This window comes from Drosophila subobscura, chromosome O (assembly GCF_008121235.1).
Source record: "Drosophila subobscura isolate 14011-0131.10 chromosome O, UCBerk_Dsub_1.0, whole genome shotgun sequence".
Lineage (NCBI taxonomy): Eukaryota > Metazoa > Arthropoda > Insecta > Diptera > Drosophilidae > Drosophila > Drosophila subobscura.
In genome coordinates, this window is record NC_048533.1 from 12796405 (window position 1) to 12932973 (window position 136569).

General features: G+C 47.1%; 22 protein-coding genes across 31 annotated transcripts; 9 read left to right on the forward strand and 13 right to left on the reverse strand.

The window, feature by feature from the left end:
- Positions 1-4602: 4602 nt before the first annotated feature.
- LOC117896304 (nucleolar protein 56) lies at positions 4603-6642 on the reverse strand. Its single transcript, XM_034804526.1, has 3 exons — positions 6493-6642; positions 5916-6318; positions 4603-5852 (listed from the first exon to the last, which is right to left on the reverse strand). Exons 1-3 carry the CDS (start codon positions 6493-6495, stop codon positions 4747-4749), a joined length of 1512 nt encoding a protein of 503 aa, XP_034660417.1. The 5' UTR covers positions 6496-6642; the 3' UTR covers positions 4603-4746.
- Positions 6643-7085: 443 nt separating this feature from the next.
- On the forward strand, positions 7086-9052 carry LOC117896306 (MOB kinase activator-like 1). Of its 2 annotated transcripts, XR_004649021.1 has the most exons (4): positions 7086-7468; positions 7673-7839; positions 7907-8464; positions 8535-9052. XR_004649021.1 is itself a non-coding variant. In XM_034804529.1 (3 exons), the coding sequence occupies exons 1-3, from the start codon at positions 7449-7451 to the stop codon at positions 8383-8385; spliced, it is 666 nt and encodes a 221-aa protein (XP_034660420.1). In that variant the 5' UTR covers positions 7086-7448; the 3' UTR covers positions 8386-8581. The 2 variants fall into 2 exon arrangements, 1 of the variants encoding a protein (XP_034660420.1); XM_034804529.1 differs by having other exon boundaries at positions 7907-8581.
- Positions 9053-9132: 80 nt separating this feature from the next.
- Positions 9133-10303, reverse strand: LOC117896305 (retinol-binding protein pinta). Its single transcript, XM_034804527.1, has 3 exons — positions 9875-10303; positions 9575-9804; positions 9133-9516 (listed from the first exon to the last, which is right to left on the reverse strand). Exons 1-3 carry the CDS (start codon positions 10265-10267, stop codon positions 9318-9320), a joined length of 822 nt encoding a protein of 273 aa, XP_034660418.1. The 5' UTR covers positions 10268-10303; the 3' UTR covers positions 9133-9317.
- Positions 10304-10812: 509 nt separating this feature from the next.
- LOC117896303 (putative mediator of RNA polymerase II transcription subunit 12) lies at positions 10813-21994 on the reverse strand. The gene is given in 5 exon segments (XM_034804525.1): positions 10813-11277; positions 11377-12200; positions 12202-12449; positions 12504-13688; positions 21433-21994. Coding segments are annotated over 5 exon segments (2328 nt in total). The 5' UTR covers positions 21442-21994; the 3' UTR covers positions 10813-11215.
- Positions 21995-26173: 4179 nt separating this feature from the next.
- Positions 26174-32708, reverse strand: LOC117896413. Its single transcript, XM_034804729.1, is given in 3 exon segments — positions 26174-32063; positions 32125-32460; positions 32463-32708. Coding segments are annotated over 3 exon segments (6228 nt in total). The 5' UTR covers positions 32581-32708; the 3' UTR covers positions 26174-26289.
- A 518-nt stretch (positions 32709-33226) lies between these two features.
- LOC117896610 lies at positions 33227-33640 on the reverse strand. The gene is made up of 2 exons (XM_034805043.1): positions 33497-33640; positions 33227-33426 (listed from the first exon to the last, which is right to left on the reverse strand). The coding sequence occupies exons 1-2, from the start codon at positions 33510-33512 to the stop codon at positions 33272-33274; spliced, it is 171 nt and encodes a 56-aa protein (XP_034660934.1). The 5' UTR covers positions 33513-33640; the 3' UTR covers positions 33227-33271.
- Positions 33641-34502: 862 nt separating this feature from the next.
- LOC117896177 (protein abrupt) lies at positions 34503-45263 on the forward strand. Of its 3 annotated transcripts, none has more exons than XM_034804260.1 (3): positions 34503-35176; positions 40818-41849; positions 42873-44372. In XM_034804260.1, exons 1-3 carry the CDS (start codon positions 34972-34974, stop codon positions 43889-43891), a joined length of 2256 nt encoding a protein of 751 aa, XP_034660151.1. In that variant the 5' UTR covers positions 34503-34971; the 3' UTR covers positions 43892-44372. The 3 variants fall into 3 exon arrangements, with proteins under 3 accessions (XP_034660151.1, XP_034660153.1, XP_034660152.1); XM_034804262.1 differs by lacking the exon at positions 42873-44372 and adding an exon at positions 41916-41947 and having other exon boundaries at positions 34517-35176; XM_034804261.1 differs by lacking the exon at positions 42873-44372 and adding an exon at positions 44426-45263 and having other exon boundaries at positions 34521-35176.
- Positions 45264-45353: 90 nt separating this feature from the next.
- Positions 45354-46731, reverse strand: LOC117896178 (26S proteasome non-ATPase regulatory subunit 6). Its single transcript, XM_034804263.1, has one exon. The coding sequence runs from the start codon at positions 46623-46625 to the stop codon at positions 45456-45458; it is 1170 nt and encodes a 389-aa protein (XP_034660154.1). The 5' UTR covers positions 46626-46731; the 3' UTR covers positions 45354-45455.
- A 236-nt stretch (positions 46732-46967) lies between these two features.
- Positions 46968-49573, forward strand: LOC117896176 (nuclear cap-binding protein subunit 1). Its single transcript, XM_034804259.1, has 4 exons — positions 46968-47093; positions 47175-48569; positions 48623-48929; positions 48987-49573. The coding sequence occupies exons 2-4, from the start codon at positions 47176-47178 to the stop codon at positions 49548-49550; spliced, it is 2265 nt and encodes a 754-aa protein (XP_034660150.1). The 5' UTR covers positions 46968-47093; position 47175; the 3' UTR covers positions 49551-49573.
- A 179-nt stretch (positions 49574-49752) lies between these two features.
- LOC117896366 (AP-2 complex subunit mu) lies at positions 49753-51666 on the forward strand. Of its 2 annotated transcripts, XR_004649026.1 has the most exons (4): positions 49753-50058; positions 50122-50560; positions 50617-51395; positions 51445-51666. XR_004649026.1 is itself a non-coding variant. In XM_034804642.1 (3 exons), exons 1-3 carry the CDS (start codon positions 49882-49884, stop codon positions 51312-51314), a joined length of 1314 nt encoding a protein of 437 aa, XP_034660533.1. In that variant the 5' UTR covers positions 49753-49881; the 3' UTR covers positions 51315-51666. The 2 variants fall into 2 exon arrangements, 1 of the variants encoding a protein (XP_034660533.1); XM_034804642.1 differs by having other exon boundaries at positions 50617-51666.
- Positions 51667-52578: 912 nt separating this feature from the next.
- Positions 52579-53596, forward strand: LOC117896369 (protein D3). The gene is made up of 2 exons (XM_034804644.1): positions 52579-53271; positions 53324-53596. Exons 1-2 carry the CDS (start codon positions 52871-52873, stop codon positions 53460-53462), a joined length of 540 nt encoding a protein of 179 aa, XP_034660535.1. The 5' UTR covers positions 52579-52870; the 3' UTR covers positions 53463-53596.
- A 60-nt stretch (positions 53597-53656) lies between these two features.
- On the forward strand, positions 53657-54390 carry LOC117896370 (protein D3). Its single transcript, XM_034804645.1, has 2 exons — positions 53657-54106; positions 54177-54390. Exons 1-2 carry the CDS (start codon positions 53712-53714, stop codon positions 54310-54312), a joined length of 531 nt encoding a protein of 176 aa, XP_034660536.1. The 5' UTR covers positions 53657-53711; the 3' UTR covers positions 54313-54390.
- A 221-nt stretch (positions 54391-54611) lies between these two features.
- LOC117896367 (valacyclovir hydrolase) lies at positions 54612-55642 on the reverse strand. Its single transcript, XM_034804643.1, has one exon. It carries the CDS (start codon positions 55440-55442, stop codon positions 54618-54620), a length of 825 nt encoding a protein of 274 aa, XP_034660534.1. The 5' UTR covers positions 55443-55642; the 3' UTR covers positions 54612-54617.
- A 1089-nt stretch (positions 55643-56731) lies between these two features.
- On the forward strand, positions 56732-71497 carry LOC117897929 (neurexin-1). Of its 5 annotated transcripts, none has more exons than XM_034807014.1 (13): positions 56732-58837; positions 58929-59402; positions 59467-59778; positions 59847-59963; positions 60021-60405; positions 60475-60845; positions 60917-61037; positions 65208-65355; positions 65423-66180; positions 66240-66590; positions 66684-66919; positions 68380-68746; positions 70493-71497. In XM_034807014.1, exons 1-13 carry the CDS (start codon positions 57878-57880, stop codon positions 71491-71493), a joined length of 5601 nt encoding a protein of 1866 aa, XP_034662905.1. In that variant the 5' UTR covers positions 56732-57877; the 3' UTR covers positions 71494-71497. The 5 variants fall into 5 exon arrangements, with proteins under 5 accessions (XP_034662905.1, XP_034662906.1, XP_034662908.1 ...); XM_034807015.1 differs by having other exon boundaries at positions 68401-68746; XM_034807017.1 differs by having other exon boundaries at positions 66684-66874; positions 68401-68746.
- Positions 71498-75894: 4397 nt separating this feature from the next.
- Positions 75895-76798, forward strand: LOC117897933 (probable prefoldin subunit 5). 2 transcript variants are annotated; one of them, XM_034807024.1, is made up of 4 exons: positions 75895-76061; positions 76186-76395; positions 76459-76674; positions 76708-76769. In XM_034807024.1, the coding sequence occupies exons 1-3, from the start codon at positions 75963-75965 to the stop codon at positions 76654-76656; spliced, it is 507 nt and encodes a 168-aa protein (XP_034662915.1). In that variant the 5' UTR covers positions 75895-75962; the 3' UTR covers positions 76657-76674; positions 76708-76769. The 2 variants fall into 2 exon arrangements, with proteins under 2 accessions (XP_034662915.1, XP_034662914.1); XM_034807023.1 differs by having other exon boundaries at positions 76459-76798.
- Positions 76761-77714, reverse strand: LOC117897932 (probable basic-leucine zipper transcription factor K). The gene is made up of 3 exons (XM_034807022.1): positions 77402-77714; positions 76923-77345; positions 76761-76864 (listed from the first exon to the last, which is right to left on the reverse strand). Exons 1-3 carry the CDS (start codon positions 77636-77638, stop codon positions 76796-76798), a joined length of 729 nt encoding a protein of 242 aa, XP_034662913.1. The 5' UTR covers positions 77639-77714; the 3' UTR covers positions 76761-76795.
- Positions 77715-77873: 159 nt separating this feature from the next.
- On the reverse strand, positions 77874-80272 carry LOC117897931 (T-complex protein 1 subunit alpha). The gene is made up of 4 exons (XM_034807021.1): positions 80112-80272; positions 79695-79848; positions 78746-79636; positions 77874-78684 (listed from the first exon to the last, which is right to left on the reverse strand). Exons 1-4 carry the CDS (start codon positions 80182-80184, stop codon positions 78129-78131), a joined length of 1674 nt encoding a protein of 557 aa, XP_034662912.1. The 5' UTR covers positions 80185-80272; the 3' UTR covers positions 77874-78128.
- A 333-nt stretch (positions 80273-80605) lies between these two features.
- Positions 80606-81982, reverse strand: LOC117898956 (solute carrier family 41 member 1-like). The gene has a single exon (XM_034808694.1). The coding sequence runs from the start codon at positions 81980-81982 to the stop codon at positions 80606-80608; it is 1377 nt and encodes a 458-aa protein (XP_034664585.1).
- A 943-nt stretch (positions 81983-82925) lies between these two features.
- LOC117897928 lies at positions 82926-94278 on the reverse strand. The gene is made up of 4 exons (XM_034807013.1): positions 94132-94278; positions 86596-90539; positions 86417-86537; positions 82926-86348 (listed from the first exon to the last, which is right to left on the reverse strand). The coding sequence occupies exons 2-4, from the start codon at positions 90423-90425 to the stop codon at positions 82932-82934; spliced, it is 7368 nt and encodes a 2455-aa protein (XP_034662904.1). The 5' UTR covers positions 90426-90539; positions 94132-94278; the 3' UTR covers positions 82926-82931.
- Positions 94279-97594: 3316 nt separating this feature from the next.
- Positions 97595-99511, forward strand: LOC117897930 (endoplasmic reticulum chaperone BiP-like). Its single transcript, XM_034807020.1, has one exon. It carries the CDS (start codon positions 97604-97606, stop codon positions 99494-99496), a length of 1893 nt encoding a protein of 630 aa, XP_034662911.1. The 5' UTR covers positions 97595-97603; the 3' UTR covers positions 99497-99511.
- Positions 99512-110716: 11205 nt separating this feature from the next.
- Positions 110717-111610, reverse strand: LOC117896879 (calcineurin B homologous protein 3). Its single transcript, XM_034805408.1, has 4 exons — positions 111468-111610; positions 111147-111410; positions 111039-111085; positions 110717-110981 (listed from the first exon to the last, which is right to left on the reverse strand). Exons 1-4 carry the CDS (start codon positions 111553-111555, stop codon positions 110736-110738), a joined length of 645 nt encoding a protein of 214 aa, XP_034661299.1. The 5' UTR covers positions 111556-111610; the 3' UTR covers positions 110717-110735.
- Positions 111611-123576: 11966 nt separating this feature from the next.
- LOC117898152 (homeotic protein empty spiracles) lies at positions 123577-130596 on the reverse strand. Its single transcript, XM_034807350.1, has 3 exons — positions 129688-130596; positions 124551-124708; positions 123577-124098 (listed from the first exon to the last, which is right to left on the reverse strand). Exons 1-3 carry the CDS (start codon positions 130574-130576, stop codon positions 123577-123579), a joined length of 1569 nt encoding a protein of 522 aa, XP_034663241.1. The 5' UTR covers positions 130577-130596.
- Between the last annotated feature and the right edge of the window lie 5973 nt (positions 130597-136569).

Below are 136569 nucleotides of genomic sequence, written 5' to 3' on the forward strand. Positions count from 1 at the left end.
CTTCATCTGCTGGATGGGTAAACCAATTCTTTCCTAAAACAAAAATAATTTAATTTTCTGATTTTAACTCGTATAAGAAACTTACTCTCCGATATGCCAAGCTCTGTCCATAATGTTTGATTTCCAGCGCCCAAATCAGAGACAATAGCTACTACGGGATAGCCTCTTTTGTGCAGTTTGTTTATTATTGAATGCAGAGTGTCCGCGTCCATTAGAGTACTGAAATCGAAGAATACTGGCTGCTCCCAAGACTTATTCAAGCCACGAGCTATGGCCAGTTGAACATAGGTGCTTGGCTCATAATCAACATCCGCTGAGCCGTCATGCTCGAAAGCAGCAGCAACCTTCATTTCATCAAAGGACAAAACGCATAGCTTATCCACTTCGGGCATTTCCTCATTTTCCATGAGATCTATAACGACATCAAGGGTCCCTGTACTGATGTTAACATCTGCCAACCATCTGAATAATGTTGCCCGACTCGGCAAAGGAAATCCTTTTCTATAAAGATGATTGTATGCAGGCGGCCCCGCGGTATGAAGGCAAATAGCAGCAGAGATGTCTGTTGCATTAAAAACGGCTCTCTTGCCTCTATTCTTCAAAATCTTTATTTGGGTCTCCGTGAAAATGGTTCTTAGACTGATTTCCAAATCCTTATAGTCCTCAAGTTGCTCTCGTAAATAATCCATTTCCTTCTGCATTAGACGAATCCGTCCCCTTAGGCTCTCGTTCTCCACACGTGCTGTATGATTTATCAATGCGTCCCTGCATTACAAATAAATTATTTGTAGCATTTAAAGTTTGTATATATTTATTTCAGCATGTTTAGCTTACTCTGTTTGCGTACTAGAGTTGGCGAAGCCTAATTTAACAAATTTTGCTTCAGGCTCGCCCTGCGGAACAGCATCATCTTTCAGTCGCCTTCTTTTATATACCTGCCCATTCCTTGGTGCCGACCTCCACTGTGAAGCATCGAAATGTGAATCGCAAATTTTCGAGTTCACAGTAAGGCTGCAGGTCAGACTTTGCTCCCACAATTTTCTCTTCTCTGAACATTTCGGTACATGAACTACTTTCACATCTTTCGCGACGCTGCCGCATAAACTGCACCAACTCATTTTTGGGCGCAAATATGTACACTTGAAAAAAAATGTTGTTCGAAACCAATCTTCCGCGTCGACAAGCAAACGTGCACTGAAATTTGGGGAGAGTAGCGAGTAACTCTGCCAACGACGAGACCTCCTTTATAGTTTCTTCATGATCGATGGCATTGTTTTGCTATCGACGGAGTGTGACCAGACATGTAAACTGTATTCGGTATGGGTGTTCTGCTCAAGCAGCTGTTCTGTTTGTTTTGTTTACTTTGTGCAACAGTCCGGAGGAAGATTCCAAAAGAACCAAATGCTAAACCCTCGGAGGTAAAAACGAGAAGCGACGTGTGAGACGCTTCTTACGCGTCACAACTTTTATACCCGGTACTCAGTTGGTATATCTGTACCTTATTGTTTTTTTTTCAACTTTTACATTTGACATTTAAAATTGTTTCTACAAAGCTGCAGAAAGCTAAAAGCTGCTGGGCGGGGTGGGTTTAGCCACTGCAAATTATTTTTCCTCATTCTGGCTATAATAATGATCCTATCTGATCCCAATTCGTTGATCTGATAGCGGAATGGCATTCGTATCTTTTTTGTTCCACCCAATACAACATTCCCTATTTACTCTTCGAGTACCGGGTATAATTAATGTCAAAATGCCGTTAAACTTGGATGATGTTTTCTTATGACATTTCCAACACCCTCGAACATCGATCCAATTTCCTGCTGGACCTGCTGCAGCTCCTTCGCTCCAAGTGCGAGAACTATCAGGTCTTTGAGGGAGCTCTGGGCACGATGCCGAGCTGGCCCTGGACCTCATCCGACTGTTCATCACTCTGGAAATGAAATTATATTTCTAAGACTTTGAGCGCACTTTTTGCCGACAGACAACTCTTGCCATGCGACCAATGTGCGCATCCCGATCCCACAGGTACTGCCAGCAGCAGCCAAGGAAATTTCAGCCGCACAGCGGATCATACGCGAGCGTCTGCGATCGAAAACAATGCGGTACTTTAGCAAACTTAAGACATGAGCACATGCTACATGCTCTTCAATACTCTTCAATTATTTATCAATTGGTTTATTTAATTTTGTCATACCTGATATATATTTTCTTAACATAAACTTAAATTGAAGTGGAGTCGGATGCTCAAACTGTTCGCCTTTAGGCCGCATGGCGATAAAAAAGTTCTCAACAATGTCTTGGGAGAGACGACTTGTGAAAATGTATTGCATCTCGTACTTTTCCGATAGATAGCAATACAAACCTTCAAGGGATGCATTGTTGACTAAAATTCCTTTTTGGAAGGGCAGGCTGTGGGCTCCAACTCCAAGTATCTCCGAGCTCATAATCTCAGACATTTTGGCCAAAATGCCTCGTTGGATTTCGATTTGTTTGCCATAAGGCTGGGTCGGTTCTATGGAATTTGATGTTGAAGACTTTGAGTTGAAGACCGCGAACCAATCATTGATAATTTTAAAAGATCTGCGGTTTCGGATGCGTTCTGTACGTTATAACCCAATGCATTGCATCGTCTTATGAAGCTGCCGGTTGTATTGGAGAACAGTTGCGTTGCCAATTTAATATTTTGTTTAGCGAGCGGTCCAATATTAAGGTGATTATCGGTAATATTGAATGACATCGACACATCTGGCTTAGCACAGTGGCTAATTGTCTGCTGGACTGTCGATTTAGTCAATCGTTTTCCGTTGATGATTAGTCGGATTCAACATACTGGTCACGGACCAACTTTATCAGATGTGGGGTATCCGAGAAAACGAATATTTTCAAATCTTCATCTGCTGGATGGGTAAACCAATTCTTTTCCTAAAACAAAAATAATTTAATTTTCTGATTTTAACTCGTATAAGAAACTTACTCTCCGATATGCCAAGCTCTGTCCATAATGTTTGATTTCCAGCGCCCAAATCAGAGACAATAGCTACTACGGGATAGCCTCTTTTGTGCAGTTTGTTTATTATTGAATGCAGAGTGTCCGCGTCCATTAGAGTACTGAAATCGAAGAATACTGGCTGCTCCCAAGACTTATTCAAGCCACGAGCTATGGCCAGTTGAACATAGGTGCTTGGCTCATAATCAACATCCGCTGAGCCGTCATGCTCGAAGGCAGCAGCAACCTTCATTTCATCAAAGGACAAAACGCATAGCTTATCCACTTCGGGCATTTCCTCATTTTCCATGAGATCTATAACGACATCAAGGGTCCCTGTACTGATGTTAACATCTGCCAACCATCTGAATAATGTTGCCCGACTCGGCAGAGGAAATCCTTTTCTATAAAGATGATTGTATGCAGGAGGTCCCGCGGTATGAAGACAAATAGCAGCAGAGATGTCTGTTGCATTAAATACGGCTCTCTTGCCTCCACTCTTCAATATATGTATTTGGGTCTCGGTGAAAATGGTTCTTAGACTGGTTTCCAATTCCTTATAGTCCTCAAGTTGCTGACGTAACGAATGCATTTCCGTCTGCAGTCGACGATTCTGTTTCCTCAGACTCTCGTTCTCCACACGTAGTGCATGATTTATCACTTTGTCCCTACATTAAAAAAAATTAGTATTGGCATTTGAGTAAATATTTATTTGAGCATGATCAGCTTACTCTGTTTGCGTACTCGAGTTGGCGAAGCCTAATCTAACAATTTCTTGTTGAGGCTTTTGCGGAACAGCATCATCATTCAGTCGCCTTTTTTTAAATATCTGCCCTTTAATTGTGGACGACTTCCACTGTGAAGCATCGAAATGTGAATCGCAAATTTTCGAGTTCACAGTAAGGCTGCAGTCCAGACTTTGCTCCCACAATTTTCTCTTTTCTAAACATTTCGGTACATGAACTAATTTCACATCATTCTCGACCTTGCGGCATAAACTGCACCACTTCATTTTTTGGCGCTCATCCGGTTGGCAATTGAAAAAAATAGAAAATTTGTTCGCACACAACCTTTTCCGAATCTATGTACATATGTAGATGTGCAATTGTTTTGCTGGCGACAGAGTGTGACCAGACATGTAAACTGTATTCCATTCGGTTATACTTCTGAATCAGCTGTGCTGTTTTGTTTTGTTTACTTTGTACGAATAAAATAATAATTATATTAAAAAGTAAAACATTCTATTTCTAGTGTTCGTTCAAACAACGAATCAACACAAAAAAACCTGGTATGCGGACTCATCTGTGAATTTATTAAAAATATAAAAAAAAGAAAAAGTAAAACATCCAAGCAGGAGACTACTTATGGTGGGATTGGCGGTAAAACATTCGTCAGCACATAACCTTCTACGCTTCACGTCAACAAGCAAGGGCGCACTGAATGTTAACGGACCAAAAACCTAACGAGTTGACGACCACCTTATATAATTTCATCATGGACACTCTTGTAACTTTTAAGTCCAGTCGGACTTGGAATGCCTAAACAAAATACATTTTCTGTGCTTGGAAGACATGCTGCTTATTGTTGGACTGCTGCCATGAATTCATTCGGGTGTTAATCTGAGGGAATACCCCGGGTACATAATTGTTTATTGAAATTGAAGTGGCGACTAAATGAAAATACAAAAGAAAAGTGTGTAAAAAGTAAAACCATATTGGGAACCTAAAACTAAGCTGAATGTTGAGGTGGGGCTGTGGTCATTACGCCTCCACGGCTTCCTTGTTTTTGTTCTTCTTTTTCTTCTTCTTCTTGGGTTCGCCATCATCGTTGCCATTGCCATTATCGGCGGCCTCGGCGGCGGCTCCATTGCCATTGCTTGAGCCGTTCGCCTCTGTCTCATCCTCGCCAGCTGCGCGCTTCTTCTTCTTGTTCTTCTTTTTCTCAGACTGAGGAGCCGCTGTACCGTTGGCACCAGCTTCCTGGCCAGCCGCCTCGATGGCCTCCTTCATGACTTCAATGTTTTTGCGCGGCACATCGCCCGACTCGTAGAACTTAAGCCGATCCTCGACCTGCTGCTTCAGTGACTCGCCAAACACGCTTGTCGGCTGATCCAGGAAGCAATCGATGCGGGAGGCTATCGAGCATTTGTTGGCCAGGAAACGCGAGATGCGTCCCTTGTTCTTGAGGCCAGCCCGTCCAATGAACGAGGAGTGATAGATCAAACCGTATTTGGGGGTATTGGAGCGGGTCTTTAGGGCGCGGAAGAGTGCCTTCTCAGCGCCCAGAATTTGTACTGTCGATGCTGGGTATTTGGCCAAGTTGGTCAGGCTGCCGGCATGCGAGATAAGGCGTGCACCGACCTGATCACCAATCAGCGACTGTAGGTTGGGAGCCACCAGGTTCATTTTGTTGTGCAAATAGGTGGATAGCTTTTTGCGGTATTCAGAGAGCTTGACAACTCGCTCTGCGAACAGCTCAATGTTCATCAGATCCACAATGGAGATGTCCATGCCCATGGACATCTTTGCGGCATCAATGATGGCCTGGGCCTTGGCCGAGTCCATCACAATCTTCTCAAGGTCCTCAAGCAGGTCTTGGGATAAGTTCTTGCGATCCTTAATGAATTTGGCGGCCTTGGCGAACATGTAGTTGTCGGGAACAATTTTGACCAGTTCTGGGAAGTGGTAGGAGTACCACTCACGTATCCGCATAGAGAACGTGTTCACATCCTTGTCCAACTGGTCCAGCAAGGCAATCGACTGAATGATCATGTTGTCCGAACGATGGACGTTGAACTTGACCTTGGCACGCGAGTAGCTGTGGCCCAGACCCAGCTGTGCCACACCCGCTGACTGATCGGTGAACCCTGCAGAAGAATGAGGAAGAGTTAGCCAAATGGAAAGATTTTCTTGGAGACTTTGGGACCTACCTTTGACCAGCTTGGCAAAGTGGAAGCGCACACCACGCAGGATCTCAGGCACGACACCAACTTGGCTGCACTGCACACCGATTGCTTCGGTGATGGCAGCTCCCAGCTTCGCATCGGCTATGCCCAGAGTGCACTTCTTCTTCTTCAGCTTGGCGAAGAAGTCATCGAGAAAATGCAGCAAGTCCTGGGGCACAATACCCTCGGAAATGGCATTGATGTTCTCTAATGCGGCAATGGCCGTTTTGAAGGGAGCAAAGCCAGCCAGCTTCACAATCGAATTGAACTTGGCGAAATCCGTGACGGAGGACTCCACCTGGGGCAGGAACATGGAGACCTCCTCAAACTCCTTGACGGAGAAGACTGAGAAGCCAGCTGCATGTTCGTACAGACAATACAGTATCGACTGAAAAGGCAAATGGAAAATATAATCAATTTTGGTGTGGTGGCAGCACATGTGTTTTCGGGGGTGCTCCACTCAATGGCCGTCTTTAGGTTAGTTCCCTATGTCTGGGTTTATAATTTTGCCACTTTCTTCAGTAAATTGTTGGTGAGACCTGACTTAGAGTGGCATATTTACCATATTTAGGCCGTAAATATGCCTTTTTTAGGTGAAAATTTTAATTATCCACGCACGATGCCACTACGATGTTTTTCCACGTGCTTTTTTAAATGACAGTGTGACCGCGGATTTATACCACGCAACTCTCAGAAATATACCTTTCAACTTCAAAATATACCGTAAATAAAAAAAAATCGTCGATTTTGCATTTTTGATTAATATTATCAGCTAGTTGGGACTCTCAGCATTAAATCAATATTCGTGTTCGATTCATCATTCATTCAAAACTGCAAAGATTGACAAGTGCAGACTGTATATTTGGCAAATGGTCATATTAAAGTCTATATTTGTAATGCTTTTTACTCTGCCAGTATTTTTGGTATATAATGGAATATTTTATTATATTTTCTGTACATTACGGTATATATTGGTATCAATATTAGTTCATAATATTACCAGTTTCCAATATATCAAGCGAACAGTTTAAATCAGGTCGTTGAAACAGTGTCAATCGGTATGATCTTTCGATAATTCCGCTGCAACACTGGTCACACTGGACTCTGCACCAACACAAGAGCACTGCAGTGTGTGTGTGTGATACCAATTTTATTTTTATTTATAACAATTTTGCGTTTATAAACACAACAAAAATAATAAGTTGCAACATACACTTCCTAGAACCCAATCCACCAGCTGTGCTCGCCCCAATTGCCGACATCAGTGGTCCCAGTATCCGAACAGACACACATTTTCCACTGCCTCTGCCTACCCACAAAACCTGCCACAATTGCCAGCAATTTTTGTAGATTATTACTTCGAATCAATTGTGTGAATATTCAAGAGATAGTTCACTGGCACGTCGCTAAAATTCCTTGAGAACGGTGCGGCATTTGCCGGAATAGGCTAAGCAGCAGACGAATTTGGTGGGCCCGAGTGAAAGGCAAAGCAGACCCCAGAGGCAACAGGAACACTGCATGGCAATGGACTTTTTGTTGTAAGTTCATGGAAAAAGGTTCTCAAGTGCAGCCAAACCGCAAAAGGCCCGGTGCTGCAACAAAGAAATCTTCGGCTACCCCATTGTGTGCTTTGTTCCCCGTCAGTGGTCTGTGGTGCGGGGGCCTTTGTCTCCCCACCTCCACCCATGTGGCAGACACTTGGGGTTGTTGGGGCCAATACTAATCGGCTTTTATATTTGCAGCGGTTCGCGTTCTAGTAAAACCTTCAAGCCGAAGAAGAACATACCGGAAGGCACGCATCAATATGATCTTATGAAGCATGCCGCTGCCACTCTGGGATCTGGTAATCTGCGCAATGCAGTGGCTCTGCCCGATGGCGAGGATCTCAACGAATGGGTGGCCGTTAACAGTGAGTAATTAGTGAGAATGGAATTCTTATATGTACATAAATCTTCTCTCTTTGCTTACATCATTAGCTGTGGACTTTTTCAATCAAATAAACATGCTGTATGGCACGATCACGGAGTTCTGTACGGAGGAGAGCTGTGGCATTATGTCGGCTGGTCCGAAATATGAGTACCACTGGGCTGACGGTTTGACCGTGAAGAAGCCCATCAAGTGCAGCGCCCCCAAGTACATTGATTATCTGATGACTTGGGTGCAGGATCAGCTAGACGATGAGACGCTGTTTCCATCGAAAATTGGTGTGCCGTTTCCAAAGAACTTTCTCACCTCCGCCAAGACCATACTGAAGCGTTTGTTCAGGGTCTATGCCCACATCTACCATCAGCACTTCTCCGAGGTGGTGACGCTCGGCGAGGAGGCCCATCTGAATACGTCCTTTAAGCATTTCATATTCTTTGTGCAAGAGTTCAATCTGATCGAGCGACGCGAGCTGGCACCGCTGCAGGAGCTCATCGACAAGCTGACGGCAAAGGACGAGCGGCAGATATAGGACAAGTGGCAGACACCTAGCGGTGGCTGCGGTGTCGGCATCATCGGCATGCAATTGGACTTGTGATGGGAGCGCTCTGGTAGACTTGTGTATTACGCTTTAGTTAGTTACCGCCTTTCCTTTTCTTTACTTTCCTCGTTTATACATAGCTTTTAAGTTTCGTTCAGTGCTTCGTGTGGTCCCACTAAAAACAAAACATACAAAACACTAACTATAGCGGGCTAATAATGCTGATGAGCAACTACTATATTTTTATATGTGACTCGTAACTTTAAGAGATATATAGCATATTTATATATATGTGTGTAAAAGAGAAAACCAGAAAAAACAGCAGCACGCCTTCTATAACCCGCACAGAACACACACAAACACACACGCCCCCAACCGCTTATGGAAAACAACCAATATTATGTTCACAAAACACAATGCGTTTAATCGTTTTTCCCCCAAACAAATGTATGTATGTATTTATTACTATTAAACTATCGCATATGCATAGCTCGGCGTCGTGCAACGGATGGAACGACTGTTTGTAAGGCAAAACCCCTCAGCGCAATGGCATTGTGTGGCGGCGACGCTCGACAGCACCCAATAAATGATAATAATTGTAGACTTGATAAACATTTTTGATACGTTTTATACTAATAAAGAGAATATTATGAATACAGCCGCATGGCTACGCACCATTTTTGTATCGTACGTTGACTCCGATGCATTCTCGAAACAAAATAAAAAGAATCGCAGATGAATTGATTAGCTTATAATCAGATTAGCGTGATGAAAATGGTATTTATACAATGTACAACTTGTCCGATTTATGTATGGAATTAAGGAATATATAACTGCTGGCAAATCCATCGACAGTGGGTCGCCCTAATCTATAGTATTTGGCTAATCGCTGCCTTATCTTTGTCGCCGCCGGCTAACCTAAATCACTTGAGTTTGCTTTTGTATTTGTCTTGCTCCACATAGAAATCGGAATTCTCCTCCAGCAACTGCTTCCATTTGATGGCAAGTTCTGCGTAGCTCGGACCCTGGCCACCCAGTTCCTTTGGCAGCTGCGTGCAGTTCACAGAGGTTCCCTCGCGGCGAACCATCACTCGGGACCGTATCTTGGGTGTCATGAAGATCCTGAAAGAACACTCAAATTAAATATGGAATGAATATTTATGCCAGCAGACAAGAGCACCGAAAAGTGTTTAAAAAGATGTTGACGTGACGCGGCGAGTTGGTAAACTCCAGTAGCTTGGGCTGGCAGGGATAGGCTGTCCAGCTCTCCACCGAACGCTTGATGAGCTTGGGATTCAGCTGCAGGGCATGGCCCAATTGAACGCCCTGCATATCCAGTATCGCCACCATGCCCTCAGCACAGCTCTCCGGATCGAGCTTCAACAGCAAGTCCAATATCATTTTGCTCGTCTAGCATGGAATAAAAAGCAAAGGTCGAAAATGTCTGTAAACCCATTTTGGCACGTTCTCCGTGACTCACCTTGAAGACATTGTTCTGTGTGTGTTTCTTGGGATCATGGGCCGCAGTCCGTATGACCACGACCATTCGTTTCTCCGAGTCGGTGCCGACGGGCAGGAACACGCCCAGTTGCAGCAGCTCCTGGATTTCGGGTAAATGGGGATCGCGATTATCGAACCACTCGGTGCGCTCTGCACGCATCTGATAGAATGTCTTTAGCTTCTTCTTGGTGCGTTCCACATCGTATTTGGAGGTGCGCAGAAAGAAATGTAAATTCTCGAAGGTGTTGCACCCGTTGACATGGGGATTGGCGACCAGCCAATCGCTGAGCTCCTGCACCTGCCTCAATACCTTCTCGGGATCGCTGTCGGGTGCGCTGACCTGCCGCCGTGCACTGCTGCTGCGCGACCACATCGTGGTCGTGGTATTTAAATGCAATTAAAGGCGATTATTACTGAACAGTTGTTTATAAACAATTTCAGCTTTCAGCGCAATGCACTCCCACGAAAACGTAATCTACACAAAGCTTTTTGCGACTGCGACTGCAGCACGGCTATGTTGTGCTCAAAACGCAGACTCAGCGATTTGTGCTGCCGAATGCTATAAGCTATATATAAGTTGTTATCCATTTGAAAGCTTAAATGTCGCGCAATTGGATTTACGCGCACACTTTAGGCTATTTTTGAATTTGCTGACTTTTGCAGTTTTGTATTTTGAGCTTGGCGAAGACTTTTCGATAACGATACCAGCGAAAGCACTTGGAGATGGGAGTAGCTCGATTACTCGTAATCTTCTCTGTATCGATAATCGGTATATTGACTGAGCGCCAAAATGAAATCAAAGTTTAAGCAATATATTATAATTAAGTAGAAACACCATAAACCGAAGGAAACTCTTTCGGAAAGCCCTACAGATGATTGACACTTATGGGTCAGTATAATAGTCAATTGAAAGCACTGTCACACTTTAAGATAAACTTTATTCACATAAAAATAAATAATTGTTACATTTCAACATTTTCTTCTGCCAATTGCCGCACCATAAAATCGTCTTGGCCTCCGTCGAAACTCCAACTGGGGTTGTCTCCTTGCCCTTCCTGGTCGGGGCTTTAATTTTGCTTAGTTCTTAGTCTTAACTTTTAAAATAGAATGAATATTTACAAAGATGTTGGACGTAAAACTTAATTCAACAACCGGATGGGAAGCGTGGCGGTGGACATCTGGCTCTGGGGTAAGGAAACAGGTCCGGGTACGGGACTGGAAACGGAGGTGCATATTGCTGGAGGTACATTTTTGTTTTGGGCCCTGTGGGGTGCTTCGGGTGGTGGTGGTGGTGCTGGGGCTGGATTGGTGGTGCAAGTGCTCAAAAGGCGCCATTGTAGTGCAGATTTTGTGATGCGAACTGTGGTATCCCATGGTTGAGAGCTAAAACTTTACTGATTACTTTCAATTCATCAAGATTTCTTAAGCTGCTAAATTGACTAAGATGATTGCTCGTTTCTCTACTCTTGAAGTGTGCATTACCTGGACTAATGTTGGATGTTGCATCGCCACCCTGTGGCTGCTGCTGCTGCTGCTGGATGAGCTGCTGCTGCAGATATTGCTGAGCATTTTGCTGGAGTTGATTGCTCAGCTGTGGCGTCAGATGCTGCCGATAAAAGTTCTGATTCTCCAGACTGGGATTCGAGTTGGACTGCTGCTGCTGCTGGCTGACGATGGTGGTGGCAAAGGAGTTGCTCGGCTGGATCTCCACATTGGAATTCAGACCAAAGTTGCCCACTCCCGACTCCTGGCGAAACTGTCTTCCCCTGTGCTGCTGCTGCTGCTGTTGCTGCTGGAACAGGGCGCTGCTCACGTAGCTGGGAAGCAGCAACTGCTGCTGCTGCTGTTGTTGCTGCTGCTGTTGGGGCTGTTGGAATTGCTTGAAGCTGTGCTGGGGCAGTGCCTGCTGATGCGACGCCTCCGCGGGGGCAAAGTTGAACTGATTCGAGGTCTGCACCTGCCCATTGTTATTGATGGAATTTTCATTCGATTTCTGCAATGATTGCTGCAAGTTTTGGAAAATCTGTTGCACTGCATTCGCGGGGGCGGGGGCGGGGGCGTGCACCGGCTGCTTCTGGTAGTTAATTTGGCCATTGCCGTTGTTCAGGGCAAATTTATGAGCCGAAACGGCATCGCGGAGCGGCAATTGCTGCTCAATTGGATATGTGGGATAAATAAGAGTCTTGGTATGGGTGCTGGGTATAAATTCCACCGAAGGTCTTATGGAGTAACCCACGGCAGGTGGTTGCAGCGTCTGAATGGCCTCCAACGAACCATGTTGATGCTGCTGTTGCTGCTGCTGTTTGCTGCTGCTGCTGCTGTTGCTGCTGCTGCTGTTGCGGTTGCAATGTGCTGGATTGAGCAATTGGTGAGCCCTGGAAGCGACTCTGGCTCTGGCTCTGCTCCTCCAGCAGCTTCAACTGGCGCAAGATCAGCGCCTGCTGCTGCTGTGCCTGCACCTTCAGCTGGTAGATCTGCTGCTCCAGGGCACGCTGTCGCTCAATCAAGTAATTGTTGACGCTGGGCGGTGCCGCCAGATCGCTGAGGGGCTCCTGCTGCAAAGAGTCTCAAGAATTAGTCTTACATTTTCCTGCTGCTGGGTAACCCACCTTGACATAGTTAGCGGTGGAGCTGGCCAGGAACGCGGGCGTTGTGGAGAAACCATTGCTGGGACTCGTGCTCGTGCTGACCTGCGTTGTGGTGCTGCTGCTGCTGCCTGTGGGTGGGTACTGTGTGGGCAGCGGAATGGTCGGTGGCTCCGTCTCCAGCACATTCAGCTTGGTGATGGTGGGTCCAATGTGTGGATGATGCTGCTGCTGCTGCGGATAGTTGGATCTGTGTGCCCCCGACAGCAGGGGACGAAACTTCTGCGCAGTTCCCCGCTCATCGAGATCCACGGTGAAGGCCGTGACGAGTGGCGCTTCCTGGATGCGAATGTCCTGCTTGTCCACCAGCTCAATGTTCTCCCCATCCTCGTTGTGCGTGGGTCTTGGTGTCGTTGTGGTCGTTGTCGTTGTGGTGGTTGTGGTGGGACGACGCCGTGTGGTGCGTGGCCGAGGCGTCGTGGAGGTTGTGCTCGTCGTGGGGGTGGTGGTTGCCTCAGTGGTGGTTGTCCCCTTCCGCACATTGCTAATCTCGAACTTGATCTCTTGGCTGCCATCGTGGGAGATCTCGTTGCTGCTCACGGACCCAGAGCTCGAGCCAGAGTCCACGCTGCGTGTCAGTTGGCGATTCGCGGGACCCGCCGCCTCCACGGACTTTGGCTCGATGGAGAGGGCGCTCTGCTTCCTCAGTGCCGTCGTCTTCTTCCACAGCTTGGAGCGATCGATGAAGGAGGAGAGCAGCTGCTCCTGGGCATTCCGCTCGTCGAAGGTGGCCGTGTAGAACTGCACGGTGGGCACCACAGCCTCCGGCTCCGCCTCCGACTCCACTTCCGCCTTGTTGGTGCTCTCCTCGAGTATCTCGTCCTTTTCCCGTGGCGATGGCAGTGTGGTGGCCTCATTCCTGGCCAGCGTCGTTCTCGATCCGCTACTTCGGGGACTCTGCTCCCCGCTCTCCGTCACGCCAGCTGCCGAGGCGGCCGCCTCCTCCTGCTCCAGCTTGTCGATGGCCCGCAGCAGCGCCTGGCGCACGGAGTAGTCCAACTTCTGGATGGCCTCGCGCGGAATGATCTCATTGCTCTCGGTGCTGGCGCTCTCCTCCTGCTCCCCGCCGGCGCTGGCCAACTGGAGCGTGAGAGCGGCCAGCAAGAGCAGCACCAGAAGCGCCCAAGGCAGGCTGCTGTTGAAATGTCTCTGGAAATGGAAGAATGCAAAGAAGAGAACCATTAGCATGGGACTCCAATGATTTAATGGCTTGTCTTCAAATTTAATAACTCAATAAAGGTTTGAGGCCTAATCGCTGGGGCTTTCCGTCTTAGTTTTTAGGCCTCATTTGATTTGATGGTTCGCTGGAGCCACCTTGGGGCTGGGGTTACCTTGGTCTAATTGTCTGTGACATTACACGGCACTGACGCTTAATTTTTGGTTGCCCAAAGACTTGCAATCTCTTCAGGGATTCTTTCATACATGAAATTTCGAAATTCTGCCTCGGGTGAGTTTTCTTTGCACTTCAAAGCGAATTCACTTGTTCAACATGCTCGAAAAATGCATGAAGTTGAGTGCCATGCTGACCCTTTGGCTTTACCAAATCGCAAGTGGGTAATCTTTCCGGCATTTGCACAGACACAGGCAGAGGCACAATCATAACGCATTATAATCATGGCTGGCCAGCACAGAGTTTGCCCACTCATTGCCGGGAGACGGAGGATTGGATCTGTGTGGGATCTGTGGTTTTGGGGGAGCGACTAACTGAATGACTGACTGACTGCGTTGGGGTTTGGTTTGGTTTGGGGTTTTGCACAATTTCCCATTTTCAACAGCTTGACGATTGATTTCTTGCTGTGGCTGTGGCTGTGGCTGGCCGAAACATTTTGCAAATTGGCTGGCAACGCTTGTTTGGACCTGGCCGAAAGTTTAGGCTAATTGTTGCATCAACAAAGCACTGCAGTGCCGTGAAAGCAAAACCTATCCGACCACCTGTCGTTGGTGCTTTAGTCTGAGGCTGAGGCTGAGGCTGAGGCTAATGCCGACTGTGGTGCCGAGTTTGAACTCGTTTCGGGTTTCGCTTTGTGGGTGCCCCTGCCCGAGATCCGGCAGTCACGTTGTTGCCACTTGGCACTTTGCATTTCTTCCAAATTTTTGTGGTTGTCTGCTTGGAAATTATTTAATCAGCGCAACAGCAGCAGTTGAAATCGAAAAAGGATTCGATCGATGTTGCATAAACAATTGTTGGGAGAAATTTCACTTCTGCCGCACTCTTGGCAACAAAAAATATGAAAAATCATTGTACAGCATGAATAATTAATCTTCTGGCAGTGATTAAATCTTTCAACACTCCACACAGACAGCAACCCTTTGACTTTGGCCCGAAACTTTCCAATAGCCGCAGGCATCTGCCTGACTCTCCTTTGACGGTCCATCAGTATAATATTGAACATGACTTGACTCATTTGCTGCGGCAAGTGCGAGGCGGAAAAACAACCCATTAGTTTTCCACCATCTAAATGGGAAGAGCTCGTGTCGAAGAGCTCTTGGAGAGGATGGAGGAGCAAATGTCTTCCGCCCCTGCCAAGGCCAGAGTTCAAGTTCTGCCAAAGGGCAAAGCATTATGGCTGCAGCTTGACTGCCCAAAACCCACTCATCGCTCATCGATGGGAAATAAGTTTTCGCTGGCAGTCAGTCGTTGCTTTTGCTGCCTTTTTTCTTTCTTTTTTGGCTTGGCTTTGGCCACAAAATCAATAGCGTGGCTGTCTGCTTTGTTGCTCATTTGCGTCAATTTCACCATGGAAATCATCATCACGGGCATTAAGACAGTCTCAGGCGGACAGTCAGTCGGGTTCGACGCATGGTCCATGCCTGTCAGTCCGTCAAGTCTCTGGGGATATTGGCGTTAGGCTAATCAAGTTGCCGGCTCTCTTTGTTGAGGAGAGCAGCACACACCTCTGCATGGTAATCGTAGGAAGAAAAAATCAAAATAAAATTGTAATCATCATAAATTGTAATGGTCAGGCGAAGGCGAAGGCAAAGGCAGTTGGAAATCTCCTCCTTCGCCTCCACACACAATTGCATGCATCAGGAATTTCCATTTCCATTTCCACTTCTTTCATGCCGTTGTAGGGGGTGGGGAGGGTGTGCTGGAGTACATATTTCCCCGCCATGTTTGCCACTTGAAAACACGAATGTTTCATGCCACTTTTGCGGAAGTGCTTAATGCTAAATATTTGCTCGAATTGTGTGGAAAATTCCCCAAAACGTTTCATTGATGTTTGTGGAAATATATTTTAGAAGGTCTTGGGATATTTTAAGCCACGATTTAGTGTGGGATTAATGTTTGTCAGTGATATTTTGATTAGAAATCGTTGAGGTTTCACTTATTAAAAGGGTGTTAAAAAGGTGTACCCAATGCTTATGCTTTATGTGGCCAACAATCAGATAATTATTTTGTAATTATGCAACATACTTGTTCCCACTTTGTGAACAATTCTTTAGATACTTGCCGCGCTAATTAATGCACCGCAAAATTACAAAATACAAATAGAAAAGTTCACGGATCATCAGGTAATGATCAACCCAATTCCACTCGCTCGCCGCAAATTTCCGTTTTGATTTGCCGAAGGAATGGGCTACAAGTATTCGCATGGTAAATACACATTTAACAAGCAAGTCAAATGCCAGAAGGCATCACCGTAAAACTCCTTTAATTATACATAATTATATTAGTGGCCGCTGAGTTCCGCAAAAGCCGCAGGCCGCAAAACACGCGGCAAAAAAAAAGAGTGTAAAAAATGTTTCAACCATCGGGCAACGTCAATAAATTAGCAATAACTCAATGGATAATGGCCCGAAGGTGTCTATATTATTTATTTGCTATTGTATTTGCGGTGTGTGGTGTGTGCGGTGTGCGGTGTGTGCGGTGTGTGGGTTGAAAGTGTTTTCTAAGCTTAAGCAAATCTCACCCGAGGTCCGAAACTGGAGAAGAGAAGCGGCATAATTGCATAAGCGCCACTGACCAGACCGACTGGGAGGGGGTAGGACAGGGGCAACTGGTTACTGGGTAACCCAGTTCCACTCGAACAACACAAAAAGATGGTACATCATATTCGTATGCCAGTAATGCGAGCTGTCAGCTCGTGTGTGGAGGAGGGAGAGCTGCACGAGTGCGAGTACTCCTCTCCTCTCCTCTCCTCTCCTATTTATGGGTCTCTGTGTTATTGTGTGATTAAATTCACGCTCCGCCTCAGACATTTCACATTTCACATTCTGCAGATGCATTTTGCATTTTGCATTGCCCAAGGCCTGCGGTTGCCAATGCCTGTGGCATCCACCAGACACGCATTATTAAGCAGCTGCGGGATGTGATAAGACCCGAATATGAAAACCAGCCCGAAAGTTGTCTTTCTGGCTCTGAGTCTGACTCTGACTCTGGATGGGTATGGGGAATGGGATGTAACAGCTTCACCGCATAACGTAATCCATTCCATTCCACTCCCAGCCCCAGCCCCGTGCCATCCGCCAATTGGCGAGTTGGTGCAAATTGCCGTTTACGAGTGTTGCCTCTATGTGGGCCAGCATAAATATTAATGCTGTTAAAATGATGTTGTAATCGTGTCATAAAAATCACCAGCATAAATTGCAATCAAAAGATACGAGTTACATATATAAATTTTTCAATAAAAAGTCACTGAATGATGCTTTATGGTTTCTTGGCTTAGGTTTGTGCACGCCCAAAATAAACGATGAATGAGGGTAACCTGTGGGACAGTCTTACCACTAGTAATAATCCCACTTTAACCCCCAACGTTTATACACAAAAATCTGATCGAACTGACAGCTAACAAACCCCACAGATCATGCTCATATCGATCATTTCATTACCACTTTACCCTAACCAATGATGGGATTTTCTTGTCCGCTGTTTCCCAATAAATTTGTTACAGTATTTTATGGGCTTTTAACTGCCTTTGTGGCTACCAAGCTTTGTTGTCCACGGGCCCATAAAAAACCTCTGTAATTGCGTGTGTGGGCCCTGAAGATCGCAGCAGCAGCAGCAGCCGCATCTCTATGGGACGCACCTTTCTAGAGCGGACAGCAAGTCCCGTCCCGAGCATTTGCATAATTTCACACTCGACTCTCCTCTGCTCTATGTCGAGGCTGTCGCGCCCTGGCCAGAGGCATCTACTGGCATTGTTTTGGCCAAGATATTAACCTAATCTTTGGTGATCGGAGCGCGAGGAGGCTGTTTTGACATGGAAGTGAGCTTTTGATTGGCATTGATTGGGCCCCTGGATGTTGACCAATAACGAGATATTCGTTTGGCATTCGCTTGATATTCGTTTGATATTCGTATCGCTATAAGCGAGTTGATATCTTTTGAAAATTCATTGCTGTTTACAATACGATTAGGGTCCATTTTGCAGACTGTTATTTGCATATTTATGTGCATTTAATTGGGCTTTGGTTTCGCAGCAATCTATGCCCTGTGAACCACACCGAAGACAATAGACTTTTGGCTTATTTTTAGTGTTGATTGGGCAGAGGTCAGACTCGGTCGCTGGTTCCATTGATGAACCGATCGATGATAAGCATTCAAAGTTCAAGCTGAGGCCTGAGTTTTGATTGTTACCCGGCATCAAATTCAATTTGCCAGGCCGATGCTATGCATAATAGCAATAATAATGATATGATGCGGCTGTCTATTACAAACGGGTTTCCATGATGGCTCTTTTTTCGCCACGCCAAACTCTCGCTGACATTGGCAGCTACCCAAAACCCATCTCCAATCCTCCAGTGAAAATCCAAATCCAATGGCTCTGCTCTGCGCTGATTGACCAACGCTTTCTGCTAGCTGGCAGCAGTGTCTTTTATTTATCCACGCCGCATTTCATAATAAAAATAAGACAAAATTACCAATGTGCGCATATTACAATAAATTTCCGAAACACACTCTTCACTCTTGTAAGGTTTTTCCATCTGACAATCATTTCTGTGTGTGCATTTGTTTGTTTGTTTTCTTTTGGCGTTGGCTTGAATCTTTTTTGTGTTTTTTTGCGGGCGCGTTCGCGTAATGTCTGCCTGCCCATTGTTTGCCGATCTGAGTTGGAAATATCTTCTTTTTCTCTGCCTTTTCTTTTGCTTTTGCTTTTTGTTTTGCTCTTTTTTTGCTCGTACTCGTACATCTAATGGCGCATTGAGACAAAAATGCAATGTCAATGGCATCATTGCGCCGTGTACTCGGTAATTTCAGTTTCACTTTTATCGATGCCCGAGCATCTAGTCTTTGAGGAAGACTTGCCCCCTTGCCCCTTACAAAGTTACTTCAACGATGAGGCCGTGGCTGGATAGGCAGCCAAAGATGAGTCTGAAGATGAGGCTGCTGCACCATCGCCTGGTGTCCATTTGAAGTGGTAAATGGCAAATGTTTTTATACGCAGCTTCAATGCTTTGTTTAGATACTTATTATAGTTACACATTATTGTGTAAATCGCTTACATTGTGTGTGCCTGTGTCGCTTGCCACTTGCCAGTTGGAGAGCTGCTGTTGACCTTTCGACAGCTGGAGTAAAAGTGAGACACTTACAAAACAAAAGACTTGAGCAACGAACGCCAGGCGGGTGCTAAACTCCTCCTAAAAGCATTGCATGACCACAATTATCCAGAGCACCTGCCTCTGCACAATCGCGCCTCTCAGCAAGTGTCAAGCGAAATTATGGGATATATTTATATGGCAAGGAGGAAGGTCTCAGGTGTCGCTGATTTATGTGCCGAGGGTTTCTCCTACCCATCCTGCACCATCGTCTATCATATGTTAAATCGTTATTTTGACAATTGCGCCATTTCGTGCAGAGTCTGTGCTTTAGATAGAGATCTCCCGGCACGATATGTGAGTACGTTGTACACGCTCTGGGCTCTCGGATCTTGGATCTTGCTCGATGTGCGGGCGTTTCTTTACTTTTGTTTGAACTTTATTTATATTATTATTCGCTGAATTCATGAATTAAATTTGTTGTGAATGAAGCACCGCGATCGTGCGCGAGTGTGCGGCACTTTTACTTTTTGTTGCCTTACAAACACCAAGCTCTGGATCTAAGACAATGGCCAGGGGTTCAATAAATGCGATAAGCAAATCAAGTATCATGCTCTGTGATCGATGACTGTGAAAATTGTGGCCTGCGGGCACTTGAGAAAACACTAATTGAAATTCGGTGCGAGATTGGAAACTCTGTACAATTATTTATGCCAAAAATATGAACACTGGAGAGTGTTTGCCTGAGGCTAAAGGCTCCTCCTTGATATATGAAATATTATAGAAAACATCTGCGCTCCCAAAGCACTGCCTTTTGTTAGACAACATCATAAAAACGCAGAAACATTTTCCCTTTTTTTCCCCCCATTGAGTGTTTTGTGGTAATGAAATTCGAAAAACCATCCTTCAGTCAATGGCCGCGACACCTCCTCCCTTGACACTCGGTGGAGGCCAGCACTGTATGATTTATGACCCGATGGCTAATTTTGGGCTGGTGAAATCTTCAGCCAGCAATTGGCAAGGAAGCTGCAGAGCTTCTTTTTTTTTGGCCAAGGCAAACAAGTAAATGCGAAAAAAATAAGGAGAGAGAGAGAGAGAGAGAGGGAAAGGTAACGCGGCATAATCAATTTTAAGCATTGTCAAACTGCAATTATGCAATGGTGAAAAGTGAAATTTTATTGCATGTCAACAACGGCAGACATCTGCACATATCTTGCGTTCGGGGACGTCTTCGCTGATGACTTGCTAGCTGGGATGGGTCTGGGACTGGGATGGGACCCCATACAGGTATTGGCACTGGCTCTGGCTCTGGCTCTGGCTCTGCCTCTATCTCAGGGTCCAGTCGAAGGCTGAGGCAAACTCTCAACTTTGGCTGGCGAACAGGTCGCTTGTCGATTTGAATTTGGCCATAAACTGTAGATTGCATAAGCTGAAATCGGATATGCTTGGGGTGTGGGCTTGGTCGCCGTTCAGCTCGCTTTTGGTACAACTTTTTGGTGGGGTTTGCATACGGGTCAGAAGAAACATAAATCCTGTAAGTGGCTCGATTGGGCAATCGCTTGCTGGTGTGCCAACTAATTGAGTTGAGCCAGCGACAAGGCTGTGATTGTAGGAAGTCCTATTATGTGTATGCCCAGATACCATTCACATTTATGGCCACTTTAAGGTCCACCAGTCAAAGCGTTATATGTCGCTTTTAACGGTGTTAATCAGCCTCAATCGTTAAGTGGTTTTAACTAACTTCTTTTGACTCTTTTTGAGTGATTAACGGTCGTAAAACAACTCCATCGGTAGCTGGCATACGCATCTGCGATCTCTGAATGCGAATGCGTCTCATATGTCGCTAATTAAATTGTTTTATTGGGTCTCGGGTTGTGTCCAGCACCGAAATGGAATCATTAAATGGCATTAAAAACCCATTACACAAATGACTCGGCAAATGACTTTCAATCGTTTGGTTTTGCCAAATAAAACCAGCCAGCCACAAATACTCCATCCATCCATTCATGATTGGGTTGTGTGATTGATGGACGTCGATCGGAACTCCCACACGGAATCAATGTGCCACAGATGGGCGTGGAAAAACAGCTGGATATTTCACCTTTTACTAATTGAAGTAATTTAATTAGCAGAAAAGGAGAAACTTTTTCTGTGTGGGGGATTTTTGCATATCGCAGATGCGAGAAAAGACAAATTGTTTTGGGGTTTCTTTCTTTTTAGCACCTTTTTATTATAGATACTACGACTGTCTGACAGAATAATTGACTCTAATAGTATGAGGATTGATTTAGATTTAGAAATTTGATTAGAACTATTACATTTATTGATTGCAAAGACATTTAATGATGCCTTAACATTTGTTCTTTAAAGGATTTCTACGCCATTTATTATTTTACATTACTTTCCAGCTACTCACCACCTTCATTATGTCTCCGTATCTAAGTGGGATATATCCAATAATATAGCGACGTAATCCAAATCGAATGAGGACCGCTCCACCGCACTCTCTCTTGCTCTCACTCTCTCTCTGGCTCTCTCCCCGACGATACACAAAGGTCTTTTTGCACGCAATCAAATAGTAATATTCGTTGATTCGGATCGAAACAGAAACCGACCCTAATCAAATGCGAATTAGTGGCCAACGTTTCCTTTGCTGTGGGTTTATTGTGCGGGGTTTATATTTATTTGATTATTTTACAGCTTATCTGCCGCTGGCTGTTTGTCTTTCTGTTTGTCTTTTTTGGGTATCTGGCTGGCCCTTTCTCGTTGCACTTTATTTTCGTTTAATTGCCAAATTTCGAATCGTTATTTTCAAATTAGCGAACAGTTCACACCAGCACCAGCACCAGCCCCATACGATCGATCGATGGAGGCAAATGAAGCGAATTTTCACGGCTTAAAGTTATTTTCTCTGAGGGTTTTGTTTTTTTTCGGGCTCTGAGTCGACTGGCCGCTGAACACAAACCAAACCGTCTGAATGCTCGCTGCAGACTGAAGCTCGGAGCGTGTCGTGGTTTCCTGGCCAAAGACAAAAGCCAGGCCTGAAGATGCTGCCGCTGCCGCTGCCGCTGCTGTTGCTGCTGCTGCTGACTCTGCAGCATGTTGCTGGCCGGCTCTTGGCTTACGGGCCTAATGAATGAAAGCTTGCCCCATTACGGCCCTCTCTTGTTGGCTGGTTGGCTGGTTGGTTGGTGGGCTTGAACTTGGCTTGCCAATTCACTGGCGCCCAACACCTTTAGCCCAACATCCATTATGATGCAACGCGATTCTGCCGCGTTTACAGCCTGTGGCTTAATTAAATGTTATCTATATTTATACACTCTTTTTGTTTCTTCTGCCTGTCCATACACCCATTTTATGCGTGTCTCGTTTTGATGGCCAGACTTTCCTTTTCGTTTTACGACATTATCCAACAGCCAACATCCAACAGCCTCTGCGGTGCCATCTTCGCTGGTCAAGCAACCCGTTTCGGCCAAATCCTTGCCCACAGCCATCGCTTAATGAGCCAACGGTGCCACACAGACAGCAAGTGCCCCACACACGTGCCGCAGATCAGAGTTGGACTTCCGCGTGGCCTCGAGGCTCTGCATTTTCGGGGCTATGCGCGGTACAAATTTCTCTCAAATTAGCGCCAGTTTTGCATGTAAAATTCACTCATTGCTGCAGACGCATTTTCTATATTCGATTTCCGCTTTTTCCGCCACCATTTCCGCTCAGCTCGAATCTTTGCTAAACTTTGCCACTTGTAATTGTTTAATTTCAGTGTTTTTGTTGTTGTTTGTTGTCTTACGTGGCTAAGCACTTGCTTTAATGTGGATTTTGATGAAGCCATAACCGTCGAGGAAAATATTACACAGAAAATGGCGCGGAATATGTGGAATTTAATTGAATGAAATCTGCACACAAGGAAGCCTCCGAAATGGCTTTTAATCGTGTGCCAAATGGTACCAAATTTGATGCATAATTTCTCATAATTATAAAATACATTTGGACACTTGTTTCAGGAGTGACTTGAGTCTCCGTGGTTACCGTGTTTATTATCTCAGCTTAAGATGCTTGTCAAAAAATGTAACAAAGTCTGCCATTTATGGTAAATGTCAGACAACTAAGGGTTAGCTTTGTTGGGGGAGGGCACGGCAAACACTTATCCACTGTCAATGTGAATCTTGCAGCCAGTGAAAAGCATTTGCGGCTGCTGCTTCACGACAAGTTTTCCACATGCCAAAAGGAGAAGCGCAGGCAGAGGCACATCTTTTAGCGGCATATTATTTGCCAAATGTTTTGTAAAAGACCAACAGCGAGTAAAGGAGAAACAAACCCAAAAAAAGCACCAAACATCGAACTGGCAATACACGGAGACACGTCGTCCCAAAACCAGCTTTCTTCGTCGTGACTTTTGATATTTGAAATGAGATGCTGTGAGACGCCTCGACGCCATTCCATGCCAATGCCTGTTGAGCATTTGAACCCGTTTGCACCCTTTTCCATCTGCTCCATGCTCCCATGCTCCCATCTGCATGGCCACATGCGTTTTCCTTTGACTGCAAAACGAAACTTTACAAAAAAGTGTTCAATTTTGTCGATTTTTTGCTGTTACTTTTATTGCTGAACAAATTTTGATTGTGGCGAGAACGGCAGCTGCAGCCACCTGGAGGCCGAACGTGATGATCTGGAGGCAAATTGAAAATGCATGTTGCCAGTTGGAGCCTGGACCTGTCTGTACGAGTAGCTCCCAGCGGTGGGTAGGGAGGGGCAGCTATGTGAACTGATTTCCTAATGAAGTTTTGCGGTTTACCAAATTTGCCGCTGATACAAGTTGGATCATCGCTGAGGGGAGACAGCGCTGCTGTCAGAGCTGTCATAACTTTGACCTTTCCCCTTTGGTTTGGCAACTTTTGACCTTACTGCCGGCAGTTTGAACAACCTCATTTAATTCGATTCGCCACGCCCCGTTCCTACTACTGTTCCACCACATAATAAAGTCATCCAAACGATAATCGGCGGGGCTTAAGGTGAAGCTCCATTGTGACATGTGTGGCGGGACTCTCCACTATTCCCTTTGCCAACTATTCAACCAACAACTCAGCCACTCATCCAGTCATTTATGATTAGTGGTAGCAAATGAAATCATAAAGAGCAAAAAAGAGCAACGAGTCGAGTAGTCTTTTGGTGTTCCATACAATAAATAGGACAAACATGGAAAACAATCGAGAAATTTGTTTGTTAATAAATTTGTATAAATTGTAGAAATTCGATATAAGACAAAGGCCTTTGTGCCACATGAAATACACATGTCAATGAGGGTCGCAGCAATAATTTAAAATGCAAATACTGAATCAAACTCAACAGCACAAATATTCATGGATTGTCGTTTAAGGTGTGAAATATGAACGCAGCAGAGCAGCTCACAGAGATTTGCCAACGCATTTTGGTAGTTCATTTGCATCCACTATGGGTTTGGTTTTGGGTTTGGGATTGAGTCTCTGGTTACATTTTGTCGTGGCCATGTCAGTTCCGGATTAGCCGAAATGGGTTTTTAAGTAAGCCGAATCAATCATTGAACAACCGCTTAATTGTCCAACGATCTGTGGAGCTACACCCACATGGCATATCGAACCTTTTCCCTTGCTACTGGCTGAACTCTTGAACTCTCCTTCTGTGCCATTGGCCCATTGTCAGGGCAATTTGTTTTCTACACCGGTAAAACCTTTGATTGCAACCCAAACGCCAGAGAAACCATGAAATTAATTGAAGAATTGATTTTGATTGATATGTGTCGGGATATTGTGTGTTTTGTGGTATGTGAAAAGTGAAATCTTGGGAACCAATAAGTAAAGAGAAATTTGATCGATCCATTGATTCTTAACAGCAGAGTTCAGAATTGCTGCATAAATCCAACAAGTTGTGTAACTAATAAACCAATAATCAATCTAGTTGGGTAATCAGCAATCATTTCCCAGCTCATTTATTACCTCGTAGATAATATTCAGATCAAATTTATACATTTATGCGATCAACTCCAATTTCAGGGCAGAAAAGAGCCACATTTGATACGCTGCGAGATGACGTCCGGCTCATAAACAACAAAATGCCAGGCAATATCAATCAATTATGTCGAATTCAAGTTTATCTGCACAGCCACAACCCATCCTTAGCCTCGTGTGTGTCTTTTGCTAACATCCAAGAGACTAGTGACGAAAGTATATTCAATGATGCCAAAAATGGCCAAAAAACTGTCTTTAAACGGCATACCTTGAGCACATCTTGCAAAGTTCTAGCTTGGTTTTTTTTGGGTTAAAAAGAGCTTCAAATGTTGCTCCAACATATGCCAAAAGCAATATTTCTTTGATCCTAATACTAAAGATAATTCGAACTGCTCTCGTAAATCCACAAACCATCATCATCATATGTAGCTTCCATCACCAGCGTTTCCTCTTGAGATCCCCAGTGATGATATAACCGAGCGGAGAGGGAAGCTTCGCTTAAGTTTCGAGACATCTAGCAAAATCATAAATCTTGTGAATATTTTTGTGGTGGGGTCGGGCATCACTTCTGCGCACTTTGCTTTACATATCAGAAATGCAGATGGAAAATACAACAAAAATCAACATGTATCGCCTTAAGCCTTTTCGAGTGATTAACATTTTGTTGACCCAACAAATTGTAGGTGGTGACCCAAATGTTGGGGGGAGGACAGCGACGTGACAGCGCGAACGCCCACTGCGTCTGACTGGTGCGTGTGAAAACGGATTGGCCAAATTAACAAAAAAAACTTAGGCAGTTGTTTCTACTTTGGTTATACTCGAAATCTTTTTGGCCTAACTGATCTTTTGTTATGCTGATTGCTCGTAATTTGTCAAACGGTTTGGCCTGAAGGTTGCAGAGGCTTATGGATCAGCCGGCGACATGACAGTTGGCTTTCAACAGACATTTGTGTATGATTTTCTTTTGGGAGACATCACGCTCTCGACCTCCACAAACACTGATACCAAATGAGTTACTACCAGCGATAAGTCATGCTTTAGTTACTACGCGGGAATGCTCAATCATTATTATGGATGGTCCGGCTTAGTGTTTAGACAGTAGAGGGGCGTTCTCATAGATCACAGGCGAGCACAGCAATTTGATCTGTAATCTTCCGCTGAAGTATTTACTTCGTTTTCAAGGATTCATTGCATACAAATTTATATTCTGAAGACTACATGCCTATACACAATAAACACAATTCAATAGCATTAGCTTAACCTAAGCAAAAAACAATAAAATGGTTTCCCTACAAAGTTTTCTCAGCCGGTTGGTGGGACTGCCACCAATCGCTGACGTATTCCCGCAGGCTGGACAGGGCGAGAACGGCATGCACGTCGAGCTGCTGCTCCTTGGCCAGCCAGTCGCAGTATTCCGAGCGCGGACACGCCGCGGAGCCACCAAAGTTTTTAACATAGCGGATGCCGGGCAGCTGATCGGGCCAGTGCCGGGCCACACATTCGAGTAGCACATCCAGCTCTTCCGCGGACATCAGGCAATGGTTGCCATCCACCGAAGACGTTTTCCAGAGCACGTTCAGCAGTCGCGCGAGGCTGGGCACAGAGATGCGCGGCGAGAGCCGTGGCAGCAGTTGCAGGACCAGCGAATGCACACGTGACTGAATGATGTCATAGTTGGGCAGCTCGGAGCGGGAGGCTGCCGCGGCATACCACAGATTGTTCAGGATGCTGATGATGCCCTCGATGACATCGAACTGATGGAACTCCGTGTGACAGATGACGCCGACGAGCCACGAGTAGATGCCCACATGCTCCAGCATGATCTTGACGGCGCCGGGTATCTTCGCGCAGGTGGAGAGCACCGATAGGAGCAGCAGTCTGGTCTCCAGCGTGCCCAGTTCGCACGTGTAGAAGGTGAGCAGCACCTTGAACGTGTTCGTTGAGACCAACTGGAAGAGATCGGCGCTGCTCTTGATGCCGCACCGGAGCAGCTCCACCATGAAGTTGCGGTACTGATGGTGCTCCGGCTCATGCGAGTAGAAGAACACGTTAAAGTCGGGTATGGTCTGGAAATTGAAGCTCTGCTTCAGTCTCAGGTACAGCATCAGGCGCTTATAGAGCAAATGCGTCGGCTCCGTGCTCAGGTTGAAGCTGTGGGCGATGAAGAGGGCCGGTATCAGCGGCACTCGCGGTGTGCCTCCATGCGTGCCTCTCTGGGCGAGCCACGAGGTGCGCAGCTCGTTCAGTCCCGCCTGGATGTTGTCGTAGGCCTGCGACCACAGCGGACGCTCGTAGAACTTCGAGAGCTCGAAGTGGGTGCGATAGCGTTGCTGGCAACTGGCTGCAGCCAGTCGCATGTCCTTGTCCAGCGAGGAGAGGGCACAGAAGCTGACTGCCAGCAGGCCGTTCTGGACGGGCCAGCGGGCCCACACCACAGAGCCGGGAGCGAAACAGTGCATCATCAGGGGCAGCAGGAAGGCCGGGTCGTAGCAGGACTCGTAAATCTCCTCCCGTTTGGGGCAGAGACGTCGCACTTCCTGCGGGAAGTCGTGGCAGCCCTGCTCGACCAATTTCTCCAGAGGATTGTCGCCGAATCTTTGGGACTTCTTCGAGGGATTCAGGAACTCAACTTCGGGCAGCTGCTGGCTGGCATGCAGACTCCTCCAGATGGGAAAATTCTCCATGGTGTACACGCTCGTCTCGCGCACAATCAGGGCCAGGACCTGGGCCACATTTGTCTCCTGCTGCTGCAGCTTTGCCCGCTCATCCTCGTCTGCGGCTCTCAGGGCATAATGCGCCACCGCGCTCTCGCCCCATATGAACGGTCTGAACTTCTCCAGGCCCACGTCATGACGCTCGTAATGCTCCAGCAGGGCCAAAGCGTAGCGATCGGCGGCCGAGAGCTTGGCATGGTAGGCTCCAAGGATCACGGGAACGTGCGACGCCTGCAATGCTGTGGGTCCCTTCCTCGCCAGCGTCTCCATGAGCTGCAGGAGATGTGTCTTCGTGTCGCTGGCAGCACCCAGAAGATGATCGAAGCAGCAGGAATGTGTGCAGATCATGTCGTAGAGCAGAGCTGGCGTGGGATCCTCTCCCTCTGCCGCTTCCGGCGTGTAGTCGCCATAGAGACGATCGCACAGGAAGGCCAACAGCTTGAGGATGAGTGCATTTGTCTGATCCTGCTGCGGCTGCTGGTCCTCCCCGAGATGCAGAGCCAACTTCAAGCAACTCTTGCAGAAGTTGAGCCATTGCGGGGCATTCACCAGGCGACTCCAATTGAGCTGTAGATCCTCGCTGTGCTGGCTATTCTGCCACCACTCGTAGCAGTTCCAGGTAATCTGCTCCAGTTTGCCCATTTCCAGGGCCTGCTTCTTCAGATCTAGAGCCAGCATCTGGACGTTCAGGTTCACATAGTTGACAAAGACGCTGCCCTTCTGCTTGCCATCCTTGGCTGCGGCGAAGGCCTGCCAGTAGATCTCGCGCAGCACACGAATCTGGAAGAGCTCCACAGAGTCGAGCTTCAGCTGCTTCTGACAGTAATCGAGGCACTCGGACTTGGGCATGCATTGGGCAATGAGCTGGGCACTGGCCTCCGCGTGCTCCCGATAGATGAGGGCCGCCTTCTGCGGCTTCTCGATGCTCTTCATGAATCCGTTCTTGTACGTCTGGTAGCAGCGCTGAAGCAGAGCCTGCGGCAGTTGATAGTTCTTCGATAGAGCAATGTCCAGCAGTGGGTAGACAAGTTCCTTTTGCTCCAAGTTCTCTGGCAGCAGTTCCACAAACGTCGCGGAGAGTCTGGGCTGGCGTTCGAGCAGCAGACTGGCCAATCTTATGGCCGATTTGCTTATCTTTCGCGTGGAAGTGAAGAAGCAGGCGAAGAAGCTGCTGTCGCACTCAACGAGATGGTGATGGAAGTTTACCAGGAACTGAAGAATAGCCGCCTCCAGGGGCTCCAGCTGCTGTTCGCTAAGCTCACAAAAATCGCCGTAGTAGCCCAGTAATCTCCTGAGCGACTCCCGGCAGTCAATGGGCTCCTTTAGCTGGCACAGTCGGTTCAGCAGCAGCAACAGCAGCTCGAAGTAGTGATTCGGTTTGTTGTTGGCTATGTAATCCTTGGCCTGCAGCTTGGACGTGAGCAAGTCCAACATCTGAGAGCAGCCGCTGGCATTCACCTCGAACGTATCGACCAGTGCCACACACTCGCTGAGCTGCTGATGCTCCTCCGGCTGCTGCTGCGGCTGCTCCACGGCAGAGTCCAAAGCAATCTCCAGGGCTTTGACCAACTGCAGGCGATACTTGGCTGTGAAGCTGTCGAATCGTGGCAGACTGCGGCAATGCTCGGTCAAGCGGCGCAGGAAGATGATGTAGTTCAATCGATTCTCGCTGGTCTCGCTCAGTATCTGGGTGGGATGCAGCGGTCCCAGACGACTGTTGTAGATGTAGTGGAGCAGATGATGAGTGTGGGTCTCTGGCTTCTGCTGATCATCCTCCTGTTGTATCTCCTCCGTGCCAGCATCCACTTGGCTGGCGATTTGCACGAATTTGATAAGATAATCGGCCGTTTGCTCCGTTTGGGACTTGGTCAGACGCTGCCTGGACATGGACTGGATGAAGACGAACAGCAGATCTTGGACATAGATCATGTTGCGGCGCGGATTGCTCAGGCTGAAGTGCAACGACATCGACTGTCCCTCCTCCAGTTTCAGCTCAAAGTTCTTCTCATCCTCTGGCTTGAAGGTGAGCTGAAAGCCCTGCGGTTCCTCGGCGGTTAGTACCCTTCGGAGTTCCTTCAGAAGCGGCCATTTCTGGGCAATGGCAGCAGGAAGTTTCTTGGGTTTCTCCTCCTCGCTGTCGCTGCCTGACAGCCAGCTCTTCATGTAGTCATGATGCTTCTCCAAGTGTCCATCGTACAGCTGCAGCACCTGCTCCGGCTGGCTGTGGTAGTGGAAGAGCATGACAAACACCTGCTCCACATAGGCATCGTACGGCGCCTCAATATCCACGCCCTGCAGCAGCAGCGGCATCATCTTGCTGAGCATGAGGACCTCCACATACGACTGCACTGTCTGGCCGGCCTTGATTTGGGCAAACAGTTTGCGTAAGTTCTCGCTGCTAATGGCTTCGGTTGCAGCCGCATCCAGTTCCGGCAGCTTGATCTTGCGCCAGTCGAGGCACAGAATGGTCAGCAGAATGCTCACGACGTTCTCCACAGTCTCAGCATCGAAGCCAATGAGCGACTCCAGCCAGATGTTGATCTCATTGCTGCAGGAGTCAAACAGTCCCGTGTTGAGGAAGAGGCGATTCAAGATGTTGCCAGCCTCTGCCTTAATGGCCACATCCTCCAGCATGTAGGCCTTGATGAACGAGCGAAAGACCTTTCCAAAGAGCTTCTCCTGGGGATTCAGCGACATCGGGAAGAGCAGCAAGATCGTCTTGATTGACTTCAGTTCCAGTTCCACTTTAACGAGCTCTTGGGGCTGATCCACGGCATCGAAGTCGGTCTCGTACAGCGGCCGCAAAACCTCCAGATAATCGAGAATTTTACTTGTTTTGTTCACAAATGCTCGATTCTCCTTGCACATGAGCAGCACCAGATCCAGGGTGATGGACAGGCACTCCAGGACATTCACTTCCGGCTGATTCTGCTGCTTGATGGCCAGATAAAGGGAGTACAGGATCGACTCGATGGTGGGAAAGTGCACCAGCAGATGGTTCAGCAGATCAAATTTGAATTTTCGCATCGAGTTTCCTGCCTTCTTCGACTGCTCCCTGACGGCAATGGCACCCACATAGTTGCTGTACTGCTTCATCATGGCGAGTAGCAATCGCAGCACGGCCAGACGCAGCTTGAAGTCCTGATTGTTCAGCATATTCTTGCCGGTAATGTGGAGTAGCCCCTCGATGGGCAGACACAGCTCCTTGATCCAAAAACCGAGATCGGTCAGCGTCATCTTGTTGAATGCGGTCGACAGGGAGCTGGGTGGCACTGCATCTATGATCTGGGCCAGAAAGAGTGCCACCTGGGGTACGTCGTTCATCGACACCCTTGCGGGGCTCATCAGGCAGGAGAAGTTTCGCACCGTATTGCGTCCTAGATCGGGACACGCTGTCAGTGTCTTGATGACCAGCTCCGTTTTGCGAGGATTGTTGTAGGGTCTGTAGAGAGAGCCAAGCACCTTGCCCTGCAGCTTGTTCTGCTTCTGGCGGTAGTGGGTCATGGCGTCGAAGCAGATGCCATGCTTGCGGGAGGTGAGCAAGAGCAGGAGCAGCTCGTGGACAGCAGCGGAAACCGATTCGGCTTCCTGTTCGTTGGGCGTTCCCTTCGATTGCTTCTTGCCGAAGAGAGCTGGCAGGCCGTTTGGGCCCTCCCAGTCGTAGAGGCGACGCAGGGACTTGCAGCACTCCAGATCAAAGACCAGCACCTTTTTCGTCTTTTGTATGTCGGGGTTTTCCAGCACATATTGCCTGAGTGCATTCAGCACCACGCACACTGTGACATGGTCGTCATAGACCAGTCCTTTGGCCAGCACTCCAATCAACTGACCCCGATCCAGAATGTTCCTTATGAGCAAGGAATTGCCCTCGACCAGAAAGGCCAAAATAAAGTGAATGTACGCCTTGCGGACAGTCTCCTCGTTCTGGTAGTCGTTCTTGGCGTGTGACAACATCTGATGCATGACGCTCACATTCGAGAGGATGTCATAGGAGTTTAGAACCTGGCGTCCCAGCTGCGGCTCCACGCACACAATCGCCGTGAGCAGCTTGAGCGCGTTGCGGCGATGGCTTGGCCGCGACGACTGCAGCAAGTTCTCCAGCACGCCGCCATGGGCTTTCAGGAAGTAGCGACAGCCATGGGCCGCAGACTCGATGTGACCCTTCTGATTACTGAGTATTTCCATTACGATGCGATGCATGGCTTCGGTGAGGTAGTCCACATGCAAAATGTTACTCTTGTCGATGCGATCAAAGGCCTCGGCCAGCTCCAAGGGCTTGCCTCGCTTCTCAATGTACTTGGCCACGATCCTGGGACGCGTGTGGCACATGAATAGGAAATGCCGCAGTTCTGGGTGGACAAAATATAGGGTTTAATATGTCCAGCTAGCAGAGTGGCTTTGTCAACTCACCAGTTATGAAGCTGTTGCTTCGGAGTTTTGTGCGGAAATTCATCATTTTGAAGTCATTGGGAAAATTTGGTGTATTCTCCTCCGGCTCAAAGCCAGAGTCGGGGCTTATCTCTGCCTCATCCAGAGCATGGTTAGTGTCACCGCCTCCCTCTGGAACCACTTTCTTTGGGTGCCTTTCCTTGCGTTTCTTTTTCTCTGGTGATGGAGGGCCAACAGCCATTTGCACCTGTTGCTCCTCTTCTGCAGCAGCTACATCATCAGATGTTTCTACCTCATTTACCTCTTCCTTGGTAGACTCTTCTGCAGTGTCGTTTAGTTTGTTTGCCTTATCCTTCTCTTTGGCGAGTCGGAATTCTTTGAAATCTTTTTCGGCACCGCTACCTCGCTGGCGTCGAGCTGCTGCTCCTCGTTCGTCGCTTCATGTTTCCTCTTTCGCTGATTCGGTTGTATGGCCATTTTGACAATGTGTTGACAATACGCTGATCATAAATTCCGGCAATATGCAGCAACGTTTCCTCCAATAAAATTAATAAAATTAAGAATTGTTTAAGAAATTTTGCACGGCGCGGCTACACGTGCTGAATTAGTGAGACCCACAGATATACCAAAATATATCATTTCAGTACCAAAATATACCGAAAATAGACAGAAAATATACCAATGAAATTCATATTCCTCGAATTTGGTATTCGGCTTATTATTAACAGGTAGTTAACACTCTCAGTGCTGAACACATAATTTTATGCGAATGAAAAACTTGTACTCCACAAGAAAGACTAGTTTTCATAACTATCTTTGTTGCGTACAAACACGGATGAAACTAAAAAGATCAAACGAAAATTACAATAAAAATAAGCTAGATGGCGCTGCAAATATTAAAGATTTCCATATAAAGACGCCAGATGACGCCTCGGTTCTATTTCAAAATGTTTTTTTTCTAATATTCTTTAGTTCAGAATTAAGTTAGTTTTGAGAAAACAAATAATCTATTTAAAGTACAAATACAGTTGGTCCTTAAAACTGAGCGCTATAGCAAGAGTCGCATGCCGCATGGGCATGACTCATGCGAACGTTTTTCCCATTTGGCAGTTTCAACTTTTTCCTTCTACGTAATCGATTCCATTTTATTGAGTTGAAAATTGGCTAGCTAGTCATCCTCCAGAGCTGCATTCGTAACGCCAATGGGTCCTCCTCCTCCTCTTGCTGGGGCAGATGTGGTGGGCACAGGGAACTCCGGCAGCGTGGAACGCTGCTTGCCCGCTGCCGGGGGAACTGGAGGTAAATCCACAGATTTACTTGTGGCTGTCAATGTTTTTCAGTTAGACCTCGTTGTTTATGTTTAATCCGGTGCAGATAAGTGTTTATAACTTACCCAAACAACAACCCATTATTCTTCTCAGTGCTATCCCCTGTCGAGCGTGCAAATTTGTTGAAAGTTCTTTGAGCACTGAGCACTAAATCAGGCAAAAATCAAATCGGCGGCCAATTGACTCGGTATGGGTACACCTAACGTGCAAACGATTCATGGCTTATTGATAAGCGGTACTTTTATTTTTATTTTCCTTTTGTTTAAAATGTAAAGTGGGTTATTTATGACCGTGGGTACGGCAGCTATCAGCTTGTAGGTCCGTGAGGGTTGTATGGGCACAATAGAAATGAGCTTCGGGGTATGGCTATACCGCACACTGTGGGTCGACTGCAGCCGTATCATTGAGGTGGACGCGACAATTAAGATAAGCGCTTATCGGGGCAAACAGTTTCGTACTCTTCATGGTTGGCGCTTTATTTCAATTATACAATTTATCGAGAAGTGAGTGATGTTCGTGTATCGAATAAAAATGATTAAGCATGGAAGCAAATGTTAATTATAATTATCACAATTACTTGATGTGTTATACGAATTTACGAATTATATACGAATTCGAATTTTTTTGGCGGTTTATCTGTCATTCTACCCAAACGTTCACTTTACAGCACTGAAATGGAACCATTGATTATTTTTGTTTTATTATATACCTTGTTTAAACATTTATGACAACAATCCAATAAAAAACTAGTAATTTAAATAAACTTAATTGTAGAAAATTTATTGATTAATCGGATAAAATTATAGTTTCAGTGCTGAGATTCCTAACTAGCTTTTAATATTGATTGGAATATCAACATTTGGGAATATGATTTCCATCGGTTTATTTTGAAAATAAAACGGTACGTTTTGGTATATTTACTGGGGTCATGCGGTATATTTTATCCAGTACTCCGCGGTCACACTGCATCCAACGTAAATAGCGTAACACGAACAGCTGATTTCTTCTCTCTGTCTCTCTTGCCTTATCTATCCAGCTCGCTCGCTCTCTCTCTCGTCCAACGTAAACAGCGTATTTCACGCTTTGATAAAAATGTTTTAAATCAAAAAGTGTTAATTAAAGCCAAAATCAAAATCAATGCGCCTGTGGACGGCGACGGCTCGAGATCGTGCGCGTGAACGAATATTAACACAGCAGTCAAATCAGACAAATAAAAGAACAGAACAAACAAATATATTGAACAGCAGCGGCGTGCGTGAGTGCGGAGTGGCGAGAGCGAAGTTTGCATATATTTTGTGTTTATGTTCTACCTGACATTCGTGAATGTAGCCACAAAGTGAACAAGCCGAGAAATCACGGCCCAAAGCGAATAAACAAGAATCGTAAAAAGAGCGGCCATAAAGCGGAGCATCGTCTCTAAATTAATCAACACCAAAAATTGGCGTTGTGTCCAAAAAAATAACAACTGCTGGACAGGCAGACAGCGGCCCCCGCTCTACCAAAACGAAATAACTCCAAAAGCTGGCTAAACGGCAGCGCCATGGATGATGAGTTCAAGCTCTGCTGGAAGAACTTCCAGGAAAACATTGCCAGCGGTTTCCAGAACCTCTACGATCGCGGGGACCTCGTGGACGTGACCTTGGCCTGCGACGGCAAGCTGCTGCAGGCACACAAGATAGTCCTGGCCATATGCAGTCCCTACTTCCAGGAGATCTTCACCAGCAATCCCTGCCGGCATCCCATAAGTGAGTATTCCCAGCAGTCTGACAGATGTAGGAAATTCGTTTTGTTTGCTCAAGTTGTTCACACCGCCACCGCAGTTGCTGTGCTTGTGCTCCATAGTCCGTAGTGCGCTATAAATGCAAAGTTATACGGCGGTAAATATACATAAGTGCAAACTATATGTATTCCTCTGTGCAGTGCATATGTTAGACATGTCTAAACATCGCCAAATGACGATAGATATTTGTCAATTTTATCACTGATAAAGTGCGCACAGTGGGGGGACAATGGCTTCGTCGTTTGTCTCTGTCTCTGTCTCTGTCCTCTGTGTGGCTCCTGTCCGAGCAGGCAGCCACCTATCTATGTATCAGTTTATCTAAAAGCGCCCGTCAGCCTGTCTGTTCGTCACTGTTGTCAAATGCCAGCACCCAGCACGATATAAATCAACTTCTGTATTAAGTTCCGTGACACATTCAACAGTTATCAGACGGCGAAGAGAGGACACAGCACAGAGCCTACAGCCTAGAGCCTAGAGCTCCAACTAATGGTGGGCAGCACGTGTACCAGTTCGAAGGCAAATAAAATGATTTCGCTTGTCATAAATCTAAAGACAAACAAGAGCTGCAGCAGGGAGTAGGAGTAGCTGCTACGAATCGAGGTCTGATAATCCTCCGTTGAGCTATTGCCGCCACGTTGTCTCACCCGGCTGCATGGGCTGCATGCCACACTCTCGCTCTCCATGTGTGGTAGCTGCAAGAGCCGTGTCTTTGGTGGCTTGTTTGCTTACGCCACGGATACGCATATGCAGTGTGTGTGATAAGAGTCAACACTCCAATCGAAGATTGGGTGCGTTGCTGACCTCATCAAAATGTGCTCCAATGGACTCTACTCTAGAATGGTATATGGATATGATATCGCTGACTGCCTGCCCCGACTGCCTGCCTGCTCTGCCTCCCTGCCTTGTGGGTGACTCTTTTTCTATTCCATGTTCAATTGTGGACGGACAGAGTCCGTGTTATACACGGCCTGGCCTGTGCTGCACGGTGGCTTTATCTGATCAAGCGGCAATAAAAACTAAGGTTTTATCTTTTCAAGTAGCAGCAGGAAGGTGCTACCTACCAACAAATGGGGTACAAGAGGTATTTCCAAAGATAAAGAATATTAATATACCCTATAAATAATGGTAACGGTAACGGTAACGGTAACGGCAGCAACGCTGTGCGCGAGGGGGTGGAAGTTATTAAAAGTAAACCAACCAACAAATAAAGTAACACCAACAGCAACAACCACAACTACAGCCATCATCATCAAGGTGCTAACAAGCCAAATTTGGTGCGTGTTACACACAAAAAACAAACTCGATGGGGCACCACAAGCAGTACCAGTACTAGTGCCATCCATCCATCCATACATCCAACAACAATAGTCTAAATATTTTTATCTTTTTATCGCGTTTAACAATCATTTATTGCCCAACTGAGCAACTGGGTCCCCAACCCACACCCAAACCATCCAATCCCCTGGCCACTCGAAGACTCTACCTTTTTGAGATATTGATTAGACGACGACGAGCACGGGTTTTGTGATACGCTCTCCGTCCGGGCCAAGTGGCCAAGTGGCTGGGCTGCTTGGACTGGTCTGGTTATTGTATGTATCCACAACACACAGCTGCTCGCGAAGCTAATCCTCGAATATTATCTATTTCCATGCCGTTTAAGTTTTTATTATTGGCATAAACAACAGCTCGGACATCGGACATTTTCGTGCTCCACCAGACCAGACCCACAGAACAGACCAGACCAGACCAGAACCCATGTCGTTTATCAGCCACTTTGCTTTGGGTATCACTCTTAATCGTAAAATAAGATTTTGAACTTATTGCCATTGTGTTAGATAACGCACTCAGGCAAATGGCGAATGGGTATGGGTCTCGTGTGATATTGGTGGCCTCTCGAGCAGCCATGGAAATAGCCACAGTCCCATAGTTCCCAAAGCAAAGCAAAGCAAAGCACAGTCCGAGCGATGCCACACCACCTCCCATCCGTGTGCCGATCTGCACTCCCCTCCCCAATCGCAATTTCAAGTAGCGTTCGCTTAGCAGCCATAAATGTTTCACTGAAATAATATAATATCGATCGATGGACTTGTCGTAAATATCAAAAAATACCCAATGTTATTGTATATTGTAGTGCCCAAAACAGAAGCAAAGACGTGATGTTTATCAGGCCGCAGGGTTGAGAATATTTTTGGAGGGGGAAGTACTTTTAATACCGTTTATCCGATCAGTACCAAAATTTGAGCAGAGTCGACCATCAATCTCTGCGACATCATGCATTCCACATTTATGCGTATTTTTCAATTCTTGGGCATTCTCTTGTGAAGCATTCGCTCGGGCGGCTCGAGTAGATCAAATCATGCACGAGACGTCGGAGAAGTTGGGAAGTACTGGCCTTAGAACAATGTTAATTCTGGATTTGGTTATATTCTTAATTGTCTGAAGCGACTAACTGTGTTATTGCTATGAATTTGAATAGATAATGTCTAGAAATACATACTTAATTCTTGGGAATCTTTTGAAAATCTCAAATTCATTAAGAATATGTTTGAACCTGCAAATTCTATGAATTATCGCTAAGCTTCAGAGCGGTAGGATCCTATATCTTTGTTGAACATCTATAGAAAAGCTTGGATCTGTACATTAAGAGATATTGTATAAGAATATTGTATCACTATTTGAATATTATTATTAGAATCATATAATTTTCATCATTTAAAAATTTGGAATCTATTGCCTTATTAATTAATTAAAATCGTAGTAAATCCCCTAGAGAATGGGATGGTAGCTCACCCAGTCCTGAGACTGATCCTTTTCCATTGAAATATTCCATCCGAAATGAACCTTAACTTTTTGCCTGTACAGATGATGTTTTTCTGGGATAATCCTTCTATGACTTCCGCTTTGGGCCTTGCCCATACGATACCCCTTAATTGCCTGCTTACGTTGTTCTTTTATGATCCCTTTCATATAATATCAAACTTTGACTTTGAGCATACCAAATTTTGATAAATGGGGCCTTTATGGGGCTTTTGTGTTGACAATTAGTAATTTATTGGCTCCGAAATGGCAGTAGCCGCAAAAAATAGATTGTTTAGTTATCGGCTAAGCTATGCGCTAATCCCTTGTGGGGTTAGCAGGCCCACCACTGGGGGAAAAAGTGATACAATATCGCAATGAGTGTGGATTGCGGATCGCGGATCGCGGATCAAAATAGCCAGTCCAGGATTGTGCGGAGAGACACTATCCGTTCGGCTGGTCATTGCTTGCCGATTGGTTTGGGGTTGGCTGGACTTGTTGTTGGGGCTGGGCTTCTTATATTTTATCAGGTTGTACTACTACCAGTACGACTATTCGACTACTCGACTATTATGGCGTTTTCAGAGATAACAAATATTTATGAATGTCAAAATGAGGGGCAGCCCACTCCACTCGACTAGAACACTCCAGCGGCAAACGGCAACCCACTGCGAGGGTAACAACAACAAAATCCTATTGGCGTTCTGATTCGATAAACATTTATCATAATCATAAAATAAAATTGTTTTCGAAATCGATCGCCTGCAATCCGATTGGTGGACGCGTCCACTGTGGGCGGGCTCTTGGCCATACATTTTGTGGGTGTAGCAGAGTTCTATCGTCCCGATAGAAACGCAAACGAATCGAAACCGAAACGAAACCGAACCCAAAAAGATATCTTTGTCGAGTTGTCGAACCATCCAGTCACCCTGCCCCCGTCGTGATCTATTTATGAGACGGCATCCGTGCTCTGATATCAGCGGAGATCACTCCTGAGGTCAGCGGCACATAAAAATTCCCCTTGGCGTCGCGCTGTACATCACAGTTGGAGCACTGAAAAGATGCCCGAATTGGACATTTTGGTGTGTGGAATGGTGGATGTTGGGTGTCTTATCAGCAGCATACACGGATTTATCACATTTTCCGTGAACTTTAGACAAAGTTTATCTACAGCTTCGACATACATAAATGGTTTATTGATTCGATGGCAGGGCACTGTATATGTAGCTTTGTGGCTATGATTGTGTCTGTGGATCTCTTTGTCTCTTGACAATCTCTATCGCCATCGATCCATGGGATGCCCATGAGTATCTCTGTTTGCCCAGAAAACTAATATAAGATCTGTGTATAAACTGTAAACCCGTACAGCACGTAATTCCGTATCTATCTGGCATCAGGAGTCAAGCTCATGTGTAGATCAGATCGGTTTGGGATTACAGACTGTACCTCTCCAAAGCTATAGTCGTATAAATGTACATCTGTATATATGCCTGGATTTTGATCTTCGCAGTGCGAATGGCGAACGCAAATACGGACATGGCACAGGCAAAGGCACAGGCAGTACAGCCAGATAGATAGATAGACACGAGACAAAACGATCCGTAATGACGACTACGGCAAATGATAGGGCGCACACAGCTTCTCCGTCACTCCGTCCTCAGATTAAGCAACAGACAGAGAACTGATCGTCGGATTAATACATTCATACAAACACACATTTGTACATATGTACATCCAATGGAATATTGTATGTGGATGTTTGTATATTAAATTGTTATTGAGAACAAGTGATAATATTGTTTTTAACTAGATGTTGATGCTGTGAGTCTGTGTGCACAGTGGTCTGAGACTGGGCATTAATTAAGCGGGGGAAATTTCTAGATGAATGTTTGGGGAATTTCTTCCAAGCTGTTGGGGGGTTTCCATCTCATAAATGTGCGTATGCAGATTGAATGAATACAGCCTGGGAAAATCATAAATGGGGATCGATGACAAGTGAATGATTTATCTATACAAAATATTTAGCAAGCAATGAATGGGTTCTGGATAAGGAAAGAAAGGGGCATCTTCTAGATCCAAGGATCTATGGACCATGCACAGCAGGAAATTAAAATGTTAGTAGAGCCAGATAGATTTTGTAAGCTGGAGAAGATGCTAAAGGAATCAAGAAAGCTAAGAGAATTGTTTGAAGGAGCTACGTGAAAGCTATGAAAATAACATGAGCGAGTAGAGTTTTCTTGTTGCAGATATTTAGAAACATTCAATTCCATTCACAAAGATCAAAGTCTTTCCCACCCAGAGTAAATCCCTTCGGATATAATCGTTCTTCACCACTGTGCCGTGTCCATGTCCGTAGATCGTGGAATCAGTGTCGAATCCCGGACAGCTTCTGCTCCACAGTTCCACAGTTCCATAGGCCGTGTCGAGAGCAGTCCGATGATATGTCATGCTACTTATTTTATAATTACTGCTCTTGCTGCCCCGCTGCCTTCCCTGCTGCTCCAGCTCCCGCTCCCGCTGCTGCTGCTGCTTCTGCTGTTGTTGAGGTTTATATTTAAGTTTTCAGATTTCTTATCGTAGCTGTTTTTATGTATTGATTTAGTATTTGAACGTTTCGATGATAACATCTCCACTATGAATGTGACCTCCTTTCGGTCTGTGGATGATGTCGAATGTTGTTGTCGAACGGGCGGGCGGGCGTACAACAGGCATATGCGACTTATGAAAATGTTTCCCCAACTTGTGCTTGGGGAATCTATTACGAGAACGTACCCCAAAAAAGTATTAACAAATTCCTCTCTTACTTGCAGTCATACTCAAAGATGTGAGCTTCAACATAATGCTGGAACTGCTGGAGTTCATGTATCAGGGCGTGGTGAATGTGAAGCACACGGAGCTGCAGTCGTTCATGAAGATTGGACAGCTGCTGCAGATCAAGGGCCTGGCCACCAACTCCAATTCCTCGCCGACATCCAGTGCGTCGGAGAAGTCTGCTAGTCAAGCGCCCAACCATGGCCAGGGGGATGAGTCGACCCTCGGTAATTCCCACAATAACAGCCACAGCAGCAACCATCACAACACCAGCAACAGCACCAACAACACCGCCAACAACAACAGCAGCAGCAACAACATCACGAATAACAGCAGCAGCAGCAGTAACTCCAACAGCAAACCGGATGCGGACCAAAGTGAGGCCAAGGGCCTGAGCACGCAGAGCAACTCGCGGACCACATCGCCAGGCGGTGCCAGCCGAGCCTCCAGTGATGCCAGCCACATGTACGCCCTGAACAAGCGACCAGCCCCGTCGGACTTCAGCAACGATTCCCTGTCCATCTACTCGGGCAAGCAGCTGCGGCGCTCCATGAAGGAGCACACCGGTGTGGGACAGCACGAGGGCGGCAGCGACCATGCGGATAATGGCGCCAGCCTGGAGAGTCCCCTGAATACGGAGGAGTTCTTCCTGCCCCCGATTCCACACCTATCGCTGGGCGAACCCCGATACGACCTGGGCGGACTCAAGCGGGAACAGGATGGCCATCATGGACCGGGTGGCGGAGGAAGCGCCGGCAGCCTGAGCTCCTCGGCCTCCTCCTCGACGCCAGTCAATTCGCTTCGCAATCCCTTTGGGCCGGCCTTCAATCTGGACTACAACTTCTACAAGACGAGCGGCAATCAAGGCGGCCCGAGCGGCAGCGCCAATAATGCGGGACCTGGTCCCAGTGGCATTAGCAACAATGGATCCTCTGGCCTCGGCCCCGGCTCTGGGCCCGAATACCCGAATGAGCTCTACATGCCCAATGATTACTCCAAGAACTTTGCCAATCACATGGACATTCCGTCAAGTAGGTCTCCCAAGAATCTTCTATCCGGCTTACTCAATTTATGTTTCACTTTTATGTTGCACGTAGCTTGGTTTTCATTTTAAGCTTAATATGGGTTCTTTTTTGCTTTACCATCACTCCTCGGCTCATCATACACACATCATCATCAACATCCTCATCATGCATCCCAAGAATTACCAACCCATTGATAACACTGCTCCCTAAATACGGATTCAGCAGGCATCAGGCAACGGGAATGGAAAAACTAAGGAGAAATCGACCGACGGGGATTGGCAATATTTAATCATTTGAACATCCGATTAGGAATATTTTCCCCCCTCCATCTGTCTGCTTAATGTGCTTGCGGAAAGCATTGGTAGATATCTCTTTGTCTGTTTACTTTGAGCTTGGGGTTGGACAGCAGACCACGGACGCAACTGTTCTGCTGCTCTGCTCTTCCGATACACGTACAGTGTTGGCAAACGTGCAAACTTCATGTTTGCAGTCTTCGCACACAGTCAAAGCGACTAATGTTATTGTATTTGCCAATGGAATAACTTTGATTTGGAATAACTCTGCCATGTGATTGTGGGTGGTTTTAATTGCTTCATAACTTAGAATGATCTTCCAACTATCTTCCGATTAGCGTTGCAAAATGTAACCAATTTGTAGGGCAATCTGCGTATACTTTGGCCACCATCAATTGCAATAACTCTCCTAACCATGGCTTATTAATCGAACTAAACCCGAACTTAGTTCGCTGTTTATATTATTTCATTCTAACTTTTGGCTTATTAACCGAAACGACACCTAACCACCAACCCGCACACAGTCCGAATACACACGCACTGCCGCTTAGTCCAGGCCTATCGATGATGGTGGCTCAATCTCCACTTCCCTGAACAGCTGCCCTCCACTCCAATCCCTTCCCTGCCACCACACCACTCTGTAAATAACATCCGTTAAGACGCTCCAGTGAAGAACTGTCCACTAATGTCGTTCCATCATTGTACGTTTGTTTGTTGCCCGCTGCGGACGCTGCAGATGGCAGCAATATGGTGATGCTGTCCACCACCTCGCTGCTCCATGGCAACTGCGTGTTCAATCGCAACAACACGGTGGCCACGCAGCAGGGCATGAAGACCTACTGGCTGTGCAAGTCCTATCGGATCAGCATGTGCCGTGCCCGCTGCATCACCCATCTCGGAAGAATAATCTCCGCCACTGGCGTGCACAACCACACGCCCCATATGCGTGGCAGCCAGGGAGCGGCAGCAGCAGCAGCATCCGCTTCCGCGGCCAGTGGCGGCACTCCACCAGTTACGGTTTCGCTGGCGTCTCTTCCGAATCATAATCAGCCCGGCGGATACTCGATTGCGGATGGAAGTCACATTGGAGCGGATCTGAACCACGTCGGCGCTCCTGCCAGTAGTCGGTTGGGTGCGGCCGGCAACATGTTTGCCAATCAGACGCCTCCGCCGACGGCAGCCTCGCATCATCACCATCACCTGGGCCAGCCGCTGCCCAACCTGCTGGTGCAGCATCATCCGACGGCGACGCATATGGAGCCACACGGCGGCATGGGGAGTGGAGCGCCGCCCTCGAATATCATGCACAATCCCAACCTGATGCATCTGCCCATGCAGCCGCAAGCCCATCACCACCACCACCAACAGCAGCAGCAACAGCAACAACAGCAGCACTCTCCACACACCCACCATGCAACGGGAGCGCCGCCAGCGCCTACTTCCCAGCATCATTTAGAGCTGGGAGGTGGACAGGGCGTGCTCCTCTCACCCGCTCATATGCAGCAGAGTCCGCAGTCGAATCGAAGCAGCCACTCAATGCATGCACAGGAATCGCCGCTGGGCATGAAGAGTCCGCCCCCACCGCCCGTAGAGGAGCAACAGCAGCAGCACCAACAACAGCAGCAGCAGCGAGTGGACATCGGCTCGAGTGCCGATGGGTCGGCGGAGAGTGCCGCCCCGGGGACGGCGCATGTCATCAACTCCATTACGATATCCCCCAGCAGCAGGCACAGCTTCAAGATGGAGAACATGTAAAGAAGCTCCGCTCCTGGAGGAGCACTCAGCTTTAAGGAGGAGTAATTTATTGCGGCTGGAGCCGCGTAGCTAGTGTCTGTAGTAGAAATTGAATTTGATTCGAATCTTCCCACGTGTACATACTGTTTGATGTGTATATCCCGTTTGATAAACTAATTCAAAATGAAAAACTAATAGCATTCACCCGGCAGAGGGCGCTGTGGAATGAGTTCCAGATTAACCCGCAACAGAGGGTGCATTAATTTTGGATTTGTTCCACGGCGCTGGGCGTCTATATTGTATGGGTATGCTAAGGGTATGCTCTATCTCCACTAACCATACGTTCCGTCAGGTAAGTCCGATCTGCATGACACCTACACCGACACACACTTACATATAATAATTGGGCTCATTCGTGTACGTCCTGGCATCCCAAAAACCATAACCTCAATGAAAGTAAAGAAACGTTCATGGACCTACCACACATAAACACACACACACACACACAAACACTCAGCAGCGTCTCTTCAACTGCAATCTTGTCCTGTATTATAGTCGCACCCGGCGAGCACTGGTTCCAGGGCAAACTGGAGTTCATGCTGAGCCAGCGGGGCAAGCCGCTGCTGGTGCATGACGGCCACACCTTCGGCATCCAGTACGTGCGCAAGGACAAGAAGTACTGGCAATGCAATCTGTCGCGCAAGTTCAACTGCAAGGCCCGCGTGACCACCACGGACACTGGCGAGATTATTGTGACTAACAACGAGCACTGCCACACGGAGATCCGACAGCATCTGCGCAAGGACTACCAGCGCAACAAGGTGATGATGAATGCACTGATTAACTTGAGCACGAACCGATTCGCCGATCTGCGGCGGCATAATCTAGCGGGCTTGGGGGCTTTGCCCATGGTGCCGGGCGGCATGTCCCAGGGATCGCCCATAGATGAGGTCGTGCAGAATCTGCACGATCTGGCCAAGGCCTCGGCGGAGGCCAGTCAGCAGCAGCAGCAGCGTGCGCACGATGCCATGAAGCAGGACATGGACGAACCCTTGGACTGCGGGCTGCGCAGTTCGGCGACGCTTGAGGAGATGGCACGCAGCTTCATGGCCAACAAGCCCTCTATTGCCTTCCCAGGACACGAGTCCAGCGGTCACAATATCAATGATTTGACCAAGGATGAGTCGTGGAAGGAGAAGAGCGAGGGCGATGTGCACTAAATATGTTAGTTTCGCTTCCGTTGGTCAGAGCAGCATCTGACGCAGCGCCATCTGGCGGTACGTAGCAGCACTACGATGGCGCCATTTGGCGGGTTAGGCTTAAATTCAAAACGAGGACAGTTAAGTACAAAAATGGAATGATTGCAATAATACTCAAATACACTAAAAGACAACATAACCAAACCAATTCCAAAGAATTTAGATAATTAAATACATGTGTAAACGTACAGTTTATTAGTGAATTTCCAGCAAACGCGCATACATGAATTTTTATCGTTTTTATTGTACGTTACGTTAGTTTTACACTGTAAATGTTGAATTTTAATAAACCTTTTTTTATAAACATCGACTTTTGTACATCCTAATTAAATATTTATCACGCGACTCAGCTTCTGGATGCGATTGAGCAGCAAATCGCCCTGCTTGATGGTCGCTTGGTACTGCCAGTTCTTGTTGTCCGGGCGATTCGTCTCCACAATGCCGCCCACGCGATCCACCTTGGCATGCAGCCTACCAGCGGCGATGAAGCGTGCCAGCTCCTGGTCGATGTAGTCCACAGTGACGCCAAAAGACTCGGCCATGTACTGCAGCGTGAGGGAGCGGTAGGACTCCAGCAGCTGGGTGTAGCCAAGGATGCGCATCTCGCGCACGTAGTAGCGGTAGTGAGGGTGGATGAGGTAGTCGGAACGCAGCTGCTTCTCGACCACAGCCAAATGCACGTAGAAATTCTCATACTGACAGTTGTACAGGGAGAAGAGGAACTGCTTGACATCGGGCAGGCCGTGCAGCACCTCCTGAATCTCCGAGCCCTTGATGACTTTGTCGCGCAACTCGTTGCGCGGCAGGGCGATCATCGACACATACACGGTGTAGCGCACAAATGTGGGGTAGTCCATCAGCTCGTACGAGGTGAAGGTGCTCACGGTGTCCAGGAAGAAGGTGGCCGCCGCCTTGAAGTCGCGCACAGCAACGGAATACACGCCCTGGTAGACCTTCAGACGATTGCGGCGATCCCAGTCGCCACCCTCCTCAATCAGATATTTTGCCTTGTCGATGTTGCGTGTGATTAGGTCGTGATCTAAATAGAACAGCCCCAAGCGGATGAGGTGGAAGACAATGTCCAGGCGATGGCCCAACGAGACGGTCTTCTCGTATGTCTTGCGGAAGGCTGTCTCAGCGGCGGCTTTGTCGCCGATGCGGCACAAATACTCTGACTTCTTCAGGTTCGCCTCGCGCACCTCCATTTCGCCGAGATTCTTCTCGGCATCTTCGATGGATGCATCCAGTTGTTCAACCTCCACCCGGTTGTTCTCCTTCATGCGCGCCAGCAGATCCTTGTCCGCAGTCCAGCCCAACTCCGTGCAGATATGTTCGTACCATGGAGCCATATTCTCGGCCCGTATGGCGTCCAAGAGCTTCGTCTTCAGGGCTACATCTTGTTTGTGCTCGGCCAAAGTCAGCAGAAACTTTGTCTGGGCCAGCTCCAGGTTCGGGTTCTTCTCCAAACCCTGCTCTTCGAGGTTTTCAGCTGGCATTCTCTTTATGAATTACTTTCGTTGCGTTTTACACAGAAAACAATTGTTTTGTCGCACGAAAACTTAATTTTTATTTTTTTTGTCAAAGCCGCAGAGTCACTGTCAGTATGACCGTCGTTTTTTGATAAAATATACCGACAAACCCCTACGGAAATATACCGAACTATTGAAAAAGTACTTAGACAAGCAGAAAAATACCAACAAATTCCTGTGGCTAATAAGTGTTGGAAAATGTTGCTGGAAGTTCATGACAGTGCTACCCATTCCGGGTATAGGAGAAAAATTTTGTTTGACGTTTCACGAGTAAAGTAGGCACTGCGAGAACTCAAATATTCACTTATTAATATTGTCTTGACCGGTGAACATCAGGCTGTGAAAATAAATAAAATTAACAGAGAACAAAGTAAGCTGAAAAGATTATTGTCAGCAAGTCAGTCAATTATTATCCAGTCCAAGAGAAACAAAAACGTATTGCAATTTTTTTGACTGATTCTGCAGTGGGTCGGCTAGTAGTAAGAAAAACAAGTGAAAATTGAATTTTAATTTCAGAATGTCCGAGCGTTTCCGCAAGCGTGGGCGTGAGTCTCCGGAAACTGTTCCCGCAAAGCGTCTCAGGCAGTACGATGCCACCGAAAATCGTATTGAAACCATTGAGATGTTGATGGCCCAAGTAGGCGCATTCAATGTCGTCGGCGTCTTGTTGCGCATCCAGCAACTGGAATTGCTGATCAGCGAATGCCTGCCCGACGACAAGGAGCAGGTGCTGGCTATTCTCAAACGCTATGTGAACCGGCCCCCCAGCCACGCCACCAGCTCCTACGCAACCATTGTGGGACTCCTCAACGTTGGCTTTTACCCAATCATTGCCGAGTGCCTCGGCGCCTTGATGCAGGCCCTTCAGAAAGCACTCCTCAAAGGCAAGTGGGAGAAGGCACGCGGCCTGCTGCACTTCTTCACGGAGCTCTACAACTGCAATGTCATCAACGGCTCCTCGATATTGCGCCTCTACCTGACATTCGCCCTGCAGTGTGTGGCAGATGAAATGGATGGGCTTGTTCCGCAGCTGCGCAGCGACTTTTTTGCGTACTGCGTGATCACTGCACTGCCTCTGATCGGGCGAGATCTTCAGCTGAGTGGTGAATCCTTTGAACATTTGATCACCACGCTGCACATCTACATGCAGAAGCGCAAACAGTCCAATGGAGTCCTGCTCAGCATATTCGAGGACACCGACCAGCAGGAGGACTACCTGGACACATTCTGGCTGCAGATCATTCATCTACGCCAAAACAATTGGCTTAAACACGATGGACGGCGTCCATCCATGTTCTTTGACATCAAACTGTGTTCTTCCTTGCAGCACGATCTGCCGGAGTTGGACATGCCGGAGGTTAATCTGGTGCTTGAGTACCCGCGCCCCTGGGTGGTCTTCCGCATCTTCGACATCGAATACCTGGACATTGAATTACCTTCCACCAGCACCGAGCGCTACCATCTCGAGTGCGAGATCCTGGAGATATTCCAGCAAACCTGCATGGATCGAAAGGTCTGCGCCGACAGTCTGGTGACTTTAATCGATCGAAATTCCGGCGGGCTTGCCGCTCACTGCGTCGTGGAGGTCATCCTCGGACAGATGCTGGCGCTGCCCAAGTCGCCGCAGATCACCTTGGCCTACGGCAGCGTCCTGGTGGAGATGTGCAAGCGTCGTCCCAACATTATGCACAAGGTGATTGCCGAGGCCACGCTGGTTTTCATCAGTAAGATGAGCTCCTTGCGTGTGGCCTGCTTCGATCGGCTGGTTAACTGGCTCTCCCACTACATGAGCAACTTTAGCTTTGCCGCGGGCTGGAAACATTGGGAGCCTTTCTTCACGGACTCTAGCATCGATTGCGAGCTCAATCCCCTAGCGATTTTCATGCGGGAACTGCTCAAGAAATGCGTTAGGTACAATAACCACAATTAAGTGCGACAAATTCTATGGCTTCTCCCCCCAACAGATTGAGCTTCCACGAAGCTATACGCCAGACCGTGCCGGTCTCGCTGCACAAGTACATGCCGCCATTCCCGAATGCTCTCGTCCCGTATTTCGATAGCGAAACGCCCACCGGCCAGCTGGCCCAAGAATTAAACAAAGAGTTGCGCATGAAGCGCACAAACCCAGAGAAGATTGAAGAAATACTGGCACGCAGCGAGTTGGACAAACAGCCCAAGATTCACGTGTTGATCACGTGTGTCCTACGCATGGGCTGCGCCTCATTCACCCACACATTTGCCGCCCTGAAAATCATGAAGACAGTGCTCTCGGTAAGGCTTTGTGTTCGATTTGGTTCCGTGCTGGCACTGATTTTTGAAATTTTTTAGGATTTAGTCACCAACGAGGAGGACAGCCACTCCATCCTGTCTGGACTCGTCGACCTGTGGGTCACCAACGAACAGTTCCAGTACGTGGTGGCGGAGAAACTGCTGAGAATGAATATCGTCCAGGCCAAGTACATAGTGTCTTGGATCTTTACGCCGAGGCTGAAAAAAGATCTGACCAAAATGTATTTGTGGGAGCTGCTGTACGCGGTTATGCGCCACATCAAGAATCCCGAGCGGGGGCCAATCGTTCTAGACGATGAAAGTGACTTCGGCTTCAAGCATCTCATGCTGGATGCTGTTCTTCGCATTGTCAAGGCCCTGAATGTTTCCTTCGAGGAAAACAAGTCGGCCGTCCACCATCTGGACGATGATTATTGGTTCAAGTGGATGCTGGGCAGACTTGAGGACTTTCTGTTCGTTCATTTCAACGATTTGAACAAAATCAAGAGCAGACTCATTAAAATGTGCACTGGTCCCAATATGTGCGAGCCCGCCGTGAAGATTATTCAACGTTTTCTCGCCATCTGCTTGAAATCAAAACCCGAGCCTAATGCATCTCCATAATGTTGATGGTTCCTCTCTTCACATCTTGCACTACAGTATTAAAATCGATTTGTACTCATGATATTTGCACTTTTGCAATGTAATTGCATTAGTTTAAATGAATTAAATCATACATTTGAATTAGTTCGTCACTTCGCTACTTTTTGGTATATTTTAGCAAGCTAAGGCATATTTTGGTATATTTCTTAATTCTAATTCCGCGGTCACACTGAAAAGGGGAGTGAAATTGATTTTCTGATAAAAATTTTCGCTTGCATCTCCTGAATCCTTTGGGGCAAACTTAGCACGCAGGTTATCTGGCCAGACTTCCCAGCAGGCAACAGCGCACAAAATGATTGGTGGTTTGTTCGTGTACAACCACAAGGGCGAGGTTTTGATCTCGCGAGTTTATCGCGATGACATCGGACGCAATGCCGTGGACGCCTTTAGGGTCAACGTCATCCATGCCCGCCAGCAGGTGCGATCGCCGGTGACCAATATTGCGAGGACGAGCTTCTTCCACATCAAGGTATACACATGCCACGTCCACCGGATGCACCAACACTACTAATCATTCACATGAATCTTGCAGCGTGCCAACATTTGGCTGGCGGCGGTCACCAAACAAAATGTCAACGCTGCAATGGTGTTCGAGTTCTTGCTGAAGATCATCGAGGTGATGCAATCGTACTTCGGCAAGATCTCCGAGGAGAACATCAAGAACAACTTTGTGCTCATCTACGAGTTGCTGGACGAGATTCTGGACTTTGGGTATCCCCAGAATACGGATTCGGGCACTCTGAAGACATTCATTACGCAGCAGGGCATCAAGTCGGCCACCAAGGAGGAGCAGATGCAGATCACCTCCCAGGTGACCGGACAAATTGGCTGGCGCCGCGAGGGCATCAAATATCGACGCAACGAACTATTCCTGGATGTGCTTGAGTATGTCAATCTGTTGATGAGTCCCCAGGGCCAGGTTCTGTCTGCTCATGTGGCTGGCAAAGTAGTGATGAAGTCTTATTTGTCGGGTAAGGATTTGAACACTAGCAATGGAGGCCTCATTATCATTGTAATCCCTCTTTAGGCATGCCCGAGTGCAAGTTTGGCATCAACGACAAGATCGTAATGGAGTCGAAGGGGCGAGGCCTCTCGGGCAACACCGAGGCGGAAACCTCGCGATCTGGCAAGCCAGTGGTCGTCATTGACGATTGCCAATTCCATCAGTGCGTCAAGCTGAGCAAATTCGAGACGGAGCACTCCATCAGCTTTATCCCGCCGGACGGTGAATTTGAGCTGATGCGATATCGCACCACCAAAGACATTTCGTTGCCATTCCGTGTTATTCCGCTGGTGCGGGAGGTGGGACGCACCAAGATGGAGGTGAAGGTGGTGCTCAAGTCCAACTTCAAGCCCTCGTTGCTGGGCCAGAAGATTGAGGTGAAAATACCCACGCCTCTGAACACATCGGGCGTGCAGTTGATCTGCCTCAAGGGCAAGGCCAAATACAAGGCCTCCGAGAACGCCATTGTGTGGAAGATCAAGCGCATGGCGGGCATGAAGGAGACGCAGCTGTCGGCCGAGATAGAGCTGCTCGAAACCGACACCAAGAAGAAATGGACCCGACCACCGATTTCCATGAATTTCGAGGTGCCCTTCGCGCCATCCGGCTTCAAGGTTCGCTATCTGAAGGTGTTCGAGCCGAAGCTAAACTACTCGGACCACGACGTGGTCAAATGGGTGCGCTACATCGGGCGCAGCGGCCTCTACGAGACCAGATGCTAGACAATCAACCAATCCTGGAGCAAGAGTATCACAGTTGAAATCAAATGAAGAGAAAGGAAAGCGTATAATCGTCCCTCATTGGTATTTCCTCAATCAAATTGAACAAGCAGTTAATGTATTCCAAAATTAGTTCCAGCAAGACGGCGGGCATCCAAGTAGTGGGCGCCCCCCACCACCATACATATATCGTAATATCGTATACTGCCGCCACAGCCTCCGCTATGCGGGCGAGACGAGCTGTGCTGTGCTGTGCTCCCTATACACATACCATTATTATGTACTATTATTTACCATTACTATTTAATTGTAAACTATGTTGTTTTTATATGCGCGGCGGGGCGCTACTCAAATCTCACGCTCACGTTTTCACAACTATTGATTATTATTTGTATTAACCGTATTATATATATACAGAAATTATATATATTTACACTTTCTTCATTGTGCAAAGAACAAAGGCGAACGATGCAACTAAATGTATTTAGTAGACCAACTCTATCTCTCTCTCTGTCAGCGCTATACAAATATTGATATTCAAGTGTTAATAATATTCGAATTGTTTAATAAATAGCATGATATACAAATATATAACAAATGTGCTTGGAATAAGACTTCAAAGAAGGTTATAGTTTGGCCTACATCTACGGGATCTAATCAACCATTAATTATTGTCACTTCGGAACATGATTAGCCACTAAATGTACTAAAATATCTATGCAAATGTACAATCTGCTTTTATCCGAGTCGGGAATGAAGCATATCTTTAAAATAATGTCTCCCAAATTGCAACTAATCCAGTCTATGGGTTATGAACGAAAAAATGAATATTGCAGCATTGGTCTTTGTAGGAGCAAGCTCAAACATATGAACAGTTTTCATGGCAAATAGAAAGGGATGAACAGCCCATCTCAGAAGCGTAATCTACGAGTATCGGGGATGCAAAGTAGCCACGACTAAACCCTTAATGCTTCCCTTAATTGAAACACTAATAGAATACAAAGAGAAAAGTACTCCCAACAGCTCTAGCTCATGTCTACATACATGCACACATATCTAATGACTCATTTTAGACTCGCGACACGCTTTTTAATGTTGTAAACAACACAGTCAGTTCAGTGATAAAAAGTTACTAAAAAATGCCAAAAAGAAACATTAGATTGGAGTGAGCTTTGTTATCGTTGTCAGGCCTTTGCATAATTTTTCACAGACATGAAATCAAATCAGTTTTGAGTACTGACCAATCAGTTTGCACGCAATCAAAAGCTATTGAAATACTCGACGAGCAAAGTTCATTTTGGTTAAACTAAAAGTTTCAGTTGTTGCCATCCTATCTGCGTGGAGGAACCTTGACAGTTTTCAACATCTCGATATTAATTAATTGGACTGGAAATTTTTAAATTAGTCAAAGGCTTCCGGCTCGCTCTTCTCCCCAGCGATAGCTCAAGGGAAGCTTTCCAACTTATCGCACAGCCGACTTGGTCATCAGCGATAAGAAGCAAAAGAGGTAGCGTCATTGCCGTGATTTCGCTAGCGGGTTGCACGGACACGTAACTCTAATGGAAGACATAGTTCCCGATGTTGTGGATAGCGTGCCCAAGGGCACGCTCCAGGTGATGTATGCGGGAAGTCACTTTGTGGAGCAGGGCAACGAGTTGACCCCCACTCAGGTGAAGGATGAGCCGCATGTGACCTGGGTAAGCCCCGAGGGTGAGGGCCGCGAGACCCTGCTTACCCTGCTCATGGTTGATCCAGATGCTCCTACTCGCGCGGATCCCACATACCGCGAGATTCTGCACTGGGCCGTGGTCAATATTCCGGGAGACGACCCACGCGCTGGGTACGCTCTTGCGGAGTACATGGGCGCGGGTCCGCCGCTGAACACTGGACTACACCGATACATTTTCCTGCTCTACCGTCAGAGCCGCAAGATTGAGGAGACAGAGAGTACACCCAAAAAGTAAGTGATCGCAGATCAAAAGAAATCATTCCTAATCTTTATCTCTTTGCAGCAGTCGCAAGGGACGCCTGAACTTCAATGCCAGGGACTTTGCATCCAAGCACCAATTGGGAAGTCCAATTGCGGCCAACTATTTCCAAGCACAGTACGATGACTATGTGCCCATTCGCAATAAAACGTTCACCGGCTAGTCGTTCTTTTTTTGCTTTTTTCCAATATCATGCTAAGTGGTGTATTCCCTGTGCAGGCAGAATAAATTGTACCCAATCGCTTATCGCAGGTTATCGCTACGTGGAGCTATCTATGGGTGGGAATTAGGCGAAAAGTGCACGCAACTGATTACAGGTTCTTGGCAGCGGAGCGATAAAAGGCGCACAGCTAGGCCACATCCCCCAGAGTCACTGTCTTCACGCCAGACCGAACACATCCAATCAGCTAACATGGACACCGCCGGCATAATTCCAGACATCATCGACGTCAAGCCCAAGGCAAAGGCTACCATCACCTATCCCTCCGGGGCTCAGGTGGATGTGGGCAAGGAGCTGACTCCCACACAGGTGAAGGATGAGCCCACCGTCGTCTATGACGCCGAAGCTGGCGCTCTGTACACCCTGCTCCTGGTTGATCCCGATGCACCCAGCCGCGAGGATCCCAAGTTCCGCGAAATTCTCCACTGGGCCGTGATCAACATTCCCGGCAGCAATGTCTCCCAGGGCCAGGTCATCGCCGAGTACATTGGCGCTGGACCCCGCGAGGGATCCGGTATCCACCGCTACGTCTTCTTTGTGTTCAAGCAGAACGAGAAGATCGTGTCCGACAAGTTCATCAACAAGACGTGAGTACACTCTTCGGTGATCGCTGGAACATCCATTTGATTGTCTTTTCCTCTTCCTTGATTCATGCAGAACTCGCGAGGGCCGCGTCAGTGTCAAGGTCCGTGACTACATCACCAAGTACAACTTTGGTGCTCCCGTTGCCGGCAACTTCTTCCAGGCCAAGTACGATGACTACGTGCAAACCCTCATTGCTCAGGTCAAGTAAACTAAGCCACCAACCAAGTCCAGCATTCTGTGAAATAATAAATATTGTAACGTATTTAATGTAAAGCATAAACTCTTACCCTTTTTTTGTTGACTGCGGGCAGGGAGGGTCTCCAAATCAGTCGTGGCTGCTCTCCAGCTAAGCAAAGACTCTGAAAAGTCTCATATATTCATGCACACAACTGGAACTTTCCCTTTCATGACACTTTGTTTATTAGTTAATAGAAATGAAATATTTATCAATTACTTGGTTGGTTTTTCCTTTGCCCCATGATTCATAGCAGAAAATAACATTCGATTGTCATTTCAAGACTTTTTGTTGAAGAACTCCGCCACAAGTTCGTTGAATTCCTCCGCGTAGCGCAGATGAATGTTGTGTTTGCCCTCGGGGAACTCATAGTACTCCGCCTGAGGCAGACGCTCCTTTAGCCAGGGTACATGCTCAGCTGCAATCATGGGATCCTTCTTGCCGTGCAGTATAAATGTGGGAGCCTTCACCTGCTCCACTTCGGAGCGACAGAAGTCGCCGTCTCTTTGTTCGTAGAAGGAACAGGCGGCATCCACCCACTCGGCCCACAGTTGAGCGAAACGCTCTACGCCATACACCTTCTCCATGGGCTCTCGCATGCGTGGCGACCACTTGGCCACATCCCGGATGTTGCGCAGAGACTTGACTTCCTCCTCGTTGAGGTAGGCGCCAGCGCCCCAAATGGCAAGTCTCTCGACAGCCTCTGCATGACGACCGGCCACAATCAGCGCCGTGATACCGCCATCACTCCATCCGAGAATGGAGAACTTTGGCCTGTCCAGGGCCCGCATCAAGTCCACGGCTGCCTGGGCATCCTCCCGAAAGAACTCCAGCCCAAAACTGCGCTGAGGCGGCACAGACTTCCCATAGCCGGGTGGATCCCAGGCGATGATCGTGTGCTCCGGCAGAAGCTTTGGCAGCTGCTCAATCTGAGGCTTAAAGTCTGTCCAGGCCGAGCCCAGGGCACCGGGCATCAGCAGCAGACTTCGGGGACCGCTGCCACACTCCACGATATGCAAATCAATGCCTTGGACATTCACTTTGCGCTCCGTGTGAGCGGCACGAGAGAGACGGGGTGCCAGTCGGCCCAGTCGGCTCAGCATTATGCAACGGGGCAGCGGACGTGACTCTCCAGTATGGCAACAAACTAGTCGCTAGTCGTTTCGCTTGTTTGGAGTGCACTCCAATGTATTGAGATTTGATTTTCTTGTCTTGTGCAAATCCTTAGCTGCTTGGAGAGCGCTGGGAAGTTGTATTTGACTTTTGATTTGTAATTTCTGATAAGAGCCAGCTGGAAGTGCAATGGCCGATAAGTGCCAATCGATCGCTGGAAACAGCTGGGCGCACAACTCTGCGTGCGCGTGGCAACTCTGTGTTGGCGCGCAAGTCAAAAGCTTTGCCCATTCTGCCGGAGAGCGTTCGCTTCGTTTCGAACGTCACAGCAGCGAAGGACAATGGACAGCACGTGTTGGCATTCGCAGCTCTCCTCCTGTCCGTTCGGGAGCGTGTTTGACAAAATTATTAAAAACTAAATGCATGGCAGTGCGTGATGTTCTGTCCCTGGTGTAATGTTTAGTGCGTGATGTTGCTTGTCGCGTCCCCAAGTTAATAATCTCGAGTGACGTGAATTTATGGTAGTGTTGGCCTTGCAATTGTACACTCGTTTACCCTAACTGCCGCCCACACAGACAGAGCGGAGGACGAGACAGGACGCGCTACGATTTCCATGGAAAATGCAAATCGAATTTGACACCGACTTGTCGAAGTTGCGTAGTAAATGTCAAGGCATTTACACGGGTCGCCTTCATGTGTGGGTGTCTTGTGTGGGGGTGTTACACATGTACATACATACATATGTACATACACACAATGCATATGAAAGAACACACAAACGGAGCCCTCGTGTATATATGTGTCCGTGTCCCTTCTAATACGCTTTGAGTGGTGCAGGTTATGAACCTGCGTATTACGCATGTGTGAGTGGGCCGTATGGGTGTGTGTATCTGTGTGACTGCGTGTGTGTGTGTGTGACTGTGGATGTTTGTGTGTTAGTAGTACGCATATGCATGCCTCGTGCGAAGTAAGCGAGCTTTTAATTTTTGGCATTCCCATGCGCTACACTCCAGCACTGAGGTCCTTTTCTTAGCATACATTTTGGGTACTACTACTGTACAGCTGCCATTTAGTTAAATTAATAAATAACTCAACCATAAATAGGAAACTTGAACAATTTTGCGCTTGAATTAAGCAAAAGTGGGACAGAACTTCAAATTTGGAGGAACACTGAACCGCAAAAAGTGAGTCGGTTAGACCGAACCCAAGGCTTTTTGTGAATAAGCTGGCGAAGCTTTCGTTATCCATTGGAAACAGTGCGAAGAAATTAAGTTTGAAATTGCAGTTCAGTCTTGTCGTGGATGCAGTGCGGATCGATATCAAAACCAAGAGCAGCGGAAGGCGCTGCGGAACAAATTTCGACACACAAAATTTTTGTACCCCACACAGTTGAACCAAAAAATCTGCAGAAAATTCAAACGGCAACGCGTAGCCATCAAATAGGGAATACAAAAGGGAGTTACATAAATAGAAAGAGTAAAACTCTGGTGGCAAAAGTGCAAAAGTTAAAGAAATAAACACCACCAATTGGTAAAATTGTGTAAGATAAAATCAGAGTGACTCGGAAATCCGTACCCCCGAATCAAATCAATAGTCCCCCCAATCAATACTTATAAATAATTAATTTCTGTGCCTGTGTTTAATCGAGAGCTGGTCGGCCGTTTGGGTCAGTGAAAAAGAGGCTCGCTGTGCTGGCACATTGGAAAATTTTCGCCTACAACTCTCGACATGCAGTGAAAATTTTTTCCGATTTTTAGTATGTACATGTACGTTGACACGCTCGTGGGCGCCCCAGCAGCATCGGAGGGCAGGGGTATCCGGCGAGCTTTCGGCCCCACCACCAACACCACCAGCAACCCCACAGCCGCAGCCACAACCACCCCCATCAGCCCCATTCGCGGTCAGCCATCGGGCTGCTGCTGCTAACGGTACTGTGACACGATACAAAATCGGCCAACGGCGGCGAAATGTGCGCGTTAGGAATCAATTTGCCAAACATTTTGCAAATCAAGTGTACAAAATGCCAAAAACTCAAAGAGTTCCGCAATAAGCATCACGAAATCAGTCGAAATTAACAAATAAATATCCGTGATAACATTGGCCTAACAGTGGTCAGAGTTTAACAGTGACAGAAGCAGAGGAATAACAGCCGCAGCCAACCTCGCACCGCTGAGCTTTCACTCTCTCGCGCCGCGCGCTCGCTCTTTCAATGAAAGTTGGAAGCGCGGATAAAATTCCAGAGTGTAGTAATATTGTGAACACGACAGCACAGAACACGACACCCATACAAGGACACGCGAAAAGCTCCCGCTCAAGGACTGGAATACGTACACGCAACGGAGCAGAGCACACAAGGCGACATTTTACGTTTTACGCGCGCAACGTGCGTATATCAGCGTGTGCACCAGTGTGCGTGTGCGTGTGAATGAAGGCGCCAAGTGCAACATATCAGCCCCAGTCCCAGTCCCAGCCCCATCTCCAATATGCACGCGCTCCAATGACAACCAGGCACATTGAGAACGACCACACCATGGACAAGGATCAGCATCAAGCAGCTGAGATGCTGCACAGTCCGCGACTCGAGGCACCAGCCGCAAACAGCTCCTCCTGCCCCAGCGCTGACTTGCTGTTCAACAAGGCACGGCGCCGCCGAAGAGACCCCCTGCCAGAGCGCAGCCTGCCGACTCATTGTGCCCCGCTGGTCGTGGAGTATCGACGCTCCTACCGCGTACTGATTGTCACCGCCTTGCTGGTGAGCCTAGCGGCCAGCTTTGTGACCATCAGCGCTGGCTTCCAGCTGGACGGTTCGCAGAGCTCGTTCTACACCTTCAGAAAGTGGTACACCGGCCTGAACGGCACCCTCGAGCTGGAGTTCAAGACGGAGCAGCCCAATGGCCTGGTCCTCTACACCGATGATGGCGGCACTTATGACTTCTTCGAGCTGAAACTTGTCGAGGGAGCGCTCCGCCTGCGCTACAACCTTGGCGGCGGTGCCCAGATCATCACCGTGGGCCGCGAGCTCCACGACGGGCACTGGCACAAGGTCCAGGTGCTGCGCAACGACGACCAGACCTCGCTGATTGTCGACGGCGTCTCGCAGCAGCGCTCCACCAAGGGCAAGGAGTTCCAGTTCGGAAAGTTTGCCAGCAACTCGGACGTCTATGTGGGTGGCATGCCCAACTGGTACAGCAGCAAGCTGGCGCTGCTGGCACTGCCCAGTGTTATCTTCGAGCCGCGTTTCCGCGGCGCCATCCGCAATCTGGTCTATGCCGATCAGCCGGGAGGCTCCACCAGGCGTCAAGAGATCAAGCAGCCGCGTGACATCAAGTGCGGCGATGTGCCCTGTGATCATGGCGAGCTGCCAGCACGTGAAAGGCCTCTGAGGGTGAGTCATACTTTTAGATAATACTTTTAGCTATAAGATATGCCCCATTGGGAGTTGGATAAACCTTTACCCTCCTTGTGTGTGTGTTCAGGGTGTTCGCGGCAATACAACGGATGCCTGCGAACGTAATGATCCCTGCCAGCATGGCGGCATTTGCATATCCACTGATTCCGGTCCAATTTGCGAGTGTCGAAACCTCGAGTACGATGGCCAGTATTGTGAGAAGGAGAAGGCGCCATCGGAAGCAACGTTCCGCGGTACACAGTTCCTCTCGTACGACTTGGGCCAGACGGGCGCCGAGCCCATTGTGAGTGCCCAGGATGCCATATCCTTCTACTTTCGCACACGACAGCCGAACGGCCTGCTCTTCTACACGGGACACGGCACCGACTATCTGAATCTGGCCCTGCGCGACGGCGGCGTCTCGCTGACCATGGGCCTGGCCAATGGCAAGCAGGAGATGCACATTAAGCCCTCGAAGGTGCGCTTCGACGACCACCAGTGGCACAAGGTGACCGTACACCGTCGCATACAGGAGATCTCCTCAATAACCAGCTTCTGTCGGGTGCGTATTTCCACCAGTGTATGCTGGGAGTGCCTCTCTATAAAGGGAATCCTTTGTCCTCCAGTTGGTTACTGTCGTGGATGATGTCTACACGGATCACTCGCACATCGCTGGCAAGTTTACGATGCTCTCCTCCTCGCGGGTCTATGTGGGCGGAGCCGTCAATCCCAGAGCCCTGCTGGGCGCCCGTGTGCACAACAACTTTGTGGGCTGCCTGCGCAAGGTGGAGTTCTCGGCGGATACGCTGAATCTCAATCTGATAGATCTGGCCAAGAGCGGCTCCAAGCTGATCCAGGTGGCTGGCAACCTGGAGTATCAGTGTCCCAGTGGCGATCCCCAGGACCCAGTGACCTTTACGACCCGTGAATCGCATTTGGTAAGTGGAAAAATCATCTTTGGCAGGAGTTCTTTCATCCTCCAACTCATCTGTTGGGCATGCTTCAGGTGCTGCCGCCTTGGGAGACTGGCAAGCAGAGCTCCATCAGCTTCAAGTTCCGCACCAAGGAGCCCAATGGCATCATTGTCCTGGCCACTGGCTCCAAGCAGCCGCGTGCCAAGAATGTAAGTTCATTTCTCTGTCATTCATTTTCTTGAGTTCATTTTTGAGTTGACCCTTAGCCCGTGCTGATTGCCATCGAGCTGCTCAACGGACACATCTACATCCATCTGGACCTTGGCTCGGGCGCCTCCAAGATCAGAGCCTCGCGTCGCCGCGTGGACGACGGGGACTGGCACGACCTGATTCTCCGGCGGAACGGACGCGATGCCAAGGTGAGCGTGGACGGGGTCTGGAACGATTTCCGCACACCAGGGGACGGAACCATTCTCGAGCTGGACGGGCACATGTACCTGGGTGGTGTGGGGCCGGCATACAATAGTGTGGCCTGGCCGGCGGCCATTTGGACGGCCACGCTGCGGCAAGGATTTGTGGGCTGCTTGCGTGACCTGGTGCTGAGTGGCAAGGCAATCGATATAGCAGCCTTTGCACGCGTTCAGGATTCGGGTAAGTAGTGTAGTCACGCTTTGCCCGCCACCAGATGATGGAGTGTCACTGATAACCCACTTGGATCAGCCTCCGTCAAGCCGTCGTGCCATGTGCAGGGCAATGTGTGCACCGGCAATCCCTGCCTCAACGGTGGCACGTGCCTCGAGGGCTGGAACCGCCCCATCTGCGACTGCTCGTCCACGCTGTACGGCGGACCCACCTGCGGCCGGGAGCTGGCCACCGTGGCCTTCAACGGGAGCCAACACATGACCATCTGGCTGGGCAATGGACAGGGAACGAAGACGCAGACCGAGGAGCTGGTCATACGCTTCAAGACGTCGCGTCCGGCGGGTCTGCTGCTGCTAACCAGCGCCGAGTCCAACTCGCCGGACCGCCTGGAGATTGCCCTTGTGGCGGGTCGAATTCGTGCCAGCGTGCGGCTAAGTGACAGGGAGAAGGTGAGTCCCGAGTCCCCCCCAAAGAGAACGAGCCTGATTCTGACTCTGTCTCTGACATGGATAACTTGCAGAATCTCCTGGCTGGCCAGTCTGTGCTCAATGACAATAATTGGCACACCATCCGGTTCTCGCGCCGGGCGTCGAATCTGCGGCTGCAAGTCGACGGGGCTCCCCCCGTCAGGGGTATGTTATGTATGTATCAACAGCACATCTATTGCCCTACTACGTGTCGTGCCGTGTCGTTTTTTTTACCAACCAAAACCAACTCTCCTGTCCTGACTGTCTCCGCCTCAGCAAAGCATATCCATCCGAGTAGTTTTCCAGTTCGAGTGCTCCACGCACCACAGCTACAGAAACAGCCACAGCATCGAGGTTCAAGTTCAAAGTTTCCCCACTCAAATCCAACCCAGCCTCCAGGAAGGTGTGTGTGTGTATGCAGGTGCTTCAGGACAGTTGAAAAGAAAAGAAAAACCCCAAAAGAAAATCAAGTGAAAGAAAAGCAGACAACAAAAAAGAACAAAATCAATGAAAAACGACGAAAGTGCAGTCAGCGGCGCGTTATCCACTTTTATGTTCTACTTAAACTTTTCATTTGAGAGCTTTTCAGTTAACTAATACTACTACACATACACACACACACACATACAGAACACATACAAACACGCACACACGCCAAAAGAAAATGCAGTTAAAAAACGACCAAAAAAGAAATTAATTAAACAAAAAGGAAAAAGTATTTATAGTAAAGTTTATTTCTCTATCAAAACATTTCTTCGATACTCATTTCTCATGACACATTTTCTCGAACTACTTCCGATGATACCGATTTGAACTAGACAGCTCTCTCTCTCTCTCTCTCTATCCGTATCTATCTATATCTGTATCTATCTCGCTCTGTATCGCTCTGTGAACATCGTTAAGCATCTGCAATTTACATAGTTTGAACATCATACTCTCGTACGACACCAAGGCTCCACATCCACATCCACCATACACCATTCCACACATTGTACGCCTCTCTGAAAAGTTTGTTTAAATCATGTCCTTCCTCTCTACATTCAATCCATCATTCTATCCACCAATTATGAGTTTCTAACCGAACCGAAGGCGGTTGATCTGCCCCAAAATAAAACATTTTCTACTAACTCATTCGTAATATACATTTTACATTTTTTTGCTCTTTGTAAGTTTTCTCTCAAACCTCTTTCAAACATCTCGATGTTGTGTTTTCATTTGCGATACTTAATTACTTACTTTGTGTTGATTTCCCCAATTAAGATTGCCAATTCCAATTACAATTCAAATTCCCACACAGTCAACAGAAAATCAAATTCAAACTAGAATTCGTATTCGTATTCGAAGAATATGCAACACTCGTACTCCTAATGAAATGAATAAATAAGATCAAAGAGGAGAACGCTGAACAGGAGACTCTCTTAAATAAATAGCCTTCAGTGTTCTAAATATGATTATATTGATTGTCTTGTAAATGATTTTGTCCCTTGTGATATTAATTAAACATAAAACAAATGTCGTTTGGTAATTGGGTTACATTTAATTATATGTTTAATTGTTTTTGGGTTTCCCCTTTTTTGTTTGTTTTCTTTTTTGTCAAATTCGAAACTAAATAATTGATTTTTTCAACCTTTCCAAGTGAACAATTTGCTGAAATTACTTTGTATATTATAATTTCATGTAAATATACATACATATGAATGGACAAGAGTTTTACAGGCATATATTTTATCGTAATCTAAACAATGGAAATTCATTTAAATAATTGCTGTACCATAAACCACACACGTGCGGTATGTTCAGAGTGTTTGTTTCAGACGTTCGGTCGGTCGTCTATGCAAATTAGACCTCAGAGAAACAACTCCAACATCAAATTCCATACAACGTCAAATGCAAATGCAAATGAAAAACGCAAATGCAATTTTCTAATCACAAACGTGATCTAAACGACCTTCTTGAAAAATGAAGAGAGACTAATACAGAAAAAAACTCCACTACCACAGAGAAGAAAATCAAATAAATGAAACCATAAGCGAACCAAGCCAAAATGACGGGAGAAAGCCAGCAACGTAAATGATTTCAATGTGCAATATTGTTTCTTTGTTTCATACTTTAGGCGAGAGAAAAAAAATCGACACGCAAGAACGCGGGTAAGCATTTTTTTGCCCGAATCGCTCGATGAAAGTCACGCCATGCCCACGAGCAAAAAGCGATTGAAAAGCCGCAGAGACAGCGACCGATATTGTGCCGGTTGCAATTTGGGAGCGGACTTATTGAGACGAGAAAGGGCAAAACAATGTTTAGAAGCGCCCAGGGCCGTAATTTGCACCACTTAATATGTAATTAGCTTTGTGTTAAGTAAACTCAACTATCCGCAACATCAGTCCAACAATACAATTGCAAGCCAACAATAATCAAGTCGTGTGCCACGTAACAAATTAGTTTTTTCCGTTGCGCAGGTGTGTGTTCCGTATCGATACCGAATCGGTGGGCTATGGCGAGGGGGCGATGGCAATCGGCATCCAATGTCCTGTTTGCCAGAGTCCGCTCCTGGCCAACACACTGCCGACACTCACAATCTCACCCTCTAGCACACCAGAGCACAGGCACACACAGGCACACAGTAAACTCTATAGAGCACAGGCACACACCAAACACACACACCCACACACAAGAAGCGTTTTGCATGTGAGCACCGCACCTCACCTCTGAACGATAAGCCGCAAAAAGCAATAATAACAGGCCAAAACTAATAACTGTAAAGGAACAATAGTTAAGCGCATGACCAGCTCACGACCTATGTATACCGTGTAACGTATATTACGTATCGTATGTATCGTATATCGCATCGTACCGCCCATCGCCTCGTATCACTCCAGCAAATCACCCAGCAAATTCGAGTGTACCAAGCGTCCCAATTCTACAACTACTTTCCACACAACTCACTTCACTTCTTGTTCACTTTGACCCACCCGACTCCTGTCTCTGTCTTTCTCTTTGTAGCGCTAGCTGTCTCTTTCTCTCTCTCTCTCTCTCTCTCTTGCTATTGCTATTGCTCTGTCTCTGTCGCTGCAGTCATTTGCATGTAAAGATGTCAATCATTCAGCGGGCCAGCGCGTCGTATGCGCAATGTGGTCGCTCGTTAAGGCTAATGCACCGTTATTAACTTAGACGTAGTCGCCGCACACACACACACACACAGAAACACATACTTGAAACACTCTTTAGGTCACAGATTAACACACATTTACTGGATTAAAACCCAAATACATACAAACAAACATACTCGTACATATTCGTACATTGACAACTAACGAAACCAATCGATGTTTAGTTTCAATGTCGTTCAACCAATCAAGCAAAAATTACTCTTCATTTTGGTATCATTATTATTTACGAACAATCCTTATAATTTCCCAAAATGATTGTCTTTAGCGTTAGTCGAAAACCCTTTCTTGATTTGTTTCTTTAGTTTACTTTTTGAGCAATGCACCGATGATAGTTTATGGAAAAAATGAAATGAATTAACTGAAATGTCACCGCCACTGTACTCGTATTGAAAATGTATCTCACACACTCAAAAAAAAAAAGATACTCCGTATCTGTCGTATACTCGTACCATGCCAATGAAACCAACAACAAAAAAATGAATCCAAAAAGCGCACCAAACTTGCATAACTAACCAAACTTTAGCGAAACTCTTTACTTTACTTTAACTAATACTACTCGTACTTTCCTTTGGTTTTGCGCTGAAGCGGCGAGAATTACCTTTGGTTTTGTCTTAATCAATAACTACTTATAACTACTATCCGTACCAGTACATATCTGTATTGTAATCTGCACCTTTCTTTAGTATGTACCAAGCTGCAACTCAAAATAACTCGAAATAACTCAACTCAACTCAACTCAAAAAAAAAAATATCAACCAATCAATACTCAATTCAAATTCCAAATACATTCAGCCACTGTCGAGTGAAGACTACAAAATGCTTGAAACAAAAACAATCTTTTGAACCAACAAAAAACTTAGATAAATGTCTACTAAAAACCGCATACCTATATCTACTCTATATACTACTTATATATACTCTACTCCATATACTCTTTGACTATATATGCGTATGTGCTTCTTGTCACCAACTATAATCCATATCTACCAGTACCCAAAATACCCTCAAATCCAATACCCAATACCCCAACCCCATATATACAATATCCAAAATGTTAATGGTACTCTGCCTAGTCAACAATAAACCTTAGCGCAAAGCCGTGCCTGGCTTGACCAACCCCCATGGCGAGGCCACGAGTTTTATCCATTTCTTGTTTTTGGAAATATTCTTTATGCAGCCGAAACGATCCTGGGACGACACAGCACCATGGAGATACGCTCCATCCATCTGGGCGGTCTCTTCCATGCCGAGGAGGAGATCCAGATGACCTCGACCATGCCTAACTTTGTGGGTCAAATGCAGGGCTTTGTGTTTAACGGACAGCGGTGAGAGTCGCCTTACTCCTCCTGCTCTTTCTCTGACGATTCACACAATATTCTCATATTTTCATAGCTACTTGGACATTGTGAAGAGTCTGGGTCCGGAGCTGTCGGCTCTTCCGAGCGCCACCTTCAAGCTCACAGCCCGCTTTGTGAACTCGCCAGCCGGACAGCCCTACCACGCGGCCACCTTCCGCTCCAAGCACTCCTACGTGGGCCTGGCCATGCTCAAGGCCTACAACAGCATCTCCATTGACTTCCGCTTCAAGACGGTGGAGCCGAACGGGTTGCTGGTCTTTAACGGAGGTCGGCGCAGCGATTTCGTGGCCGTGGAGCTGGTGAATGGCCACATCCACTACACCTTTGATCTGGGCGATGGCCCGGTGACCATGAGGGACAAGTCGCGCATCCACATGAACGACAACCGCTGGCATCAGGTCAGCATTAGACGGCCCGGACCCAAGACCCACACGCTGACCGTGGACGACTCCTTTGAGATTATCACCCTGACCGGCAATAATATGCATCTGGAGCTGGCTGGCATCCTGTACATTGGTGGCGTCTTCAAGGACATGTACTCGAAGCTGCCCGCTTCCATCTCTTCCCGTTCTGGGTTCGAGGGCTGCCTGGCCTCGCTGGATCTGGGTGATGCCTCGCCCTCGCTCACCAGCGATGCGGTGGTGCCGAGTTCTTTGGTTGTCAGCGGCTGCGAGGGACCCACCAAGTGCAGCCAGAACGCCTGCGCCAATCGGGGAGTTTGCGTGCAACAATGGAATGCCTATGCCTGCGAATGCGACATGACCTCCTACACGGGACCCACTTGCTACGATGGTAAGACCAATGCCACGGATTCCTATTGATTCCATTTATTTAATGTTATTTCCCCATAGAATCCATTGCTTATGAGTTTGGCAACAACAAGGGCATGGTGCAGTACACCTACCCCGAGAACGCCCAGGCAGACACCGAGGAGGATAATGTGGCCATGGGCTTCATAACCACCAAGCCGGATGCGGTGCTGCTGCGCATCGAGAGTGCCACCACACAGGACTACATGGAGCTGGAGATAGTCGAGGGCAACATCTTCATGGTGTACAACATTGGCAGCGTGGATCTGCCGCTGGGCGAGATTGGCACCAAGGTCAACGACAACTCCTACCACGTGGTGCGGTTCCAGCGTAAGGGAGGCAATGCCACCCTCCAGCTCGACGACTACAATGTGCAGGCCCTGACTCCACAGAGTAAGTGTGGATGGCTGTTACCCCGCTTACGAATGCTTCCCCGATGGAGTCACATTAATACAATTTTCGTTGTGATTCTGATTGATTTTGCAGGCCACCATTCGACCGTTTTCAATACCATGTCCAATGTCCAGGTTGGCGGCAAGTTCAGTCGCAACGGCCGCAATCGCATCGAGCGGCCGTTCGCTGGCGTCATTGCCGGGCTCTCGGTGAACAAATTGCGCATCCTGGATTTGGCCGTAGAGCGCGATCCACACATCACCATACGAGGAGACGTTCAATTGGTAACTGGAGTATTAGATAGAAATGATCTGCAGAGAATGCAGCAGGTTAGGGAATTTATTTGAAATTTTATTTGAATTCCTCTCAACTTTCAACTTTTCAAGTACTTTTCTCATCGTAACAAAAAACCAAAAGTTTATTCAAAATAAAAAAAAAACAAATCTTTCTTTAAAAAACCCCCAAAAAAAAAGTTTAATCTAACCAAAATTGTATTGTACAAATCCGCATCATGAGTTGTGGAACCCCATTTTCCAACCCGATTTGAAATTCAATGATTTGATCTGCACCAAACAATAAAACCCAATCGAATGTTGTACAGCTTTCCAAGCACCCTCTATCCATTCGAATGCCACTTCATCATCAAGTATATTGAAGTAGCCAAAGTTTAAGTCAAAGTCATCACATCACAATCAAATCCGGGAAATTCGGGTTCGACATTCATGATTACGGAACGTTAACCGCTCCGATTAAAACCATAACAAAAGTATTAGCTAACTCAATGTACTATAATCCTAGTGTAAATGCTGCATTTGAATTGAATTTATGATTTTCACTTTCCCCCGGGGGGTCGCCTTGAGTTCTGTAACGCTTTTCACGCACCTACCAAAAAGATAAATCAAATGAAAATATTTATGCGATTTTCCACTAACCCAGCCATGATTTTAGTTTCCTTCGTTTTGTTACAATTTGCTGCACCAGCACCTACGAATTATCATTAACCAAATAATTGTGAATATAATACATAAACACACATTATATATGTATATACAGTTCTGATACATATGTATATACAAATATGTATACATCATTTACTACGCACTAGAACTCGACCGCACTAATGCTGCATGACTCTACGCAAAGCATTCCACACATTAAACATAAATATACTCGTATAACAATTTATGAATACTACTCACAACATTCACGCAGCTTGAATTCGCACACCAATGAAGTCACTGAGGGATTGCCAGCAGATAAATCGAAGTAATGAAATAATACGCTGCCCAAAATGGAAGAAAATTAACTCCTTCATGGGAGTCTTTCGGGAACTAAGGCATAGATGAGCACCAAATTACTTCGACTTTCGACTAAACATCTAAAGTCTAAACAAGCTAACCATAGACGGATTTACTCCTTTAGGGAGTATTTTATATGAAATCGGAGTTTCACTCTCCCATTCTCAACAATTTGAAGCATAATTGGAGACTTTGTCTAGCTCCAAATATGCGTGAAAATATTCTTCTAACTTTAAATGAAAACTGATTGTCTATGGTTCTGGGCTGTTATCCCTACCCAAAATTGCCAAGGGTTATTGCCCTTTTTAAAGAGACCTCAAACTTTAGTGGCTTCATACACATACACACACATAATACTTATACCTGTTTCATTACTAACATTAAACACGTATTTAAGTACAGCACCTAACCAAACTAACTAATCGAATTAACAAATCCTCATACAATAACCGCTTGGCAGCCTGGCCACCAGATCACTGAAGTAAAATTAGACTTTGAACTCTACTCGACAGACGCCGGCCAGCGGCTATCCGGGCACCATTGACGATCTGATATTCTCCGGAGCTGGGTCCGGGTGTCGCGGCGATGACGAGGACGAGTGCACGCCACCGTTCGAGTCGGGCAGCGGCGATGACCTCATCACACCCGTGTATGTGCCACCCACCAAGCAGACAACCACCTCCCAGCAGGGCGGCAATGCGAGCAGCGGCAACAATGGTAATGGGAGTGGCAGTGGCGGCAGCGGCAACAACAATGGCACGGAACGGGCCTGCGATGACGAGGACTGCGTGCACGGCTCTGGGGACTATGGCGAGACCACGGAACAGTTCACGTCGACCAGCACGGCCAGGGGCGCAGGTGAGTAGTCGGGGCCGTGGGCCGTTGACCCGTTGTGGTTTTGATGGTGTCATTATGTCATTGGCATTTGGATCGATCACAGATACACACACACAGCTCTACACACACACACACACACACATCATCCCAGACATTAGCTAGCAAAAAACTCTTGAATCAAATTTACGATATATGCAGATATATGTACAAATTATGTAATTATAGAGATCCATGTATGTATGTAAATAGAGAACGTTAAATGACATGACATGACGCTGTGGGTTCTGTTGTGTTCCAAGTTAACTTACACTCCTATAATCGATTAGCTAGAGACGCTTTGCTTTTAATTTTAATCTTAATCGCTGTCGTTATTGTTATCGTTCAATGTTGCCGTTCAATAAGTACAGTCGGCGCCAAAGGCAATGGCAGAAGTTAGGTTAGGTGTGTGCGCGCCTTGAAGTATGCAATGCCAACACCAATGCTTGAACGCTTACACCAACCAACCCACCCAAACACATAGAACAGCTCTGAGACAAATGTAACTATATCGCCTCGCACCTCTCGCAATGCATCAACCCAACCAACAACCAACAATCAACAATCAACAACCAACAATCAGCAAATCAAAGAACCAATCCAACTCCAATTCAGATCAGATCGTTCGCTCGCTCGCTCGCTCTCCCTCGTGTCATCTTCAGATCAGTTAAATTCTCAACAATCGTCGCCTCGCCTCGCCTCTCTCTCTCGCTCCATCATCATCATCAAGTTGTTGATGATTGTTGCCTTCTAATTTGAACTGACAATGAGTACGCCTTATGTGTCTCTTTCAGAATGTGAAATCGTCTTCATATTTCTGACTGTGATTGCGCCATGGATACTCTGTAAATTTCCATAAACCAAATGCAACAAAAGAAATTACAACCAATACAGAATGCACTTAGGCTATAAGCTTCCAACTAGACCATTGTTTGTCTAAATGTATAACTAACTCTAGCATTACGAGAGCTAAACCACCAACAACAACTAACAACAAACAAGAACAACAAAATGCAACTACAACAACAACAACAACAACAACAACCAGAACAACCAGAACAACAACAACCAACCAACCAGTACAACAACCACACCGATCACCGATCACCGATCACAAAGCGTTTATGCACGCAAGCATTGCGAGGGGTTCGTGTTCTCATCGGTAAAGTTAAGGGTTAAGTGTGAAGCGTTAGGATGAAGAAAGGTGCTAGCAAATGTGTACTATATGTCTTGTATATAGTAGCGATAAAGGAGCAGCGTGTGTGTTAATTTTTGTGTTAATCAATCTATTCTATTCCGTATTACGTATTACGTATGCCTCCCCCCACCATCTCTACATATTTATTTGACTCCTCTTTGATGGCATAGTTATTCTCTAGTTATTCGAATTCGTATTCCAATTTGTACATATCAGCAGTACGCGTCTATATATCAGGATATCAAGAGTTAAGCAAAGTCAGAGTTTAAATACAAACCAAAAGCCTTAAAGCCACACACCAGCGCATATCTCTCTCAACGAATATCTAAATCTCTATCCTCTCTATCTGTGTTGAATAAACTATGAAAAAGCAAAGCATATCCGGGGGTTGTTCCAATACTTATTTTGGGCGGGCCACAGGCAGATCAAATACTTTCAATGCACCCACAAAACACTGCACCACTTGGCACCAGAACCAAATGCCAGACACAATCGAACACTTAACTCACAAACGACTGCCTAACCACTTGCAGAGTCCAACAATGAGATGGTTACGGCCACCACCACGGGACGCAGCGATGTCACCACGGAGCAGCAGCTGCAGCACGGCTCCAGCAGCGGCAGCACGCCCACCTACATCACCACACAATCGAGCGGCGGAAGCAGCAGCAGTAGCAGCAGCAGCGGGGGAAGCAGCAGTAGTCCACCGAGCCAGACGAGCACCACCAGCAGCGTGGGATCCACCTCCTCGACGCAACGTGCCACAAGCAGCAGCACGAGCAGCAGCACCAGCACAGCCATCACCACCACAACGACAACGACGACACAGGCGACGCCACCACCGGAGATCAGGAGCACCGTCACGGAGCGGGAGACAACGCCCTTCGATATCTACATTGCCGGCGGTGGCATGGGTGGTGCTGGCAGGAACGATCACGATCGCATGCAGCTGCCGGAGGAGCATCATCCGTTGCCACCGCTTCCGCCACCATTGCCACCGCAGGACCCGCCTCCGTACGGCCCATATGGCGGCAATACGTACAATACGAATGTGAACAACTACCGGCCCAAGGCCAAGGGCGGTCGCATCAACTCGATCGAGGAGGAGCGCACGGCCATGATCATCGGCATTGTGGCTGGCATACTCATAGCCGTCGTGCTGGTCATTCTCCTGGTGCTGTGGCTCAAGTCGAACGGGGATCGCGGCTACAAGACGGAGAGCGAGAAGGCGGCCGCCTACGGCTCGCACAACCCGAACGCCGCGCTGCTGGGCAACACCAGCACCAATGGCTCCTACCACCAGCAGCGGCAGCACCATCAGGCCGGTGCCGTGGGCCAACAGCAGCTCCATAGCCAGCAGCAGGTGCACAATGGACACAATGGCAATGGTAATGGAGGCGGTGGTGGCGGCATGATGTCCAGCGGCAGCGGATCCCTTGGCTACGGCAGCGATGGCAGGCCCCAGATGGCGGGTCTCGTACAGCCCAAGGCCAAGAAGCGTGACTCCAAGGACGTCAAGGAGTGGTATGTGTAAGGTACTACAGGAAACAGGAAAGCAGGAAAGAAAGGAGCGAGGAATTATCGTCAAATTAGCAATAAAATGCAAGTAGTGCAAAGCGAGCCGAAAGTGAAAGTCCCCCCCTAAGAAAATAATACCACATGTGTACCCATAGATGCATACAACCAACCAACATATACCTATATATATACACACATATATAAATATAAATATATATATTTATTTAGCAGCCTCATAACGTTAATTAAATGCAGACTCAGTCAGAGGAACGAAGGAGCGTGGACGTGTGACGGGAGTGTACAAAATGAATGGAAGGATAATAAGAGAAGCGCCACGCGCGATTCGGGTGGGGTTTTGTCGGTTTGTTGGCAATAATAATAATAATAACAATACTAATAATGTTAGCAAGCAGATATATAAACACTTTAGAAGCATCTATCTATCAGCGGCAGATCAGATCGAAGTCAACTTTAAATTATGCCTAAGAAATTATAGCTTCAAACTCAAGACTTGCTAAAAAGAGATCTACAGAGCCACACAGATCCACACAACCATCAGCCAGCGCATAAGCATATTTACTACACTATATATATATACTACATATATAAATATATATTATATATATCACTACGTTATGATAAATTATGCCACTAGCCAATCAAGTAATTGTGTAAAATATTTCGCCACAAAGTACGCTACGAAACGTGTCAAGCAAACAATTCTGCAACTGCAACTGCAACAAATCTACTAGAAAAGCCACTAAAACAATTTAGAAGAAATTCAATATACATATGTAAAACTAATTACAAATATATATATTTATATACAATACATCCTTACGTATAGAGTACATAAATATAAATGGATTAAATAATGAGGTTCTGTATGGGTTACTTTTCCTTTGCCTAGGCGCAGCGTGTAAAGTTACAAAATGTGGTGCTGTGAGTGTGTTCCTCCCCTCCAAGGTTGGTTCGGAATGGATGAGGGGGGAATATGCTTACAATAATGATAACGATGAATGCAAGAATTTAAGCTACAGATTGTTTGTTGAATTGAAACCGGCTTTAATTAGTTAAATTGTAAATGTGAATCGAATTCGAGACCGAAATCGATTAACAAAATGCTGAGAATGCAAATATGGAGATTAGTATTAGTAAAAAAATACAAACAAAAAGGTGAATCGAAATCAAAATCGATTCACAAAATGCTGGATATGGAGATTAGTATTAAAAATAATCGTAATACGAGTACACAAAAAACACACACGAATATATACACCCAGTAGAGACACTCGATTTTGGTTGATGTACCACTACTACATATGTACATATGTATGTATGTATGTATGGACGTATGCGTGAGGCGACTTTTTCGTTTGCGTGCAGCGACTTTGAGTCTTTGAGTTTGAGTCCCCAAAGCATTCCCAGACCCACATGTATACTTTTTAATATGTATATGTATTTGAGACTATATATTGCCAGCGACTTGTATGCAATATGAACTCAGACATATCAAGTGACAAGACACCAGAACACCACACTCTTACACTTAATCTATGACACTCTATGACACAGACACACACACACACACACTTTGACACTGAAGCGAACCTACCTAGCTTTTTTACAAACAACTGCTATCAGATGTGAGCGAAAGACATTACTTTACTGAAAAATAAACAAAGACAAACAAACCGGAAAGAACAACCCAAGCAACAATTTTACAGTATTAAAGCAGCTTTAAGCGTATTTTTCGAGGCGGCATACGTGACGTATACACAATCAGCAGCAGCAGCCAGCACACAGACATGCTTACACCCACACAGACACACTCACGGACACACACAAAACACAGTTAGGAGCGAGATTTCTTTTTTGTTTTAATTTTTCTTTTTTATTGGTAACTGTATCATGTATACCATAGCATACAAAATATAATCACAAAGGAATATCATTTTGATGCGCTATATTAAAACTATTTGCCACGTTATATAAGTATGTATACCAGTTAGTGTATCATTTTGGACTCTATATACAAGACAACCTACTATATACACTTACTACTTATACACGCACACTCACATCTACACAAAAATTCACTCACTAGCGAAATTACTTGGACATGCAAGACATACTCGTACACATATGTATATTTCTCTCAAAATTCTTAATGTAAACCCATGGAAGGAAGAAAGAAATTACTATACACTCACACACACATTTATACATATACATATATATATTTAACAACAAAAATACAAACATATATACTGCATTTCAAGAAATTTTTGATATATTTTCGAGTTTTTTAAAACCCTCAAACTTGTATACAAAAAAGAACGGAACGAACGGAGGAAAATAAATAAAAAACCACAAGACAAATTAGCGAATCTAGCTGAAATCGACACCTAGGACAATTACAAACTACCAGTACACACACTCACACACATACACTAAAAACCAAACTATACTATTTATAAATGTACATCTATACATCATCTATACATACATACAATGCATACGATAAAATGTATAATTAACAAAGGAATAAAAAATAAAAACTATGATTACTGTGTATTATGTATTGTATGTACAACGTCCCTTCGATTCGATAATGGAAACCAAACGAGAAGCAACAGAGTTTCGAATGGAATGAATGCTGTTGATAGGAAACCACCATTCCCACTTAATGAATATATATTATATGTAACACTCTCTCCCAAAAACCAACTTTCTCTCTATCTCCTCACAATGTTAATGCTGCACAAGGAAAACTCTGCATTTAAACTAATCGCAAACCACAAAAGTTTATTCATTTCGATTCCAGTTAAACCAAATTCAATATGTACTTATACTATATCAAAAGTTTGCTTTTCAACACACACAACCACACACACACAGGTTCGATAAAGAAATCAGAATGAGAATATATATTGCAAAATTTACAGCACACGTCATGCAATTTATATTTTTCCAAAAATATGATACAATTTATTAGAGAACCAATCCCGAAAAAAAAACCAAAATTGAATCAAGGTAAACTCGTAAATGTTATGTGTATGTATGATATATGTAAGAGCAAGGCAAGTACAGTTAGTTGTATGGGTAACAGTAAAATAGTTAATGCATGTAACTTACGAGAAATAGATCAATTGGCCACTGGTCATGGGAACAGGAGATGGCGATGTCGATTGCGATTACGAAGTGCAAGAGAGCGAGGTACGAATATCAGTACTAAAACTTACTTCTACTTAGGCTTAATATCATTGTTATCTAATATATACATATATAAAGCGACAACAACACCCAAACACCCACAAATATATATATATATAAATATAATTAACAAATTGTAACGTGTATATGTATATGTAGCGGCAGTGATTGTTAAAGAAATTGCTTTGTTTTATGTTAGATTTTATAATTTACGAGAAAAACAAATACGAAATGCATACAAATACAGAATGACTGACAAAACACAGAATTATAACATTGCATATAATAAATACAATAAAATATAATTGAAAAAACAACTAATGATTGAGTTTTCCTGTTGAATTCCATAAAACTTGTAATCCCCAAATTTCCCCAGTTTGGTGGTCAATATTATGTCAATATTAATTATCTTTGAAATCGTCTTAAAAAACATAAATTCAACATGAATTTAAGGATAAAGGGTATACAAATGTCCATACTATACTATACCTACCGTAACGTTTTATGCTATTTTTGTTGTCTGCCCCTTTTAGTTTTAAACTTAATTTGTAAACATTTCAACAAAGAAAAGTCGTGAAAACTAGCCAATCTTGTGGAGAATTGATTGATAAATTGGATTAAACTATAGTTTAAGCGCGGATACGCCTAATGAGCTGGTAATATCAAATAGAACATCAAAATCGAGGAATATGATTTAAGACTACGGTATATTTTTAAAATGAGAAGGTATATTTTGGTATACTTTATCGATAGTTCCGCCGGAAACTCGAATCGGAAAAACATCGATAGCGGCCACCATCGATGGTGAATAGTATAGGTATCCTAGATTGCCCTAATAACAATAGCTATGGTTGAAAATAAAAATACGCAGTATTAACGGCAATAAAGATATCTTTTATAAAAAACCATGTCAAACCATGGCTCTGGCCTCTCGACTGGACTCGGTGCCATAGGAAGTCATCTTGAGGAGCAATCTTCTGTTGATGCTACTTGACAATGACAATTGTCAATTGTGACAAATGACGATTGACCTCCATATAATTTGTTAAACTCTTAAACACGACCACACTTCTTAACTAAGCATCATATTGTTTAAGTTATACGAACATTTCCAATGCAACACCTTGCATGCCCTCATCAGCAAGCATCGATAGAAAGAAATATCGACAGAATCACCGAACATACCCTATTAAAGAAAATATCGACAGTCATCGGGCTGCAGAATTGGAAGTTTTTAAATTATAAAAAATAAATAAATTATCAATAAAAATGGCTGGTACCTCAAGCGCAACGGCAAAGCCTGAGATGATCGATCTCACCAAGCTCAGTCCGGACCAGCTGATGCAGATCAAGCAGGATTTCGAGCAGGTGAGTCGCGCGTGTGGGTGTTGCTGGCTAGCGGCGTGTGTGAGTCAGGTGGGGGGTGAAGGGCAAGAGAGTGGCAGAATGCAGCACATGCTAATAAAAGTCGCCTTTGCCTGTGTTTCCGCAGGAGATGGGCAACATACAGGAGTCGCTGTCGACTCTGCATGGCTGCAAAGCCAAATACGCTGGCTCCAAAGAGGCGCTGGAAACGTTCCAGCCGGACTGGGAGAACCGTCAGATATTGGTGCCGCTGACGAGCAGCATGTACGTGCCCGGACGCGTGAAGGACCTCAACAACTTTGTCATAGACATCGGCACCGGCTACTACATCGAAAAGGTAACCCCCAATATTCCTACTACCATCCCAGACTGTCTGCTGCAACATCTGTTTGTTTGATAGGACCTGGAGGGTTCCAAGGACTACTTCAAGCGCCGCGTCGAATACGTGCAGGAGCAGATTGAGAAAATTGAAAAGATACACCTGCAAAAGACGCGCTTCCTCAACTCAGTGGTGGGTGTGCTGGAAATGAAGCAGGCGGCAGCCGTGAAGATGATGCAGGCCCAGCAACAGCAGCAGCAATCCAACCAGAGCGCCTAGGCAGGCGTGACGGTTATGGAACGGGACTGGACTGGACGGACGTGATCGTGCGGATGAAGCAGAACAAAGAAGAATTAAATTATTAAACTTATAAACACGATGTGTGCATTTAATTAACATAGTTTATTAAATTGTTCCACTATTTTTTGGCCTCCTCCAATGCAACGCTCAGAACCTTTAGCTTCTGCTCGTAGGCGGACCTCAGCTCCTGCAAAGTGAAACAGTGTCAATGGGGGGCTATAACCTATGTCGAGACTGTAACCCACCTTGAAAATCTTCGACTGTGTGTCGTACTCCGCCCGCAACTTGTCGTACACGCCCTTGGATATGACCAGCTTCTTCTCGGTCAGCGCGCACTTGTCCTGCTCGGCCTTGATCCACAGCTGGCTCTTCTCCAGACGCTCCTGTGTGTGCTCGCACTCTGTCGTCTTCAGCTGCAGCATGTCCTTGGTCACTTGCACCACCTCCTTTACGGACTCCACCTGCTGCTTCAGCACAGAGATTTGCTGTTCCTGCTGCTTGTTCACCTTGGTCTTCTCGAACAGCAGCGTCTTTGCCTTGAGCAGCAGCTCCTCCTGTTCTTGGCGTGACTTGGGCGCCTCTGTGCCGCCCAGCATGACGGACTGCTTGAGGGCCTGCTCCAGCTGTGCAACACGTTTCTTCAAGCGCTCATTCTCGAATTTCGCCTCCTTGAATAGAGTTCGATGCAGATTCAATCAACGGATGGGCCCTGTTCGATACTAACCTCAAAATCTTTTCGAAGTGCTCCGATTCTCTTGCGAGACTCCTCTAGCAACGCCTGTTTTTCGCTCTCCAATGTGAAAACCATATCGAGCAGCTCATTTTGTGGCTGCTGCTGTTCCAGCTGTGGCTGTGGCTGTGGCTGCACTTCCTCCTGCTCGTTGGCGGTGGCCAGATCTGTGTTATTATTGTTCACATCGCCATCGCCTCCAACAGCGCCCTCGTCAATGGTTCCGGACATTTTATTTGTATGGAAAATTATTACCAAAAATTTACGAAACGAACAAATTCTCTGAGCAATGTGCGTTATGGCTGCTGCTCTGGCTATTTGATGTTTTCTTTTTCCGTATTAATAGACGGCACGAAACGAAATAGATGCAGACGCTATTTATAGGATCCACTCTCCGGAGCGAAGCGCTCTCTCGGCCATAGGTTGTTCTCCCACAAAATAATTGGAGAAACATAAACAAGTGATCTCCAGTTAAGTTGGCGCCTCAGCATATCCTGAAGTTTCATTTATTATGCCTTGAAGCGTGAATGAGAAGGGATTACGGATTACAGATGTGCGGTGTTAATACAAATCGCAATTAGCAAAACAATTCAATTGTTATTACATGAAATGGGAAATGTGCGGGGCGACAATTGAAAATGAGTGGCGTTGCGTGTGGTTGTGTTTTGATTAAAATTAAATGCCTAAACAGAGTAGAAGATGTGTCATAAGTGCGTTTGCCTTAACCATCCAGCTCGCCGGCGGCACAGGCATCAGCATAGCTCTTGCCGCTCTTGTCCTCCGGATTCAGCTTGATCATGTCGTCAATGCGCAAAATGGTGATGGCTGCCTCAGTGGCAAACTTAAGGGACTTGATCTTCGACATGGCAGGCTCCAGGACACCAGCCTTCTTGTTGTCCCTGACCACACCCTCGATCAAATCCAGGCCGGTCCACTTGAGCTCAGAGTGCTCGGGCTTGGTCTGGCTGGAGTTGTGGTAGGAGCGCAGCTTGGCCACCAGATCCGTGGCATCCTTGGCCGCATTCACGGACAGTGTCTTGGGAATGACCAACAGCGATTTGGCGAACTCGGCAATGGCCAGCTGCTCGCGGGAGGCAATCGATGTGGCAAAGTTCTCCAGGTAGATGGACAGAGCGGCCTCCACGCAGCCGCCGCCAGCAACAACCTTTTTGCTCTCCAGCACGCGCTTCACCACGCACAGGGCATCGTGCACGGAACGCTCCATCTCATCACAGTAGAAGTCATTGGGACCACGGAGAATGATGGAAGCGGCAGCGCTAAATAAGAATTTATATCAAAATCTGTTCCATTTCAAGAGTCTTTGAATCTGCCACTTACCGCGCCTTTGTGCCCTTGATGAGAATGAGCTCATCATCGCAGATACGCTCCTGTGCGATTTCAGCGGCTTCACCCACCATGGAGGCATCGAAGCTCTCTTCACCATCCATGTTCGTCAGGGAGGTAAGGAAGGCGGCTCCAGTGGCCTTGGCAATGATCTTCAGATCACTCTTCTTTACACGACGCACAGCCATGGCTCCGGCCTCAACGAAATACTTCATGCAGAGATCATCAACACCGCCGCTGACCAGGACCACGTTGACACCAGTGCTCAGAATCATGTTGATGCGCTCCTTGGTGATGTCCAGCTCACGCGCACGAATGGCCTCCAGCTTGTCGGGGTCGTTGATCAGCACCTGCACACCCATCTTCATCTTGGTCTTCTGCAGCGAAAAGTCCAAGCAGGCGATCTTTGCGTTCACAATCTTCTTGGGCATCTGCTGGGAGGCAATGGTGCAGTTGAGGGCGTATCCAGGGATCAGCACCGATTCGCGGGCCGACTTTCCGTGGGCCTTCAGCACATTGATGGCCTTGATCGAGTAAGCGGTCTGGCCCCTGGGATCTGTGATCTTGACGGAATGGGCGGCATCCACAACCATGGTGGAGAAGAAATCGGCATCAGCGCCAATAATCTTCGAGCTCATCGAGGTTTTGGCAATGTTGATCAGGGTATCGCGACCCAACTCATCCACGGGGGCAGTCAGATGCTCCGAGATGTACTTGCAGGCCTCCTTGCAGGCAATACGGTAGCCGGAGATGATCGAGGTGGGATGGATCTTTTGCTTGACCAACTCGTCGGCGTTCTTCAGCAGCTCGGCGGCCAAAATGACCACAGATGTGGTGCCATCTCCAACCTCCTCGTCCTGCAGCTGCGCCAGCTCCACCAAAACCCTTCAAACACCACAATTAATATTCATTCACATGTGTGGGCCTTTTGTCATCTACTTACTTGGCGGCTGGGTGCTCCACCTCGAGCAAGCGCAAGATGGTGGCTCCATCGTTGGTTACCGTGACATCACCGATGTCGTCCACCAGCATTTTGTCAAGGCCAACCGGTCCCAGGGAGCTCTTCACGATGTTGGATATGGACAGCGCTGCCATAACTAAGGAATGGACGGAAAAGACAAAAAGGAAAAAGGAGTCATAACCTCACTTTGCAATGTTTACGGGATAACTTAGTTTATCTTCATTTATACTATGCATTCAGTGGGTAAATCATCGCTTCTCTTTGGCAAGCACTCCCACAACATTGTTCGGGAACATTCTCGGGCCCGCAAGTCACCGCCTGACCAGAAACGTGCTTCGCCCCACCGGCAGTCAGCCAGACGCTGCTCTGCAGCTGTTGTTAAAAGCAAATGTTTCTTACCATTCTGTGTGCGCACCGGCGCTCCAGACTGCCGCGTGCCCGCAATGGATAAAGGACTTGCCATGGTCGACATTTTGCTGTGTGTTTTTTTAAGACTTTTAATAGAAAAAACGAAATAAATTAAATTGCAATCGCACGCTGAGAAAACCGCCTGACTCACTTTCAGTGTGACCGCGGGTTAAAATATACCGTCTGACCCTCTAAAATATACCAAAATATACCATTGTGTTAAATTATATTCCTCGATGTTGATTTTCAAGGAAACCAGCAAAACAAGCACAAGATGGCTAGTAAAGAGCATTAAATGGAGACTATTTAAAAAATATAATTTATATATATATATCAATTCTCCACTCAGTATTAACAGTATTTTCGCTTCAAATGACTTCTCGCTTATATATCGTAGTCAGTTTATTCTCTTAAGTAACTATCGTCCGGCTGCCGTTTTAGATATTTTTAAATCTTCCACTTCTAGAATGTAGCAGCTTGGAGCTTTACAAGTTTAAGTCGAACCTCAACCAAGGCTCTTTGGCACTGTATTCTTGGTCGGCGTAGCGCAGCAGTTGGAACATGATTGCGAGCAGGCCCGTGCCCAGGCCATCTCCCAGAGCCGTCAAATAGGGAATGGCAGAGCTGTCCGGATCGATCCTATGCCGCCAGAGCAGATGCACCAGGAAGTGGGCGCTCCACAGCAGAATGAGCAGCTGCAGCAGGCTGGTCAGAGCAAAGGAACCGAGAAACACGACACCAACTGAAATGTGCGACTTGTAGAGATAATCCGCAATGTACACGAGAATGACGTTGCCAGGAATGGAGAGAATAATCAGAATTCGCGAGACGCGGGAGTAGACAGTGCCATAGAAGTACACACTGTGGGGCCACTCAAAGATGCGCGTGTCCTTGGGCAGCTGGCCGAGCTTGGAGCGTCTGTGCAGGACGGTGCCCATGTTGCTGGTCTGCACGCAGACCAGATTCCCGCCGATGCCATTGATGATGGGCGAAAAGATGGCAAATCCACCGAACTGCTCCACCGACGAGCAGAGCACGAAGCCCCCAAACTCACTGATGCACAACGCACCCAGCACTGGTATCCAGCTCATCATCAGCAGCGGGCGGGTGTAGATGTTCCGCAGGACCACTATCAGCCAGAGGGGCAGCAAGATCAACACGTAGCAGAGCATGACGCAAACACTAATCCACATGTACGTCTTGCCCACTTCGTGGAGGTAAGCGGCGCTGAACGAGAGCAGACTGATGGTCACCACATCCCCGATGGAGGCCACAATCGGCGTGGCCATATAGTCCGGATTAAAGCGGTAGCGCTGCGAGAACAGAATGGTAACCATCAGCACGGAGTCGAGGAACAGGCTCGCCGTGCTGGACGTGATCAGGGCCGCCGCTGTCAGCGTTGAAAAGTTGTCGAACTTCAGCTTGTGGGCCACCGCGGAGCTGACAGTCAGCGTGAAGGTGCTCAACAGCAGAGAGCAGACAATGGCCTGCACCTGGACCAGTGCCATGTTGCCAATAACAATCTTCCAGATGTCGCCCTTGTTCTTCATGTGTCCCAGATTCGAGTGTGTGCAGAATCTCGCAGCCACGCACATGTCCAGGTTGCCCTTGAGGCCGCACAGCACTGGCACCAGCACGAACAATTCGGCCATTTGCTTGTACACGGTCCAGTGTTGGACATTGCCCAGCATAATGCCCGCTGTTATGGTGCCCAGCCCGGCCAGAAAGAAGGGTATCACGATCTGAATGAAGGTCGAGTACCAGGGCTCGCGGTTGATTGCTGCCTCGCTGTCATCCTGAACCTCTGACTGTTGCTGTTGCTCCGACTCGATGACATTTTGATTCTCTCTCTTGGTTGCCATTTCCACTGCAAAAACATTCCAGATTCGCAGCAGCATGGGACTTAGATATATTGTAGTAAATATTTATATTCAAATATTAGTTTAGATCTGTTTCTAGATAGTAAATCCAATGATGTATGTACATTTTTCCTGTTTGTTTGTTTGCTGAAAAGCATTTCGTTTTATTAATATTCAAATTTGTTAATCGCCTTGAATCGAAAATAACAAAATAGTTAATACAAAAGCTGCTGCTGCCTGTTACATACTTAATTAATAATATGCTAAAAGATCAACGCCCCGTAGTGGCTGTCTATTTTAAAAAAGAAATACTTAAAAAGCAGTGACTACAAAATTGGTTTTTCCTTTTGTTTTCCTCAAATATTTTTTGGTTTTTTTGCATACTAAAAAAAGAGTTCCACAGAGGGACAAACAACGTAAATTTTGTACGCATACGATGCCGTCCCTTGTGGCTGTAACTCTTCCAACTAAATGTAAAAACTAAATCGAAATGAACCTCTCGCTTTGAATAACAATATCTACCGAGTATATAGCAATTACATATGCATTTGTATATATATTGTATATAGGGGAGAAGAGTTGTTGTACACATTTGAAAGGCCTGAATATCTATTACATTTGGCTACACACCGAGTCCACCCACTGTACAGGCGTGGGGCTGCTCTGACTGTGATTTTGGATTAGTTCGAGTCACTTAGAGTTTTGCGCTATCGCTATGCTAGACTGGTTGCTTACAAAGTATTTATATATGTATATATAGATATTAAGTAGAAGGAGAACTTTATATATATGGTTATCGTATATTATGTATTGTTTATGTATATTGCCTTCTATCCTATTAACTCTTTGATTTTTACTCTGACTCTAGCGCTGCTGCTGCTTGTGCGTTTTCCGTTCCGTGTTCGAAAATGCGTGAAAAATACATAAAAAAGGAGCTTGGTTTTTGGGGAATCTATTTCCTTGCACCCACAACGGGTAGCTTCGACTTGACGCCGCCAACTGCCGCCGGCTCAGGCGTATTATCAAAAGTGGAGCTGCGCAGCAGCGTGGGCTTCGGCTTGGGCCCGCCTGTACCCGCCACCGTTCCCGTTCCCGCTCCGTTGAGCGTATTGGAAGATTTCGTTTGCTGTGTCCTCAAATTGGACGATTGCTTCGTTTTGGCCTCGTCCACGCGTTTCCAGATGTTGGCAATTCGACTCTGTGCCTGATTGATCTTGGCTGCCGCCGCAGCTGCTGCACTGCTACCGTTCAGATTGGAATTGCTGCGGGAGGGCGGTGTTGTGGTGGACACGCGAGTCGTGGCCACGCGCGATGTTCCCGCTGACTTTGTTCCAGCCAGACGAAGGCTGGTATTGGCACGCTGCGGTGTCACCCGTCGTGCAGCTGGAGCTGTGACAGTTCGTTTCGGAGACCCGCCGAGTGATTTTGGTGTCTCCCCTCCTGGGGTCTTTTTTGTGGGCAGCTTGGACACGCGATGACTGGGACTACTGTTGGCCGGCTTTGCCTCCACGACGGGCACTTGCACATTGCTATTTGTAGGCTCGTCCTTCACAAAGGTTCCCTGACGTTCCAGGCGCGCAGGAGCTGCCTCTGCTGCTTTTGCTGGAGTGGCAGCTGGCGGCGGTGTGGCCTTCTTTTTGGGCGGCAGTGCAGTCCGCTTGGCAATGGTGGGGGAGAGGGTTTTCTTCTTGGGGTTGGCGGCACTGCTGCTGTTCCGCTGACTCTGCATGCTGTAGGGCGACACGTAGGCGGGTTTCTTGCGTCCCCGCACCACCTTCACGGCTGTGGCAGGCTCCAGGGTTGGGGGTTGAGGCGCGGCAATGGGCGATTTGATTTCCAGCACTGACGGCGGAGGCGGCAACTCCGGCTCTTGGCCATGACACGACTCTGTCTCTGAGTTCTGATCACATTCCGGGTGATCTTCCTGCTGCTCCTCCACTGCCTCTGGCGCCTGTCCAATGTTGATGTCCGTGATGTAGGTAAACTGCTGCATCATGGCGCGAATGGAGGACAGCTGCTCGCTGGGACAATCGTCTGCGTTGGCCTGCCCCTGGATGAGCGCACGCGGACACTCAATCAGTTGGGTCTTGTAGCGTTCGGCACTGCCTCTCCTCCTGCCATTGGCTCGCGGTGGCGATGGCGTGGCCACATTGGCCGTTGTCTCTACAATTTCAATCTGCAGCGTTTCGTTGAACTCCAGGCCCAGTCCCAGTCCGTCCATCTCTTGGCTCTTGCTGGCTATGGTGTAGGTCTTGAAGCGATCCTTGGCCAGTCGCCGCTTCTGTTTGGGTGTCAGCGAGCGGCGATTGGGGGAGGGCGTGGATCCCTGCTTGGGCGTGGACTCGGCCGAGCTAAAGTCATTCATGGTGGCATCTTCATCGCCATCCTCCTCGTCGTAGCAGCTCTGGAGCACTGTGAACGACTGATCATCGCAGGCAGCCGTCTCGTAGTTCGACACGGAGATGGTGGTGGCCATGCTGCAGTCCTGCTCGCCATCGGCCACCTCCGACTGGATGCTGTCCACGCTGATCATCGAGTCGAGCAGCTCGTCCATCAGCGACGGCGGCTTGATGTTGTCCAGCAGATTGCAGCTGGAGTTCACGCTCTCCGCGCTGCCAGCCAGGTGGCCGAGGGCCCGCCGAGCCACCAGATTGGCGGGGAATGCCTTGCGGGCAAATCTCGGCGACTTGCTGGGCAACTGCAGGCGCAGGGAGCTGGGCTGTGAGTGATCCTGGTAGCAGCTGTTCAGCGACTCCATGCCCGAGGGCGGCCGCACATTGTCCAGATCCAGGCTGTTGATGCTGAACGTCTGCTCGGTGTTGTCCTCATCTCCATTTTGCAGATTCTGCAGCAGATTCTCGGCCACGGCACGCGCCTCATAAGCAATTATCGTGGAGTTGGTCATCATGGAGGAGCTGGTGCCATTGAACAGCAGACTCCGCGGCGTCAGACCCGCATTCTGCACTTGCCCACCCAGCTGAAAGTTCAGTCCGCCGCACGAGGAGCTGCTCGAGTGGGTTCCGTTCATAAGGGTTTGAGTCTCCGTCTCCGCATCCAGCGATGGCGGCTGCGATGGCTGCTCCTCGTTGGTGGGCGTAATCTCTGCCAGTTCGTTAACCAAAGACTTGGCCTCTGTGGCATCCTCATCCCCATCCACATCATCAGCGTCGTAGCTCAGCGAGGACTGGAGTACGGGCGCTGTTTGGCTTACGCTTGGAAAGGAGACATCATTCGGGCAGGTGTTCTCGTTCCACGTGTTGTGACTGTTGGTATTCGTTTGGTTTTGTTTCTTGCTGTTGCTGTTGCTGTTGCTGTGGCTGTGGCTCCTCAGCTGCTCCGCGGAGGTGACAAACTCCAGGGTGAGCCGCTCCACTGATTTGAGCATCAGATCGGGATCCTTGTGCTTCTCATTGGCCGAGCCCGAGCTGCAGCTGGCACTGGGTGGCGCACTGTCCAGCCGCACGATGGTTTCCATGATGAAGGACTGGTTCGACTCGTCGCTGGATCGATCCGAGTCTAGCTCCAGCTTACACCCAATATCTGTCGCGAGAGCGTTCACGTTCCCGTTCGCGTTCTCTCGATCTGGAGCTGGAGCTGGGCTTTTTGCTGTGTCGATGCCTGTGCCGATGGCGGCGATATGACTGCTCGGTGGCAGGTTGTTCGGGCTGGGAATGCTGCAGCTGGTGCTGCAGCTGCTGCTGCTGCTGTTGTTGCAGCTGCTGTTGGCGTGCGCTTTCTGCTCTACGTCTGGAGCTGCTGCTGTGCTGGGGGCACTTGCTGATGTAGTAGCTGCCATTGGGTGACACGGTTCCAATGCAGCTGCAGACGTAGCCAGGACGTTTTTTGGCACGGCGTTGATCTTCTTGGAGATGCCCGTATTGATGCACTCCTGCAGCAGTTTCTCGTCCTTCCTCTCACGCTCCCTCTCCCTATGATGATGATGGTTATGATGGCCATGACTGTGATGATGGTGGCTGCTGCGCTGTCGCTTTGTCAGCTGCTGCTGCTGACCGCCGGAGGCTGGCAGCTGCACGGGCAGCGAATCGAACTGCTTGTGATGCGATGTCACGGGCAGGGGAGGTGGCACCTGATGCTGGGACTGTGACTGCGACTGCTTGGACTTGTACATGCCCTTGAGTATGCACAGCTCAAAGAGCGACTTGGACTGGTTGTCGTTCGAGTCGCTGGAGTCTACCGAGCTGTATGACTCCTGCTGATTCTTGCGCACTGTCATTGAAGAGTTCAAGGAGCACGCGGAGGTGGCCGCGTTGATGGCCATGGGCTGTGAGGAGCTCAACGAACTGGAGCGCTTGCCATTTGAGCTGAAGCCAAGATTCGATTTGGGTCTATTGCAGCCAGCGGCAATAGCCTGGGGAATGAAGAGAGATGTGAAATCAGTTGCCGTGCAAAACGAAGGGAGATCGATGGATCTTTTACCTGACTCAACAAATTGGTGTCGTCCTCGGAGTCAATGGACAGCGAACTGAGCGAATCATCTTGCCAATGCGGCGGTCGGGATGAAGATTGCCCGACAGTTGCTTTGGCTTCCATGTTGCCACTAAGAAAATTCAGTAACAAAATTAAGTGAAAACCTTTAACAGCTGTCAACTACTTACCCCACTGCTGTTTCCTTTAGCTGCACCGCTGGACCCACCAGGCTGGAGCCCACAGTGAGATTGGACAGGCCAGAGACCACCGAAAAGTTGCAGGGACTATCCTCCACCAGAAATTTGCTCATTTCATCGCTGGAGGGCAAATACCCTGGCAGCAGGCTGCCTCCTCCACGTCGCATCATGGCAATGGGATCTTCCTGCTGCGGCTGCTGCTTCTGCATGCCATCGCGTATGCATTGCTGCAGCAGATGCTGCCCTGCTGCTCCGCCACAGTCCGAGGTGTTCGAGGAGACTGCGTCAGTGGAGGAGGGCGGATCGGGATCCTTTAGCTCGTTGCAAGAGCTCACAGAGATGGCCGACAGATTGGTGTGGCTGCCCACCTTCGAGAGCAACGCGGGCGTGTCTTCGGTGCAGTAGCTGCGAGTGGTTTCCTCTGCCTCCGCGGACGTGGGCTTCCGCTGCATTCCCATGTTGATGCAGTTGGCCAGCAACAGTTCATCCTCGTTGTAGTGCACCGCCTGCTGTGTCGCCTCCTTTTCATCGTCCACAATGCTGAGGCTGCTCAGACTCGTTGCCGTGGAGAACTGTGCCGGAGTGTGCTCCACATTGAAGCTGCTCAAATCATCCTCAAAGACGCTGCGCAGGGGACGCATGCTGGCCGCCGCAGGGGGCCCCGGACTCTGTCGGTTCACACTGTTGCGCCTGGGAGACTGCGGCATGCTCTGGGTTGGCGAGTCTGGCAGCTCCGATGGTGAGATTACGCCACTCGCCAGTCGACTGAATTCACTGACAACCGAACTCTTGTCGTCGCAATTGGCCACATCCACATCGGGATCGTGCACAAGGGAATCCATGGAGCTGCGGCGCGAGAACATCAGTGGGGTTTCCAAGGCAGAGGAGGGCTTCACCAGCACCTCCTCCTCCTCCACTTGCTGGTGCTGCTGCTGCTCCTCTTCCTCTGGCAGCAGCTGCTGCACAGGCTTGGCTTTCGTTTCTGCAACGAGCGGGCCAGCTGCCAGCTGCATGGCCTTTATGCCCGACTCATCCAGACTGCTGAGCGAATCGTAGCGACTAAAGTAGCCCGGCGTTCCCTCCTCGCAGTAGTTGATGGGCTTCTCCGGCGTATACGAACCGGAGCCACTGCACTGCGAAAGCTTTGGTAGCTTCTTGGGCGCAGCAGAGGCAGCGGCACAGGCAGTGGCCTTCACTTCCGGCTTTACCTCCGATTCGACTTCAGTCTTGGCCGCCAGCCGCAGATCTGTGACAGAGGCAGCATTGGAGATCACATACGGCGTGTCCTCGGTCTGATAGCACTTGACACTGTCGTCCAGGATGAGCAGTATCTCCTGTCCCTCGGCTTTCACGGGCGTCGCCGTTGTCTTCGTTGCTGTGCTCTTTGCTGATATGTCCAGAAGGTCGGCCTCCAGCTGATTCTCGGCGTAGCGCAGACTGAAGTCTGTGGGCTGGTCGAGGTCCGTCTCCTGATATGTCGATGTGCCGGCAAGTGTCTTGGTGGCGCTCTCGCTGTACTTGGCCGAGTAGTCGATGGGCTGCTCCTCGGTGGCCTCCGCATCCTGTTCCATTTCCAGTTCAAAGTCTGTTATCTTCGGCTGCCCCTTGCGCTGGGCATCCGAGGCCGAAGCGGAACGCATCAGATGCTCGTAGGCAGAGTCCGATTTGGCCGAGTAAACCGAATCGCGGCTCTCGCTCTTCGTGAGCATCGTGGAGCGGGTGAGGCGTGGCACAGCCGGGTGCCGCCGCGACGAGCTGGAGGCCCGCTTGCCCCCCGAGTCCAGATTATCGCACGTCTCGGAGTGGCGCTCGCCCAGCTCCTGCTGCAATGCCTTGGCCTTGCGTGCCTCCAGCGTGGGCAGCGCCTTCAGTCCCATGGAGCGCGCAATGGGATCCAGCTGATGCTGATTCTGCACGGCCGGACGAAAGTTCAGCAGGTTCTTGAGGGCCGAGGAGCTGCCCTCCGAGATCATGGCATGCTTCGAGTGGATGAGGGAGCGCAGCATCGGCACCGCCCCATTGTCCCACAGGAACTTCTGGTCCTCCGGACAGCGGGCCGACAGATTCCACAGCGTGCCGCAGGAGTTGCTGACGACCGTCAGGCTCTCGGACTTCAGCTGCTGCAGGAGAATGGCCAGACAGTTGTGCTGGCGCAGCACCTGCCGATACGGTTCGCAGACGGCAATGTGGCTGGAGACGTTGCGGAGTATGCCGCCGGCATTCTCGATGATTTTGAGGGTCTTGCTGGGTCCCTCGTAGCTGAGCATGCCCACGAGGAAGGCCAGGGCCCCGTCCACGGCACAGAACTCGGCCTTGTTGGTGCTGCAGTGGGCGGAGAGATTCCAGAGGGCCGAGAGTATGGCCTTCAGGGTGTTCTCGCTCTTGTTGCGCATGGCCGCCAGGGCCAGGGCCGTCACCGTGCCAATCTCGTTGAGCACCGCCTTCATGTTGCTGTCCGCCCGCCACGAGAGATTGCGCAGCACACTGGCCGTCACCTGGAGGAGATCGTCGGGCGCCGAGTCCAGCTGGGCCACCAGTGCCTCCATGAACTGCTTCTGGCCGCAGAGCAAAGCCTTGTTGTTCTCATCCCCGAAGGTGAGATTGGTGAGGGCCATCAGGGCGTAGCGACGCAGCGAATTGCAGCACTGATCCTCGGGCTTGGGCCCATGGGCGGCATGGTCCAGGTGGACCAGATTCGGGATGGCATGCAGGGCCCCCAGGGCGCACATGGCATGGCGATGATCCTCGTCGAAGCTGATCTTCATCAGGGAGGAGATCGCGGCCAGCGGATGCCTGTCCGAGTCATCGGCTATGGCCTCGCCGCCGCTCTGGAGCAGGGTCTTCAGGAAGGCGCAGTAGTCGAGGATCTGGTCGAGCAGGCGCAACACCTTGGCCTCCCTCCGACCGGACTTCTCGTCCGGATGCGTGTGCACCACATTGTGCAGGGCCTGGCTGGCGCATTTCCTCACCTCCAGCTCGTTGTCTGGGGCATGCATCATCTGCACGAGCAGCGGCATGCAGCCGGAGCGCCGCAGCGTGGCACAGCTTTGCGCATTGCCCGACAGCTCCAGAAACTTCTTGGCCATCTCCAGGGGATCGTTGGAGCCCAGCATCGAGAGCAGCGAGTAGACACACTCCACCTTGGAGCCCAGTGTGGCATCCACAGCGGCAGCTGCTGCCGTGCCATAACGCTCGTCGAAGCTTGTCGTCCAAGCGGCACCTTTGGGTAGACGCGGCGGCGTTGGATTGTCGCCGTCGAGGAAGCGGGAAAGCGTATAGGAAGGCTCCTTGCTGCGCGAGGCACGCCCCGAGCTGGCCGGCGATCCACCGTTCCGCTGTGGCAGCTCCTCCAGCTGCTGCTGCTGGGCGGACTTGCGCTCAAAGTTCCTGTCCAGACTGCGATGCTCCCGCATCTCGCGCAGCTCCTGAGCCAGCATGTAGTCCGGCGGTATGGGATTCTCATCCAGGAAATGCTTTGCCCCCGGCTTCTTGCCCACGACACCAACTGCCCCCACGCCATTCTGTGTGAAATTTAGCGTGTTGTCGTCCTGCGTGAACTCCTTTTTGGTGTAGCCGCTGGCGGCCAGCTCATAGTCACTGATCTCTCCATCCCGCTCGTACTTCTTGTCCATTTTCAGCTGCTCGCCGGCAGCCGCCCCGAAGCCATCCTCGTAGTCAGGCGGCGGCACTGCATCGTAGTCCAGGAAGTGGGGCTTGCGCACGTCCGGCACATCGTCTATGCTGAGGCCGGCAATGGCAGCCGCCACCAGGCACGTGCCATCCACATCCTCCAGCTCGGGCGTCAGCGTTGGCTCCAACATGATGGAGGAGCAGCCGAGGAGCCTCGCGGGGAAGTTCTCTGTTTGAGCTGTGCTGCGTTGTGCTTTGGGGTCTTGCTCTTGCTCGAACTGTGCCTCAAGTCAATGCTCCATGGCCTGCAAGTAGTGGAAAGGAAAGGGAAGTGAGTGGCGGAATATGACACTTTTTGTTGTTGTTTTTATAAATTTAGTGGCTAGTGGCGATCGGAGCATGGCGTGGGCTAGCCACCAAACGCCTTTTGTCCGCGTCATCACTTGACAAAAGAATATAATTTTTTTGGCTGAGCGAGGCGCAGAGCGCAGCTGAAATGGAGACGCCCTGACGCCCACGCCATATCAGGTGTAGGCCGGCCTCTGATCTGAGCACCCCACACACACACATTCTATGAGATGAGTTTTCTGGTTTGAAGTTTACTTAGGAATCTGACGCTGAGAAACAGATAATTGAAGACACTGAAGAAAGTCAAATATGTCGTTGAATCTTTGAATTGAATTTTATAATTTATAAATCTCGAATATCCCATTATTCTATGAATTCTTTACGAAATGTGAGAGTTTTCCTATTTGAAATTACTATCAAAAGGATACTTCACTCAAGACGCACAAGCGAATTCTTCAAAAGAGAATGCCCAAGAATCCCAAATTGAATTTTTTCGAGTTTTAGGCGATTGTTCCCATATCTTGTTTATGTGTAATTCGAATTCGAAGACAAACCTATGTATGTACATATGTATGTACATTTAGCTCTACTAGTTTTCCGCATCAACTTTCACGAGAACTCCAATACTTTTCTGGACCCAAAAGTGTCTCTGCTATTACTTTGCAGCATGTAATGATGAAATTAATGCAACTTTCAGCTATTGCACGTTCATGACTGCAAACATATAACCCACTGGCAACAACAATAATCATCTAAATCATTATCATGATTAGTTTCTGTTGCTGGTGGCTGCATCTTTTAGAAAGTTAGCGGCACACGGCGTCGTCGTCGTCGTCGTCTTTGCGGAATTTCCAGTGCATGAAAAAGATACAGATGCGTCTTCAGCAGCAAGAGGAGTGCATGGAGTAAATGTGGATGTGGTGGATGCTACACTTCTGTTGATGCTACTCCCATGTGTAATCGTATTTTCTCATTTGAGGCTACCGTTTGAATTATGCGCAAAATGCAATTTGGAGCTGCTGTATTTTCTTTACATTTCTTATTTGCAGCGGCGCATGTGCCGTAAAATTGAGCATGCACACACACACACACACACACAGAGCATATTCGTGTTCGTGTGTGTGTGTGTGTGTGTACATGTACTCTTAGAAGTCAGTGTATGATTTGGGGAATGACCCGTGGAATAGTCGTGTACTGCGTGTGTGCCAGTTCTCTCGTCGCAAAAATCTTGTGTCAAGCTCCAATTGGCAAATTAATCAACAAATTTAATTGCCCCACTAACGAAGGAGGTTGGGAAACTCAACCACAATTCGAATGCAAATCCGCAAATCAGCAAAACGATTGTGTAATATTTCGCCAAAGAGGAAATGCATCGGAATGGAAGTGGAAGTGGAAATGGAATGTTGGACTGTCCAAACCGCGGAGCCAATCATTCACCATTCGATTCGATTGTTGGACTAGGCCTTTAAACTTAGTTTGGACACCCCTTATCATTTTGATTTATCATTTTGTTACAGTCCCGCGATATCATTGCTTGTTCTATTGAGCAACTAGCCAGAGCTCTTGCGATGAATCAACAGTCCAACAATTGGCCAAAGTAGAGGAGGAATCCACATATAGTTTGTGTTTATATATGGATCCGCCTTTACATAGGAGAATGTACATACGTGATAGATGGATGGATGTGCTGTGTGCTGGCAACCAAGTACCGCCACAAAGAATGCTAAAATATGCGTCACTTGTCTAGCCGCTAGACACTACTTCCCATCCGCCATACCCCTGGCCCTCCCTCGTTGTGTCATTAACCGCGGGGCACTGCCACAGGCACAGCCAAAAGCCATTACGGAAAAAGGAATCCGCCACCGCACAGTGGATGGGCATTGTTCGTGCCCCAAGGGAATACAAAATTGTCATTTATGCGGTTTCCCCCAGAGTCCAGAATGAATTATTTGATAAGCCATGGACAATAAATGAATGGGAAATATTGGAATTATTGAAAGGTTATCAATAAACTTATTTAATTTATAAAAAATTATGAATGAAAGTGTGTGGATCAAATGGGTTTTAATTCATGAATTGTAAAGGGTTCTTTTTGTAATCATTTCTTTAACTCTTTTTTTCACCCAACTAATCCCACTGTACGGCATTTGGTTTGGCACACATTTTGCATACCGAATAAATATCTCTCAAATGGCAGAAAATTATCAAAAGAAAGAAAACCACGAAAAGATGTACGGGAGGGAGGACAGAATGGCTTTGACTATGGAACCGAAGGCAATTAAACAGGCAAACTGGGAACATAAATAATAAAAGTATTTGTCCGTCCCCCCGCCCGTCTGTTTTGCTCCATGTGTGTGCCATAGTTTAATGAACGACGCCAGTCCGCTGTTGTTTTTATTGTTGGTTGTTAGTGGACGTTGATGATGTTTTTGCGGCACTACAGCTGCTACTACTGCCACTGCTGCTGCTGCTAACGACGATGATGATCATGATTATGATTATGTAAATTGTAGAAAAGTAAAAGGGAAACTAAATACCATTGCCTATCACATGGAATAGTATTGTATGGTATTATGGTACTCTCGTATTGTGTTTTTTTCTCTGTTTTATTGTTTCTCTGGTATGTGGTGCTATTGTAGCATGTTGTAGAAAAACGGAAACAACAGGCAAAGGAATGTTGGCTTTAGAGGTCGAACATTTTAATACACTGGATACATAAATCTGAGATTTTGTTAGCTGATTTTAATCAAATTTTACTGAGTTATTCAAGACAAAAATTCCATAAAATCTTAACCGTTCTTCTGGCAGATGTTTGCTAGGGTAATCTGATTTGCAACATATTGTAATGAGCTTTCCGAAATATCCTACAGTCTGTTATGTTGCGTATACCCCAAACACTAAACGACCGTTCCGTAGTTAATATCTTAATAGTTAAGTGGCTTGTGGCTGCTCGTGCAACACACAGATAAAGAGATACATAAATAAATACGCTGCGAAATGTAGGCAAATGATTGATTATATGTTTCGAGAGAGTGAGAGGAATGGAGAGAGGGAAATGGAGAGTGGTGGGTAAAATTACCAAAAATACTTATCAATTAGGCGTGCCTCACAATCACTTTGCTGCTGTTGCAGCAACAAAAAGTCGAAAAAGTAAGAGATAAATGCTGATAAAGGAGTATACAATCGCCATCCAACCCCCTCACAAACACACACACGCATGCACACACAAACACCGATTCATAAAATGTCCCAATTGGACTTTTATTGATTTTTCCTGTACAAGGAATCTGCGCGGAGATCCAGAAATCGACCAAAAAAACACTCGTAGCCAAAAGATTCAGTTATAATACAGGTGCCGCCACATAATTTTTACCCTATTTGGTTACGTTCAACAAAAGGCGGTGCAAAATTTATAGTATAGGTAAACATTCTACGTTTATTTTCATATTTTATTGTCACAAACACTCGCACGCACAAATACACACACACACGGAAGATGATTCCAATTTGAGACTCCCACACAGGGCGAGCTCCGTTCTGAGGCCATACCTTGACAGTTCTATGGAAGCGGTGCTGCTGTAGCCAGCTGACACATTTCACGCTTTATCACTGCTGTTTACTCTCGGATATTGCATTTATTTTTAATCATTACACATTTCGCGATAAAAACAAAATAAAATCAACCAACCGCTTTATCATCAGTGTGACCGTAGACTTATCGATTAAATATACCGTCTGTCCCTTCGAAAATTATACCGAAAAATGCCTTCTCAATTTCAAGTATACCGCAAATATACCATAGATCACAAATCATTTTTTTCAATTGCAATGTTCTGATTAGTTTAACCAGTTAGTTGGGAATGTCAGCCTTGCAACTATAATTTTATCAGATTGATTAATCAATTATCTACAATCTAGCTTATTTTGTAAGACTCCTTTTTATTGAAATGTATTTAAGAACTGGTTTAAGCAAAGACGGTGCACAGAAATACGCTTCTATTTTACATAGTAGCTACACTGTAATTACAAATTTGATACATGTTAATGACACAGTTGAGGAATATGGACATTTAAGTACCCTTTTTTCCTAAATTAATGTAAAATTTGTACATTTCAAGTTGCTTTGAGACTATATAAAAGAATTTTTCTTAGATAGACATGTATTTAATTAGATTCCTAATATGATGTATTTTTAAAACTCATTTTTGTTATCTGCAAGCGTCCACAATCACATATTGCCGCAAAGGATCTAAAACATTGTTTAATTTCCTTTTCTTTAATTTCCCAACAAGCTTTCCTCTGGTGGGGGAGAGGTGAGGGCCTTAAAAAAGGCTCATCCTTTTCACCTGCTTAACATACCTTCCCATCACCTTGAAATATACCGAAAACAATATAGTATACCGTGAAGCAGCGAGGGCTGCAAAACTATCGCTAGTTTTATGTCTTGTTTTACCCGGCATGAAAACGTTTATTTAAAATTGGTGATCGGTGGTAACTTAGCTGGATGGACAGAGGCTATTTCACAGTCAATTCGCTGCCAAAATGGGTCTTCTCTAATTGATCTGCAAAGAGGCCCATTACTTCTTGCTTCAGATAGGCCACCCAGGAGAAGGTCAAGTTGCTCCCTTTGAAGAAACTGAACATAAAATCGAGTTTTTAAGGCGAGTTGCTATAGTTTGTCGCTAGGTGGCACCAGTGAGCCAGGTCTGATGTAGACAAATCTACAAATACAAAACCACTTGAGTATTTGTACAACGATACATCGTTGGGTTGAAAGTATCGATAGCTCTCGATCGTTTTCTGAGTGCCCGCTGACACATTTACAAATGTTTGGTTTTTAAAAAGTTGCCATGGGAGATTAAGAGATACTTAAGTATATGTGTAAAATGACTGCGCCTTCCTACCTATCTGTGATTACTATTTTCTGCTTCCTTTACACACATTCCACGACATTGTTTTCGGTTAAGCGAAACCAAAGACTGGGCAATTATTTTCGAGCTGCATTTTGTCTTCGTTGCGCCGTTGACCTCGCGCAGTTAATCATCCCGATCGATAATTGGATAGTGGATGTCTCTATTCTCGTTCGTTCTGGGGTTTCCCTCCCCTTCCCACCACAACCCCACCGCACATGCAATGGGCACAAATTTATAGCGTGCATTATAGCCGGACAGTTTAATTGGGTATCGACGTTTATTAATTTGTTCAGCCTGTTTTATTATAATGCCCGTAATTTGCCAGCCAATCTGAATCCTTTTGCCCACTCAGGCCTTTCAACACTTTCCTTATACTCTTTGGTTTGCTTGGGATGCCAAGGCCAAGAGAGGCAGAGAGAGCCGGAGACAAGCGTCAGCCATGCACATTAATTAGGCTGGTTCATTAGACACATGTCCATCAAAAGTGGCCCAGGAAGAGGACCAAGCCTTGACGACTGCGCCGGCGGCAGCTACGGCTGCGGAACCGAAGCTTCGCCTGCATCTTGTGTTGCCTGTTTTATGTAATTAAGCCAGGCGCTCACTATTTAAATTGCTGCTGGACGGAACAGAGGGAAACTGCAAACTGTGGGCACCCCATACCCCATACGCGCCTCGGTGTATCACGAATTGGCAATTGAGGAGCCAAAAGAATCAGTTTCAAGCTGAGGTCCAGGGTCCAGGCCGAGTGCAATTTGGACGGGGCCTTGGCTGGTGAGACAGAGTCAGAGGCAGAGGCACTGGCACAGCCAGCCTCCTCATCAAGATCCTCCAGCAGGCAGAGAGACGTTCGCTCGTCAGCGCTTGAGCCAATAATTATGGTTATTAATCGGCCTGAGAATTGGCTGCTAATTTGCAGTTTAGTTACAAATTCTGGCCGCCAGCGTGCAATTACCCGCTTAAATTATAGCCTCAAAATAAACAAAACACCGCAACGCCAACGTGAATCAGATCCTGTTCTACATCACCCATTGGGTGCAGGGGCAGACCAGTGCCAATGCCAGTGCCAGTCCATTCCAATCCCAAAAGGTCACACCAGTCTCAACGCACATTGGCCTTTATGTGTGTTTGCTTATCAAGAGCCTTATCGGCGATTAGGCCGGGTCAATGCAGCACATCAGCTAATGATGCTACCCAACCGTCAGGCACAGCTACAGCCACAGCCGCAGCTGTGCCCCAGTCTGATGGCTGCTCCTGCAACTCATAATTAGACGCCAGTTCTGGGGCGTTACTCAATCAAGACTTGATGGCACAACCCTCTCTATACAGAGCAGAGCAGAGCAGAGCAGAGCAACTGAGCAACTGAGTATCATCATCATCATCAGAGGTAACTATCCTCCTGCGCCTGGCCCTGGACAGAGCCTGAGCCTGAGCCTGCTGCATGATCGGAGCAACTACAACATAATTTCCAGACGTCGACGCGTCGCTCTTCCAATTTCGGAGGCGCGCTGGCAACACTTTTGGGCCGCCAAATCAAATCGTGTGCTGTTTATTTAAATAACCATAATTTACTGCACTGCCCTGCACTTTCCTCCCTCTATGTGGCACTTGCTCTGCGGTTCTGGTTCTGGTTCTGGTTCGACTTCGGGTTCGGGGGCTATTTATTAACCCACACATTCAACCTCGAAACCGAAGAAAACCGAGTCCCGTGGCTGGCTTTTATGGCCTGGCACATGATTTTCCAGGGCTGTGAGAACATAAAAATTCAATTTAATATGCTGCCCAGATCATCCACTTCCCAGATCATCCTCCACATCCCACTCTTCCGATTCGTTTCGGGTTTTTAGCTGGAAAACGTTTTGTCTTTCGATCGTATTGAATGCTGGTTATGGCATCATCCAATTTGATAGCTTGTGTTGTGTTCTTTAGCCTCATCTGCGACAGTTTTATATGTGTAATTATGGCTGCGGGAATTTCCAGGCATTGCCTGATCTGTAAACGAGTTTCCATGCAGAAAACTTTCAAGAAAACAAAACTTAAATCAGTTCTAAGGCAACAACCTGTCACACATTTTAAACAATTTTTTACACACACATTTCAAGGCAAATTTCATGAGGATGAACATTTTCCTATCGCTCTTTGGCCTCGCAGTTTTTGTGTGGCCATCGCTGGGCGTGGAAAATAACCAGAAGCAGCACCACGAATTGCCCACAGTTATTGGCATTGATCTGGGCACCACCTACTCCTGCGTTGGCGTTTTCCTTAAAGGACGAGCCGAGATCATAACTAATGATTGGGGCAATCGTCTCACGCCCTCGTTGGTGTCCTTTGCCGCCGATGGCGAGCGTTTGATTGGTGAAGCCGCCCGGAACCAGCTGACCAACAATCCGGAAAACACAGTCTACGATGTGAAGCGACTGATTGGACGCGAGTGGTTCGAGCCGAATATGCAAAAGGACATCAAGCTGTACCCTTTCAAGGTGGTCAAAAAGAACTCCAGACCGCACATACGCGTGAGCACGGCTCAGGGCGTCAGGGACTACGCACCGGAGGAGATCTCCGCCATGGTGCTGGCCAAGATGAAGCAAACGGCAGAGGATTTCCTGGGCAGGAAGATCACCGATGCTGTGGTCACGGTGCCAGCCCGCTTCAACGATGCCCAGCGCCAGGCCACCAAGAATGCGGCAAAGATTGCCGGCCTCAATGTGCTGCGATTCATCAACGAACCAACAGCCGCAGCCATGGCCTATGGTTTTGATAGGAAGGGTTCCGCAAAGAGAGTTTTAGTGTTCGATTTGGGCGGCGGCACGCTCGATGTGTCCCTGGTGAGCATCGACAATGGTGTGCTGGAGGTGGTGGCCACCAACGGGGACACACACCTGGGGGGCCAGGACTTTGACCAGCGCGTGGTCGATCACTTTGTGCAGCGGTACGAGCAGGAGGGCAAGGACATTCGACAGGATAGCGGCGCCATGCAGAAGCTGCGTCTGCAGGTGGAGAAGGCCAAGCGGATCCTGTCCAGCTCCCTGCAGGCGCGCATCCACATCGAGTCCTTCTTCGAGGGCCAGCACTTGGACCACACGCTGACCCGCGCCAAGTTCGAGGAGCTCAACCAGGAGCTGTTCCGCTCCACGCTGCAGCCCGTGCAGACGGTGCTGGAGGATGCCCAGCTGCAGAAGACAGACGTGGATGAGATTGTGCTGACTGGTGGCTCCACACGCATACCCAAGATCCAGCAGCTGGTCGAGGACTACTTCGATGGGAAGCAGCTCTCCCGCAGCATCAATGCCGACGAGGCTGTGGCCTGCGGCGCGGCTATCCACGCTGGCACTCTCTCCGGTGATCAGGCGACCAACAGCACCGTGCTGCTCGATGTCATTCCACTCACCTTGGGCGTGGCCACTGTGGGGGGTTTTATGAGCCAGCTGATTCCGCGCAACACTGTGATCCCCACCAAGAAGACGCGCTCCTTTTTCACGGCCAATGACAACCAGTCCTCCGTCACCATCCAAGTGTACGAGGGAGAACGACCGCTGACCAAGGACAACCATCTGTTGGGCACATTCAAGTTGACTGGCATCCCGGAGGAGCCATACAGAAGCTTCCCCATTCAGGTGACATTTGCTGTGGACGTCCACGGGATCCTGGAGGTCAGCGCCAAAGGAGTGGGCGCCGATGTGCATAGCCAGATTGTCGTCACCAGCGACCAGTACCGCCTGACGCCTGACCAGATCGATCGCATGATCCACGATGCAGAGATATTCGCCGAGAAGGATAAGAGATTCATGGAGAACCTGATGGCACGCCACAAGCTGGAGTCCTACGCCTACAGCCTGCTCAAGGAGCACGGCGACACGCAGCCCGAGCTGAAGAAGGCCATCGACAAGGCGCTCTGGTGGCTGGAACACAATCCCGATGCCAGTCCCGAGAAATGCATGAAGCAGCAGAAATATATCGAAGCCATAATGCGGCACCAAACTGCCGCTCTCCAGGATGAACTCTGAGGACGGGAGGACTTTCCGTTTCTATTTTCTTTACATATTTATATGCCCAATAAAGGATAGTACGCATTTAGGCCCATCATTTATTGATATCCAGCCAAGTGGCTGGACATAACACGCTCAATCCCATTATAAACAATTTATGATCCAAGCACTGGGAACGTCGCAGAACGGCCAAGCAAATTGGCCACGGCCGAAGATCGCTCAAGATCTCTTGGCTAAGTGGATGGCCCGCTGGATGATCGTTTGGTTGGTTGGTTACTTGGTTGGTGGACTCAGCACGTCAAGTTTAGAAAAATGAGCTTGTTAACGCTCCATGATGAGAGCAGTTAGTGTCTGCTGCCATGATCTAAACCATATAACCCGAAGCCAGATCGATTCGATCGTTTCGAGTGCCTCGATGCAGATGGAGATGGATGTGAATGTGGAGGCAGCACAGTCCAGCGCCCAGGCCAGACTCATCATTAGGGCTTTGTGTAAAATTACAACACGATAACACGTAATCATTAGCGTGGCTCCTCGAGAGGAGAGAAGGCACAGAGGGATCGCTGGCACGGTGTGAGCAAACAATTTGAGTTGCCACAAAGCACAAAAGCAACGAAGGCACAGCTTCAATTTGCAGTTTCATTATCAAACGAGCCAAAGAACATAATTTGACTAAGGCCAAACATTTGGCAACAGCAAACGGAAAAGGCAAAGCCGAAGCCAAAAGGGGAAGGCACAGGCACAGGCAGCGGCCAATTTGCAGTTCTTGTTGCTGGACGGGCGATGGCTGGTAGTCTGTCTATCGATCACGTTTCAAGCTGAGAGGCACGACCATGACAACAAAGTAATCCGCACAGTGGTTAAGTAAGAGTTTTCCACACTCATTTTGCTTTTTTATTTGCTAAAAATCGAGAGAGCATCACTGGAGTTGAGTTGTCAATCAATCTCTTTGCCAAACAAATGCCCCTCGTGCCACTGTGCGATGCGCTTGGCGCTTGGCAGTTGCAGTTGCAGTTGCAAAGTTGCAAGTTTGTCTAAGAGACGCCATTGCTGTGGGAGTTGGGCAAGGCGCAGGGGAACGGCGAACAATTTAGAACTTTAATGCAATTAATTGCAACAGTTTTGTGGCTGGAATGCGCCTCAGAGGTTCTGCACTTCCCTCCACCCACATGCACAACCACTGAATCCACTGCTGAATCCACTCCAATCCATTGCGAACCGTTTCTGCTGCCGTTCTAACCACTTTTGGGCCGTTAATTTAAAAATTGTGCTCACGTTCTGGCAATTTGCCGACCACCCACATGCAAATCCACAGCCACATGAACCACTATATATATCTTCGATCCTTCTGGGGTCTTTCCGAACGCGATTCGCAGAAAATTAGCAGCCCCGTCAAATGCCCAGCAGCGAGTGTGCCCAATGCAATTTGCATTGCACATTTGATTTGGCTTTGGCTCTGGCTCAGGCTTTTGCTTTTGCTCTGGCTCTTGCTGTTGTTGCTCTTGTCTACGAGTTGGCATTCAGTTTGCTGTTTGTCTAATTTGACACTCGGGGCAGTTGCACAATTTCCCGTGCATCGATGGATAGAACAGCGAAAGATCTTTGGTTGGTTAGCTGTTGGGTGGGTGCGGTCGCGGGGCTTTGTTAGCATTTGGTATTCAAAGATTGGCTATGGCAATGGGTGCTAATGCTGGGTTTTGTCTTCAATTGGCCATCTTGTGTATGATTGAATCACCTTGTTAAGTCCATTAAAAGACTCATGATCTACGGTCTTGACTTGCCAAACAAAATGTCGATTAGATAATTATTTTTAATGAGTCGAACGATCGCTCCATTTGGATGCTGGCTGACTGTTGCTCCACTCCTGTCAGTTGCCTCTAAACGATGCAAGTTCCATCTTAGAACTTAAACTTGCATGCAAAGCAAATTTCATGACAAATTAACAAAAGAGTAACGCGAGTGTCAGTCCAGAAACCAGAAACGCCACAGTCGCAGTCCAAGTCCGAGTCAAAGTCAGAGTCAGAGTCGACGACAAACACCAGGGATTGTTGGTCAGGCTTCCTTGTATGGGCTGTCACAGCTAGTCGGTCGGGGTGGTATTCGGTATTCGGTATTCGGCTGGGGAGCACACAGGCATGTGCCATGGCACGGGGGAGAGTGAGTGTGTCCAGTGCCAGAGTGAGTGCGAGTGTCCAAGTGCGAGTACGAGTCAGCCTGCTGCCCGTGTCTGGGCTGGGTAGTCCGAGTCAATATATATTCCAAAAGGAATTCCGCAAATAATTGCAGAGCGGCCAAAACTTATGGCAATTGTGTGGTCAGGCAGGCAGGCAGGCAGCAGGCAGGCAGCAGGCAGGCAGCCCAGGGAACGCTTTTGGAGCTGGGGCGGCTCACGTCGCATACATCACGTGCAGGAGCGCATCCACAGCCAAAAACAGAGGTAAACAGAGAGAGAACAAAATAAGCAAGGTAAACATTTCGAATGCAAATAAAAAGTCGCGCCAATAAACTAGACTTCGCGGCGCAGACTCAGACTCAGAGTCAGACAATGACAATGCAGCAGGGACTGGGACCGGGACTGGGACCGGGACTGGGAGCAGTCGACCCTGCAAATCCACGACGTCATGATGTCTCGCTGGGATTTGAGCTCAAGCTCAGCCCTCAGCCCTCACCCCTATCCAAGTCCCCTCATCGCAGTCTGCTTGATCGCAAAATTGCATACAAATCGGTTGTTTGGTAAATTTAACATAAGCGCGTCAGTAGCGCCTCTGGTCCGTGTCCGTGTATTGCTGTGGCAAGCTTGGAATAATTTAAAGGCAGCCAAGAGGCAGCCACAGCACAGCAAAACAATCAGGCAAATCCAACAGTGGTACAGCAATTGAATGGAAAGGAATTCAAGGATGGGAGAAGCACATTCCTTTAGAGTTTCGTAACTTAAACTAAATCAATGCCACGGCTGGTACTTTCACGATATCTTGAGTCAGTTTTCACCCTGCGGAATTTTCATATTTATTTTCGATAGTTTTGCTAACATTTTTGAGCCCATTCTGCACCACGGTGCAATGGGGCGCGGGCTTATCTTGTTAAGCCGGCCGGTTGTCTGAGTGGCCGCTCCTGTCCTGTCGTGTAGGCATCATGTAAAACGCATTGGCCTGGCCCATGGCCCTCTCCTCCCCCTTTTTTCTTTGCTCTTTCTCTGACTGTACAACTGGGACCCATCCACGTCGCCGCGCCTGTTGATCAGTGTCGTCGTTCGCGTCTCCGTCGTCTTCGTTGCTGTTCTTGCTGCAGTTGTTGCCGCTGCCGCCGTCCATTTGAGTCAGGTCAGGCGTTTGGGCGCTGCAATTTGTTTGAGTTACGGCGCTTGTAAGCACACTTTAAGGATCCATTGTATTCCAATCAATAAGCCGGGCATGACAATGAGACAGAGCCGGCTACAAGCTCCATTGAATGTCGCAAATGTGTGTCTTTGTCTTTGTCTTTGTCCGCGTCCATGTCCGTGTCCGTGTCCCTATCTTTCGTGTGGTGTTTGTGCGGAGCGCCGTTGTCGCCGCTGTCCTTTGGGGATTGCCAAGGGACGCGGACAAGGCTTTGCTGTTGTTCCTGCTGTTCCTTTTTCGGGGGTATAAAGAATTTTTGGAAATATTTCAGAATTTAATTCAAATTAGATTTGAATGTTGGAACGAGCGCAGCAGATAAATCTGGGAGTTTTCCGTTTCCTTTCAGCTAAAATCGTTGCCAATCCAAATGGAATAACTAATGAAAGATTCCTTCTTTATTGCTTGGAAATTTGCATTTCTAATCCATGGATAGTCATATGCGTAACGACTTCCTTGATCGATTAATTGATTAAGTGGTTCGCAGAGCGATTCCCAGAGGATATCGTACTCACATTAGCAACACCTTTGTGGCACTGCCAATCAGTCCGGGGCCAAAGCAATTGACTTCCAATTAAATGTGTCAAACGACACAAAACCGTTAACACGCCAAGTGGCTGGGGGAACTGAATTTCATTAGCATATCATCGGAGTGGCAGCCACAGAAGCCTCCACCAGCCGTAACAAAGACCACAATCAGAGTCAAATTTATGTGCAACTATGCGAGGCACAACAGTCAAAGGGATTAACGAGGATTAGTAGCCATGCCAACTCCAGGCAATTGGCCAACTCCAGTGACTGACTGACGAACTGACGGACTGACTGTCTGTCTGTTTGTCTGACAGTAGGCTAAGGAGAGGAGACTCGACTCGACTCGACTCGTCGTGGCTCGTCTCAGGCTCCAGCTGATGGCATTTACGATAAATTTACGCAAGTCATTTGACAACGCTGCAACTGCTGCATCATTATAGAGACGACTGCAAGAGGCATCCACAAATATGCAAAGCAGCTACTGATGATTGTCGAAAGTTGTTAGCAGAGCCAGAACAGCAGCAGGAACAGCAAAAGCAACAAGAGCCATGGTAGCCCGCAACAAAACAAACAAAATGTCGCACATTAAGCGTCTGAACATATCTCAAATGTCACGTATACGTCATGTCTGCCGCTCTGCTGACGAGGCAGCGGCAATTAATTAATCCTGCACTCGGCCACAGCTCGCTGCTAACTGGCCAGGCTAACTAGACAGTGTCTAGCACAGGTTGCCCCCACCCCCCCTGCACATGCCACAAGGCTTAGGCCCACATCTTCATTCAGAGCCCGACGAAGGCTCATTCATGACTGCAGTCGAGAGAGTCGCTGGCATATTAAAACGTGTCTAGGAACAGGTGAAGATGTTCACATAAATTACCACCTCTTCATTAGTCGCGCATACGCGAAGCACTGCACAGTGGTTCGACTGTGAGTGGAAGTCTCTCAGGAGTGCCCAAATGGCAACAGCACGCGGCTCGCGGCTCGCTCCACTGTGCTGCACTGCCCGAGTGGGGCTGCTCCTCTTTGGCTTTGAGCAGGCTTAATGGAATTTAATTTCTTGTTAGCCGCAACTAACTGCAACCGCATCGAGATAACCAGGAGGGGGAGGTGTGTTTGCACGGGTCTGCGGGCCTGACCCCATAAGCCTCGCGATAGCCAAGATCCGAGCCAGCCGTGAGCCGAGCTAGTTGCTTGGCTCGTTTCCTGTGACACAGTTCTGGCAATTAGTCATTGGAATCACGTATACGCCTGCGTGTCTGGCAGCCATTTTATGGCAAAAGCCTCAACGTCAACGCTGGGCTTTTGTAATTTTAATTACTTCCCCTTATGGCTGGCTGAGTTATTAGATGCAGGAGTTGAGCAAAGCGCAAGGAGCTGCAGCTGGCAGGACCTGTTCAAAGTGACGGCTCCGCAGATTGTTTTACAACATAATTAAGCAGCATTGTTGTTGGGAACGCACACTCTCCGCCACACACTCTCCCGTACGCAGGCAAATTATGAAGTGCAGTCAAGTGCATGTTGCTCGTTTCTCTTTTGCGTTTGCTTTTTGTGGCTGTTTGGTGTAGGGGCAGGCAGGCATTAAAAACGTCACTCATGTGGCCAAACAACGCCCCTGTCATTGTGCGAAGGAGTTCTCGTGGCAAGGTGAGAATCGAGGAGATGTTCTTGCTTGCAACTTTATTTCCATGCCCCAGGCGTGCGGGAACAGCAACTGCAACTGCAACAACAACGCGTAGCAACAACAGCGACAACTGCAGCAAGTCAACAACAATTCGATGCACACACTTGCCACACTCTGGGGCAAGGCCTGGGCCAGCCACTTGGCGACTGCCTGGTGTGAAAGCGTGTTGCCATCCACCGATCCAGATTCCGATTCCACTCGACATTTTCTACACGCAGAGAAATTAGCGATAAAAAGTTGATACAACAAAAAAGAATTTCAGAGATTTTATCCTCGAATTTCCCTACCGTTTCTCTCAGTGCAACCAATTCTCATGCATCTGGAGTGTCCGGGGCCCATGGTCCTTGGTTCCAGGTTCTGTCCGTCTGCCTGGCTGGGCCGTCTGCTAAAGCGTTCAGCATCGATTCGTTATGATTGCATGTTAAATGGCTCCCGCTGAGTTATTACGAGAAAAAATCCTTATTTATCGCTTTCTGATTTATTTGTAAACGATTTTCATGCCCATCGCCCATGGACGTGGACGTGGACGCGGTCTTGGACGTGGACATGGGATGTGGATGTGGATGAGGATGGGCACCCATCCAAGCTGGACAGGGATTGGATGTGGACTTGGTGCTGGCATCGGATTGTAGCATCTTGATGGGCTGGCCAGCTTGTTTGCTCAGCAGAATCTCAGTTGGTTCCTGCCAATTTTTTCAACGCCTTGTTTTATGGCCAAGAAAGGGTTCTGTTCTTCGTGTTCTTCGCACTGCCTCTCTCTCCCTCTCTTTCCCCCTTTGTTATTTCCCTTGCGTGCGTTTCTTATCTCTTTCGAAACTGTTGCTGCTTACTTAATTTTGACATATTTATTTTTATTATGTGCTGCATATTCCGAAGGTGGGAGTCAGTCGGACGCTGCACCTGGCCCGTACTCCCCTCCTTCGCTTATGATTGAGTGCCATTTCTTGGGGGTCACAATGGGGGTCAGATGGGTTATTTGATTTGCAGCCAAAGGAAAGTGTTTCTTGTTTGTTGCTTTTCTAATTTGAGCCCATTCAAGTGGGAAATTCATTGCGACTGTGGGAGTTGGCGGATCCAGCGCCACGGATGGAACTTTGATGGGTTTATTGAGTGGAAGAATGTTCATTTTTAGACATGGAATTAGCATGGGGATTCATTTAAATTATTATTTGTTTATAAATAAAGAACTCAGCTATAAATATAATAATAATTTCTTTTTATCAAGATTTGGCATAATTTATTACATATATTTTTTACTTAGCTTACTGTCCCTCCCGTCCTGCTCCCGTCATTCCTAAACCCCGTTAGGTCTCCGTGTTGCCTTCCATAAACCAATGTCACTCAATTGGCCAATTGCTCGGACACCAAAACACAACACAACCAACTCCAATTTCGCAGTTATGCCAAAAGAATGCAGAGGGAAAGCAGCAGCCAAAAAGAACCAAAAGAAAGAAAGAGAACGAAAAGAACAGAGGGAGAGAGCGAGAGGGAGATGGTGAAATGGTCGACGCCTTCTGTTAACAACCGAAACGAAAGAACCGAACATGGCTTATTAAAACGCAAAACGGCTTTTTACGATGGCAATAAATTGGTGCCGAAGCTGAAGCTGAAGTTGGAGCTGGAGCTGCTGTTGGGGACTAAGGCCGAGGCTGAACCTGAAGCCGAAGCTGGTTCGGTGCGGAGCTGCTGCTGGGTATGTGTGCATATGCAAAGCCAAAAAGGAGCTGCTGCAAATAAGCAACAAGAGAGGGCAACGTTTATGGCTTAAATTAATAAAATAAGCTTTGTCAGACAATTTACAACGCGTCTTCAGCGAGCAGATTACGAGCACGCGGACACGATCCAACTCCATGTGGCAGAGGGAGAGAGAGCGGCAAGGAGAAGATCCACCACACAAGGCAAACAAGCTGGAGGAGCAATGGGCACAACGGCGGGAGGAGGGCAGAGCGAGCCCGCAAACCGCAAGAGAGTGTATTTTACGTGTCGAAGTTTTGAATACTCTTTGTAGATCAAGCGAAAGAAAGGGAACTAAACAAATAACCCAACAGCGTGGGAGCAAGCAGCAAAGAGCAACAGCGCAGCAGCGACGTCAACGCTCGAACTACAACGCATAAATGAGCAAGCGCTCTCTCAATCTCAGTTGATCGCATTTCCCATATATTTGCTGGACCACAGAAGTTGAAGAAAGTAATCATCTTAATCTATTCTAAATTACCAAAATTATCTCAATTTATAACAGAGTTAATTGCAAAAACCTTCCCATAATAATAAGACCTACTCTGCAGTGTATTAAAGTCAGAAAACGGCAAACCAGCGCGACATTGAATGCTGCCTGACTGTCTGCCTGGATACTCGTTAGTTAGAGAGAGAGAGAGACACACACGGGAAGAGATAGAAGGAGACAGCTAGCACTGGGAGAGTTGCGGTGTTTGTTCGTTAATTAGTGAACATATTTCGTATAATCGGTGTCATATTAGTTATAAATTGGATAAAAGCGCAAAACGACAACTTAATTAATTTTAAATTCCAATTTATAAACAAGAAATGCAAAAGTTGTTACGAGCGTATGCTGTACCCCTTGTTGGTCCGCTCTGTAGTGGCCTGTTGCTGGTGTTTCTGATGCTGATGATGGTGCCGCACTGATAACGATTATGGGAGGAAGTACCCAAAAGCAGTGCCCCCAGCCAACAGAGTTCCCTTGTTTGCTAATCATGTGCAGAGACAGAGAAGAATTCTACAGCAGAAGGGGCTTTCGAAGAGAGAGAAGTCCGAACTGCTCCCACCACTAGAATAGAGAACCAAGCTTCTGCCTCTCTTTTCGCTCTTTCTTCCTCTGTCTCACTCGCCTCCACAGCTTCATTTAAATTTCTTTACTCTTCCCCCGTCTTCCATATTCCCTTTTCGCTGCTGTTGGCTGCAGTTGCTGGAGCATCCTTTGTCGATTCCAAGAATTTCGTGTGGACTGGCGGCTGGTGCGGTGCGGTGTGCAACGTGCCCACAATTCGATTAGGTCGAGGCTGGCATTGGAGGCCATGTCTGCCGTTGATATATTGCCAACGATCATCAGTGATCATCATTTTGTTTCGAGCAGATTGCATTTCGTTACGAGATGGCGATGGAGAGTTGGAGGAGGCTCAGCAGCATCGACTGCAAAATTACCTTATAACTTAATTCATTAATAAATTTATGAATTGATCGTTGTAAATTGCTGGCCAAATTTATGGGCCACAGAACTGTGGCATTGGAATCGATCTTCTCCTTCTTTGCGGCCTGTGAATGGTCTGGCCATTTGTCAGGCGCATTTCAAATGCCAAATGAACGTAACTCTCCAAAAGACATTGTAATTAATGTGGCATTGGGCCTTAAAGACGCTTTGCCTAATTTATTTTGATAAATTTCAATTATTAAGCCATCATTATCGGCCTGAGGCTAAAGCCGAGACCCCAGCCAGTGGGCAGAGGCCGTACAATGAATGAACCTGAATGGTTTTTATTCTGAATGAGCGCGAGTTTCACTTCCTTCTGAATCAACTCTTTGAGTTGACAAAAAAAACACAGTCTTGGGCTTGGGCACTCTTAAAATATCTTTGAAACCGTTGGGGATATCAATCAATAAAGTTTTTACAGCCAGACAATAATAATGGGAAATGGGGGAAAGACGCTGAACAATGCACCCTTGACAAGGGTTTAGATGAATGAAATGAGCTTTGCGGACTCATTGATTAATGTTCAGATTTTAGGAGATGATTATTCGATAAACATCCAAGTCAAGTTTCAAAACTGTGAGGCAATGGGAAACTGTATTATTTTTGGAAGATATTTTTTTCATTTAACTCGCACATTTTTGCGCGAAATTCATTTCATTGAAAGTTTCTCTGTAGCTGTAGCCGTGTTTTGATGATAAAGTGAAGACCTGAAGCGATGACAGCTTGGGATTCCAGCAGCAGCAGCAGCAGCAGCCTTCGCTTCGACTTGCCGCATTAATTTTGCTAATCCTGCCTGAGCTGCCCGACGATGATGGGGCTGACGATCATGGGAGGAGAGGACAGGACAGGCCAGGAGACGTGGGCTGGGGATAAAGACCCGAGACAGGTCAGACCGTGAGCCACCAGCAGCAGCAGCAGCACCGACTCTGGCTTTGGCCGACTGATTTTATATGGTTATATTTCTTGCTTTTGACAGCAACAAGCCTCGTTTGTCGTGCTGAAGAGTGTTGAAGCTGTTGCCCGGCCATACCCATTCCCATCTCGCAGCCATTGCGATTCCCATTCCCAAGGAATGTCAAATTAACACACAATGCGGCAGCTAATACATTAAACAATATGAGAGAAGAGAAAAAACCAAAAAAACGACAGAGAGAGATAAATGCAACCAGCATCCAATTGCATTTTCCCAGAAGTTATAGACAGACGCAGCCCGAGTGAGTCTGTTCGGGTTGGGATCGTAAATTATATCAATCTTGTAAGTAGCTGCCAACATTTAGGAACAATTCTGTTAATCACTTAATTTATGCAACTGCTACAAATCGCAACCTTGTTGCACAAGCAAAAGGAACCACATACATGAGTAGCTGCCACTGATGTTGGAGGTTATCCATTTTGGGCACAGAACAGAACACAACCGATGCTGGACGGGACTGGACTGGGCTGGGCTAATAAACGATCATTTAATAAGCGTTTTAATGCCAAATTTACGATCGCTTTATTTGCATAAATTACCAAAGTTGCCAACTGTATGCACATTAATTTCGCAACCAAATTGCCAATAAAATGTAATTTATGTTGCTATGCCAACACCACAGATCCCAGTCTCGCATCCCCTGCGAACTTCGAATTCCTTCAACGCGCTTGGACGATCAGCGAAAAAGGGAACATATACTTACATATACATGCATACAGACATATCTACATACCTCGTACATATATTTGGAGTCAAAGGTAGTAAAGTTTATGATCTTTCGGTTGGCATTTCGCATCGTTTTGCCTTTCTCCCTCTGTTGCGTATGCGCGGCTCCTCCTAATAGAGTCATAAAATTTGCCATTCGACAGAACCCGAATTCATGGGACGCTTTTCAGAAACATTCATTGGAATGAATATCCAATCAAACCTTTTTGGTATTACCAACTCACGAACTATATTGAATGTGCTATCTTCAGGCAAGACTCGTGACAGTTTGGGGCTGAACTTTTCCCTATATAAAGGGATTTGGGGTGTTGTATTATAGAGCAAAAGTTCTACTTCAAGCACCAAAAACTCAGCATGATGTCAATTTTGAATCCAGGTTCGATGGGCAAGATGTTTTGCGTTGCTGTAAGTATAAAGAGATCTTTAAATCCTAATCCACTGTAAAATGTGTTATTTTTAGGTCCTACTTCTCCATCTTATGGCTCCAGCTAGGGCTCTGGTTGGTGACTTACTAGGACAAGTGACTTGTGTGGAGAGTTCTGCATTGAATAACGTTGTTGGCTTACTTACCGGCTTAACAGACAACCTAGTAACCGCTTTATTGGCGGCTTTAAGTCCCACATTGACCAAAATTCTGGGGGTGGTGAATACGGTTTTGGGTTTGGTTCAGAACATCTTATCGGCACTTAAGATTGTGTCTTAAAATGAATATCAATAAAGTTTCAATCACTTATTGAAGTGCAGCATAAATGTACTCAGTTTATATTTTACTTCCAACAAAACCACTTTGGAGACTTGCCATCATCGTTGGAACGTCCCCGGAACTCGGGTATAAAGGTGACCATCATTTCGGCCATGTCAAAGACCTCAAAGGCCTTGCAGAAATCATGAAATGATATTTGATTAGTGTCCGTACAATCCATTTCCATCATCATGGTATCCACTATGCGCATGATCTGCAAATGATCCATCATATGCGCGAATAGCTTGTGCACAATGATCACTAGATCCACCTGTGAATGGAGTTATTCTATTAGATATTTGCTAGACTTAATGCTGTATATATCTACCTTGGTGATGCGTCCATCTTTATTATGATCATACATATTGAAAAGATCTATAAACGAACAAGGAAAAACATACAAAAAAACAGAGATCCAAAAAGCCTCCACACTTACAGCTCAGCTTGCGATCCTTCCCTTCATTTTTGACGCCTCGCTTGGTCTTCAGCGAGTGAGCTTGAAAGGTGCTCAGGAATATGGCAAACTCTACAAAACTGAGCACATTCTTCTCCCCAAACATGCAGTTCAGGATCGTTGGCAGCAGTGGATTGAGGGACAACAGGCCCGAGTAAAAGTTGTACTTCTGCACCTGATTAGGACGATATTCGCCAGAAATTTGACAGAATCGATTGTACAAATGCTGTATCTGTGTGGGTTTCACTGTGGGAGGAGCCAGTACTGTCTGCGATTACTCCATTACTTTCCCCACTCACGTACATTGGGTCTTAATCTTCAGGGTATCCATAAACTCCGCTGGGACTGTGGGATGCGGAGATGTGGCATTCCTGCAGCAACATCCACCCATTCTGTTTCGGGTTTCCTATTTACACACAATTCACATAAACCTGACAGCATTTACTAGGAAAGAATGAGGCACTTGCTACTTAATTTTCCGTTTTCCGTTGCCCATTTTTCCGCCCTTAGAGATCAGTTAAGATTACGTTCTCGAGTCTTGTTTTATCGGTCTGCTCGGAGATTTCTCGTTGTCTGTTACGATTACGCACACCCATAAAAACATTGAGATCTCAAAAGACAAGAAGCTGCGACAAGTGACATTCTCTGTGTGGAGCAAGTCGAGTCACTCATAAAGCATATTAGTTCATTAAAAATGAAAATTAAACCGAACTCGGAGTCAGATTTGGACTACAGTTCTGCCTGTGTTGTGGCCGCCTTTAATGAGGTCTGCGTGTCCGTCTTTGGTTTTATTCTCTGAACCCAGCAACCGGTTCAGGGGTTAAGGGCGTAAAACTGTTGATGAAATGTGTCTCTTTACATTTTATAGTTCCTCAAATGATGGGTATATGAATGAGGGATAGAGGCTTGCATTCAGGGAGATATAAGTGAGCAGATTTTCTTACTAGGTGTTCATTGATATTGAGCTTACAAATATCTATCTCAAAATGTAATTAAATAAACTTCCCAAGAGTATCTGAGCTTCGCTTAGACCCTCCCACAGTCCGTTTACATAATGTGTCTGTGGGTATATTTGACCCGACACATTGGGCCTTGGGCGGAGTGGAAAATCATATTATTTTTGGCAGTCTTAGAACAACATTAAGCGTTGTGTGGTCCGCGTGCCGGGGGTCACGTCTTGCATATCTGGCGGCCAATTTGTGGCAAAAATGTGTGCCACATGACAAGCAATTAAGCTTGGACTACGACAAAGTACGTGCCCCGATCCCGACTCTGGTTCGGGCATGGGCTTGGGCCTTGTCTTTGACTTGGTCACAGATATGTCCAGGGGACAGTGGAGGTTTAGTGAACCCGGTCGCGAAAGCGATAAATTTATGACAAATTTTCAAAAGAAATGCCAGGCACCGGGCCGACTGGGCTGACTGGGCAGACTGCGTGTGGTTTAGTGGTTCTCCGGCAAGAGTTTCGGAACTCTCTCGACGTGGCGGCACTTAACACCACGCATCATTTTAATTATTTATTTGGCCATAAAACAGTCGAAGCCGGGGGAGGCGAGGCCGATGCGCTGGTTGAGGCATGAGGGATGAGGGCTAAGGACAGGAAGGGGGCGAGTGGCCGACTTTCGGCACAGTTTTTGTTAGCTTCAGGTTGAAAATCGTTAAATTTAACAAATTGCCAGCGATTTTTATCGCACTCCAAGCCCACAGCCACAGCCACAGCAGACCAAAAACCCAACCCAACCCAACCCTGTCCTGTCCTGAACGGCCCTGCCCCATAGATTGTCAGTTGGTTTTTGTTTTCCTTGTACGAATTTTCGGACTGGCAAATTTATTTATGACCAACGGCAGAGATACAATATTTTCAGTTTTTTTCGGTTCGGTTTCGGCCTCGGCCATAACGCATAATTGGCCAAAGAGTTATGAGAGAGATGACTCAGGTTGAAGCTGCTCGAAACTTTTCCCCTAATAAAGTGAAATGAAATTCCCGCAATGGAAAAGATTCCATTTAATGTTTAAGATGTTAAATGTTCTGATTATAAATTCCTCAATGGGATAGATGTTGCTTCATCCTTAGACTTCTGTTCGTTGTCTAAGTCTTTTGTTTGTTTGCCAAAAATTTGGGCTAATGTTGCCATAATTATTTCTGCGCATTAAAATAATTAAGCAACACATCAAATGGCTGTTAGTAATATGGAAAATGTAATTAAATTGCAAACACAACCAAATTATGGCCATTATTAATACCAAAATAAATTTTGTAGCTCGAAAAGAGCCTGTTAATTGCCACCAATATGCAATGGCCGGCCAAAATAACGAATCCCAGCTGTGGCCAGTCGAGTGGCAAGCGCTTCGGACTGTCTACAAACATGTTAACTGAAAATAACCTGTAATTATAATAATTATCTGTAAATTATATGGCGCACTTACCATTGCACACGGATTCATGCGCCTGTCATAAAAATCCAAAGCGAACTTTTGAGTCAACTTTGCCTGTTTAATCTTGCTCAGATTTCAGTCCACCAGCCCCGCATTTCGACCGGCACTGCGACCAGTTAACGGTTGCAGTCAATGGTTAACGGCTGTAAGCTACTGCTGGCAGGCAGTACACCACTCGATGCACACTGCCCCGAAAATTGTGGCACGTTTTGATGGTGTCTCAATCTATTTGGAGGTGAGCAGCAGCTAAGCAAGAGTAGGATCAATCGTTAATGGGTGTCAGATTGTATGAAAAATATTTATTTGTTCGGTGCTCTCTGTTAATTGATATTGACTTGTCTTCTATTTCTTTCAGTGTACTTGTACCCAAGAGACAATTGCAGTTTTATGCCGGTGGACATCAGAAACGTGATCATAGCCTCCATTTAGACGAAAATTAAATCAAATTTCATTTGCATGTGTGAAGCTGCCGCTCCATCGCATAATTTACTTTTATATCCACTCCAGCCGGTTGAGTGTTGGTGAGTTTTCTTGTTGTTGTTGAACTCGTGTTGGTGTTTCTTTTTCTACCATTTAGTTAAAGTATTTTTGTTGTGGCACTTTAGTTGTTGATTAGTTGTTGGATTATTGTTCTAATTGTAGCACTTTTGTTGTTGGAACATTGTTGGTGTATGGTTTGTTGTTGTTGGTGTACCGGAGTCATTCGTTGTGCGTACCCGCTCGGCACTCGCTTGGACCGCTCGCTCGATTCTTCATAATTGAAACGAGTTTGCCACAAGTGAACATGTTTTTTCAGTTGTATTTTGACGGGGTTGGGGTTGTGGTTGGGGTTGGGGGGGCAATTCCAAACATACAACATTGTCAGATGTTTCGCAGTTGAGTGTCGGTTATAAAGTAATTAGCCTCAATTTAATGTTTATACTTTGTTGATTATGATTATGTTAATTATATGAGTTTATGTGACACGGTGAAAACAGGGAAACATTCCGGTTGCCCTGTCATCATCATCACCGCCGCTTTTGACACTGATGAACTCGAAAGTGTGACAAGCCAAGAGATTGCTTAATGTCCGAGTTACATGGAAACTTTTCCATCCATGCGAAGTCCAGCCCAACCCAAAGAGAAATGGGTTCCAGAGGTGGGTGTTGGAGTCAGAGAGAAGTTTTCCTTCATTCTGGTTTGGCTACCCCGTGGCCAATGGCTGGCTAATGGCATTCTATTAAAAACCACTTTTATTAATTAAGCAAAACAACTTAATTCTCGTGTAAGACGCTGCATCACAGCCAGCCTCAAATAATGGACAGCTGCTCAAGCTATCCACGCTAATTGCAGCCAGGCAACTGCAACTCCATCTGCATCTTCCCGAACCCGGTCCCGAACAGAGGCACAGTATCGCCGACACTGCCACGGAGAGTCGCTGCCACAGACACCTGAACACTTTGAAATGAAAACACGATAAATGAGTTTAATAATGGCGGCAATTAAATGGATACACGTTGCTAAACTCGCACCGAGATCTCACCATTCCAGGCCCAAGACTTGCAGAGTCGCAGAGTCTGGGTCGCAGTCGGAGCCCGATCAGGCAGCATCTCAATTACCGCTGCTCTGCATGGCGCTTCACGGTTGAGAAATTCGACGCCACTTTCAAAAACGCATCAGTCAAATGCTCATCTGCCCGACCGAACGGCTGCACTGCCCCCTGGTAGCCAAGGCGTTGATTCTGGCTCTCCATCCACAGTTATTGGTATCTCTAACAGCCAGCCCCCCCGACCCAAGTCGGCCAACTCATCAGCAATTTATTAAAACTCATCAATACTCATCAGAAACAAAAACAATGCCGAGGGAGCGACTTCAAGCAGCGAGCTGATTTCGAGGCTCGAAAAGAGAAAATCCCAAAATCCCAGACGCCGACAACAGAAACTGAATGCCTGCGGTCAATTTGGCGCAGCTTCAGAAATTGAAATAGATTTGTTTAACTTTTGATTATGAGAAGAGGTTTACGTTAAGCGGAGTCCATGGGCTTGCTGTTTGATTAGATCTAAAGATCTTAATAGGGTTCCTGAATCTCTTCTCATCATCTTCGGTAGATCATTGCCTAGTCGTCTAGAGCCGCAACTTTTGTAGCATCATCTACTGCTCCTCTGCCCTGCTCTTCGCAGCTTGAGCTGGCAGCTTTTTCACCTTCTTCGTCTGCGATTTGTCTGCATTCTCAGCTCATTTATTTGTATCTCGGAATGGTGTACAAACAAAATGTTTTGCATATGTCAGAGAGCCACAGAATGCTCACAGCCATCAATCCCGAGGGCATCAATTTGGGAAATGCATCAAAGTTGGCAGCTGAAACAGCTTGATTAGTTGTACAACCATCGCCGGACTGGCGTCCCCGTCCCCGTCCCCAGTTCGACAGCAGCCCCAACTTGGCCCGGCCAAGTGCATGTTGGCTCATTAGCTGCCGCCGCTGATGAGCAGCCACAGCGCAGGGGGCAGGGGTATGGTTGGGGGAGTGAGCTGTGAAATCGGTAATCGAAAATGCTTGTGGTGTGTGGAGACTCCGCTGCGGAGACGCAGTCTCATGTCTCTCATGTCTGGTGTCTACATCAGAATTAAGTTTTAATAATTGGCTCACATTTATTTGCTGCCTTAATTTGATTGTGCCGTCAAATGGTTTTATGCATTCGAATCATCAATTAATCATTGCTCATTGATCGATGTGTGCCGTGCGGTTGTGCCCGCTCTTGTTGGGGGCGTGTTAGCCTTAATGAAGCTGCCTAATGCTGAGCGGGGATGATCGAAGATGATTCGTCAGAGAATTCCACAGTTGATTGAATAAAGAGAATGCTCAGGAGGATTATTATTATCCCTTGAAGATCTCCTGCAATAACTATCAACATTATTTATTGATTGACTTATGGAAAGTATTTTAGTTGGCTGCAAATTCCTCGCTGTCAAATCGCACACCTTCAAAATTCGATTAAAACAGAGCCACAGGACTGGGACTGGGCACGCTCAAACAAATACAACAACAAACACAAAACGAAGAGCTACAAAGTATAAAACTTCATTAAGAAGTTGGCAAGACTTTGGCAGACCTTTTGTCGCCTTCGCATCGCGATATAAAATTGAAATGGCAAAGAGAGAGTGAGGGTGAGGATGAGGTGAGTGCTGTCCAGCCGGGTTCTGGGTCCATTCTGTGCCCCAATCTGTGTCGCCGGATCAGCGGCAAAAGTGTTTGGATATTTGTTTAATGAAAAGCGAAACCAACGCGCAGCGACTGCTGCCCTTTGGGATGTCCAAAAGGCATCCTATCGTGCGGCAAATATCAAGTCATTGGCTTTAGTCACACTTAACCCCAATCCCCAGAGCCAGACCCAGTTCCAGTTTCAGTTTCAGTGCCAGTCCAGGTCCCTCCTCAAGAGTCCCTTATCCGGCATTTTGCTGTGCAATTAATTAAGTTGAGCATTTTTAAATGTGTGGCTGGCTGGCTGACTTTCGGGCCTGTTACCATTTTAATGCCTGTTGCTTGGCCAGCAACAAGAACACTCCGAACATGTTCCTTAACATGTCTAATTAGTTGTTGTGTTGTTCTTCTTTCCTGATGCTTTGCTTTTTGTTTTTATTTCACTGGGATTTGTGCTGCTGCTGCTGCTGCGGCTGCGTGCGATAAAAAAATGCATGGCACTCATTTAGTGTTTTCTTAAGCTGAGACATAAATTTGCAAGCAGTTAAAAGGCCCTTTGCCTGATGGCGATGCCGAATTGCTGAAATCAGCACTCTCAGATAAACTCTTGCCCGAAATGCCCCGGCAGACATGAGAGACACTCCGGAGTGAGTCCTGAGTGTGAAACAAATCTAAAGAAAGCCTTGAAATGTGACCCGAAGTTGGATGTGTCTTAAGACCTCATTTTGAGCATAATTAAATGTAGAACAACCTTTGGAGTAAATGAATATTTGAAGCACAAATGTGGCTCTATGGAAGAGAGTTATTTTTACAACTTGCATTGATAACAATTAAATTTCATTGTACGTTCACTTTGCACATTTTCCATAGGAATCCCCCTCTAGCTGCAGAGATTCTTGCGGGGCAAATGATGAGCTCCACGCCTAGAGCAAACGCCGTGCAAATAAACTTAAGTTAATTAACTTCTGGCTACATTAATTTATGCAGCATGATTAATTACCCCGAAAACGAGCAGCGTCTGTTGTGCTGGGACCCCGAACTGAGTGCAAGACGACAAGGCGACTGACACAGTGCAGTGGAGATCGAGGAGACTGAGGAATGGCCAGTGGACAGTGGCCGGTGGTTGGCACGTCAGCCGGCGGCCTGTCAGCGTTGCCTGCTACCGGGAGGCAAGAGACGTCTTGGCTGCCACAACTCAAGCTGCTTCGACTCGCTTCGCTGCAGCAATTTTGCACGCAGTTTCGTTTTTTGGGCGGCAGCAGGGGCATGCAGGGGTAAGTGCCTGGCGAGGGGGTGTGTGTGTGAGTGTGTGTACAGCTGCAGCAACCAGTTGAAAACGCCATTGGTCATTTGCAGCAACAGCAAACAGCAACAGCAGCGCCGGCCATTAAAATGACATAGAGCCACGAACAGACAAGAGGCGCACGATGTTCCAGCCAGGAGTCAGCTGTAGGAGTCAGGGGGGGCTGCAGCAAAGGGAAGCCCAACAGTCGTGTCCACTCCTGGCATACAATATTTAACCCAAACACATTGGACGCCAAGTTCGAGTCCGAGTTCGAGGCGCCTTCGCGAGCATGTGTTAATGTTCGCCGCTGACTCCGGCTCTGGCCAACAATTAAATTCAAATTAACACAAATGCAGCCACGGAAGAGAGCCACAGACAGAGTTGGGCCATTAAAGAGAGCAAATCAAATGGATTTATTTACTCGCCAGAAGCCAGCAGCTGCTCCATGGATGCCATTAATAATTGATCCAAATTGAGCTTGATCTTCAAGCTTAATCTATTTGGCATTCAGCATTCAACTTGGGTTCATCTAGCAGTCACCCAAACTCACAGCCAAACCTCGAACAAAGCAAACAAAGAAGTGTTGCCAGGCCAAATCCCTTGCAATTGTTGCAGGTGGCAAAATCGAACTCTAAATCCAGATTCTGTGCAGCAGCCACGGAAATGTGTTAATTAACTGCCTCATTGTGGCAGCTGTTTGGATTTGGGCTCAGCGAATGGCAGTCACAGCCCAATATCGATGCCTCAGAGCGGGGGGACAGGTGTCAGGCAGGCAGGGAAACCCAGCTATTTCCACTGCGACCCCATAATTTAGCCGATTGTCAGCGTCAGCGTAAAACTTGGCTAACTTCAGTTGCTGGGCCGCACCCATTAATTATTTTAAAGTAGTTGGCCGACGCGATGTTGCCTTTGCAACATTTGCCAGAGCCGCCGCAGATTTATTGACTGTGCCACAAAACTTTTAGCATACAAAAACTATTTGTTCCTCCCCTCTCCGCGCACCTTCCCCCATTCTCCGTGGGGTTCAGAAAGGTTTTAATAGCAAATGTCGGCAATTTGTCGGCGGCGACAAAGCGAAATGGCTTTTAAATGGAGGTTCCCCCTCATGTTCGAGGGCGTGTCCCGCCCCCACATGCACTTATTGATTCTGTTCACTGGGATGGGGGATGGGGGACGGGGATGTGGGTGGAGCACATGGACAGGGGGAGGCCAAAGGTTAATTAATTAATTGGCTGGGCAGGTGAACTTAGCATGGAAATTGCAGCAAGGTTGAAGAAGCTCTGGCATGGAGGAAGCAATGTAATCAGTGGGAGGAGCCAATGGCAAAATGCAGTTGTGGCTTGTCCATGGGAGCCGCCAGTTGTCTATAAGATTTGTACTCATTTTTAATTGATCATTCAGAAAAGTACTCAATGTTGGAAGAGGAAAATAAGTACATTTAACTGCCTATTATCTTTCACTATACTTTATTTCCTGACTCGCTACCCAATATCTCTTTAAAAACCCTTAAACCCCGCTCTGACTCATACATTCTGCTCTTCAACAACTCATCAGAGGTTGGGCTGCTCAATCAGTAGCCTCATCATCATTATAACCCAGCCGATTTCTTATTTCTTTTTCAATTTCTTTCAAATTCATAAACCAAAAGTTGCTCCACTTGCCACACCCCAAAGGGAGGTAAATACATACATATATCTGATTCATGGGCCAGCACTACCTCCTCTAACCCTCCTGCTGCCCTGCGGTGCCAGCAAGAAATTAGAGCGAAGACATTTAACGAGGTCCCGGCGCCCAAATCTCTACCCAAAAACGTCTCTTAATACAAATCGCTTGCCATTTATCTTGGTCCATTAATTTATAAATATAACTAAGGCAGATTCTCTACAAAAATAAACAACAACAAAATACAAAATACAAAATAAAACCCAGAAAGCAACGAAACGAACCTGAAGATATACATTCATATATAAAGCTGCCTTGGGTTGCGTGCCCATTGGGGGCGTGGTCGGGGAGTGCGCCAAATGGGCGCTCATTAATTTCCACAAAATGAGAAAAATTTTCAAATAAAACCCAAAATGCATTAAATTGAATTTGTTGCCGCTGCGATCGGTGGCATGCCGTGCTCCGAGTGCTTCGTGATTCGAGCCTAATTAATGTTAATTTCCTCGCTGCTCCCCCTCCGTGCGCGGGTAGCCACATAAATTTTCCACTCCAGCAAATCCACAATTATACGAAATTAACAAATCATTTGTGTGGCAATCTGTCAAAGCCTCTACCCAGTGTAGGTGCTGTAGCTGAACATTTGAGAATTTACAATAAATATTTTGGATTGGTATGCGAAACTTTTCATGCACTCGGCGCATGAGCGATATGTACCCTTAGAGTTAGAGATGTAATGGGATTATCAATATTATTAAACAATAAACAACACCCTACAGCTGCTTTCGGCACACCTATGACAATCATAAAGAGGATTTTACCAGAGTATTTTGTTGTGATTCTGTAATGTTAAGGCCTATCCCCTTCCATTGGTATTACGCAAATGTTAGCTCTCTAGTAGGCAACTGCACAACGAATGAAATGAATAACTATTATTTAAATGAATATCAATATTAATTAATAGTTTGGTAGCCGCGTTTTGCTCAGGGCATTGCAGCTTCGTCACAGTGGAGGATCATTTATTACGACGACTATTTGCGGTTTGTGTGCGAGTCGATCATTAAATTGCAATTACGTAATTGCAAAACACGCAGTAAAGTTCGAGGCGTCATCAGCCGGGTCGTGTGTGTGCATTTCCAATTAAAAGAGCATTAAAAAAAAGTTTTGCCCATGGACTTGGCCAGAATTGGAATTGGAATTGGAATCGGAATGGGCTGGCGCTGGCGTTGGAGCTGGCGCTGGAATAGCACCTCACCTGCCAGAGGAGATCTTTGGAGATGGGAGTTCCAGAGTGAGAAAGATATTTCCTTGGCTTAGTTCCAGTCGATCACTGTTTGTGTGTGTGTTATTTATGGCGTCGAGAAAATTAACTTTTCCTTCTGGCTGACATGGAAACCAATTTGCCAATTGACGCCTCAACCACTTCCAGGCATCTGTGGCAACGTCTTGACTTTGGTTTGGTTTTGGTTTTGGGCCTGAGCTTCGGTTTGGGCTCTGGTCCGTCTTTCAATTAAATTTATGTTCGGGCAGAAGGCGCCAGGCCCGTCCAGCCAGAGCCCAGAGCCCAGAGCCAGAGCCAGAGCGACTGACTGAGTTGATCGCTGATTTATGGCCTGGAAACGAAGGCGGCAGCTGAATGGAATAGAAAACACTTTGCAATTATTATTGAAAGTATTATTTTTATGGCTGTTGCCGTTGTTCCCCAGCTTGTATCGACCGCCCACGATGCAACGCGTCGCCCGTACCGACGGTGGCTCATCGAGTGCGCCAAATGAGGTTTAAACTGCAATTCCGTTTCCATTTGGCAAACTTTTCCCCATACAAATTGCCGCTAAATAGCTGAAACCTGACACGGCCTACGCCGTTGCCAGCACGTCCGCGTCCGCGCCCCCAAATGTTGCTGCTGCTGAGGCAAGAGGCAAGCGTTGTTGCTGCTGCACTGCGGCAAATGTCAGGCCCATCAAATGTCGTCACTCTGCCCCCCAACAACTGTCAAATTTGCAGTGCCTGCCGCACTAATGACGCCCTTAATATGCTCCAAGTGGCCACCCTGCTGCCCATGCCTGTTGTCTTGTTGGCCAAAAGCCATTTCCCCTCTCATATGAGCACAAATTTTATTTTCAAAGTCATCGGCGTCATCGTCATCCAAGCTGCCAGACATGCCAAAATCAAACGAAGAGGTTGGCCGACAGAAAAGCTAAGAATTTGTTGTGGCAAGTCGATTGTGGAAATACCCTTTCCAAGAGGAGTCCAAGAAAATGTTTAGGGTGAAAAAAGGCTTTCAGAATATTAGAGAAATTGTTGAGAATAATTTTAGACGAGTGCCTAGCTGTCTCATTCCATATTCTGCTTAAAAAAACGATCGTTCAGTCTCTCCTTCGCCTAAACTCATATTAGCATTACTCTTTGTCTTTTGTTTACTGTTGACTAACGTAACCAGGAACATGTTGACCAAATTCGACTTTAGCAATCAGCCATCCAATGCATACACATACGAATATTTGCAGATATGTTCAGCCATCAGATACATATACATATACACGTTTGAGTGGCAAACAAAAGGGATTGACGTGACATTCCCTCCCCCAGGAGGAGCCCCAGCAGGTGTCTTGTGCCGCAGACAACTTCATTTTGTGGGCCGAGACTAAAGACTCATAAATTTGCAGCCCACAAAAGGAAACGCAGAGCCAACTGATGTATATTTATATATAAGTGTGAATGTGTGTGTATGAGGCCTTTTGCAACTGCAATTAAGTAATTCTCACATCGTTTATGCAAAATACGTAAATTTTGCCAGGCATTCTCCTAGTGTATGCCATGCCCCTCATAGGTAGACACAGAGCCCAGAGCCCATTCCACATCCTTTCCAGTTTGGTTCTGGTGATTGCTCGCGTGCAACCTCAACACCCTTTGCTTGTATTCAAGTGGCCCATAAATTGTTGGCCAAGTTTTCACGGGGTACGCCCACTTTTCGTTGCGCTGCTTTGACAACGGCAATTACCTTGAACTTTTCGCTGTATCACAAAATTTATTTATACTCCACATATTGTTTTGGCCATGGGCCGGGCTCATTTTCTGATCTCTTCGCATTTTGTCAGTTTAATTTTTGGTTTAGTTCGCGTCCCGCTTTAAATGAACCCAAATTGCAGTCCCATTAGTCCAGGTTGGGGGTAGCCACTGCTCCATATGCATATTTCTCGTATAAACTGACAGCCCCGAAGCGATTTAAAACGGGTATACTCGAGTGCACATATAGTAAATATATTTTATATTTATAGGCAATCGGTTGCATTTTGAATATCAATTTCAGTGGCTCCTCAGCAGTCAGTCGGTCTGGCTATCCAATCAATTTCGGCCTTTGGCTGCTGCTATCGACTGACATTTATTTTTTGGCCGCTTTATGAGACCTTAATGCCGTAATTGTTGATTGCACTTTTTACTGTCAACGTTTAGCACACAACATTTTGGTGGGGCTCAACAGCTCAATAGAAGGGAAAAACCTTGTTAGCAAATATATTTTTGGGGATTTTGTCATTTCCTATTGTCGATGGCTTGACAGCTGATCGATGGGAATTGGGGACTTGTAATGAGTTTATCATGCAATGTCGGGATAATGAATGGGAACTTATTTGCTGTAGAGTCCTTAGTTGGTTAGGATTGTACTTATCCCATTTGTTGTCCACTTTCTACCCTCGAAATTCATTTAATTCTTGTAGTTTCTCTCAAATACTCGTAATAATTGTTGTTATTTATGATTTAAGTTTTAAACAATTTAAATTAATTTATACAGATGACAAATAATTTACAAGAAATTAAAGGAACACAAAGTAGCGGAGAATCTCTCTCTCTCAGCGATTACTTCTCCCTCTCCCGATCCAGCGATCGCTCCCGCTCTCTTTCCCGCTCGCGCTCTCTCAGATACATTTGCTGCTGCTGCAGGAATTGTTGCTGCTGATGTTGCTGCTGGAAATGTTGCTGGTGCTGCTGCAACAACTGATGTTGCTGCTGGGTAAGTGCGGGTGGCTCCCCAGGCTGCTGTTGTTGCTGTTGTTGTTGAAGAAATTGTTGCTGGTGCTGGGCCAGTTGTTGCTGGAACTGTTCCCTCAGACGCTGATGCTCCTCGGCATCCATGTCGCTGCCGTAGTCCTCCATGTCGATGACTTCATCCTCGTCATCCTCCTCGATATCGTCGTCGTCCTCGGCCTCCTCGGCATCCTCGTAGCTGTGCTGAGAGCCATCCTTCTGGGCATCCTCATCGCCATCGCCGCCACCGCCACCGGAGGAGCTGCCCTTGTTGCTCTTGGTGTCGCTCCCATCGCCGCCCTCTTGTTGCATTCGCTTGTGCTTTGTCCTCCGGTTCTGGAACCAGACCTTAACCTGGAAGAAAGATACGGAATTTAGTTGGGGGTTACCATTTTGGGGGAGGGACTTGGTCTAAACCCTTCTTCCATTTTATATTGTTTCCTCTTTTTCTATGCTATTTTTTTTGGCAAGTCGTAAATAAACTTAACGAGTCTTTTAATTCTATTTACGGCCTGCCTCTTAGCTATGCCCTCGCAGGCAGGGGTGTTGGCTGCCCGCTGCACACCCCTTTTCCACCTCCTGTGCTGCCCCCCCTGATTGTGCTAATAACTCAGTAACTCCCGGCACTTCTTGGGCTAACGACCAGACGACATGCAATCACTTAGCTCCCTGCGAAGGGGTTGCACGAGTGCAGGCAGCACCAGGAAGACTCTAGACCGGCTCTATGGCGGGGGATACTTATTGAATTTGATGCGCATTAAGGGAGCAAAAGGGTTGTGGGTTGTCGCTCAAGGTCTCCCACTCACCTGTGTCTCGGTGAGGCTCAGCCCTTGGGCCAGCTGCTTGCGCTCGGCCCCGACCACATAGTGATTCCCCTCGAAGGCGTGCTCCAGCTTGAGCAGCTGCGTCGGCGAGAAGGCGGTGCGAACGCGCTTCGGCTTGCGGAAGGGCTGGAACAGGAAATCTGAAAGAGAGATCGTTGATTAAATGGGGTGTTTTTTATGGGGGTGGCACTTAGATCTATGAAGGAGTTATTTCTTCTTTAATTCATGATGAGTTTGATAGTTGTCATCCTCATCTATAAGCTCCCTTCAGCCTGGTTCCCCTGCAATGTCTGACACATTTCTGGTGGCTCTTCAATTGTGTAATTATGTACCCCGTTGCAGCCATTCTGCTTCTGCTGTTTGCTGCAACAACTCTCTGGCTGGTGGCACTGCCAATTAGATGTCGCTGTGACTCAAATTGTTGATTATGATTTCCGCGAATGCCCCGGGCAAAGGGGCCGGCCGGCCGCACACACACATATTCCGCACACTCATTACAAAACAATAAACAAATTTCCAGGCATGGCCCCCGAACACAAAAGGCTTCTGGTTCGTGCCGCTGTCGGCGCTGTGTCTGGGCCATGTCCCAGAATCGCTGATAAGGCCAAAACAATTGCCAGGCCAGGCCAGGCCAGGCCGAAGCCAACGAGGCTCTGGCTCAGCTGTCCGTGCCTTTCCTGGACGCCAAGTCGAACACTTTAGCGCGCCTAAAAGCCGCCTCCTTGGCCCAGGCCCAGTCCCAGTCCCAGTGCCAGTCTCCATTGTTCTTCCTTTTGGCCAGGCACAACGTGATATTTTGACGTTTATCACGATTTCGGGAAGCGAAATCAGACCCACCACTCATCTGCCTCTTGTATGTTCTGCCAGTTAACAAATTTTCAATTGAGCCACAATTTGAATATTGATAAGAGGCTACTGTGCAAGATGCAGGCTGAGATTTAACCCAAAAACCCAAGGAGCAACACGGTCTGGAGTGAGGCAAAAAGATGATGGAATGTTAACCATTTGTTACTGCCAAGAGCAGGGAATACTTTGCCCTCAGATGAAGATACTTTTGTGGGTAAAGGAAGCTAGTTTTTCCACCTTTAAGTTCTTTGTGTTAGCAGACTTGTTGTGTTATAATTTTGGTAAAATATTAAGCTACCAGAAATCTTTAGCCCTTCCTTCTTTGATTCGATTTCTTATACTAATCCCAGTGTAACGCTAATGCCAGACTTGTTGTGATATCATTTGGCAAACATGTTAAGCTAACCGAGTCTATAGACCCCCACAAGGTGTGCCAATTACAAAATCAATATTGACACAGCAAAATGGCATCGAATTCGGTGACAGAGAGCCATAGCCATAACCAGCCTAACCAGGCTGTCGCATGTCTGATCCACACACAACAGAAGCTAAGCCACTGAGAAAGTAAACAGCAAATAAACTGAAAGGTAACCGAAAGGGCGCGCAGCTATTAAAAGTCAGTGGCAGTGTGGCAGGGTCTGAAATGTATCTTGTAACTCGTGCATTGTATCTTGTTAGCGTGGCAGGGCCTAGAAAAACAATAGCTGCTGCTGCAGCAGCCAAGAGAAAACCCTCCCAAAAACAGAAGGGCAAACGGGACAGGGAGAAGAACTTGTCAATTTGACACTTCATAAATGCAGCCTCGGGCCATTGATGGCCATGTATCTGACAGATGCAACTGGCTGGCTGACTGACTGACTGACTGAGTGATGCTGTTACTTCGTACTGTGGCTGTGCCGTGTCTGTGCCGTGTCTGTGCCCGGGTTTGGGTTCGTGCGTGCTTGGTTTTTGCTATGAACTTGACAAACGATTGCTGCATCCAGCCTCAAGCTGAAGCACCAGCCAGCGCACTCGTAGAACGATCTAGTTTTTTATGAACCCGGGCGATTTCTTGACATTTGTTACATTTGACAGCTAACAATGTAGCTACAAGATACACGACTGCACGACTGCTGCCCATCGCCTTAGATGTGCGAGTGTCTCCGTCCGGTAGCTGTATAATTGATAATGCCGCCGCTCACAATGGCTACTTAATTATTTTTTCCTCTTGTCATAGACAGCCATCGAAGTACGGGCAGGGAGGGATGGGAGCTAGAGCCACTCTGCAGATCTCAATGAAGTTCGCTGATGGTTTGGTTTGGTTTGGTTTTTTTTTTCCTCCCATTTGGACACAAAGGAAACCGCCGTGCGAAAATACGCGCAATTGACAATTAATTGATGTGTCCGCTCGGCTGCCAATGTTGCATGTATTGCTGCTGTTGCTGTTGTTGTTGTTGCAGTTGCTACTCTTGCTCACACCCTTGTCAGCTGTCATTTTTTTATGTGTGTGTATAGATACTGTGTCTCTGTTTTTTGCCCATGATTGAAGTGCTGCCTCCATCGATCGCTTCGTTGCGTTTCGTTTTCGTTTGTTCTGCTGTCCTGACACTTTTTGTTCGCCTTATTATTTATCACTTATGTGCAATTGTATTTGTTTGCTGTTTTTTTATGGAGTTAGGGCTTAATTTTTATGCTCTCATGATTTTTTCATTAATTTATTGCATTCCTGGCTTGGCCCGGGCCTCGCTTTCGGCTGAAAAAAGGACATTGACATTGGGAATCGATAATTGAAATCAAATCTTCTGACAGTTGTCGGGGATGTTTGGCCTGATGGATACGATTCGGTTTGCCCATTTTGCCAGTGCCGTCATGAATGGGATTTTGTGGGTTTGTCTGTGAGGATGATACTTATGAATGCTAAAGGATCAATCAGGGTCTTGGCGTTGCCTAAAAAACCAAACGATTCCTGGCCTCACTTTGGAATTTCTCCACGCAGTTAATCTAATTAAATAAAAATAAATTGAGTCGTTGCTGAACTTACTTTTAGTTAACGACTCGAACCAGTTTCGCTCTCCTGTTTATAGTCAAAGGTATTTGATTTTGTGTCCCACACAAATAAGGCTAATTTTGTAAATCAAGTTTTGGTCCGACTTGGGCTGACATTTCGATATAATTATAAATTACAGCTGGTACCCACAAAATGTTTACTACACGTAATTGAAGCTGTCAAACCGTAAATAATGTTCTATGTAATCAAACTCTAGTCGAAGGACTCAATCTTGAACCCAACTCTACCCTTTTCCGCCTTCACCTTTGCGTACATTCACCTGCATTAGAAGGGCACGCCCAAAACAGGACTGAAGCACGTGCAACCCGAATTGAGTTGTTGACGCATCATCATCATCATCATCATCGCTATCACCATTATCATTATCATTTTGATTGTAATCCCCATTCCATTGTGAGCCTCTGATCTGTGTAACCTGGTATTACTCACACGAAGACGAGAAACATTTACAATTAATGGAATCGTTATGCGAAACATTGACATTTCACGTTCATAAATCAAGCGAAAATTACAGCCAACCAGTCGAAAGAATGAAAGAAAGAGCGAGAGTGTGAGAGGTGGGGAGACGGAGCGGGAAATGGGAAACACCGAAAAAGGGAGAAGAGAAAATAATGAAAGAGTGTACAACATAATTAAGGCGTAACGGGGATACGTCGCAAGCAGGTGAAAGGCGTGTGAGTGTGCCGAAAATTATGAGCCAGCCAACCCAACCCGAAAAAAAAAACATGTGAGAGTCGACAAAAAAAAGATGGCATGAAAATTCAAATTATAATTGTGGAAACGCTGTGCTGGGTATGGTATGCGTATAAAAAAATGCTTAAACAGTAATAAATGACAATGTTTTTTTGGGATGCGCTCTCTGCGGTCTGGCACAGCCCGGCCCGGCCCCCGCTCTACTCGTCTTTCCCTATGGCCATCTCTGCTGCTCCCTCGTTCTTTTGGTTGGTTCTTTGGCCCAAAACCTCAATTAAAAACGCATTAACATTTCACTCGTTGCACTTTTTAGCCCGGTTATGTGCTCATGTGTGTGTGTGTGTGAGAGAGTTTGTTACACATACGCCGCATGGGCCCAAACTGGCGCCCGTCTGTTGGCCATTAATGGTAATTTCGACTCCAGAAAAAGATAAATGCACACATACATACATCCATATGTTTATATGTATACATGTGACGGGCACACATGGCTGGCCATTTAGGTACGCTGCTTGACCTAACGATGTGTGTAATGTTGTTTAAACAATTTAATTAAAATGTAATTTGTTTGGAAATAGTTATCAAAATGGGTTTGGTTTTCTTTTCCTGCCTTTTGCTACAGTTCCCCCATAACTTTCTCGCTCTCTCTCACTCACTCTGCTGAGTGCGCTGCTCTGCACTGATGATGATGAGGCTGATAGACGTCTAATTAACTTGTAATAAATGTTTGCCATTTGCTTGTTTAACTTTAATTATATGGAGCGGCGCAGAGCAATAGCAACAAGAGCAGCTACAACAGCGATAACTGAATAATTGCTTGATTGAGGCTCTACATTTTATGGTGGGTACGTTGGGCGAGGAGAGGGTTAAGAACATGCGTTTGGGGTGTGGTTTGTTGTGGTCATTAAACATACGAGTATGTGGATGAAGTTGAGAGATTTAAAAAGAATTTTTAGCGGGAATTATATTAATGGATTAATGTGAATTTTAAGGAATTATGAAAACTCATTTCTGAGACCAAGAAACAACGAAAAAGTCTGTAAATTATTTCTTCTATAAACGGCTCTTTGGTTAAATACCTATTTAATCGGATTGAAGCACAAAAAAGTTGAGTATATTTTCGAATCTTTTTTCAGACTCTCCATAGGTACATACTATAAATATAAAGCCCCAAAAAACGAATAGATTTCTGTCTGAAAGAGCCCTAATTAGTCTGGGTTGGAATGGTTCTAAGTTTGCATAACTTTGGCTCATATTAATTCCTCAACTTAAAGCCTTTAGAACAAGTTTTCGCTGAACCGGTTCGCCAAATCACATTTAGAATTGAACTTTTCTCTCTTTACACAAATAAATCATTAAGGAAATCGTTAATATATTACCCTGATAAGCATAGAAACCCCATCCATCACAATCGATTCCGATTTTGAGGAACATTTAAGAGTAGATTTGCGAGAAGCATTTAATTTAACCGGTTTGCCGTTTGATTACCGCTCCCATTAACCGGTTCAATGGCAGAAAGTTGAAGCTACTTACTGCCTGGAAAGCGTGGAAAAATGCGTCCATGGCGGCTCAGCAGCCAGGGATACAGCGGGTAGCTATCACGGATGAGATGAGGAGCCGCCCCGAAGGGATGGTGGCCGTGGGGTGGCGGATGCCCTGGATGTGGCCCGCCCGGAAAGATACCCAATGGGTGGCCGGGCGGCAGGTGCTGGGGCGGACCATGTGGCGGTCCTGTTGGCACGGGCGGATGAGGATGCTGCTGCTGTTGCTGCTGCTGCTGTTGTTGTTGCTGGTGATGGTGGGCCAGGGCAGCGGCCATTTGGAACTGGGCGGCAAGGAACGGTGGCGGCGGCGGACCCGGCGGAACACCGGCCGGCGGTCGGACCACCACGGATGAGGGTGAGGTGCGTGCCTGGGCGATTAAAGCTAGATTTGGCGGTGCCGGCAGTGCTAGTGGACGGATCAGACCTCCCATTAGGCCGACTGGCGGTGGAGGAGCTCCGGCAGCGGCATTTCCATTCCCATTGGGCGCTGGCGCTGGCGAGGGTGAGCGACTGAGCGGCGAGCGGGGTGGACTCCGCGATCGATCCAGGGAGTCACGTCTCCGGCAGTAGATGAATCCTCGCGGTGTCCTCCGGCCGCTGGTCGTGGGCGACGAGGGACTCTCGCTGCGCGGCGGCGAGGCAATCACACTGACTCTGAGGGGAGCGGAACGCGTCGTGGATTCCCCCACAATGGAGTCGATGCTGAAGGCCAGCTTGGGCTTGCTGGTGGCATTCGTCGCACTCGTCGTGGTTGTGGCGGAGATTGGCACGGACACGGATGCTGTGGCTGCTGTGGCTGCCGTGGAGGAGCTGCTGACAAAGGGACTTGTCGGCGCCATTGGCAGCATGTTGAACGTTTGACGGCCGCACGTGACCATTTGGCGTAACGGCAACCGATGGCGCGATTCGAGGGAGTTTTTGGCGGGTTAATTGAATATTGTGAACGGAGCAGAGTCTCGTTCGCGTACAGTAGTCACTGTCTAATCACAAATAAACACAGACACACACACACAGTACACAGTATACACACACGAGCACATGGGGGATGCAGAGACGAGAGATAGGGTTCAGCGATTGGCATCCGCCGGACTGACATTGATAAACTGGATCACCGGAGAATGTCGTCGCTTGTGGCTGGGTCTTGGACTGCTCCGCGATGTGGGTTTGCCGTCGCTGGCGAATGGAGCGTAGCGGTGCCGCTTCAATGGAGAATCGACGGCGGCGGGTTGAACGTGAACGACGACGTCGATTGCGGTTGCCGCGATGATGAGCACTGTCAACGCCATTAGCATTATGGAGCGTCTAAAGGCGTCTAATTGTCCACAGCGCTCGGCCGCTCCTCTCTCTGCACTCCACAGTCTGTATCTCGCTCTCTCTCTCTCTCTCTCTTTCTCTTTCTCCTGCTCTATCCACTGTTCCCTCTCTTTCCCTTTTGGGCTGCGTAAGCTTGTGGGGGCGTCGGCGAATCGTTTCGAGTCTCGCGGTAAGCGTCGCGTGGATGCCGCCGCTCGAGTGTCGTGGGCACACAGTCACAATGCCCGTCCAGGGCTCGTTCTCGTTCACGGGTTTGTTTCTGCTTCTTCGCTTTGCTTTTGCCTTCCAGTGGAGCATTTGGGGAGCGCTGCCACAGCCAGTCGTCTCGCTCGCTCACCCCTGCACGGGCGCATGCGCCAAAGCAGCGCAGATAAAGCCTCAGCGAACGAACAGAAACCTGCTCCCCAACCATGTGGAGAGTTGTGAGAGTTGTGCCCCCCAATGCCTCTATGTGGTGCTCGTGTTGGCTGTGTTGGTGGAGTCGCCAGACCAGACTAGTCGCTCTCCTTCTCTCTTTCTCGCTCTTGGTCTCGCTCTGGCTGTGCCTTTGGCTCTGACGCTCGGCTCTCTTGGCCATTTTTCGCACCAGTTTATGACAGCGAAACAAACAATTTGCGCTAAACAAAACAGCATCATTAAAGCGTTTGTGGTTTTAGTGCCAAGCGAGCTTGGCCAGTCGGCCAGGGTCAGGGCAGGGTGCGGTGTGTGCGAGGTGCCAGCTGGCACAGTGGTAAGAAATTATTCGAATTCGAACAAACGCTTTGGAATAAGTTGGAGGCTCCGCTGGGACTTAACAGTTATGGTAAAATATTCTCTACATTGGATAATCAATGCATATTTATATGAAAAAATGAATCATTTTAGGAGCTAATATTTGGATGGATATTGAAGTCATAAATAAATGTGCTAAGTTTATATTTACAGACAAATCTGACTGAATTCCGATTTGACGAATTAAAAATAGTTTCTGATATTTATTGAACCTTCGAAGTTCTTGGATATATTCTGTAATTCATGAAATTGTTACTCTCCTCCCACTGTGCCTGGGCATCAGCGTCATAGACGCCCCGTCGTCAGTGGTGGCTACCCCACCCGCACCACCACCCCTTTACCACCCATGCCCAGCCTCACCGCTACGCCCTGCCCGCTGACCGTTTTGCCTTTGCCACCATTCTGAATTGGCTCGAATTGGCATCTGCATGATGTTGGTCGAAAGCATTTGAACATGAAAATGGGCGGTAACTTGGTTTCTTCACCTTCCAGCAAAGCTGCAACTGCTGGCGCACACTCACACAGATGCAGAAGCACAGATCCAGAATGAACACTCACACACACACACAGATACAAAGGCTCTCAGAGAGTTGCATTTTTGTTGCCTCAGTGGATGGTCATTCTCAGTCTCAGTCTCAGTCTCATCCTCATCCTCTGCTGGCTGAGAGTTGTGAAAATAAACACCTCGTTAAAGATGCAGGAGGAGGCATAAAACATGCAGCGCCAACAACGGCTGCCTCTCATAGGTAAATACACCCAGACATATGCAATATACGACCAACCGGCCCCACCCCTAGCGCCCCATAATCTCCTGGCTCTCCGTGGCGGGGCAGCGGCATGAATGGAGCAGGACAGAGCGGTGCAGCAGAGTGGTGCAGAGTGGAGGCTGGCAAATAAATTGACGTGCGCTTGGCTGGATTTGTATGCATCTAGATAAGGTTTCCCTGTCGATGGTCGGACGGGACGGTCGATGCTGCCGCAGATGTGGCGGCCTGCAACTGGCGTTGCATCTGTATTTCTATCTGTGTATCTGCATGCCTCTGCCTCTGCCACTGCCTCGCCGTGTATCTTTCTGTTTGCTGTGTGCTGTGTGGCACCTCTGGGTGCGGTAATTGTAATTGGTTTTTATTTTTCGCGTTTGGTTCCTGCCTTGTGGCCGAGAGTGTTTGGCCGGGGCTGCCTCACGTTTCGGGATAAATCATTTAATTAGCCAGACAATGAGCTGGCCAGCATGGAGCTCCAGCTCTCCATCACTGCTAAAGGTTATCGATCGCCAATCAATGATTTTCGGGGGCGTACACTCGCATTCGGCATTTACGTTCAATTGAAATATGACCTGGAGGAGGATCCGCGGATAAAACGATTAGAAGTTCCTTGTTTATCAGTTAATAAATGTATGCGAATGATGGGAGTTTCTTTGTGGGTTGAGTTTTAAATATTAACACTGTCTTGCAATGGAAATAATCAAGGGGAATTATTTATTTCAGTTGGAAAATGTTATTGGTTGTTAATTAATATCCAATTTCTTGATATTGAGACTTTTAGAGGTTCGTCTAAATAGATCTCCATAAAAATTATCGAAGAATTAAGTTGTGAACTTTTGGGCCCCACAATTCCAACTCAAATGAATTTAAATCAATGTTTATGCAATACAAATAAATGGAATAAAATATATATTTTAATATGTAATTAAACAGAATCGATTTATCTAAATTCCTTGAACCTATTTTAGCTCTTGAATAAGGAAACATTTTCCCCAAATACCATCTGTATGTGAGATTTATAGAATACGGAACCTGCAAAAATAATTATCTTGTCTAACTTCCTCTCAAAGTTGTTTTTTTACTTTTGTACCCATCCACACAAATAATATATTTAGTTCCAATGTTAAAATTCCATTTAAAAACTACAGCAATTATTATATACCATCAAATACTCATACTTACACTCTTCTAAAAAGTGTTCCCAAGCTAATTAAAGTCAGTTTCAAGCAAAAACTGCCACCTTCCAGCGTAGGTTCTACCGCTGATACCATCCTAATCCTATGTATTGTCTCGTATGGGAATTAGCTGCTGCCTTTTCTCTCCTCTCTGCACATAAGACGCTCTCGAATGGAATCCACAAGTTTCCATGTTCCACACAAACAGGCAGATAAACTCGCAGCTGTCGTTGATTGGCTGACCGCCCAACTCATGCACGTGAGAGTGAGACAACAGCATGGGACGTGCCAGTATATATGCCAACAAGGGGGTTGGACTGTTAAATGAGTGTCTGGGCAAGAGAGTGGCGGGGGGTGGGCGAGCGACGCTGCTGCTGCTGCTGCTGAGAACGTATAAATCCAATTCATTTAATAATTGCCAACGAGATGGAGCTCATTATCACGAGTACTTTGCACGGCTTTGCCTGAGTCTACCCGGAGCAAGAGAGGGAGCTTATGTGGTGTGGGGCGGGGGCTTATGTGGGGAGGCTGTGCTGGTTGGATGTGGTTGTTGCCGGTGTCTGTGTCTCCCCAGTATTACTTATAGAAATACGTATATAAATTTAGCAGAAAATCAGTAGAACTATCAAGAGTTTGGGCTCGGGGAATACCCTGTGTCTTGACTGCATTTTGGACGGGGTCCTACGGCGTAGAAAAAATTAAAATGTGATATCCAAAGCCTTGAATTAAAATACTATGTTAGGCAAAACATAAATCTAGATTTTAAACAATCTTGTACACCAAAAACTTGATTGAAATTTGTGATAAAATATTTCGTTTTCTAAAAAGTTCCATTTGGTAAACTTAGTTTTCGTTTCTATTTTGATTTGGCTGAGATTTTAGCAGATAGAAAAGTTTGGGATGGAATAAATCGCTTCACTAAATAGCTACGCCATAGGACACTCCATTATGAAGGGTCCTCTTGTGCCTTGGGCGAGCATGCCCTAAAATATATTATTATGTGGTATGGGCTAAAAATTGATTGCGCCGCCTAAGAGTTTTGTGCTAATGCTCCACTGTTCCTGTGGCTGTCTGCATACATACATAAATGTTTATATATGTATACCTATGTATCCATGTGTTTCTGTGCTTTTGTGTGCGTTTGTCTCGTTAGCGTTTTTATTAGACGCGCAAATGGAAGCCCAGAGCACTGAGAGGCTGAGACTTGGAATGGGGAAGCTGAGACTGCGACTGAGACCGAGACCGATGCCTGATGCTTGATGATGGCGACGGCTTTTCATTGTCAATTAAAACCGCTTCTTGTCTGTGTGGAGAGCTGATGGACGCTGATGCAGGGAGGCGGATGATGATGGTGGATGGTGGTGGTTGATGGTTGGGGGATGAGGCATGCGGCATGCGGCATGAGGCATGGCGGATGGAGATGAATGTCTGACTGTTTAGCGAAAGCATAATTGCCACAAGGGTTGGACCCGACCCGGCTCGGCCATCAGACATCGCCACAGCCATCGTCATCCTCATCGTCATTTCCATCTCTGTCACACTCTGGGGTCCCCGTGTTGACACAGCTAATTGGCTTTATTTGTTTTAATAATTGAGCATTTTTGGCATCGGCCCTGGGCACTGATTTAATTAAAAATTTCCACGCTCATTGCCACTCCTGGAGTCGCCCCTTCGAAAGGGTTTCGTTCCATCGAGGAGCTGTCGTGACACTTTCTGTTTGTTTGGCTCTAAGGAAATCGAAATTGAATTCCCCGTGTTTAATGGCGTGGATTTAGTTCGGATTCCATTGCTGAGGGCTAAGCGAGAGACTTAATTAAATGCAAATAAATATTTTGCAACTATTTGGAATGCTTAGACGCAGATCAGGAGATTCGTATCCGTGGATCAATGGTGCAGCAGCTCTGGAAAGATCACGGCAAATCCCTAAACTTAGCCCCGACGGACTTAGCCTCTAAAAATCCAGCGATCAGTGCAGAGATCTAGCCGTAGATCTAGATCTGCGCCGAGGATCCGCGCATTTAATCCAATTATCGATGCCTCCGGCCTTAGCCCTTGGCTTCGGGAAATTGTGGGCGGGTGGCGAGGCTTAGCACAGGTAATACTCTCATTCCCAGAAGGAAAGAGTGGCTCAAAGAGAGAGAGAGAGAGAGTCATTTCGTTGATTAATTAAAATTTTGATCAGCTCTCCAACGAGGGCCATTATTTAATGGGCTTCTTTTTATGAGATGCCAGGTGCCAGGTGCGGCATGTCTGTGGCCAATGGGTGTGGCAACCAGTCTGCGACAATGTGTGGGGGATACCTACTATAACGATTCCGATGCCGATCGAGGCGCGACAACTGCCGCAAATTATCGCAAATTTGTGAGGTTCGTGGGATGCAAGCGAAATATTTTATTGCCTCATTATGCAAATGCGAATGGCACTCAGCGACGGGGCATCCACCAGGAGGGGACACGGCCATACAGGAAGCTGAACCAATGAACGATGAACGGTGATCAGTGATATCTGCTGGTGGCAGGTAGCGCAGATCCCTCAATTGGCTACGCTTGCCGCCGGAAAACCGCATTGAAATTACGCCAGGACCTGCCCGAGTTCCATAATTGCGGTAATGCCAATAATCTGTTTTCGACCAGCGACCAGCGACACGACGGTCGCTTTCCAATTTCCATACACCCCTTCGCAGGCAGCAGAGCCTCTTCTTGCGCTTTCCGCCTCTTAATCCCCGCGAACCGCCTCATAAGCCTGAGTCAGCCTCTAATTGTTGGCCCTGCGAAAGGATTTCTCCTTTCTCCTTTCGGCCTGCCCTGCGTTCCCTGGTGGTTCCTGTCGCGCGCTCTAAGCAGCATC

Bases quoted from the DNA above. Each gene is read 5' to 3' on its own strand.
- LOC117897933 (XM_034807023.1), top strand. From the start codon at position 75,963: ATGGCTGGTACCTCAAGCGCAACGGCAAAGCCTGAGATGATCGATCTC. The intron at 76,062-76,185 runs GTGAGTCGCGCG...GTGTTTCCGCAG, and splicing joins TCAAGCAGGATTTCGAGCAG to GAGATGGGCAACATACAGGA. The intron at 76,396-76,458 runs GTAACCCCCAAT...TTTGTTTGATAG, and splicing joins CCGGCTACTACATCGAAAAG to GACCTGGAGGGTTCCAAGGA.
- LOC117896305 (XM_034804527.1), bottom strand. From the start codon at position 10,267: ATGTGGTCGCGCAGCAGCAGTGCACGGCGGCAGGTCAGCGCACCCGAC. The intron at 9,805-9,874 runs GTGAGTCACGGA...ATTCCATGCTAG, and splicing joins CACAGAACAATGTCTTCAAG to ACGAGCAAAATGATATTGGA. The intron at 9,517-9,574 runs GTGCTCTTGTCT...GTGTTCTTTCAG, and splicing joins ATCTTTTTAAACACTTTTCG to GATCTTCATGACACCCAAGA.
- LOC117896178 (XM_034804263.1), bottom strand. From the start codon at position 46,625: ATGCCAGCTGAAAACCTCGAAGAGCAGGGTTTGGAGAAGAACCCGAAC.
- LOC117897929 (XM_034807014.1), top strand. From the start codon at position 57,878: ATGAAGGCGCCAAGTGCAACATATCAGCCCCAGTCCCAGTCCCAGCCC. The intron at 60,846-60,916 runs GTGAGTCCCGAG...GATAACTTGCAG, and splicing joins GGCTAAGTGACAGGGAGAAG to AATCTCCTGGCTGGCCAGTC. The intron at 65,356-65,422 runs GTGAGAGTCGCC...ATATTTTCATAG, and splicing joins TTTGTGTTTAACGGACAGCG to CTACTTGGACATTGTGAAGA.
- LOC117896369 (XM_034804644.1), top strand. From the start codon at position 52,871: ATGGAAGACATAGTTCCCGATGTTGTGGATAGCGTGCCCAAGGGCACG. The intron at 53,272-53,323 runs GTAAGTGATCGC...ATCTCTTTGCAG, and splicing joins ACAGAGAGTACACCCAAAAA to CAGTCGCAAGGGACGCCTGA.
- LOC117897932 (XM_034807022.1), bottom strand. From the start codon at position 77,638: ATGTCCGGAACCATTGACGAGGGCGCTGTTGGAGGCGATGGCGATGTG. The intron at 77,346-77,401 runs GTTAGTATCGAA...ACTCTATTCAAG, and splicing joins CACTTCGAAAAGATTTTGAG to GAGGCGAAATTCGAGAATGA. The intron at 76,865-76,922 runs GTGGGTTACAGT...TTCACTTTGCAG, and splicing joins CACAGTCGAAGATTTTCAAG to GAGCTGAGGTCCGCCTACGA.
- LOC117897928 (XM_034807013.1), bottom strand. From the start codon at position 90,425: ATGTTGGAGCCAACGCTGACGCCCGAGCTGGAGGATGTGGATGGCACG. The intron at 86,538-86,595 runs GTAAGTAGTTGA...GAATTTTCTTAG, and splicing joins CTAAAGGAAACAGCAGTGGG to TGGCAACATGGAAGCCAAAG. The intron at 86,349-86,416 runs GTAAAAGATCCA...TTCATTCCCCAG, and splicing joins ACACCAATTTGTTGAGTCAG to GCTATTGCCGCTGGCTGCAA.
- LOC117896367 (XM_034804643.1), bottom strand. From the start codon at position 55,442: ATGCTGAGCCGACTGGGCCGACTGGCACCCCGTCTCTCTCGTGCCGCT.
- LOC117896304 (XM_034804526.1), bottom strand. The intron at 5,853-5,915 runs GTAGGTCCCAAA...ATTCTTCTGCAG, and splicing joins CTTTGCCAAGCTGGTCAAAG to GGTTCACCGATCAGTCAGCG.
- LOC117897930 (XM_034807020.1), top strand. From the start codon at position 97,604: ATGAGGATGAACATTTTCCTATCGCTCTTTGGCCTCGCAGTTTTTGTG.
- LOC117898152 (XM_034807350.1), bottom strand. From the start codon at position 130,576: ATGGTCACGTGCGGCCGTCAAACGTTCAACATGCTGCCAATGGCGCCG. The intron at 124,709-129,687 runs GTAAGTAGCTTC...TCTCTCTTTCAG, and splicing joins TTTTCCACGCTTTCCAGGCA to ATTTCCTGTTCCAGCCCTTC. The intron at 124,099-124,550 runs GTGAGTGGGAGA...TCTTTCTTCCAG, and splicing joins TGAGCCTCACCGAGACACAG to GTTAAGGTCTGGTTCCAGAA.
- LOC117896370 (XM_034804645.1), top strand. From the start codon at position 53,712: ATGGACACCGCCGGCATAATTCCAGACATCATCGACGTCAAGCCCAAG. The intron at 54,107-54,176 runs GTGAGTACACTC...TGATTCATGCAG, and splicing joins GACAAGTTCATCAACAAGAC to AACTCGCGAGGGCCGCGTCA.
- LOC117897931 (XM_034807021.1), bottom strand. From the start codon at position 80,184: ATGTCGACCATGGCAAGTCCTTTATCCATTGCGGGCACGCGGCAGTCT. The intron at 79,849-80,111 runs GTAAGAAACATT...TCCATTCCTTAG, and splicing joins GCCGGTGCGCACACAGAATG to TTATGGCAGCGCTGTCCATA. The intron at 78,685-78,745 runs GTAAGTGGCAGA...ATTCTTATTTAG, and splicing joins ATCAAGGGCACAAAGGCGCG to CGCTGCCGCTTCCATCATTC.
- LOC117896366 (XM_034804642.1), top strand. From the start codon at position 49,882: ATGATTGGTGGTTTGTTCGTGTACAACCACAAGGGCGAGGTTTTGATC. The intron at 50,059-50,121 runs GTATACACATGC...TGAATCTTGCAG, and splicing joins CGAGCTTCTTCCACATCAAG to CGTGCCAACATTTGGCTGGC. The intron at 50,561-50,616 runs GTAAGGATTTGA...ATCCCTCTTTAG, and splicing joins GATGAAGTCTTATTTGTCGG to GCATGCCCGAGTGCAAGTTT.
- LOC117898956 (XM_034808694.1), bottom strand. From the start codon at position 81,982: ATGGCAACCAAGAGAGAGAATCAAAATGTCATCGAGTCGGAGCAACAG.
- LOC117896176 (XM_034804259.1), top strand. From the start codon at position 47,176: ATGTCCGAGCGTTTCCGCAAGCGTGGGCGTGAGTCTCCGGAAACTGTT. The intron at 48,570-48,622 runs GTACAATAACCA...TCCCCCCAACAG, and splicing joins CTGCTCAAGAAATGCGTTAG to ATTGAGCTTCCACGAAGCTA. The intron at 48,930-48,986 runs GTAAGGCTTTGT...GAAATTTTTTAG, and splicing joins TCATGAAGACAGTGCTCTCG to GATTTAGTCACCAACGAGGA.
- LOC117896879 (XM_034805408.1), bottom strand. From the start codon at position 111,555: ATGGGTGGATGTTGCTGCAGGAATGCCACATCTCCGCATCCCACAGTC. The intron at 111,411-111,467 runs GTACGTGAGTGG...CTCCTCCCACAG, and splicing joins CCTGAAGATTAAGACCCAAT to TGAAACCCACACAGATACAG. The intron at 111,086-111,146 runs GTAAGTGTGGAG...GTTCGTTTATAG, and splicing joins GAAGGATCGCAAGCTGAGCT to ATCTTTTCAATATGTATGAT.
- LOC117896177 (XM_034804260.1), top strand. From the start codon at position 34,972: ATGGATGATGAGTTCAAGCTCTGCTGGAAGAACTTCCAGGAAAACATT. The intron at 35,177-40,817 runs GTGAGTATTCCC...TCTTACTTGCAG, and splicing joins TCCCTGCCGGCATCCCATAA to TCATACTCAAAGATGTGAGC. The intron at 41,850-42,872 runs GTAGGTCTCCCA...CGGACGCTGCAG, and splicing joins TCACATGGACATTCCGTCAA to ATGGCAGCAATATGGTGATG.
- LOC117896306 (XM_034804529.1), top strand. From the start codon at position 7,449: ATGGCAATGGACTTTTTGTT. The intron at 7,469-7,672 runs GTAAGTTCATGG...TTATATTTGCAG, and splicing joins ATGGCAATGGACTTTTTGTT to CGGTTCGCGTTCTAGTAAAA. The intron at 7,840-7,906 runs GTGAGTAATTAG...TTACATCATTAG, and splicing joins CGAATGGGTGGCCGTTAACA to CTGTGGACTTTTTCAATCAA.